Here is a 137,449-nt window from a genome sequence, read left to right as displayed (position 1 = left end):
GACGGAGAGGAGGTGGGTCACAGGGTCACCTAGCAACACAGGGCTGCATGGCAGGCTAGGCCCAGGGCAGGCTGCACCGAGCTGGACGGGCATGCTGGGCTGGGGCTGCTCACTTGTTCTTGAAGTCTTCCACCAGCCCCTGCATGTTGCCAAGCTCCGCCTCCAACTTCAGCTTCTCCTGGCCCAGCGCCTCCAGCTGCCGCCGCAGGTTGTTGATGTAGCTCTCGAACATGTTGTCCATGTTGCTGCGAGCCGTCTTCTGCTGCTGCAGGAGGCTCCACTTGGTCTCCAGCATCTTGTTCTGCTGCTCCAGGAAGCGCACCTGCACAGGGGGAGGACCGAGCAAAGAGCTGCTGAGCCGGCCAGGGATCGGAGGGGGCTGGCACCCAGGCACTGTCTCTCCCCAAAGCTGTGAGGTCCCCCAGGGCCCCCGTCAGCTGTCCTGGAGAATCAGCCAGGACCGGGGCGGGGGGCAGGGGCACGGCGTCGGGAGCTGGCCGGCTAGTCCCTCCAGCCTTGGCAGACGGGGCGGAGGGGCGTTTCCATAGCTACTGGCGTGATTTTGAAGCGGCATTTGCAGAACAAGCTTTTGTTTACTTAGATCGTACGTTACAGACCAACAGAAACAGATAAGCAGTGTAAAGATGCTTTGATTTCCGTTCTGTAGAAGATTGAAAAAGAAAATGTTGGGGCCGGCATTGGGGCACAGCGGGTGAAGCTGCAGCCTGCGACAGCAGCATCCCATGCAGGACCAAGTTCAAGATCGGCTGCTCCTCTTCTAATCCAGCTCCCAGCTAATGCACCTGGGAAAGCAGCAGAGGATGGCCCAAGTGCTCAGGTGCCCACGTGGGAGACCCGGATGGAGTGCTGGGTTCTTGGCTTCTGCCTGGCCCAGCCCCGGCCATTGTGGCCATTTCAGACTCAATGGTTGGAAGATATCTCTCTGTCTGTCTCTGACCGTGTGTGTGTGTGTGTGTGTAACTCCGCCTTTCAACTAAGTAAACCTTTTTTAAAAGAAAATGGAGATGATTTATATTAAATACTATTGCCACCCTTAGTATTTGGAGTGACTTTGAAGGATGTGTGCAGATGGACAGAATCGGCAGCCCCACCCCGGGGGCAGCCGTGGCCAGGAGCCGCTTCCCTTCTCACAGCCTGGTCCCCTCCGTGGCAGCGGCCTGGGCCCTCTCAGGAGCCCCACCTCTGCGGGGAGCTCCGGCAGGAGACCAGGGTGCTGGGCCTGCAGACTTGACCTCCGAGCACTCCCCTCTGCCCCAACCACAGAGGCCTTGGGTCCCTTGGGCTCCAAGAACCCAGACTGCAGAATGACAATAAGACAAACTTATAGGGGAATTTTTTTTTAAAGAGAAACAATAATAGATTTGTTCCAAGAAGGGGAAATGTATTCTCTTTTTTTGCTGTTAAATACATAGATATATTTTATTTGTCAAGAGATGTCAGTTTCATTTAGAATATTCAAGTACAAAAAAAATGAAAATTTATATACGCATGTGGCTGTTCAAAAAAGTTAGAAACCATTAAAACGTTCTGAGAATTCTACTACGGCAATGAATGCAAATATCCCTGAGACAGGGTATCTAAATAATGGATTGTTTTTTAATCCACGCAAATTCGGAACTCTGTAAACTAGGGAGACTTGGGAGAGAAGGCTATCCCAAGGCTGCAGTCTCGTTCCCACAATTCTTCTGCAAATCCATTTTCTTTCCCAGGCTCATTCCAGCCCCCCAAATCATTAAAAATGCCAGTCAGGACTAAGGGGCCGCTTAGCACGGGCCAATCACTGCCAAGGTCTCTACGCAGATCCTACGTCTGAACAGGCCAGACACTTTGGTTCCCGGATCATCAAGCCCGTTTTACAGATGAGAAAAACGACTCCGCAAGGCAGGCCCCGCCAGGTTGCACCGTGAACCAGCGCTGGGCCTGCACCGCTCAGCTGTTCTCTGCAAGGCCCCCAGGACCCGCCAGCGCCGACCGAGGCTGCCCTGAGGGCGCTGCGGGAGCCCGGCCCGCGGTGGGGGCCTCCCCGCAGAGCGCGCGTCGCGGGGGTAGGGGGCACTCCAGCTCCTACAGCGGAGATCTGCCTCGGGACTTGGCTCCTCCCGTTCCCACAATGCCTGCCTGGGGCCCGCCAGCGCCCAGGCGCCCAACCCTGGGGCCCCGGGGCTGCAAAACCCGGCCTGGCTCCTTTGTGCAGGCGGAGCCGGGGTGGGAAGAGCGACAAGGGGCGAAAGGCCGCGAGGGCAAAGGGGCGTGGACGGGCGCGTTATCTGAAGCCATAAACTCTGGGGTTTAACAGGACCCGAAACACGGGCGGGGTGTGCTACGCCCGCAGACTTTGAATCCCGGACGGGCTTTCCTGGCCTCTCCCCTCTGCCCGGGCCCGGCCCTGAGCAGCCGCGCGAATGCAGCCAGGTGCAGGCGCGCGCGTCCGGTCCCCGCGCCCAGCGGAGCTCAGCCCCGCACCCCTCGGCGGGACGGGGGCGGGGCCCGTCCCCGCCCACTGCCGCCTCCCGGGCAGGGGCCAAGTCCTGACTCATGTGGGCGCCCCCAGCACTCGCGCCCTGGGGCCTCGGGCCTCCCTCAATATTTGCCCGTGGGAATCCACACACCCCTACTTTTTTCTGGAAACCCATCGACCCCCGCCCCGCGCCCCGCGTTGGAAAGTGTGAAAAGGGAAAGAAAGTGGCAGGTGGCCGCGTTGGGGAGCTCCTGGGGACTGCCCTGCCCCTTCCCCGCCTACTCCCCCAACAGCTGTTCCAGCCGGGGGCGAGGCCGGCGCTGGGGGAGAGACCACTTGGAATTACAGGCGCCCCTGTGCCCCACCCCAAGCCAAAGGGCCTGGAGACCTGGGTGGCCTGGATGGGTGGGGCCAGCAGGACACCACAGAGAGTCTGGGAGAAAGGGCGGGGACCCTCACCTTGTCGATGAAGGAGGCGAACTTGTTGTTGAGCGACTTGATCTGCTCCTTCTCCTGCGTGCGCACCGCCTGGATGTTGGGGTCCACCTCCAGCTTCAGCGGGCTCAGCAGGCTCTGGTTCACTGTGACGGCTGTGATGCCCCCAGCCCCAACCGGTGCACCATAGCCCCCGGCCAGACCCATGCCGGCACCCCGGAAGCTGCTGCCCACGCGGGAGAAGCTCGAGGAACTGATGCGGGCACCGGGCGCGCTCGTGTATGAGCGGCTGCTGAACGCCCGTGGGCCGGAGGTGGACACCTTGTAGGACTTCTGGGTCACTCGGATGGACATGGTGGAGGCTGGAGCGGAGGCAGGAGGGCCGAGCAAGGCAGAGGCTGCAGACGGAGTCGGAAGAGCTGCTTCCAGGTGGAGGAGCAGCTCCCAGGGGTGGCCCTTTATAGCGGAGAGCCCAGCCCACAGGGAGGGAGAAAGGCCTCGCACCTGAGTGGCTAGGTCTAAAGGGGCCGGGCCTAACCCGACACCTGCCACCTCCAGAGAGGACTCAGGTGGGGGCAGCAGAGAGCTGCTCCCACCCAGGAGCCGGCCCCAGCCCTGAGCCCACTCCCGAGCTACCCCAGAAACCCAGGAAAGGAATTCCAAGAAGGAAGGAACCCGCCTAGCCTGCCGTGGATGGTGGACCGAGCACCCCAGCTATGGGGAGACTTGCGCGGTCGCCCGGACGCTGGTGTCCTGGCTGCTTCCCGCCTGTGGGGAATACACCCAGGCCTGGGAAACCCGGCAGGAAGGGGGCCCCTGGCGGTCAGGGCAGCAGAACCCCAAAGTCCCACCCTCCTGCTTTGAGTAGCCACAGGGGTCTTAGGAGACCCTTGGGTTCTGAAGCCTCGGCTGTGAGGTCAACCTTTTGCCGTGTTTCTCCAAGTTCCTGCTGTAGCCTTCCCCCCCCCCCCCCGCCCCTATGCCTGGTACGCTGCCAAGGGGGGCTGGGTAAATATTTGTGGAATGAATGAAACACACACACACACACAAGCTGGCTGTCATCCCTCTGGGTTTGTACTGGGGGGAGATACAGATCTAATAACAGCACTTTTCCTGGGCCCAACCCAGTGCCCCACACTCCTCCCAAGATCCCAGGAGTCCCTGGGCCACGCTGGGCACTGGGAGCCTGGGGCTGGGAGGCGGGGAGGGCAGGGTGGGGGGGCACCGGTACAGGGGAGCTGCACTGGGAGTCTTGGACATCCTCCCCACAGCTCCCCGTGGGGCACTCGTGGGAAGTGAGACAGTGTGGTGGGCGTGGGTGGAGTGGGCGGCGCTGGTGTGCCAGGCACCAGATTCTCTTCTCTGCCCAGGCCCCCAGCTGGCCAGAGGAGCTGGAGCCAGAGCCAGAGTCCCTGCACCTGTCTCCATGAACCCATTACCTGAGTGAGTCAGGAGAGCAGGCTAGGGCGCGGCCTGCCCCTGTGGGAGGTTAGAGACTGGGGAGCTACAGGCCTGGGTGGGGCCGGGCGGGGCAGGCTGTGGGTGGAAGGTAGAGGTTTGGGTCCCCAAGGCAGAGATTCTGCCTGCAATTACCTGTTGGCTGGGGCTGGGTTCTCTGGAAGACACCGCAGGGCATTGTGGAGGGACTGGATGGGTTGGAGCTTAGCTAAGGGGGCCAACAGGTGCCAGACACGCAGGGGCCCTGGGGAGAGGGAAGGTGGCACACAGCCCCCACCCAGGGAGGCAGCAGGTACACGGATTGCATCCGGTCCTCTAGGACACACACCAGGCTCCCAAAAGGACAGGCACATGGAACCCTTACCCAGAGGGACAGAGACACCCAGAAGCTCCCTCGGGGGGGGGGGGGGAGGGGCAAAAGACACAGACACACTGAAGACCCTTCCAGAAAGAAAAACCCAGGGACCCCCAGCGAGGGCACTGTAGCCTCACCCCTCCCCCACCCCCTCCCCCTCCAGCCCTGGCCCTGGTCCGCAGAGGGAAATTCACTTAGAACCTGCTAACTCCAGGCCCTCCTCCCCCAACCCCCTTCAACAAATCCTAATGTTCCAAAGCCATGGTGGGAACGCTTGCCCCCCTCCCCTCGCCAACACCCACCCCCAGCAGGGCAAAGTGGCTTCTTCCAAAAGATCAGAACGCACAGGGTTGGGCCGGTGCCAAACCTGGGACAGGGGAGGCGGAAGGAGAGAGAGAGAGAGAGAGAGAGAGAGAGAGAGAGGGAGGCGCTGGTCAGACAGGTATGGCAGCCCTGGCAGGCAAGCGAGAGCCAGCGCTCCCTTTCTCCCCTCCCCCACACCGCCGGGCAGGGGGCTCAGAGGGAAGGGGCCGCCCCCACCCCCACCCTGGGTCGCCATTTGTGCAGTCAGAGGAGTGTCCCACAGCAACCCAGAGCCCTTCCCGAAATCTCCCCACCCCCAGCTACGTGGGTCCCTGGTTCTAAAAGTGTCCCTAGCTTCCAGTGAGGACAAGAGGGGCTACAAAGCACCGTGGGGGTACACGCGGGGTGGGGGGTGGCTGGCTCTGACCTCACCCAGGGCAAGGCCCTCTTTCCTGGGCAGCCCAGCCTGGCCTGAGCTGAAAGCATTTGCGTCTCACTTGTCAGCTCCTTGCTGTCCAGGGACCCCCGCCAGCCCCTCCCTGCCGAGTTGCCCCCTCTCCAATGGCTCCTGCCTGGAAGCCCAGGGGTGGAGGCAGAAGGGAAAGGCCCACGGGACCGGGGCCAAATGGGGAGGGGAGAGCGAAGAGCAGGCGGACGGGGCGGGACGGCAGGTACAACTCCTTACAAGGTTGTGTTGGCGGTGCTGCAGTCTGTGCGCCAGCCACTCTGACAAAAGGCCGACGCCGACCAGCTCAGCCCTGAACCGCCTTTTCCTGGAGAGCGCTCCAAGGAGTCAGGGCCGGGGCTGAGGGAGGAGGAGGCAGAGTGCTGTTGGTGCTCACGGGCATGGGAAGAGATGGTCTCAACAGATGCTGCCCGGCAGCCAGGGCTGGGGATACCACATTCACGGCAGCACCGTGCCAAAGAATGGGCGCCAGCCAACATCCCGCAGCCATGAGTGGATAAATAAGAGGTGGCCCAGCCACCCCGGGGATGACATTCCCCAAGAAAGAGCGCTGAGGGAGGTCAGCCCTGTGCCATAGTGGGTTAAGCCACCGCCTAAGACACCAGCATCCCCTATGGGCACCGGTTCGAGTCCCAGCTGCTCCACTTCCAATCCAGCTCTCTGCTATAGCCTGGGAAAGCAGTGGAGGATGGCCCAAGTCCTTGGGCCCTTGTATCTACGTGGGAGACCCAGAAGAGGCTCCTGGCCCAGCCCTGGCTGTTGAGGCCATTTGGGAAATGAACCAGCATATGGAAGGTTTCTCTCTCTCTCTCTCTCTCTCTCTCTCTCTCTCTGTCTCTCTCTCATATCCGCCTTTCAAATAAACAAATAAATCTTTTTTAAAAAAATAAAAAACTGAGGATCCATGCATGCTAGTCTGGGTGAACCTTTTGTTTAGTTGGATTTTTTGTTTGTTTAATTATTTATTTGTTTTGTTTTTTAGGATTTATTTTCATCTATTTGAAAGGCAGAATGACCCAGAGAGAGAGGCAAAGAAAAAGATCTTCCACCTGCTGATTCACTCCCTAAATGGCCTCAAAGGCCTGGGCTGGGCTGGGCCTAAACCAAGGGCAGGGAACTCCATCTGGGTCTCCCACAGGGGTACAGGGGCCCAAGCACCTGGGCCATCTTCCACTGCCTTCCCAGGCGTATCAGTGAGGAGCTGGATTAGAACCAGTGCTCCACCATTGAATGCTGGTTTCTAAGGAAGCGGCTTAACGTGCTGCCCCACAGTGCCAGCCCCTTGGGTGAACCTGGAAAACAATCTGATGAAGGGGCGGGAGGGGAGCAGGTCCCAGAAAGCCACCTGCTGCAGGTGCCCATGCAGAAGAAATGCCCGGAGCAGGCAAAGCCACAGAAAGGCGCCTGGTGGTTGTCCAGGGCCGAGAGGCTGGAGGTGGAGCGATGGGGATGAACGTGATGGTGAAATGGCACAAGTCTGAGCACACAGTGCACACTGTGGAATCGTATGGCATCTGAGAGTGAGCTCAGGAAAGCTGTACGGAAGGAGAAAGCGGGAACTTTATCTGATGAGCTGGGGCTTTGCGCAGCGCGCAGGGGCCAGGGGAGAGGAGGGAAGGTACACAGACTCCCCGCCTCTGAGTGAGAGCGATGCCCCCCAAGGTACCGCCATCACCTTAAAAGCTAGGGCAATTTGCAATGTGGTTGGCATAGAAATAGCTGAGTCTAGCACAGAGGCGACCAAGCAATTAAGCGGGAAGCCACAGATGGTGGGGTGGCCTCTCCCTCCCTCCGGAAGCCTCACCATGAATAATAAAGTTGATCTGATTATTGATTTTATGCCGTGTGCTCCAGGCCAAAATTGTGCACAGTTAATGCTTAGCAAATGTGACTTTTCTCTTCACGGTGAGCGGTGCCTCTGATGACCCAAGCCAGCCAGGATGCGAGCGGACCGCCTGGAGGGCCAGCAAACTACGCCTGCTCGGGGTGGGGGGACTCCAGCTCGCTCACCAGCTGTCCCCTGGGATCTGGACAAGCGCTTCCAAACCCTGCCAACTCAGAAAGCCCGTGGTCCACGGCCCACCACCATGGGCCTTTGTACACAGAAAACGGGGCACCTGGGAGGGTCTCTGTGTTCCCAGCCCCCACGCTCCAGCTGCTATGATCCAAGGTCTATTGTTCTGAGTTCCAACTGGGTGAGAACCTGAGGCCCAAGGTGGGAGTGGGGCAGGGACCAGAGGTCTTTTGTTCCTCATTCTTTGAATTCACCTGGTCCAACTGTTTTCTCCACTGGGTGCTCACCAGGTGCTGGCGGGGAAATGAGGGGGCGGCAGCAGGGGGCTGGGCATGGGTGGTTCCCCTTAAATTGTTCAGGTGCAGGTGGGAAGCTCCCAGCTCCTCTGCCCAAGGCAAGGTATCTCCAGAAGGTCCCAGGTTAGGAAGTGAGCGTTAGCCGTCATTAATTCAACCAGCCGTCATTCGTTCAGCCTGCCGGGGAATGGGTTAATTAGCGTAGGCTCCCAGCCTTAGGACGAGACGAGCAAACACATGCCGTAGTGGTCATACTTAGGACAAATAGTGCTTTGCAAACATTAATTCACTTCATCTTCATATGAACTCCATAAAGCAGTTGCTGTAATCACGTACACACTCCCAAGGTCACACACAGCAGTGCGCCCCCTTCTCCCTGCTCCTGGCCGCTGCCCCGCACCCACCCGCCCCCAGCCCAGGCTGACGAGAAGGGTCATGTTTCTTGGTTGCCCGACACACAGGACCAGAGACGCGTCCACAGCTGGTGCAGAGGGGAGAGCTGCACAGCGCTGGCCCAAACATGTGGGTGGGCAGTGCTCAGAGAGAGGGGTTCCGGGGTCTCCGTGCCCTGCCCCCCACCTGCAGCTGAGGCCACTCCTGCCTTCCTGCCAGCGCTGCTCTCCTTTGGGCAAGGCGGGTGGGGTCAGGCCGGGGGCTATGGACACTCAGAGGACTGACAGACCCGGGGGCGGCTCAGCTCCGGGTAGGCAGTCCCCCACCATAAAGGCCATCACTGCCCACGGCTGGCGTCCAAGGCCAGCCGTGCCACCCACCCACCCCCGCCCACCAGAAACCCACTGTCCCTGGGCGTCATGCCCTCCCTGTGTGCTCCTCAGATAGGGTCGCTATTGGCCACCACCACCCACGCGAGTCTCAGGGGGCCTGTGTGGCTCCCAAGCAGGTATTATTTTTAGCAAGTGTTTTTATTTTGTAAGACTTATTTATTTTTTGAAAGGCAGAGCAACAGAGATTGACAGAGAAAGGGGTAGAGGAAGAAAGAGAGAGGGGAGGGGGAGGCTCTTCTATTCACTGGTTCATTCCCCAGATGCCCATAACAGGGCTGGACCAGGTCGAAGCAGGAGCCAGGAACTCCATATCTGGGTCTCCCAGGAGGGTGGCAGGGGCCCAGGTATGTGGGCCATCCTCTGCTGCTCCTCCAGGCACCTTAGCAGGGAGCTGGATCCGAGGGGGAGCAGGCAAGACTCGAAGGAGCACTCCGCTGTGGGGTGCTGGTGTCACAAGCCGCGGCTTAACCTGCTGCACAACACCAGCCCCTTCATTTTATCTTTGAATCCAACTCTAACTTCTTTTTAGAAACTTATTAGAAGGACGGATTCAGAGATGATTTCCATCTTGTGAGTTTATACCTCAAAGGCCCACAGCAGCTGGAGCTAGGTGTTGGGCTGGGGCCAGAGCCAGGAGCCAGGAACTCAATCCAGGGCTCCCACGTGTTTATCAGAGCCAGGAGTCGAACCCAGATACTCCAGTGGGGATGTGGGCATGCTCCCCACCAGGCTAACTAAAGGCGTGCTCCTGCCCAGGACTCCCCATGTCCAGCTCAAACAGCCTGCAGCACGACATCATTGATTTGCTCCTGCAGTTGGGAGGTTCAGGGGCACATCCAGCTCTCAGCCTAGCCAGGTGAGGGGCTCAGTGACGTCACCAGGACCACTTTCTCCACTTGTCTCAGCTCTGTCTCCCTCTGCTGTGGCTTCATCCTGGGACAGGTCACTTTCACGCTGTGACAAGGACGGCCACCGCGGGAGTGCATCTCTCCCGATGCTTCCAGCTGATGGTCCCAGGCTGAGTCTTCAGGCTGCCTTGGGTCCCATGCTCATCTCTGAGCCAATGCCTGGGAGGAGGGAACAGAATACTGCCATTTGCATTAGAACCAAGGCAGGCGCCAGGCCCCAAGGGAGGAGCAGTCAGCCCCACCCAGTACAGAAGTCAGGGCAAGGGGCGGGGGCTGTGGCTTAGCTGGTAAAGCTGCCGCCTGCAGCACCAGCAGCCCATGTGGGCACCAGTTCGAGTCCTGGCTGCTCCACTTCCAATCCAGCTCCCTACTGATGCACCTGGGAAAGCAGTGGAGGATGGCCCAAGTGTTTGGGCCCCTGCACCCACGTAGGAGACCTGGAAGAAGCTCCTGGGTCCGGGCTTCCACCTGGCCCAGCCCTGGCTGTTGTGGCCGTTTGGGGAATGACCCAGCCGATGGAAAATCTCTCTGTCTCTCTGTCTCTGTCTCTCTTTCTGCCTCTGCCTCTCCTTCTCTGAAACTCTGCCTTTCAAATAAATAAATAAATCTTTAAAGACGGGGGGTGGGACGACGGCAAAAAGATGGGCTTCTCTTTGTCCATACAGGTAGAAATGACAGCTGCTCGTTACATCCATTCATGCAAAAAAGTACACAGATAAAGACCCGGAAATGCAGAGGTGTAAAGATAGCAGCGTCCACACAGAGCCTGCCTGCCCCAAGTCTGCCTTCCATGCCTTGTCAACACAATCTGGATCTCAGATAAAAAAGAGATTCACGCGCAGGCTGTAGGACCTCAGAGGGGGGCGGGGGAGGCCCTGGGCAGGCGGAGCTTGGAAAGTAAGGCGCTGGGTGCAAGGGACAAAACCAGAGGCGACCTGGGCGGGGGCAGGGAGGCCTGGGGCACAGCCAACAGGATGCGGCTATGAGTCCAGAGTGATTCACAGATGCACTTCCGGTTAGCTACCTGCTGCACCTGGGCACCCTCTGCTCCAGCCAGACTGGTGCACGCACCTGGCCGTGAGCCACAGGGCTTACCCTCACCGCCGCGTTCAGCCCAGCGGTTTCAGCACCAGCTTCTTGGGGACAGGACGACAACCTCCGTGCAGACAGAGCAGTGTTCCGGGCACTTCCTGTTCTCTGTGGTGCCTGCCTGGCCCACCGGTGGGGGCTCAGAGGTGTTGAGGCGTGGAGGGTGCAAAGAAGTTTGAGGTGACAGCCAGGACTAGGAGGAGGGGGTCTCTAGGAGAGCCTTAAGGAGATAACAGGCAAAACTCTGCCTGCATGCAAACCAGAACTTTGCAAATCCAGGTGCCAGGGAGCCAGCCATGCAAATGGAGCCCTCCTCCCATGCTCACCCCACTTCTCGAACTCAGCCCGAGACCCTGCCCTGCTGCTGCTGACCGGTGGCGCTGGTGATGACCGGAAGGATGACGATAGAGGTGGCTCTCACCGACTGAGTTCCTTTGAAGCGTCAGAGCTCTCCCGCAGGTTACTCCTCCTAGTCCTAACATAACCCAGGGGAAGATAGCATTACCCCATTTTACAGATAAGAAAACTGACACTCCAGGGTCTCCAGTTGGTGTGACGGAATCAGACCCTAAACCCAAGTCTAATCCTGTTGTGGAGAGTTGATGTCCGATTGTTATTATGTTTTTATTTATGTGAAAGACAGAGTTACAGAGAGAGAAGGAGAGACAGAGAGAGATCTTCCATCTGCTGGTTCACTCCCCGAATGGCCACAACGGCCATTGCTGGGCCAGGCTGAAGCCAGGAGCCAGGAGCTTCTTCTGGGTCTCCCACGTGGGTGCAGGGGCCCAAGGACTTGGACCATCTTCTACTGCTTCCCCAGGTGCATCAATAGGGAGCTGGATTGGAAGTGGAACAGCCTGGACTCGAACTGGCACCCACATGGGATGTCGGCATCGGAGACAGCAACTTAACCCACGAGGCCACAGCGCTGGCCCTGCTGTCCAATCGTCAAGAGCAGTCTCTGAATGTTCTTCATTAAGAGGAGCGATCAAGTCGATAACCCAGAGTAGAAACAGGACACTCATTCATCTGGTTACAGGCCAAGGATATAGATTACTTGTCCCATGTTGGGGCTACCTGAGGGACTTGGAGAGCTCCCCGAGGCTAGCACCTGGGCTGTCTCGTTGGTTGCCCTGGCCACACTATTAGAAGCCCCCAGCAGCTGGCGTTGCTTGCGACTTCAGCATCCCACATCCAAGCTCCTGTTCTGTCAGCAGAGAGGAGCGGAATAGGTGCTTGTGTTCATGCAAGGAAGAATCCAGACGTGAGGCAGAGGGGAGGGGTCCGCAAGGGAGCAGGGCAACCGTGAGAACGGACGTGCACCTCTCCAGAGTCGGGGGGGAGAGAGCGTGCCCAATCACTCAGACAGGGAAAGCCGGGGGTCCCCGGTCTGCTGGAGGCCGGGTGGGAGGCTCAGGCGAGAGCCAAGCGCTGAGCGTACAGTCTGCGCTTCACTAGGGCCTAGAGGGCAATGGGGCCAGTGCGACCCGCTGTCTCTCCTTCCCTCTCTCTCTTCTCCTGGACAAAGGGTTTGCGTGGAAGACCATTCCCTTAGGGTCCCTCCCTGGGGGAAGGCTGGGGCCTCCTGAAATCTATCAGGGCAGGACTCTGTGGTGTACAACACCGGGCTGCTTCCAAGGCGTGCTTTGCTGTCCTTACGTCCCTCTCATACACATAGGCTAATTTCTAACTTCCTCCCTAACAGTGCCACTCCTGGCTGCTCAGCTTCCGATCCAGCCCCCTGCCAATGCGCCTGGGAAAGAAACAGATGATGACCCAAGTACCTGGGCTCCTGGCACCTATGTGCAAAACCGAGATACAATTCTTGGCTCCTGGCTTCAGCCTGGCCCAGCCCTGGTCGTTGTGAGCATCTGGGGAGTGAACCAGCAGATCAAGGCCTCTCCCCCTCTCTCTTTCTCTCTGTTTTTCCCTTTCGCGCTGTAGCTATGACTTTCAAATAAATAATTACATCCTAGAGAGAGAGAGAGAGAGGGAGGCAGAAAGAGCCTCCCAGCTGTGGAGAGCTGATGTCCGATTGTGAGGGCTAAGGCAAGTCCAAACATGGACACAACGGACACAGTGACCCATGCATAGGTCCTGGAGAAACAATCTGCTGACCTGGACAGTGAGAAGGGGCTGGGCCTGGGCCAGCTCAAGCCAGCTTTGCCTCCAGGATGTGTTGGGCTCGCTGCCATGGCAACACCACGGCACTCTGCGTTGTTACATTCCTCACCAAACTCCAGGCTGAGACACCCACTCCCCAGGGCCACACCCCAGCCTCTCTCCTGCCCAGGTGACCGGCCAGGGAGCCCTGGGAGAAGCCTGGACAACAGAAGTAGCTTCTAGAACATGGGAGGCAGAGAAAGGAAAGCCACCTCTTTCCCAGACCAGAGCCTCTCGCTCAGAGTGTTCCGTGGCACCGGAAGGCAGTGACAGGCCGGCGGCTCCCACATCTCCCACAGGAACCCTCCACCCCCAGCTCCCCCAGGGCTGCATCCTCTTCCACTCGGCTGTCAGCTCCTACGCAAACTCTCTTTCCGCCATGCTTCCCTCTCTGCCCCTGCAGCCTCTGGTACCTCCTCCAGGAAGCCCTCCAGGCAGCCTCGCCCTCCCAGGCTTCTCCCTCTAGTCCTCTAGCCTGCAGCCTTGCACTGTGCACTCTGAGCTCTGACCCGGGTTTCCCAGAGCTGGACGTAAGCCTAGGCAGAACCTGGGCCAAGGAGTTCTCCTAAGGTGCTGATTATAGTTTTGCATTCCTGCCGGAGCTATGAAGAGGTGTCCTATGCAATTTTGGGCTGAGGACCTAGCCTAAAGGTTACAACATAGCCTGAGCTGCAGGTGCTCAGGCGCTGACCCTGCTGCCTCTCAGCTCCTCCCTTCCCTCTGTCCCTAGAGGATGGCTATGCCAGGCACTCCCTGGGACTTTTACAACCCCACTAAACCCTCACAATGAAACCCACGAGGAAAGTACACACAGCTTCATTTTACAGCCCAGGATACGGAAGCTCCAGGACTTTCCACACATTTCCTAAGGTCAGCCTAAGTGTCAGAGTCAGAGTGGCGGCCAGCTCTCCTGGCGGCCAACCAGAGTCACCTTTCCCCCTGTGCTGGGGCTCGCCAGAGACAGGCGATGGGAGTCAGGAGACGGGAATGCAGATTTCCCGGCCTGGCAAGCTATGCCTGCGGCCAGCCGGCACCCCTGGTGAAAGGAGGTGCCTCCCGAAAGGCCTGCAGGAGCTCCCCGCTGATCCCGGCGGCGGCTGAGGGCAGCTTGGGGTGCCCCTCCCTGATCCTTGGCTCCTCCCTCTGCAGACCTGTGACCTCCTCCAAAGCCCTCCAGAATTTGTGGCTAGAATTAAACATTCAGGCAGGATTCTGTTTCGAGAATTCTCTTTACACAATTCCTGGGACAATGTGGAGCAGCAGGAAAGCAAATTTGAGGACCCTATCCCAGCTTGATTCTCCTCTCCACCGGGTCTCTAACTCTGTGCCGGGGAAAGGGTCACTCCTCCTCTCTGTCCCGAACAGGAGGGACGCTTGACCTCCGCATCCAGTTGTAGTGGTGATTAGATCCTTGATTGTTGAAATTGCTAAATTATTTTTCTCTCTTTGAAAGACACGCTCCAAATGCCCACGACAGTCAGGACCGGGCCAGGTCAAAACTGGGAGCGTGGAATTACATCGGGGCTCCCACGTGGGAGGCAGGGACCTGGCTCCTTGAGCTGCCACCTGCTGCCTCTGAGAGTGTTAGAAACTGGAACCGGAAGCAGAATCGGGATTCGAACCCAGGCTCTCCAACGCAAGCTGTGGGTGTCCCAAGAGGCTTCGTAACAACTACACCAAATGCACGCCCTGATTTTTTTTTTAAATTTATTTATTTACTTGAAAGTCAGAGTTACACAGAGGGAGAAGGAGAGGCAGAGAGAGAGAGAGAGAGAGAGGTCTTCCATCAGCTGGTTCACTCCCCAAGTGGCCACAAAAGCCAGGGCGGAGCCAGGGGCTTCTTCTGGTTCTGCCACATGGGTGCAGGGGCCCAAGGACTTGGGCCATCCTCCACTGCCTTCCCATGCACATTAGCCGGGAGCTAGATCGGAAGTAGAGCAGTTGGGACTTGAACCGGCGCCCATATGGGATGCCGGCACTGCAGGCTCATGGCTTAAACTGCTGTACCACAGTGCCAGCCCCAGAAATGATTCTCTTGACCCTTCCTTCTGCCTGGGGGCGGGGAGGGGGGGGCCTCTGAAACAGGAGGGTCCCACACAGGGCCAGGCCTGCCGAGCACTGCAGAGGGCGATCAGGATGGGGGTTGGGGGGAAGGCCTGGGTAGGGCAGGAGGTGCTGAGCAGGTTTCTGGAATGGGGCTCCCAGGCCCATTCTGTGAATTCCTGTGAAAGGCTGAGTCAGACAGAGCCAGGCCGGGGCCATCAGCCTTATCACCACCGCCCCGCCTCCAGCAGCGCTTAGGAGAGCCATCTCCGGCCTCTGGAAGCTGAGGCTGACTCAGGGCTGGGGGCGGGCAGCGGGCCTCTGCTGCGTGCCCAGATCACCCTGGAACGTGCGATCCGTCAGAAGTGAACTGGGAGCCTGTTTGATGGAGGTGGGGGCAGGAGGATGGGGCCTCACAGTCAGAATCCTGTCTCCACCTGTGGGCTCTGGGGCTGGGCAAGGCTGTCACCTCCATTCTCACTCTGGGACGGGGCTCTTGGGTGGGCGGCCTGCTGCCCTCTCTCGCCCACCCAGCATTCAAGGCCTTGCCTGCAGTGGGAGCAGGCAGCCAGCCCAGCACCCATGTAGCCGCCTCCTCCCTCCCACACCGATGTCCTGAGCTGGGCACTGAGTGGGGGCAAAGGAGGAGAAAGGAGGCAGTGTTTCCCTTCGCTCCCTGCACCCCGAGAAATTCCTCATTCGAGAAATTCCTCACTTCATGCAGGTGCGAAACAGCCCCTGGGTGAGGGGGCTGCCTGAGCCTCCTGGACACGTCCACACTCTCCCTCTGCCCGGGGTGGGCCTGTCCCTGTCCCCCCTCCCTCACCTACCCACTCCCAGATGACCCACTGGTGCCCAGCCGCACTGATCTTCTACAAACACCGCTTTGATCCTCTCCCTTCCCCACTGCCTCCAGAATAAAGGAATAAAGGTCAAATTCCTCGCTGGCCGGCTGAGGCTGAGCCTTCCCTACCTGGTACCAGCTGCCCTCCCCGCCCCACCCCTGCCCTTCCTCCTGCGGCGCCCTCCCACCCCCACCTGCACCTGCTGAAACCTTACCCTTCCTGCAGGTCCTGGCTCCAGGACACCTCATTCATTCTGCAAACATTTACTGAATGAAAACCGCACACCTGGCCCCTCCCCCACCAAGCCTGCCCCAGTCATGCCTGCCGTAAGTGGCTGGTCCCAGGAGACCCTGGGAGCCAGCCTTTGATCCACCCCTGGGCTGGGTGCTGCTTGCCCTTGGGCACAGCAGAGTTCCCTCCCTGATTGTAAACTCTGGGGGCAGCCACCAACCCTGCCCTGAACATGGCCAGCTGAGGCGACGCTCTTCCTATTTGCTCCCTTGGGTCCTCACAGTGACCTTGGCAGATCAGCATTTCCTGTCCTTGGTCACAGACCGGGAACCCAAGGCTCCAAGAAGCAGCTTGGCCAGCAAGAAGTGGCCCTGGCACCAGGCACCAAAACACCTCCCTGAAAAGCAGGCCTCTTGGGTCTGCCTCAGCGGCCAGCCCAGGAGCTGCTTCGATTCACTGAATGAATGAATGAATTTAGTCCTACCCTGGGGAGTCTGAGCCCCTCTCCCTTCCCCTCCCTTCTCTTTTTCCTCTGTCCCCACCCCCCACCCGAAGGATCCAGAAGACAAGAAAGAAAGAAGCTATGACTGTTTTCAGGGATACCAAAGGTTGAAACCAGGCCACCCCAGGCCAGAAACAGCTCCCCCGCGGCGGGTAATCCAGACCCGGATGCGGCCAATGGATCCAGGTGAGTCCCAGCCCTCCATCCGCCCCACCTCAAACCAGCAGCACATAGACAGGGCACGAGGGGGTGGAAAGGGGCCTAAATTCGGTGACTCACCGTCCTTGGGCCTCCCCTGGGGACTGAGGGGGTGGCTGGACACTTGAAATTCCAGCCCGTCCCACGGGAGACAGTTGGGTGTCAGTGAGCTGGACTGGAGGAGGAAGAGCTCTGTTTATTCCCCAAACGAAGGAGTAGCCATGGCAACGGAGGCCAGAGCCATCAGGGCTGGGGCAAAGGTCCTGATCAGGGGGCGGAGTCTTGAGGGCCAGACCCAGCGGGCCCTGCTGGCAGCTCCCAGGAACGGGGCCAGCTGCCGGGCCATGCCAGCAGGGCCTCCTCTGATCGAGCACCCCCTGGTGGGCAGAGCCTGACCTGGGAGCCTGGAGGCGGATGCCCATTTCACAGGTGCACACGTCCTCGTGCCCCTCCCCGCCCCACCTGTGGGCCTTCTCTACTGAGAGGAGACAGACTCCAGAGCAAGGCGGGGCCTGGGGGCTCTTGGAACGGAGGTAACTGCCTGGCCGGGGGCGAGTGGGGGTGTCAGCTAAGAAGAATGGAGATGGCTTCTGAAGGGAAGAGGGAGCCCCCTCGGCGGCCAGGAGAGACCGGGGCAGCAGGTGACCCTGTCACCTTTTCCCTTCTGCCAGTCACCAGACTCGCTCGGTGCCCAGAGGGTCTCCATTGCTGCCACCACCAGACAGAGAGGCCTTCTTTTTTTTTTTTTTAAATGACAGGCAGAGTTAGTGAGAGAGAGAGACAGAGAAAGGTCTTCCTTCCATTGGTTTACCCCCCTAATGGCCACTATGGCCAGCGCGCTGCACCAGTCCGAAGCCAGGAGCCAGGTACTTCTCCTGGTCTCCCATGCAGGTGCAGGGCCCAAGGACCTGGGCCATCCTCCACTGCCAGAGAGCTGGACTGGAAGAGGAGCAACTGGGACAGAATCCGGTGCCCCAACTGGGACTAGAACCCGGGGTACTGGCGCCGCAGGCAGAGGATTAGCCTAGAGAGCCGCGGCACTGACGGATAGAGACCTTCTATCCACTAGTACATACCCCAGACGGCTGTGACACTCAGGGCCAGGCCAAAGCCAGAAGCCAGGAGCTTCTTCCGGGTCTCATGTGAGTGCAGGGACCCAAGCACTTGGGCCATCTTCCACTGCTTTCCCAGGTGCATTAGCAGGGAGCTGAATCGGAAGTGGAGCAGCCGGGACACGAACCAGCAGCAGCCATATGGGATGCCGGTGCCGCAGGTGGAGGCTTAATTCACTGTGCCAATTCGGCTCCCTGTTAATGCCCTTGGGAAAATAGTAGAATTTGGCCCAAGTGCTTGGGCACCTGCCCCAGTGTGGGAAACCAGGAAGAAGCTCCTGGCTCCTGGCTTCTGACTGGCCCAGCCCTGACTGTTGTGACCATTTGGGAAGTGAAACACCTGATGGATCTCTCTCTCTCTCTCTCTCTCTCTCTCTCTCTCCACCCCCTCCTTTCTCTGCATCTCTGCCTTTCAAATAAATCTTTTGGGGAAAAAAAAAAGAAACTTGGCCTTGAAAGTCAGGATCCCCAAGGTTCTGCCCCACCTGGCTCCTTCTGGCCGATCGTATTCATAGCCAGGGGGGCAATGGCTCCAGACCCACATCTGTAGATACTCATGGGAGCTGCAGTCATCCCCTGGCTGTCCCTCCACAGGTCTCAGAGTGACATCATTGTCTGGCAGACAACAGGAGAGGGAGGGCTGGAGCCCCCCCATACACACACACATCCTGGGGGTGGTCCCGGAGCCTGCGTCGCTGGGGGGTTGTGAGGGTGAAAACGCGGGATGTGTACAGTTGGTGGAGTCAGGCCTGGGACATTCCCGATGCGCAGAGCCGTGGGCCATCATCGCTGCTGTGTGCTGCTTCTTTGTATACCCTATTAGACACCAAGGCCAGCCCATCCACCCTCTACATTTCCCGAGTCTGTTTTCTTCGCTGCCTTCCGCGGGTTCTCTCAGTCGGAGCACTCGTCACCACTCGCCCACGGGGCTCAGTAACCTCCACTCTTGTCCTTTCAAATCTTTTCATGATAGCCAGCTAGAACGATTTCACCAAATGAATTTTCAAAGATTTATTTATTTATTTGAAAGGCAGAGTTGCAGAGAGAAAGGGGAGCAGAGAGAGAGAGAGAGAGGTCTTCCATCCACTGGTTCACTCCCCAAATGGCTGCACTCCCCAAATGAAGCCAGAAGCCAGGCATTCCATCCAGGTCTCCCACATGGGTACAGGGACCCAAGGACTTGGGCCGTCTTCTGCTGCTTTTCCCAGGCCATAGCAGAGAGCTGGATCGGAAGTGGAGCAGCGTCCATACGGGATGCCACAACACCAGCCCCATACTATAAATCATGTTAACAAGAGAAACGTGATCTTTGTGAGAGGCCAAAGGCGCCTGGCCCAGACCTGGAGGAGGCAGGGAACTTCCCTGAGGGAGTAAGAATACTTGGACTCAGATACGAAGCAAGAGTAAGTTAGCAGAAGACGCTGTAAGGAGGGAAAAGGACGATCCGGAGTGGGGAGGTGAGGAGTTGCCTGTGCAAAGACCCTGGGCCAGGAGACTGGGATCAAGAGGGAGACAGGTGCAGGAGCAGACGGGGAAGGGGAGGGCCTCGTCCGCTGTCTCCAGGTTCTGGGTCTTTACCATTAAAAAAGAATAATTCGATTCTATTATTCTTTTTTTTTTTTTTTTTTTTTTTTTGATAGGCAGAGTGGATAGTGAGAGAGACAGAGAAAGGTCTTCCGCCGGCGCTGTGGCTCAACAGGCTAATCCTCCGCCTTGCAGCGCCGGCACACCGGGTTCTAGTCCCAGTCGGGGCTCCAGATTCTGTCCTGGTTGCCCCTCTTCCAGGCCAGCTCTCTGCTGTGGCCAGGGAGTGCAGTGGAGGATGGCCCAGGTGCTTGGGCCCTGCACCCCATGGGAGACCAGGAGAAGCACCTGGCTCCTGGCTTCGGATCAGCGCGGTGCGCCGGTCACAGCGCGCTACTGCGGCAGCCATTGGAGGGTGAACCAACGGCAAAAAGGAAGACCTTTCTCTCTGTCTCTCTCTCTCACTGTCCACTCTGCCTGTCAAAAAAAAAAAAAAAAAAAAAAAAGAAAGGTCTTCCTTTCCCGTTGGTTCACCCCTCAATGGCCGCTGAGGCCAGCGCACCGCCCTGATCCGAAGCCAGGAGCCAGGTGCTTCCTCCTGATCTCCCATGTGGGTTCAGGGCCCAAGGACTTGGGCCATCCTCCACTGCCTTCCCGGGCCACAGCAGAGAGCTGGACTGGAAGAGGAGCAACCGGGACTAGAACCCGGGGTGCCGGCGCCACAGGTGGAGGATTAGCCTATTGAGCCGCGGCGCCGGCCCTCGATTCTATTATTCTTTTTTTTTTTTTTTTTTAAGATTTATTTGAGAGTCAGAGTTATTGACAGAGAGAAAGAAATCCTCTATCTGCTGGTTCACTCCCCAAATGGCTGCAACAGTCGGAGATGGGCCGATCCAAAGCCAGGGGCCAGGAACTTCCTCCAGGTCTCCCATGTCGGGGCAGGGGCCCAGGGACTTGAGCCATCCTCCACTGCTTTCCCAGGAGCATTAGCAGGGAGCTGGATCGGAAGTGGAGCAGCTGGGACTTGAACCAGTGCCCATATGGGATGCCAGTACCACAGGAAGAGGCTTAACCTATTATACTACAGCACCAGCCCCAGGACCTAATTATTTTATATTAAGAATAATTGGGGGGCCGGCACTGTGGCGTAGCAGGTAAAGCCACCGCCTGCAGTGCTGGTATCCTATACAGGCACTGGTTCAAGTCCCAGCTGCTCTGCTTCTGATCAAGCTCTCTGCTGTGGCCTGGGAAAGCAGTAGAAGGTGGCTCAAGTCCTTGGACCCTTGCACCTGTGTGGGAGACCTGAAGGAAGCTCCTGGCTCCTGGCTTTGGATCAGCCCAGCTCCGGCCATTGCAACCATCTGGGGAGTGAACCAGTGGATGAAAGACCTCTCTCTCTCTCTCTCTGTCTCTGCCTCTGCCTCTCTGTAACTCTGCCTTTTAAACAAATAAATGAGTCTTTAAAAAGAGAGAGAGAGAGATGATGTGATGACAGCTTAGGGCGACAGCGGTGGGGTAGGGGGGCTCCAAAACAAGGAAAGACCACGGGAACACACCTGGAGCACACGCTTGAAGCAGCCATGGCATCAGGGTGAACAGACCCAGTGTGCACGCCTCCAACAACAGAGCTCCTTAGCCTCTTCTTTAAAGAGTTCTTCATTTATTGGAAAGGCAGAGTTACAGATAGAGGGAAAGAGAGAGCAAGAGAGAGATCTTTCATCTGCTAGCTCACTCTCCAAATGGCCACATCCGCCAGGCCTGGACCAGGCCAAAGCCAGGAGCCAGGAGCCAGGAGCTCTATCCTGGTTTCCCACATGGGTGGCAGGGGCCCAACTCCTTGCACCACGACTTGCTGCTTTTCCAGGTGCATTGGCAGGGAGCTGAACTGGAAGCCAAGCAGTAGAGCCCAGGACCTACGCTCTGATAGGGGATGCCAGCATCGCAGGCGTCAACAGCCCTCAGCACCGGCCTCCAAGGTTTTTTGTTTTATTTTTATTTACCTGAAAGTCAGAGTGAGAGAGAGCGAGAGAGAGAGCGAGCTCTTCCATCCACTCTGGTTCACTCCCCAGATGGCCGCAGCAGCCAGGTCTCCCATCCAGGTCTCCACATGGGAGGCAGGGGCCCACGTGCTGGGACCAAAGTGTGGCTACCTCCCAGGGTGCACACCAGCAGGAAGTTGAATGGGAAGTGGAGGCAGAACCAGAACCCAGGCCTCCAATACGGGATGCAGGCATCACAAGCAGCAGCTCAACCCAGGACACACAACACTCACCCCTACAGAGCTTTTAGAAACATAAAACAGAAATTGACACAACTGAAAAGAAAAATAGACACTCCTAAAATTACACTTGGAGGGGCCGGCGAAGTGGTGCGGTGGGTTAAGCCGCCACTTGCAACTCTGGCATCCCACATCTAAAAGCCAGTTCTAGTCCCGGCGGCGCTGCTTCCAATCCAGCTCCCTGCCCATGCACCTGGGAAAGCAGCAGAAGATGGCCAGGGGCTTGGGCCCCTGCCGCTCAGGTGGGAGACCTGGATGGAGCTCCAGGCTCCTGGCTTCAGCCTGACCCAGCCCGGGCTCTTGCAGCCATTTGGGGAATGAACCAGCAAATGGAAGATCTCTCTCTCTCTGTTTTTTTTTTTTCCTCTCTCTCCTTCTCTTTCTTGCTTTATTTCTTTTTTTAAAGATTTACTTATTTAGTTGAAAGGCAGAGTTAGAGAGAGAGAGAGAGAGAGAGGTCTTCTATCTACTGGTGGAGCAGTGGGGACTCCGACCGGAGCCTATGTGGGATGCCGGCACTGCAGGCTGGGGCTTTACCACAATGCCGGCCCCTTTCCCTCTCTTTCACTCTGCCTTTCAACTAAATAAATCTTAAATTAAAAAAAAATTGTATTTTAAAAAATGTTAAAAGAAATAATGCTTAGATAATTCAATACTCCTCTCTTGGTAATTGATAAGACAAACAGATGGAAAATTGGCAAGTATACGTAAGACCTGAATAGCACTAGCAACCACTGTGACCTAAGTGACATAAACAAAGGCTCACCCAGTGATAGCAGAATTCACCTTCACCCAGCGCTGGATCCACATTCTTCCCAAGGGTACGAGAACATTCGTCAAGATAGATCACATTCTGGGTTGAAAAAGCAAGCCACCAAACTGAAAAGAAGTGAAATCATACGAATATGATGTCCTCAAAGGCAGAATAATATCTGGAAAAATGTGAAGATATTTGGCAATTAAACACATCCTTCTAAATAACCATTAGGTAAAAAGAAGTCACAGTGGGGCCACACTGTGGCGTAGCGGGTAAAGCCGCCGACTGCAGTGCCAGCATCCCATATGGGCACTGGTTCGAGACCCGGCTGCTCCACTTCCAATCCAGCTCTCTGCTGTGGCCTGGGAAAGCAGTAGAAGATGGCCCAAGTGCTTGGGCCCCTGCACCTGCATGGGAGACCTGGAGAAGCTCCTGGCCCCTGGCTTTGGATCAGCTCAGCTCCAGCTGTTGTGACCATTCGGGTAGTGAACCAACAAATAGAATCAATATCTTTCTCTCTCTCTCTCTCTCTCTCTCTCTAACTATGCCTTGCAAATAAATAAACAAATCTTTTTAAAAAGAAGTGGCAACGGTATTTTAAAAAATACTTTGAAATAAATCAGAAATGATGGGACACAGCAGGGGGCTCTGGACAGAGCAGTTATGATGATGTGCCAGGGATCCGCACGTCCCATTCCACAGAGCCTGGCTCAGGTCCGGGCTCTGCTCCCAATTCCAGCTTCCTGCTAACGCACACCCTGGGAGGCAGCAGCCCGAGGCTTGATGACCCGAGTCACCGCCACCCACACCGGAGACCAGGGTAGAGTTCCGGCTCCCAGTTTCCATCCAGGGCAGCCCTGGCTGTTGTGGGCATTCAGGGGAACAAACCAGCAGATGGCAGATCTCTCTCTCTCTCTTCTCTCTCTCTCTCTCCCTCCCACACTCTCTCTCTCCCTCCCACTCTTTCTCTTTGCCTTGCAAATAATTTAAATAGCAATTAGGATGATACTGATAAAGCAGTACTTACAAATGTATAGTACTAAACGCTTATATGAAAGAACAAGAAAAGCCTTGATATAAAAAACCTAAGCTCCCCAGATTTAAAAAAAAAAAAAAAAAAAACAGGCGAATGAAAACTAAAGCAATCAGAGGGGAGGGAATAATAAACAAAAGAGCAAAAACCACAGGGAAACAGTAGAGAGCCAATGAAAGCAAAAGCTGGTTTTTTGAAAAGATCAATATTGTTAAACTTCAAGCCAGATTGATGGTGGGGGCAGGGGGGAAGGGAGGGATGAGGATGCAATTGCCCAATCAGCAGTGAGCAATGAGTGAGGTGACCGGGACATTACCGCAGAGCCTATGGACATTGGAAGGAGAGTAAGAGGGGCGGGCTAGTGGGTGTCCACGTCCCACAGGAGTGCCTGGTTCCATTCCTGGTCCCAACCCCTGCCTGAAGCTTCCTGCTAATACAGACCTTGGAAGGAGGCAGTGGTGGCGGCTCAACTAGCTGGGGTTTGCAAAAAAAAAAAAAACGGATTTATTCACTTGAAAGGCAGAGTTACAGAGAGAGAGGGTCTTCCATCCGCTGGTTGGCTCCCCAGATGGCCACAGTGGCCAGGGCTGGGCCAGGCAGAAGCCAGGAGCCAGGAGCTTCAAGGGGTCCCCCACAGGGTGGCAGGGGCTCAAACATTTGGGCCATCTTCTGCGGCTTTCCCAGGCCAACCAGCAGGGAGCTGGATCCAAAGTGGAGCAGCTGGGACGCGAACTGGCACCAGCGTCACAGGCCGGGCTTAACCCACGGCACCACAATGCTGACCCTAAGTAGCTAGACTCTTGGGCGACCATGAGGGAGCTCCCAACTCCAGCTTCAGCCTCAGCCAGCGTCTGAAGTCTTCAGCATTTGAGGAGCGAACTAGTGGATGGAAGCTCGCTCACTCGCTCTCTCTCTCCCTCCTCCTCCTCCTTCTCCAATTAAATTTTTTAAACTAAACAAGATGGAGGAAATGGTAAGAATAGAAAAGGATAATAAAGGAATACTGTGAACAGCTTGTTGCTTATAAATTTGGCAACTTAGGTGATGAAACGGGCAAATTCCTTAAAAAACACCAGCTACCAAAATGCATGCCAAAAGAGTAAGGTAACCCAAGCCATTCTGTATGTATTAAATAAATTGAGTCACTGGGGCCAGTGCTGTGGCGTAGTAGGTAAAGCCATCGCCTGCAGTGCTGGCATCCCATGTGGGTGCCAGTTCGAGTCCCAGCTGCTCCTCCTCTGATCCAGCTCTCTACTATGGCCTGAAAAAGCAGAAGATGGCCCAAGTCCTTGGGCTCCTGCACCCACGTGGGAGACCCAGAAGAAGCTCCTGGCTCCAGGCTTCAGATCGGTGCAACTCCAGTCGTTGCGGCCAATTGGTGAGTGAACCAGCGGATGGAAGACCTCTCTCTCTCTCTGCCTGTCCTTCTCTCTTGTGTAACTCTGACTTTCAAGTAAATAAATAAATAAATAAATATTGTTTAAAAAAAAGTAAATGTCAATGCATGATTAAGAACTCGTGTTAAACTACAAATAGGAGGGTGGCAACTTCCTCAACCCGATGAGGGGTATCTACACCAAAAGCTAACATCAGAATCCCACCCAAAAAATCAGGAGCAAAGCAAAGATACTCGGTTACACCACTGCTAGTCAACATTGTGCGAGAGAGGCTAAACAAAGTGGTAAGTCAAGAAAAAGAAATAAAAGTCATGCATTTTTCATTAGACAAAAAGAAGAAATAAAAACCTCAAAGAACCTACCTACACAAAATGCCGCTAGAACAAGAGCTTAGCAGGATTGCAGGTCAAAATCAATCCATAAAATCAATTACATTTCTATATTCTAGCAATGAACACTGGAAAGTGAAATTGGAAATGCAATCTCATTGACAATCAGCTTGAAAACACAAAATACCTTCCAATCAAACTAGAAAAAAAAAAAAAGGGCAAGATTTGTATGTTGAAAACCACAAAACAGTAATGAGAGAAATCATAGCAAAACTATCCGAATAGAAGAGGCACTGAGTCCATAGACTGGAAGACCCAGTGTTGTTAAGATGCTAACTTTTTGGGCTGGCGTTGTGGCACAGTAGGTTAAGCGGCTGCTTGCAATGCCTGGCATCCCATGGCAGGGTGGAAGTCCCAGCTGCACTGCTTCTGATTCAGTTCCCTGCTAATGTGCCCAGGAAAGCAGTGGCCACTGCAAGCAGTGGAAGGTGGCCCAAGTGCTAGGGCCCCCTGCCACCCATGTGGGAGACCTGAATGGAGTTCTGGGCTCCCTAGCCCAATGCAGCCATCTGGGAAGTGAACTCGTGGATAGGAGATCCCTATGTCTCTCCCTCTCTGTCACTCTTCCTTTCAAACAGAATCTGTTTATGATTATGATTATGATTATTTAAAAGACAGAACCACAGAGAGAGAGAGAGAGAGAGAGAGAGAGAGAGATCTTCCATCTGCTGGTTCACTCCCCAAATGACCGCAACAGCCAGAGCTGAGCTGATCTGAAGCCAGAAGCCTCGAACCTCCTCTGGGTCTCCCATGTTGGTACAGGGGCCCAAGGACTTGGGCCATCTTCCAGTGTTTTCCTAGGCCATAGCAGAGAGCTGGATCAGAAGTGGAGCAGCCAGGACTTGAACTGGCGCCCATATGGGATGCTGGCACTGCAGGCTTGGGCTTTAACCCACTGTGCCACAGCACCGACCCCATCAAATGGAATCTTTTTGAAAAATGATGCTGACTCTCTCTGAATCAATCTGTTTATTTTTAAAATTACTTACTTACTTACTTATGAGGCAGAGAGACAGAGCAAACTCCCCACCTTCTGGCTCACTTCCCCAGTGCCAAAGCCAAAAGCCAGGAATGCAATCCAGGTCTCCCGGACAGGCAGCAGGAACCCAATCACTTGAGCCGTCACCACTGCAGTCCAGGGTCTGTGCTAACACGAAGCTGGAGTCAGGAGTCAGCGCCAGGTACAGACTCTCTGACACGGATACAGCCATCCTAACCGGCTTCCTAACTACCAGGCTAAACACCTGCCCTGTCTATAAACTTCACACAACTCCAATCAAAAATCCCTGTAGGTGTTTACAGAGAAATCAGTAAATGGATTCTAAAAGTGCATATAAAAAAAAAAAGCAAAAGGCCTGAAGTAGGCCCTTTGGAAAAAGCAGAATAAATTTGAAGAACTCACCTAATCTGCTTTTAAGATTGCCATAAAGATATGGTGTTACCGCCAGGAGACATGGACATCAATGAATCACACTAGAATCCAGGAATAGAACCGAATCGTGGTACCAAGGTAAACACCTGGAGCAACAGGATTCGCAACAAGTGGTATGGGACAATCAGACAAACATATGCCCCCCGAAACACCAACCTCATACCTTATCCACTCCAGGGACCGGCGCTGTGGTGTAGCAGGTAAAGCTGCTGCCTGCAACACTGGCATCCCTTATGGTCACCGATTTCAGTCCCAGCTGCTCCACTTCCAATCCAGCTTCCTTCTAATGCACCTGAGAAAGCAGCAGAAGATGGCCCAAGTGCTTGGGCCCTGCACCCACGTGGGAGACCTGAATGGGGTTCCACACTCCTGACTTCGCCTCCCAGTGCAGAAATCTGGGGAATGGACCAGCAGCTGGTAACTCTCCTGGCTTCTGCCTGGCCCAGCTCTGCCTTTTTTGGCTGTTTGGGGGAGCAAACCAGTGGATGAAGGCTTTCTCTCTCCCTGTCCATCACTCTGCCTTTCTCTCTTTTTTCTTCATTTTTTAAAAGATTTATTTATTTATTTGAAGTTACACAGAGAGAGGATAGGCAGAGAGAGAGAGAGAGAGAGAGAGAGAGCAAGAGAGAAAGGTCTTCCATCCGCTGGTTCATTCCCCAAATGCCCACACTGGCTGGAGCTGAGCCAATCCAAAGCCAGGAGCTTCTTTCGGGTCTCCCACATGTGTGCAGGGGCCCAAGCACTTGAGCCATTCTCCACTGCTTTCCCAGATGCATTAACAGGGAGCTGGATCAGAAGTGGAGCAGCCGGGATTCGAACTGGCTCCCATAAGGGATGCCAGCACTGTAGGTCAGAGCCTTAATCCACTGCACCACAGAACTGGCCCCTTATTCTGCCCTTTCAAATGAAAAATGTAAATCAAAGGATAAATGTTACTGTGTGCAAACTGTGCCTCAATATAATTTTTTCAACACGAAAGAAGAACAGACGAGGGTAGGTCACGGGTTCAGAGTTTTACGTGATTAAGTCAGAGTTTCTTTGAAACAGTAGGTCACAGTGCCTCCTGTTCCAGCTGGAACTCCCTGTCTCCCAGCCGGGTCTCATCTGCTAAAACTCCGCCCGGCATTCCTCCACCATGAGGTCTTCAGCCTGGACTGTGAGCTCCAGGACGGCAGCATCTGACTTTCTGTATTTGTTTTCAAAGATTGACTGATAGGAAGCTGGAGAGGGAGTGGGAGAGTGGGGGGAGGTGGAGGGGGAGCAGCTACTGGCTCATTCCCCAAGTGGCCGCAACAGCCAGGGCTCTACTGGGCGCAAGACAGAAACTCCATCCCCGTCTCCCAGATGGGTGCAGGGGCCCAAGCACCTGGGCCATCATCTGCTGCCTCCCAGGTGCGTTAGCAGGGAACTGGATCGCAAACCAAGTAGCTAGGACTCGAACCAGCACCTGAATGACATTCGTCTCCTGCTCTGACCCCGAGCTGTGAGGTCCCAGGCCTCACGCCGCCCTTGCTCTCCATACACCTGCTGCCCGGCCCTCCTTTTCCCACGGAGTACTCTGCTTGCCTTGGCTTCCCTGCCGAGAGGGCACAGTTTTAAGCCCGGGCTCCTTCGCACCCGCCCTGGCAGTGAGGTCGACGGCTCTCCTCCCTCCCAGCCCCGGGACGCAAAAGTGTTTCTCGAGTGGTCAGTCTCATCATAACGCCACGCTGTGTAACCCACGCTGGGACCTCCAAACTCATCCTCTCATTCTTCTGTGCCTTGTGGGTGACCTCGTCACGTACCACGTTGCCCCGTCTCCTCCCACATGCATGCCGCTCTTTCGATTGGCGGAGAGGCACCCGCATGTGGAGGTCACAGGTGCCAAACCCCAGCACAGCCACCACCGAGGACTATCACTTTCAGGCGACAGCTTAAGTGTCACTTCCCGTTGTGGGCTGCATGAGGGTCTCCTGGGGCCAGCTTCCACTGTTCCTCCAGGCTCACCCCAGGGTAACACCAGCCACAGTGCATTGTCACTGCTGTTTAATTGTCCATCAGCCTGATCTCCCCACTTTTTTCTCCTTCCCCTATTACAAACTTCCTGATAGCAAATTCTCTGCCTCCACTTAGTCACCAGCCCCAGCCCACCCTGGCTCTCAGCCTTGGCCCACAGCACCCTGCTTGCTGGAAGGACTCTGCTCATCCACGCCTCTGGGGCCCCTTTGCAAAGTGACCCTGTGGGTTCATCCTCTCTGCTTTCCTCGCATCTGCTTCTGCCCATCTCTTCCTGGGAGCCGCTAGGGGTCTGGGCCTCCTCTCTCCTGTCTCTCCCTCCTCCCTCCGTGCCAACTGCCCCTTTCTTGTTCTGGTCTTTGTCCTTCTCCCCATACCTGGCTTCCACCCACGTCTTCTGGGGGTTCTGGGGATGGATAGCTCCAGACAGAACCCCTGCAAACGGCTGTGCGGAGTGTTCAGTTGTACCAGGGCGCCCAGCCAAGGAGATGAGCAGGCTGCCTCCTTCCAGTATGTGCACAGGCCTCTGGGCTGCCTGTGCCTCCTGCCCCATGCCTCTCCCAGGCTCCAGCCTTGCTTTTCTAGCTGATCACAGATCTGCCAAGTCAGAGCCAGGGAGACAAGACTGACAGAGACATGACAGATTGGCTAGATGACTGCTTTCTTTTTTTTTTTTTTTTTTAAGATTTACTTTTTTGGGGCTAAGCCTCTGCCTGTGGTGCCAGCATCCCACATGGGCATCGGTTTGCATCCTGGCTGCTCCTCTTCTGCTCCAGCTCCCTGCTAATGGACTTGGGGAAGCAGTAGAAGATGGCCCAAGTGCTTGGGCCCCTGCACCTGTGTGGGAGACCTGGAAGAAGCTCCTGGCTCCTGGCTTTGGATCAGCCCAGCTCTGGCCATTGCCATTATTTGGAGAGTGAACCAGTATATGGAAGACCTCTCTCTCTGTAATTCTTTCAAATAAATAAAATGAATCTTTAAAAAAAATTTACTTTTTTATTTGAATGGCAGAATGATAGAGAACAAGAACAAGATCCTCCATCTGCTGGTTCACTCCCCAAATGCCCACAATGGCCAAGATTTGGCCGGGCTGAAGCCAGGAGCCAGAAACTCCATCCAGGTCTCCCAAGTGGGTGGCAGGGACTCAGATACTTCGGCCACCCTCGGCAGCCTCCCAGGCACATTATTAAGGAGCTGGACCAGAAGTGGGTCAGCCAGGACTTGAATCCGTCACCACAACTGGATGACTCTGCGACAGGTCACCATGTGTGCAGGGAGCAGAAAGTTAAGAGGGTGGTGACGGCCAAAGGCATAAGGAGACTGGGAAGGAAGAAGTGGGCGGGACAGACAGACAGACAAGGGAGGGAATCACAAGGGCTGGAGCAGAGGACTGTCACCTGTGCCCCGCCCCCCCCCCCCCCAGCACTCTCCCAGCACCTGTCAGGGCCCCTCGGGAAGTTCATTTCCTTGCAAAAACTCTTGCCATCCAAGCATTACGAGGCATCTTCCAAAGTTCATGGTAGCAGTGGGAGTTTAGCCGAGTGGTTGAGAGGCCACACCCCACACTGTACGTAGTACTTGGGTTCAGTTCCTCACCCCAGCTCCCTGCCAGTATAGACTTTGAGAGGCAAGAGTAATGGCTCAAGGACTTGGGTTCCTGCCACCCACCAGGGAGACCTGGATGGAGTTCCCAGCTCCCGACTCTGACCCCCAGGCAGGCAGTCACTGGCATTTGGGAGTGAACCAATGGAGGGAAGCCCTTTCTCTCAAATAAATACATGCATAATTTTTTTTGAGGTTCATGGGCAGGTGTTTTGCACAGAGATTAATGTTAGGTAGGAAGTCAGTTATGAGCTTATGTGTGTGTGACATAAAGGCCTAAAGAGAAGACATCTATGTCCAGCATATGCATCTGCATCTCAAAGTCATCCCGATAATGTTTCAGGGGCAGCCCGGTATTAGCAACCTGCCCTGCCCCCTTCTACCTGATAACCTGCCAGGTAGAGGTCCCCGCCCCTTCTGCCTGACTAATCTTCCACAATCTCCCAGATGCAGCCCAGTATCTGCATTTCAAACACCCTGCTCTGGATCCCCATTCTCCAGGGGGTCTTGCTCATCCTTCCTCTAAACTCAGGATGGTCCCAGCTAGCCTTCCTCTTGTCTGATACCTTCAGGGGAAAACTCAGATAGAAGGTTTTCTATTTACATCCAAAAAGCCCTTTGTTCCAAGAGGAGTAGAGGTGCGGAAGCAAGACCCATCTCCTTAAACCCCACCACCCCCCACCCCACCCCCCACCCCCGCCTCAACCGGACTGCGCGCTCAGCCCTCTGCCTCTCTACTCAACCATGTAACCTCGTTCCTCCCCCCCCCCCTAGTCCGAGTGACTGGGCACTCTCTCAGTCTCAGGCTCTGTCTGGAGAGGTGCCCATCCATCCTTACGGATGTCCCTTCCCTAATAAACCTTGCTATTTTACCTCCCACTACTCTCTGCCTCATGCCTGAATTCTTTCTTGCACAAAGACAAGAACCCTGCAATTTCTCCCGTAACAATTAAGCCATCACTTGGAACAACCACATCCTATTTTGGAATGCCTGCTTCAAGTCCCAGCTCTGCTTCCCGGTACAGCTTCCAGATAATACACACCCAAGGCCCCAGGTCCAGTGATTGGGAGACCTGGATGGAGTTCCTGGCTCAGGCTGGCCCAGCCCTCACTGCAGCAGGCATTTGGCAAGTAAACCAGCAGATGGAAGAGCTCTCTTTCTCTTCCTGGCCTTTCAAATAACATGAACATCATTTTTTTAAGGTTTATGGCCAATGCATGCTATGAAAAAAAATGTGTGAATTTCAAAATACTTTTGCACCAAAATAAATGTATGCTTCATTTCCATTTTCCACCAGCTCTGAAGTCCCCTTGTGTGGCTGCTCCCCTGTAGCTCAGGGGCAAAGTGCCGCAGCACGCGGTGGGAGCTGAGTGAGGCGGGCGACACCAAGGCACCAGGATCAGAAAGGAAGGAAGAGTTTAGAACAGGCAGGGCCCTGCCTGGCGGGGCTTTGCTGGAGGCGGCTAGGGCAGGGGGGCAGGGGCTTTAACAGCTCCTCCTGGGCGCCAGCACCCGGGCAGCTCAGCGCCTCTCTGCTTCATTCCTGGGGATTAAACCCCCAGGGGACCAGCCCAGCCCAGGCAGCGAGAGTAGACGCCTCGGCCTCCTGGGACCCTCTCACCCCAGGTGCCAGGGCCTCAGAAGTCCCCACGCCCCGCCCCCTCCACCACCACCCCCCCCCCCCCCCCCGCCTCCCGCCCTGGTCAGGCAGCACCAGGGCCTCCAAATGGGGCGGGGTCACCGACCGAGACTCAAAGTCTGCAGAGTCAGATCGGGCCCTGCACCCCAATCGTGCACCCCCTCCAGCCCTCCTCTTCTCGGCCTCCCCGGCTGCAGGTCTTGCGCCCCCCGCCCTGGCTCCTGGCACCTGTCTGTCCCTAATTACCTAAACGTAAACCTAAATGATTTCCGGAGCCCGCCCTGCGCGCCAGGCCGGACACAGGGCTGGGCTTGAGGGATTCCCCGTTCCTTTGAGCGCCGCCGGGCCCTCCCCGGCTCATCGGCTCCGCCCCTGACACCCGAGCCCTTGGAGCCCAGTAGGTGGGGACTTCTCGGGAAGACCCCCCCCTCCAAGGCTCTCCTCCGGGCCGACCTCTCGCTTACTCCAACACATCTAGGCCAGTCCCCGGCCACGTGGGCTCCAGACCCTCACGCCCACACCCCAGCTGCTGATCCAAACACCTCCCTCCTCCAGGCCGGGTGAGATCTTTGCCTCCTGCACGCAGCGCGAAAGGGCTCCTGCCTCATGCTCTATCTCGCCACCATCGCCCTGGCCCGGGAACGGCGGCTCCGGGCCCAGGGAGGCAAGCCAAGCGCTGACCCAGCCCTCTCCCAGTTTGCTCCGAGTGAAACCTGTCCCGCAGGTTCCCGCCCCCCCGCCGCGGGCCACACGCTGGAATGCAGCGCCCGGGGGGAGGGGAGCCAGTCCCTGCCCGCCGGGGCCCCTCCGCCGGAGCCCCCCGCGCGTCTTTGTTCTCCGCGCTTCTCGCCCCACCCCCTCTGGGACTCGCCAGTCCGTCACCCGTTCCCCTTTCCACCCTGCCCCCGCCCAGCCCTCGCCCCTCGCCCAGACCCGCGGAGGAATCTGGCCGCGCTGGGCAGGGGCGGGCTGGCGCTGGGGGCCTGAGGTCGGTATTTGCCGTGATGCCGTAAGAGGTCCGGAATGCGGCCCTGGACATCAGCCGCACAGATAAGGTGCAGCTGGCCGCGGGCCGAGCTCGCCGCTCCCGGAGGGTCCCGAGCGGCTGCGGCGGGGCAGGGGGCAGGGCTGGATGTGGGGACGCTGGGGCCTGAGTCTTACTGCTGGGAGAATTCATTCCAGCCCCCACCCCACCCCCACCCCGCCGCAGGGGTCTGCGGCGACTGGCTTGGAGCGATCCACTGACCCCCGGAGGTTTCGGAGCCTCACTGGGCAGTCTGTGTAGTAGTGTGTGTTCCGTGAAGAACTGAGCTAGAATGGGAGACCCTAGCTAAGTCACTTTCCCGGGCTGGCCGCCTTTCAGCGTAGCAAAACCAGCAAAAGGCAGGGCCACACACTTTTTAAATCCACAGGCGGCCTCTCACCTCCCCAAGCCTTCCGTGCAAACGGGGCTGCATTCTTTAGATGCTGTTTTGCATCTTCTTTGCCTCCTGGTCTCGGGCAGGCCCTGCCCCACCCCTGGCTGCTCCCACTGTGTGCCCTGGGGGCCTCCCTTGCCCCCCACCATAGCAGGCCTGGAACAACCTAGGGGTGATGCCTCCATCCACACGGTGCGGCCCGTGGGGCTGGCTCCCAGGGCCCCTTCCCAGCCCAGGCCTGCCCTCCTGGGATCAGCTCAGCTGGCGACTGGATAAGAATCAATAGGGCCACTCAGAGCAAAGAGCGTGACCCAGGCTCTGCTGGAAAAACCAGCTGACAGACTGGAAGGCCCAATGTCCCTGGGAAGTCCCCCTGTTTATCCGGCCTGGGGTCATCATTCAGGCTGGGGGGGGGGGCAGAGAGCATGGGTGCTTCCCTGCCTCCTCCTTCACCCCCTGGAGACAGGTGCTTTTTTATTGGGGGGGCTTACAAAGAGGGGCAGGGAGAGAAGGAGTAGGGGGCTGCGCAGGAGGGCTGGGGCTTGACCGGAAGTTTCCAGGTGTGCTTTCCCTCGTGGGGCTCTTTTCCCACCTTCTAGAACCAGGCCTGGTGCACAGTAGGTGCCTGGGGAAATATCCTTTGAACCACAAAGGCTCAGGAAGTGTCTGTTTACCAGAGGATTTATAGGTGAGGTAGTTAGACAGGTGTGTGGAGGTGAGATTGTGCCCCCCATCCAAATCACAGCGTTCAAGCCCCCCCATCTCGGTGTGGGACGGTGGGGGGACTGTCTCAGAGCCTGGGTTTGTTTTCAGGCAGCGGAACCTATTTGGTGTGGGGTGCATGTGTGTGCATTGAGCCTCTGCGCCCGCGAGCGTTGCGTGTGAGCCAGCGAGCACGTGTGGGTGGGCGTGTTTCGGAGGGAGTCCAGGATGCAGCCTGCCTTTCCTCTCCAGTTCCCACGAATTTTTCTTCCCCAGGACTCCTGGGACTTCAGGCACCCTTCCCCCTCCCCCCTAAAAAATAAATAAGGTCCTCTGAACAGAGGGGAGACTTGGGCTCAAGATTGGCAGCTGGAGCGACCCACACCTCCATCCACTGCACACCACCAGTACCCCCAAATTGCCAACCTGCCAGCACCTCCTCTACCTAAGGGAGGGGGGATACAATGATGTCATGTCCTGCCCTGAAACCACAGTGTGGAGGGCCAGCTGCACCTGCTGCTCTTTGTCCCCCTTCATCGTCCCTCTCTGGGGGGGTGAGAGTGGCCTTGGCCAGGTCCGGGGAGGGGGAGGCGGGGGGAGGGCGGCAACCCAGGGCGCGGCTTCCCCGCTCTCGGCCCACCTGTGGCCCCGGCTTCTGCAGCGGTCCCGGTGGCGGGGGCGTGGCCTACCGGGAGGTCCCCGCCCCTCCCCCAGCGGTATAAGTTGAGTCGCCGTCCGGCGGTCGGCACCTGAGTTCTGGCCTCTCGCCTTCCACCTGGGACATCATGAGTTTCACCACCCGCTCCACCACCTTCTCCACCAACTACCGGTCCCTGGGCTCGGCGCGCTCGTCCAGCCTGCGCGGCCGGCCGGCTAGCAGCGCGGTCAGCGTCTATGCGGGCGCCGGGGGCTCAGGGTCCAGAATCTCCGTGTCGCACTCCAGCAGCTTCCGGGGCGGCTGGGGGGCCGGGGGCCTGGCCACAGGGGTGACGGGGGGCCTAGCAGCCATGGGGGGCATCCAGAGCGAGAAGGAGGCCATGCAAGACCTGAACGACCGCCTGGCCTCCTACCTGGACAAGGTGAGGAGCCTGGAAACCGACAACCGGCGGCTGGAGAGCAAGATCCGGGAGCACCTGGAGAAACAGGGCCCCAAAGTCCGAGACTGGGGACACTACTTCAAGGCCATCGAGGAGCTGAGGGCTCAGGTACGCCGGGGCCCCTCCAGTTACCCTCTCCCCGGCCTCCCATGCCCCAGCACCGGGACTTGAACTGGGCAGGGTGGGCTGGCCCTCCCCATTGTGCTTCATCCCACCGGTCTCCTGGGAGAGGGTTAGGACAGTCCAACCACACACCCAGGCTCTTAGCAGGGCATGGGGGCTCTTCCCTGGGAGATAGCAGGAAGGGAATGGCGACCAAGCCTGGAGGGAGGTGAGAAAAAGCCACAGAAAAAGCGGATCGGACACTCTCTGGCCTGGGGCCCAGCAGGGACAGCTGGAGGGTTAAGCGGATGTGGCTAAGGCTGAGTCATTCAGAAGTAAACAGAAGGGCCTACCTGTGGGCGGGGCCAGCCCAGGGGGTGGGGGGCCCGGAGCAGGGGGTGCGCAGGTGCCAGGAGAGGCCCAGGGAGAGAGGAGCTCCCGGAGCAGCTGCTCAGTCCTGAGAGCAGAGCGCTGGCACTTGGGAGTCCAGGAAAGGAGGGAACAGGAGGAGGCGGGACGCAGGTGCGCAGGAAGCACCTCAGGCCGCTGTTCTGGGGCCTGGACACTCAGCCCCCCTCCCCCCCTGGCTCCCATTCACCGAGCAACCCCTCTCTCTCTCTCTCCTCTCTGTTTGTGTGTGCACGAACTCTCCAGATTTTTGCCAACTCCGTGGACAACGCCCGCATCGTTTTGCAGATTGACAATGCCCGTCTTGCTGCTGACGACTTCAGGGTCAAGTATGTCTGGGGCTGGAGGACCAGGGGCGGGGCTACCGCGCGCCCGCAGCAGGGTGCGCCTCAGGAATGGATAGAGCTGGTACATGAGAGGCCCTGTCTCTATTTGTCAGACTGCTCACTTGTGCAACCCAGTTTAAGGATCCTTCCTCCCGGGGCCAAGAGTGGGTGCAGGGAACTGCCTCCGGGCTTCTGACTCTGATCCTGGTTTGCAGGGGGCACAGGGCTGCTGTCAGGAGGCGGCGTGGCTTGAGAAAGTGCTGGGTCGGGGAGTAGGGGGCTCTGACCACCTCCACGCCCACAGGTATGAGACAGAGCTGGCCATGCGCCAGTCGGTGGAAAGCGACATCCATGGGCTGCGCAAGGTCATCGATGACACCAACGTCAGCCGGCTGCAGCTGGAGACAGAGATCGAGGCTCTCAAAGAGGAGCTGCTGTTCATGAAGAAGAACCACGAGGAGGCACGCGGGGACCCCGGCCACCTGGGTGGGGGTGTCGGGCAGGGGAGGCCACCCGCCAGTAGCTTTGCGAGGAGGTTTGCAGCCATCAGCCAGAGGCCCGGCTTTACACTCTGATTCAGAGCAGACTCTGTGAGCGGGTGGGCAGCATTTCCAGCGACTGGAGTAGCAAGCCCAGAACCGCCCTGCCCAGGGTATATAGAGTTCGCACTTAGGTGGCAGTCCCAGGCGTAGCTGGAGCTCTGAGCCCTTTGTCCCTCCATCTCCTCTAGGAAGTAAAAGGCCTGCAGGCCCAGATCGCCAGCTCTGGGCTGACCGTGGAGGTCGACGCCCCCAAATCTCAGGACCTGAGCAAGATCATGGCAGACATCCGGGCCCAGTACGACGAGCTGGCTCAGAAGAATCGCGAGGAGCTGGACAAGTACTGGTCCCAGCAGGTGCGCAAGAGGGGTAAGGGGGAGACAGGGAAGAAGATGGGGGAGGCGGGGCCTAACAGAGCTGCCCCGCCCCACAGATAGAGGAGAGCACCACCATCGTCACCTCACAGTCGGCTGAGGTCAGCGCAGCCGAGTCGACGCTCACGGAGCTGCGGCGCACCTTCCAGTCCTTGGAGATCGACCTGGAGTCCATGAAGAACCTGGTGAGCGCCCCCCACCTCCCCTGCCTCTGTTCCTCGACCCCCATCTCAGTCTAAAGCCTAGTCCCTCTTCCTTGCATGTTGCCTACGCCCCCAGCCCCACCCCCAGCCCAGCACCAGGCACACTGGCAGGCTGCTTACCCCCTGCCCCCACCCTGTGTGCCCCACCTGTGCCCCTGCAGAAGATCAGCTTGGAGAACAGCCTGCGGGACGTGGAGACGCGCTACGCCATGCAGATGGAGCAGCTCAACGGTGTGCTGCTGCACCTGGAGTCCGAGCTGGCGCAGACCCGGGCAGAGGGGCAGCGCCAGGCCCAGGAGTACGAGGCCCTGCTGAACATCAAGGTCAAGCTGGAGGCTGAAATCGCCACCTACCGCCGCCTGCTGGAAGACGGGGAGGAGTTTAGGTGAGTGGGCGCTGGAGCTCCCCCGAATCCAGGCCAGCGAGCACTGGGTCGGTCTCCCAAGAAAAGGGCACCGCCCCCTGCACCTTTCATCTCGGGGCTGTTTCTGAGCGGGCAGGGGCCGTCTCTTCCAGCCTCAGCGATGCCCTGGACGCCAGCAACTCGATGCAGACCATCCAAAAGACCACCACCCGCAGGATCGTGGACGGCAAGCTGGTGTCTGAGACCAACGACACCAAAGTCCTGAGGCATTGAGGCGGCAGAGACAGGGTGCCCTTGGGGATGCGGGGGGCCAATAAAAGTTTGGAGGTCACTTGACATCTTTCTTGGCTGTTTTCATGCCTGGGGCAAATGCCCTGACCCTACCTCTGCCCCAGAGTCCCATCTCAGAAATCCCCAGGGACCCCAGAGGTTGCGTGGGGTTGGGCAGTGGGCAGAGGAGGGCCCTGGGTTCTCATAGACGGTGATGGGTCCAAGCTGGGGTCGGGGACCCCCTACAATAGAACTGTGGACTCTTCCTGTTTACAAAGCTCCCGCCTGACCACTGCTCATTAGCAGAAATCCGAGCCAGGGCAGGGCCTGGTGAGGGGACAGAGGCAGAGGAGAGAGGACGGGGCAGGGCCAGAGCACACAGCTGGCCCACCCTGCCCCGCCCCTCTGCACTCCTGCTGGACTGCCCAGGGCGTCCCCCAAACCATGGTTCCCTCGGTTCTGCTCTGCTCGTTCAGAGTGCTGGGGTCTGGTCAGGATTAGGGGAGTGTGAAGACAGGGGAGAGTGTGCCCCCTCCCCACCCCCTGCCAGGCTGCCATCCAGACCAGTGGGACCCCTGAGCTGGCATCCTATGTACGCAAGCAAAGCCTCATCACGTCATCAGCCAAGTGGAATGTCCCCATTCCATGCTTTGAATGGAACTGAGTCATCTTGCAATGAACACAGTCTAAAACCAGTCATGCTTTATCTTTAAAAAAAAAAAAAAAGATTTATTTATATGAAAGGCTGAGTTGCAAAGACAGAGAGAGAGGTAGGCCGGCGCTGCGGCTCACTAAGCTAATCCTCCACCTGTGGCGCCAGCACCCCAGGTTCTAGTCCCGGTTGGGGCGCCGGATTCTGTCCCGGTTGCCCCTCTTCCAGGCCAGCTCTCTGCTATGGCCCGGGAGTGCAGTGGAGGATGGCCCAAGTGCTTGGGCCCTGCACCCGCATGGGAGACTGGGAGAAGCGCCTGGCTCCTGGCTTCGGATCGGCACAGCGCGCCAGCCGTGGTGGCCATTTTGGGGGTGAACCAACGGAGAGAAGACCTTTCTCTCTGTCTCTCTCTCTCTCTCTCACTGTCATACTCTGCCTGTCAAAAAAAAAAACAAAACAAAACAAAAAAAAACAGAAGACAGAGAGATCTTCCACTCACTGGTTCACTCCCCAAATGGCCACAACAGCTGGGTCTGGGCCAGACCAAAGCCAGGTGCTAGGAGCTTCTTCTGGGTCTCCCACATGGGTGCAGGGGCCCAAGCACTTGGACCAGCTTCCACTGCTTTTCCCAGGCTGTTAGCAGGGAGTTGGACCAGAAGTGGAGCAGCTGAGACAGGAACCAGCACCCATGTGGGGTGCTGGCACTGCAGGTGGTAGCTCAATCCATTAGTTAATTTACTTGAAAGGCAGAGTGACAGAAGGAGAGACAGAGAGATCTTTCATCCTCTGGGTCACTTCCCAACAGCTAGGTCTAGGCCAGGCTGAAGCCAGGAGACAGGAACTCCATCTGGGTCTCCCACATGGGTGGCAGGGGTCCAAACGTGGGGCATCTTCTGCTGCCCTCCCAGGTGCATTAGCAGGAAGTTGGATGGGAAGTGGAGCAGCCTGGACCTGAGGTGGCACAGCTTTCCTTAGCGCTAGTGCTGGGTTTTGCAGAAGTCCTGCAATGCCCCCCTCGCCCCTGCGCACATCTGTGCTCTCTGGAGGGTGATCCCTGGGCAGTGCTGTCCCCGAGCTGCCTGTCCCAGTCACAAAGGCCCTGCCTTGTGGCCAGCCCTGTGCTAGGCACTGAGTGTGTATGTGGTGAATCACGAAGGGTGCTGCTCCCACCCCACAGGGCTCACATGGCCTGTGACGTGCAATTCTCTCTTCCGACAAAGGTGCGCTGAAAACCTACTGCATGCCAGCCACTCTGCTGGCCACTCGAGATGGGAGGCAGATAATGACCATTAAACACAATGGCCACTAAACAGAATACATGAGCAAACGGCGGGCGGGGAGTGTTAGACAGACGCCAGCAAGGGGGCCTCGCAGCGGGGAGAGCCAGGGACTCAGGAGATGACGTGGGGTAGTCCCGGGAAAACGCTCTTCCATGGACACAGGGATCAGGTCTCAGCTGAGCGGTGCAGCCGGTTCTCCCTGCAAGACGGCTGACCATACAGAGGCGCCTGGCAGAGGAACACGGGAGGCAGCCCCCCAGAAAACCACTCCAGGCCAGCAGGCCCTTGCTAAGAGAGACAGGGTGCAAGCCAGCACTGGGAGGGGACAGGGTGCAAGTCCTCATCAGCATGGGGTCCGAAGAGGGTGTGAGCATGAGCCACACAAAAGGCCAGCTGGGGCGGGGGCGGGCATCAGCGTGGGGGCACAGCGGGTTAGGCCGCCCCTTGCAGTGCCAGCATCCCATATCCGAGTGCTTATTCAAGCCCAGCCACTCTGCTTCTGATCCAGCTCCCTGCTAATGCACCTGGGAAGGCAGTAGACAATGGCCCAAGTCCTTGGGCCCCTGCCACCTATGTGGGAGACCCAGAAGAAGCTTCTGGCTCCTGGCTCCTGGCTTCAGCCTGGCCTAGTGTCTGCCCTGGTGGCTATTTGGGGAGTGAGCCAGTAGATAGACGATATCTCTTCTCTCTCTCTCTTTCTCTCTCTCTAATAAATAAAATAAAACAAACAAAAGGGAAGTGGGCTCTGGGCTCTGGGTCCCTGGATCCTCTGCCTGCAGGAAGACATCAGTCCCAAGAGAGAGGGGCCCAGGTGGGGCGTCCCTCGCCCTGTTGAAAGCCGCCATCTCTGAATAAGATATGCCTGGCTCGCTCTTTTCCAGCCTCTCCCAAGCCCTGCTTAGTCTGCATCTCCGCAGGGGTTTGCAGGGGACAGGTCTTTGGGGTGAGACAGGGGTTGAGCTTTACCTTGGGACATTTCTTGTAGCAAAGCAATAGGGATAGTTTTCTTATTTATTTATTAAGATTTGTTAATTTGAAATGCAGAGTGAGAGAGACAGAGAGACAGAGGGAGAGACAGAGGGAGAGGTCTTTCATCCACTGGTTCACTTCCCAAATGGCTGCAATGGCTGGGGCTGGGCAAGCCAGGAGGCAGGAGCCAGGAGCTTCTTCCTGGTCTCCCATGTGGGGGTAGGGGCCCAAGCACTCGGGCTATCCTCCACTGCTTTCCAGGTGCATTTGCAGGGAGCTGGATCGGAAGTGGCGCGGCCGGATTTCCAACCAGCACCCACATGGGATGCCGGTGTTGCAGACTGCAGCGTTACCCTCTACGCCACAGTGCCAGCAGCTCCTTTTAATTCCATTTTCCGTGGATGCTCTGAAGTACCCTGGAAGGCAGTGTAATGCTGAAGGTGTTTTCTCAAGTCGCACCGGCGCCCCAGAGGTTGTGATGAGCCTCCCGGGGCTGGGCCACCCTGAATCCAGCTCACGGGTCCCTGTGAAGGGACATTCAGCTGCCCAGGCTGGAATGGGAGGTGGACAGGCGGGAGAAGACAGCAACCCCACAAATGGCCTGGGATGAGGCCCCATCTGCAGGTAAGACAGGAAGTCCCTGGCAGAGCCAGAGCGTCCTAGCTGCAGAGTCCGGCTTGGGAAGAAACCCGAGACGCTGCACCTGCTGTCATTACCCCTGCTGTCAGCCGGCTCCCAGTTCCCAGGGCACTTAGGCGACTGACCTGGCTACAATCCCGGGCGGTATGCAAGGCAGTGGGTATTACTGGCTCCAACACTGAGATCCACAGCGAACATGTGATTTGTCTGAGGTCACGGAGCTGGAAGTTACAGCAGGAAACCTCAGCTCAGGTTCCCAGTCCCCAGCATTTCCCTTTGTGTGTTGAATGGTGTAGAACAACCTGGGGAGTTCTGAGGCCAAGGCTCTGTGCTGGGGTGGGGTGGGGTAGGGTGGGGTGGGGGACCGGGACACAGGGCAAACGTTCCAAAAGTCCCCTAGGCGATCCCCATAGGCAGCCGAGACTGAGAGCCAAACCCACGTGGTACTTGGGGTCAGCACCATGGCCTTCCTTCCTGGTGCAGGTCATGGCTGGGCCTGTTTTAGCAACGCTAGGCAGTGCCTGAGGCCTCTGGGGAAATTCTCCTTGTTCCCCAGTGCAGTGAGGCCACCGCTTAAGGGGGGCATTTTGTCCCCCAAGTGCCAAAGGAAGAAATTAGCTATCCCTGTATTGACCCAGTCACTTGGCCCATATCATACCTGCCCCCTTTCATCCAGCCCCTGTCTGTATGCAGGCCAGCATGGATAAGTTAGTAAGTAGGGCCGGCGCCATGGCTTAACAGGCTAATCCTCCGCCTTGCGGCGCCGGCACTCCGGTTCTAGTCCTGGTTGGGGCGCCGGATTCTGTCCCGGTTGCCCCTCTTCCAGGCCAGCTCTCTGCTGTGGCCCGGGAGTGCAGTAGAGGATGGCCCAAGTCCTTGGGCCCTGCACCCGCATGGGAGGCCAGGAGAAGCACCTGGCTCCTGGCTTCGGATCAGCATGGTGCGCTGGCCGCAGCGGCCATTGGAGTGTGAACCAACGGCAAAAAGGAAGACCTTTCTCTCTGTCTCTCTCTCACTATCCACTCTGCCTGTCAAAAAAAAAAAAGTTAGTAAGCAGTACTGGACCCATATATGGGCGCCAGTTCCTATCCCAGCTGCTCCGCTTCCCATCCAGCCCCCTGCTATTGGCCTGGGAAAATCAACGGAAAATGGCACACGTGCTTGGGCCCCTGCACCCATGTAGGAGACCCGGAAGAAGTTCCTGGCTCCTGGCTCCGGATCTATGCAGCTCCTGCTGTTACGGCCATTTGGGGAGTGAACCAGTGGAGGGAAGACCTCTCTCTCTCTCTGCCTCTGCCTCTCCCTCTCTGTAAGTCCACCTTTCAAATAAATAAATAAATCTTAAAAAAAAAAAAAAAAAAAAAAAACAAGAGAGGGGCCCACATTGTGGGGCAATAGGTTAATCCTCCACCTGCAGTGCCGGCATCCCATATGGGCTCTGGTTCGAGTCCCGGCTACTCCTCTTCCAATCCAGCTCTCTGATATGGCCTGAGAAAGCAGTAGAAGATGGTCCAAGTGCTTGGGCCTCTGCATCCGCATGGGAGACCTGGAAGAAGCTTCTGGTTCCTGGCTTCAGATTGGGGAGTGAACCAGCAATGGAAGACCTCTCTCTCTCACTGTCTGTAACTCTACCTCTCAAATAAATAAATAAATTAAAATCTTATAAAAAAAATAAAACAGGAGAAAAAGAAAGCGTAGATATTATGGGAAAAAATAGAGCAAGATTTGGGGAAACAGGAATTGGGGATGTTTGAGTTTCTTGTTACCACTATAATAAATCATCACAAATTTAGCAGCTTAAAGCAACACATATTTGCCATGTTGGAGTTTGGGATGCCGGAAGTTCCACCAAGGTATGGGCAGGGCTGAGGTTTGGGGGGCATTGGTTTCCTTATCTTTTTCAGCTTCTAGGGGCATCCAACTTCTGTTGGCTGTGGTCCCACCTTCAAAGCCAACACCACAAGTTCCGAGCTCTCCCTCTCCCTTTCTCCTCCTCCTCCACCCCCTCCTCCACCTCCTTTTTCTGCTCGCTCCCTGTCCCCCTCTCTGTCTCTGATTTCTGCTTGTGTGGTCAGCCCACCTCCCCTGACCTCTGACCCTCCTACCTCCTTCTCACTAAGGATCCCCTGGATTGCGTTGGATCCACCCAATCTCCCGGTCTGAGATCCCTAAGGCACATAGCAGGGCCTCTTTTGCAGATCAGGTAACATGTTCTCAGGCTCTGGGATAAGGAAATGGACCTCTAGGGTGGCAGGGAGCATTGTTCCGTCTGCAGAGGAAGGGAGGGGCCGGGGGCAGTTGTAAGTAGGGCTCTCTGGGACCAAGGTGACATTTGAGATGAGACTGAAGGAGGCGAGGGCGTCAGCCTGGCACACCCCCGGGGAGCTACGTTTAGGAAGGAACCTGCCCAGGGTGCGGAAGCTGTACCCCTCTGCCTCTGCCCCTACCTCCTTTCTTTCTTTTTTTTTTTTTTAAGATTTATTTATTTATTTGAGAGGTGGAGTTACAGATAGTGAGAGGGAGAGATGAGAGGGAGAGACAGAGAGAGAGGTCTTCCTTCCGTTGGTTCACTTCCCAAATGGCTGCAACAGCCAGAGCTCAGCGGATCTGAAGCCAGGAGCCAGGAGCCTCCTCTGGATCTCCCACATGGGTCCAGCGAACCAAGCACTTAGGCCATCTTCTACTGCTTTCTCAGGCCACAGTAGAGAGCTGGATCAGAAGAGGAGTAGCCGGGACTCGAACCGGCACCCACATGGGATGCCAGCACTGCAGGTGGACGATTAACCCACTGCACCATGGCGCCGGCCTCACCCCTACCTTTCAATCTCTCCTTGTGTGTGCTTCATGTCCCTTTGGACCCCCAGGGCATTGGGAAAGGGTGCCTCACCCACAGCACTGCGCCCCTGGGCCCTCCCACCTCTGCCTGCTCTGCTTCCTCCCCAGCACTTCAAGCCTGGACTGTCCTCAGCATTTCCTCTCCAGGGGCCACCTCATTGTCATCCCCTAACTCTCGCGTCACCTCTGGGCTGTTGTCTCCATGTTCACGTGCAGCCCTGTCTGGTCTCTCTTACTCTTTAGAACCTTAGTTTGCAATTTCCGTTGTCTCCTTGTGCCACGTGGCACACTCAGCTGTCTATGCCAGTGCCTGGAAGAAAGGCACCTGTTTCACTCATCTTTGGGTCTCCCAAAATTGATGATAATAACGGCAAAATCCTAACCATGATTATAACCCTAATAACCACACTTAGAGCACTTACCGTGTACCAGGCACTCAACCTGCCCAGTAAGGCCTCCACACCTGCAGATTCCTGTCTGTGGATCCAATCACCTGTAGATCAAAATAAACTGCATTGGGGCCAGCGCCGTGGCACAGTGGGTTAATCCTCCACCTGCAGCACCAGCATCCCATGTGGTCACCGGTTCTAGTCCCGGCTGGTCCTCTTCCTATCCAGCTCTCTGCTATGGCCTGGGAAAGCAGTAGAAGATGGCCCAAGTCCTTGGGCCTCTGCACCCGCATGGGAGACCGGGAAAAGGCACCTGGCTCCTGGCTTCGGATCGGCACAGCTCTGGCCATTGCGGCCATCTGGGGAGTGAACCAACGGAAGGAAGACCTTTCTCTCTGTCTCTTCCTCTCACTGTCTGTAACTCTACCTCTCAAATAAATAATAAAATCTTAAAAATAAATAGATAAATAAGCTGTGTCTACACTGGACGTGTATAGACGCCTTTATCTTGTCCTTACTTCCTCCCCAGTACAGCCTCACGGCTACTTACACCGCATGGGCACTGGCTTTGATATTATTAGTCACCGAGAGATGTCATTTGGTTATTGGCCACACTAAGCGCTTTGCAAAATGCACTTGAGCATTTGAAGGTTTGGGTGTCAGGGAACAACTGTATTAATTCATTTCATTGGAACAGGCAGTATTAAAGTGCTCACTCTACAGTCCAAGAAAGAAACAGGTTCGGAGAGGTAAGCTTCAGGTCTCACGGCTAAATAAGTAGCAAAGTTGGGATTCAGCCCCAGGCAGCTGGCTGCACGGCCCCAAGGGATGGCTTAGCACTCAGCTTCCATCCCAAATCTGTGCCTTCCAGCTTCCGAAACTAGGAAGCTCAACTGTATGCTATTTTGTGTTATTTATTTATTTATTTATTTGAAAGTCAGAGTCACACACACAGAGAGAGAAGGAGAGGCAGAGAGAGAGAGAGGTCTCCCATCTGCTGGTTCACTCCCCAGTTGGCTGCAATGGCCGGAGCTACACCGATCTGAAGCCAGGAGCCAGGAGCTTCTTCCAGGTCTCCCACATGGGTGCAGGGGGCCCAAGGACTTGGGCCATCTTCTACTGCTTTCCCAGGCCACAACAGAGAGCTGGATCAGAAGTGGAGCAACCGGGACTCGAACCAGCACTCATATGGGATGCTGGCACTGCAGGCGGTGGCTTTACCCGCTATGCCACAGCCGTACATTCGCCAGACACCTCTGCAGCTAAAAAGTGAACCTGTTCCAGTAATTAGACGCAGAGCAATGAGATCAGCAGGTGAAAGTGAGGCTGAAACCCTCCAGGTGCTTTGGTTCTCTCGCTGGCAAGCCTGGCTGTGGAGCTTTGGGGCACGTCTCAGGCAGCTGGACAGCCAGACCCCACTAAATCCACTGCAAGCAGAGAGAACCCCTTCTTCTCTGTGTCCCCAGGCTGGCTTCCGTCTCGCTCAGACCACACCTGAGGGAGTTCAGCAGCACCAGTTGCTTCTAATGTCTAACTCAGGCGACAGGTGCGGAAAGGAATCCTAGAGGAGAAGCCGTGCCAGCCATGGAACATCAAAGAGCTGATCAATGACACGGACAGCCGCGTGGGGAGTACGTGTGGGGTTGGACCCAAGGGTGCTAAACCGGAGAGAAGAGAAGCATTTTGGAATGAACTGAACTTACTCGCCTGGGTTCAGAGAGTCTGAGCACAGCGTGCTACCTCCAGCAGCTGGAGTGATTTTATCTCTTCCCTGAGCTAATTCGCTAAAAACCCGGACTGAGTACGACTTACCAGCGACAAAGCTCGGGTACGGAGTTGTGTGCCCTAACTCGGGGGAGGGGATGCAAAGACTTAGGGGCAGAGGAGTGTTGCAGCGGAGGATCGAGGACAACCGGGTCACCCTCCCCGAAATCAATAAAGGACAAAAGGCCACGCCCCTCGCCGAAGAGAGGAGGAACAGGCTGCTGGTTTCTTGGCAAGGCTCGGCTGAGTCCCAGGCTTGCTCTTTCCGTTCCATGCAGAGCCCGACCGCCGCTGTGGACGCGGGCGGGAGAGACTAGAGCTCGCGGCCCTGAGCTGGCCGGTCCAGCCCACCCCTACCCCCGCTCCTGCCCGAGCGCTGAATTGGTGCTCCCCCTCTGCACTGTCGCCTCCTCCATGTTGTGGTATGGTGCAGTCCTGGCCCACACAGTCTTCCCGAGGCCGGCCTTTCTCACGTGGCAGGACTGGAATGACAGTAGTCCCTCGGTTTTCCGTTGCTGACTCAACGCCGGCGCGGATGGGCGCTGCCCCACGTGTTCAGCTGCCTTCCAGGGAAGAACACTGCCATGCGCCCCGCTAGGAGTGTTTATAACAGAGCTGCCGCAAACACACGCGTATGGATTATTGTGTTTTCACTTTTCTTTTTTTAAGATTTATTTATTCATCTGAAAGGCAGAGAGACAAAGAGGTAGAGAAAGAGAAAAGTCTTCCATCCACTGGTTCGCTCCCCAAATGGCTGCAACAGCTGGAGCTGGGCCAATCGGAAGTCAGGAGCTTCTTCCAGGTCTCCCACACAGGTGCAGAGGCTCAAGGACTTGGGCCATCTTCTACTGCTTTCCCAGGCCATCGCACCGCGCGTGTGTACACACACACACAGACACACATACACCTCAGCCTTTATTGGAGCCTGGGGAGGGGGTTGTTTGTGGGTGGCCCAAGACCACCCTGGGGTCTCCCAGGAGTACAGAGCAGACTGGAAACCCGGATATTCCTCCAGCTGGGCTCGGCTCGCGGCTGCTGAGCTGGGGACACCCAGGGTCCTAGGGGCCCTGGTCGGGCAGGGTGGGGGGCCGCAGCTTCGCGAGGGCTGCGCACGCGCAGGGACGCAGCTTGGTCCTGCCACTTGTTGCGTGGGAGCCAGCCTGGGCGGGTGCCGCCGCCTCGCTGCCTGTCCTCGCCCGGACCCGGTCATAGCGTCCCAAGCTCCCCCCTCCGCTTCGGGGCCTGCTCAGGTTCCTGCTCCCAGTCTTATCCTGTTCCTCCCTTGGCAGAGGCTGTAAGGGGAATCCCAGCCTGACACAAAGCCGCTTTCTCTGGGCCCTCAGCTGCAGCGAGAACCGAGGCCATTCGAGAGGCCCAGGATCTGCCCGGACTGGCAGAGCCGCCGCAGGTGCCAGTGCAGCAGGTGCCGGAGAGATCCAGAAGGAAGCAGGCTCCAGACCCAGATGTGACCTTGGTGGGCACACCTGAGAGGCAGACACGGATTAGACTGCCCCCCACTGGAATCCCTGGGGAGCCACTCCCTGGCTGGGTGACCTGGGGCAAATTGCTTAACCTCTCTGTTCCTTAGTTTCTGTGGTCCTAAAATATGGTTTAAAAGAATGCACATTTTTTTAAAAAAGATTTTTTTTTTATTTATTTCAAAGTCAGAGTTACAGAGAGAGAGAGAGCAGAGGGAGAAACATCTTCCAACCACTGGTTCACTCCCCCAAATGCCCACAAGGGCTAGTGCTGGGTCAGGCCGAAGCCAGGAGCCAGGAAATTCTTCTGGGTCTCCCACACAGGTACAGGGGCCCAAGCACTTGAGCCATCTTCTGCTGCTTTCCCAGGCCATAACAGAGACCTGATTGGAAGTGGAGCAGCCGGGACTCGAACCGGCACCCATATGGGATGCTGGCACCACAGGTGGCAGCTTACCCACTGTACCACAATGCCAGCCCCTTACGGTGGTTGAAAACCCTAATTGAATTCATGTATGTGATGCTTTTAGGGCCACGTCTGTCCCACAGTAAATGCTACAGCCCAAGTGACTTCAGAAACTCGTGGAAATGGAATTAAAAGATAAGTTTATTTTGGCGCAAAAATCTTGAGGGACGGTGTTTGACGCGGGGGTTAAGGCATCCCATATCCGAGTTTGAGTCATGGCTCCTCTGCTTTCTGCTAATGTGCACCCTAAGAAGTGAATACTTGGGTCCCTGCCACCCATGTGGGAGACCCAGAGGGAGTTCCCGCCTCCTGGCTTCAGCTTGGCCCAGCCCTGGTCATTGCAGCCATGTGGGGAGTGAACCAGCAGATGGAAGACCTCTCCCCTCTCTCTCTTTCTCTCTCTTTCATGCTGTAACTCTGACTTTCAAATAAATAATTAAATAAATCTTTAAAAAAAAAAAAGTCATGAAAAATGCACATTGTGGAATGACTAGGCATAGGTTTCAAAAACTTTTTGCGGCAAAATGAATGTATATTTCTATGCACATGTTGGAGTCCCCTCCTCTAAGCTCTGATATTGACACTGGAATCCCTGAGCCCTCCTCCAAGGTTGCACGATTACCTCACCCCCCACCACTCCCTGGAAGGCCTGTCCCCAGCCAGCCATGCACACTGGTCTTCAGGAACGAGGAGGGTGATGCACCGCCCCGCCCCCCTCCCCCGCCTCTCCCCCGCCCTGCCGAGAGCCCTTCCCCACTCCCAACCCCAGGGGAAGCCTTATCTGTCCTTAGCAAAGGGACATCTGGATCACCACCTGGCTTATGTCACCCGTCAGAGTAAGCAGAACTGGCTCATTTTACAATCCGGGTCTCCGCAAGCCTGAGTCAGCCACCCTCAGGCTGCCGTGACTCCCTGGCATGGAACAGAGAAATGCCGACGTACGTGTTACGTGTGCCGGGAGAGACGCTGGCCTCCCTCCCCACAGGCAGGCTCGTTGTCAGGATCACGCACAGTGATGCAGGAGGAAGTGAGTCACGAGGTCTGCACAGTTCTACACATTCTGCAGGGCCAGATCTCCAGGAAGCCCTCCGGGTTGCCTCTGCCCTCCCACTGCTCCCACCCACCGCCCACGTCAGTCCAGGAGGGTAGGGAATTTTGTCTATCCTCTGCACGTGGCACATAACAGATGGTCAACAAATGTTTTAAAAGTTTGACTTTATTTGTTTGCAAGGCAGAGTTACAGAGAAGGAGGGAGAGAGAGAGAGATTTTCCACCCTCTGGTTCACTCCCTACATGACCGAAACAGCCAGGGTTGGGCCAGTCCAAAGCCAGGAGCCAAGAACTTCTTTCAGGTTTCCCACATGGGTGCAGGGGCCCATGCGTCTTCTGCTGCCTTCCCAGGTGCATTAGCAGGGAGCTGGATGGGAAGTGGAACAGTCAGGACTCGAACCAGCGCTCACTTGGGACACCTGCATCGCAGGTCTCCACATTGGCGTCCCCATCAATATGTTTTGAATGAATGAATGAATGAATGAAAAGCTCCAGGTTGGCCTCTCTGGGTGGGAGTCCTCCCTGTGTGGTCCATAGGTCCATAGACATCATCATCCAGCAGCCCCCGTGGAACTTTCTTGTACCTTCCACTGAGCTGAACTCTGTCTCTGCCAGCCTGCCGGACCCCGCCCACAGAACTCCCTTCTCCCGTGAGAGTGCCCGGGGGCAGTGGAGCCATACCCTGAGTAAGGATGATCCCACCCGGTCCGGGACGTAGCCCTCCCCCTGGCACGAGCCTCGCATGCGCTCCAGGGAAGTAGCAGGACTGTGCCCCGCTGCAGTGGGAGGGGATCAGGGAGACTTCACCCCTCCCCCAGAGCAGCAGGGTCGTTGCCCTGCCTCCACCCCCACCCCAGGTCGGCTGTCCTTGCCCCTTACCCAGCCCCTCTGAAGATCAAAGACATTAGCTTAGTCGTGCTTTCTCCAGGCCCTTGTCACCCATGCCTGTGTGTGTTCCTGCTTTGTGTCCACTGCCAGAGCCGATGATTGACATTCGGCCAGGCCGAAGGGCTGGGAGCCGGAGTGAGGGAGGGGTAAGGCAGAGGCTTGGCAGCTGCCCAAATGTGAGACTTACATTTTTGACTCCTCGAGGCCCAAGCCCTCCACCCAGAGTCGGCTCCCTCTGCCAGCCTTACCCCCTCAGCTGTCTCCTGCACCTCCCAGCCCCCAGGCGACTGTTGAGGGGGATGCCTTCTCCAGACACTGAGCCCCACCCCAGGTCTAAAGAAGAATTTCCTGAGCTAGAGAGTCTGGCAGAGGGCTGGCAGTGTGGCACAATGGGTAAAGCCACCACCTGCAACACCTACATTCCATACGGGTCCCAGCAGATCCACTTTCAATCTAGCTCCCTGCTAATGCACCTGGAAAAGCAGCAGAGGGTGGCCCAAGTGCTTGGGCCCCTGCACCCATGTAGGAGACCTGGATTTAGCTCCTGGCTCAGCCCTAGCCATCTCGGCCTCGTAGAGAGAGATTCAGTAGATGGAAGATCTCTCTCCCTTGGCTTTCCCTCTCTCTGTAACTCTGATTTTTTTTTTTTTTTAGATTTATTAATTTATTTAGAGGGCAGAGTTACAGAGAGGCAGAGAGTAAGGTCTTGCATCCGCTGGTTCACTCCCCAAATGACCACAAGGGCCAAGGCTGGGCCAGGCCGAAGCCAGGAGCCAGGAAATTCTTCCTGGTCTCCCATGCAGGTGCAGTGGCCCAAGGACTTGGGCCATCTTCTACTGCTTTCCCAGGCCACAGCAGAGAGCTCGATTGGAAGTGGAGCAGCCGGATCTCGAACTGGCACCCACATGGGATGCTGGCACTGCAGGCTGGGGCTTTAACCACTAGGCCACAGCACCAGCCCCAACTCTGACTTTCAAAATAAATAAATAAGACAGAGAGAGATATCTTCCATCCACTGGGCCAGGCCAAAGCCAGGAGCTTCATCTAGATCTCCCACATGGGTGCAGGGACCCAAACACTTGGGACATATCCTGCTGCTTTTCCCAGGTGCATTAGCAGGGAGCTAGATGGGAAGTGAAGCAGCTGGGACTTGAACTGGCAACTCAAGAGGTTGCTCTGCATCACAATGCAGGACCCTAAACTTAAAAAAAAAAAAAAAGTTAAGCAGGGCCAGTAAGCAGGTTAAAGCCCCTACCTGCAGTGCCGGCATCCCATATAGGTGCCGGTTGTAGTCCCAACTGCGCCTCTTCCGATCCAGCTCTCTGCTATGGCCTGGGAAAGCAGTAGAAGATGGCCCAAGTACTTGGGCCCCTGCACCCGTCTGGGAGCTCCAGAAGAAGCTTCTGGATCCTGGCTTCAGATGGGAGCAGCTCTGGCTGTTGCAGTCATTTGGGGAGTAAACCAGCAAATGGAAGACCTCTCCCTCTCTCTGGCTCTACATCTCTCTGTAACTCTGTCTTTCTAAGTAAAAAAAAAAAAAAGGTGAGCAATGTGGCACAATATTTAAACTGCTGCTTGGGGTATCTGCATCCTACATCAAAGGACCTGAGTTCAAGTCCCATCTCTGCTTCTGAGCCAGCCTCCTACTAGCACACACACACTGGGAGGCAGCAATTGATGGCTCAAGTACTTGGGTCCCTGCTACCCATGTGGGAGCCCTGAATAGAGCTCTAGGCTTCTGGCTTCAGCCTGGTCTAGCCTCAGGTGTTGTGAGCATTTGGGGAGTGAACCAGCAGATGTAACCTCTCTCTCTCTCTCTCACTCTCTCTCTCTCTCCATTTCCCTCTCTGTTGCTTACTCTTTCAAATACATGTTTTTAAAGATTTATTTTACTTATTTTAAGGACAAAGTTACAGAGAGAGGCGAGAGAGAGAGGTCTTCCATCCACTGGTTCACTCCCCAGATGGCTGCAATAACTGGAGCTGCGCCGATCCAAAGCCAGGAGCTTCTTCCAGGTCTCCCACATGGGTGCAGGGGGCCCAAGGACTTGGGCCATCTTCCACTGCTTTCTCAGGCCATAGCAGAGAGCTGGATCAGAAGTGGAGCAGCCAGGACTAGAACTGGTGCCCATATGGGATGCTGGTGCTTCAAGCCATGGCTTTAACCCACTGCGCCACAGCGCCAGCCCCTCAAATACATTTTTTAAACAATTTACTTTGGAAACAAGATAATACACATTTCCCATGATCTTTTTGAAGACCTCTGCATATATCATGTATACATATATTACTGTGGATTTTCATTTTTAATTAACCCATTTCTTTCTTTATTTACAAGGCAGAGAGATAGAGAGAGAGATGCCATGGCCACTATCTTGGACAGCTCCAAGCTGTAGGATTCCTGTGGGCTGAGCCTGGGCTATCTTATTTACTGTTGTATCCCCGGGCACGTAGCACAATTCCAACACATGTTAAGTCATCAACAAACTCGGGATGGCTGCTTTCTTTTTTAAAGAAAAAAAAAAAAAAAGGCCCTGTCCTAGAGCATTTTCCAGTCTCTTAAGTAACCGTCTTCTCTCACTAGCTTTGAGTGCATGCCTGCCTGCACGATGGGGCTCCGCGGGCGGAATACGCCCAGAGCAGGACCCGGGAGAATGCAGGTGTCTGAAGACGTGCACAAGCCTCCTTCGACCTCTGCAGCTCCTCTCTACCCAGGACACAGAACTGAGCTGACCAACGGTTCAACTTCTTCAAGCTATGCCCTCTTCAAACACCCCCCCCCCCCCCCCGCCACCACCACCGCCGCCGCCGCCGCCTCCAGAAACACCCAGGGCTTTCTGGCAAGCCTCAATCTAAGCCATCTCAGCCAGAGGACAGTTCCCTGTGTTACAAGAGCAATTGCATGGGCATTACAGCCTGCGGAATGAATACCAAGCTCAGGGCAGGTCGTGACTGTCATTGTTTAAATTCTCCAGGTCTGGAAATTGCCTCCCTCCCTCCCTCCCTCCGGGGTCTAGCAGCCCCTGTAATGGAGAGGTGCGGAAGCTGTAAATCCTGCTGTCTTTTCGGGAATGTTCAGTGCAAACGTTGCGAAGCCACCAGGCACGGCTTCCCACCTCGCCTTTGAGGAAGGGCTTTCCCACCCTCCGCAGGCGTCTCTCCTGCATTCCGCACGCGGCCAGGCGCCTACGCATGGGCGGCTTGGACCCAGATCCAGACCGCCGGCTGTTTCAGCCCTAATCTGATCTGAAATCCAGAGCCTTTGGTTAAAAATGCGAGCAACGCGACCTAAGACAAGGACGCAAGAGAGGTCACATGGGGAATCCAGGGCCAAGGCACCCTGGCACAGCAGACGCCACGGGTGTTCAGGGGAAGGACCGTGATGAGGGCGGCTCACGGCAGATGTGGCCCCTGGGGGTGTGACAGGCATAAGGAGCACAGAGTCCCCAGGCTCAGCGGTGCGCCCCGCACACAGTAGGTGCTCAGTAGATATAGCGGATTGGCTTTCTTTGCCTCCAATGACCAGGGCATCAGAGACTCTGAATCTTGGCTCTTGGCTGCTGCAATGGCAGGGGAGCGTGGGTGGCGAACGCCAAGCCTTGGGCACTGCATCACCAGGGCGATAACCCTGAGCTGGCGAGACCTGCCAGGCACACAGTGGGCTGAGCCGAGCTATGAACACCAACCAAAGGGTCTTGTCTCTGCTGCTGTTATCACAAATGCCAGCCCTCCTGCACCCCACCCCAGGCCTCCAACGTGGATACGGAGGTGACACCCTGCCAGACGAACTTGGCTCTGCCCAGCCAGGGTTGCAGAGGCCCACTGCCCACTTTGGCTCTGCTTTGAGCCCTGTGTAGCACTGGACCTGGGCTTTTGTGGGACAGTCACACTCCTAGCCAAATCAGAGCCTTCCTGGGGTTCCCTGCTGCTGCCTCTCCTCTGTCTTCACCTGCCGGCCTCTGTCACTTCAGCCCAGCCCTTCCAGAAAATCCTCTGGCTCCTCCGGACTTCCTGCAAGTACCCCCAAATCATCTTTGAGAAGCAGAATGGGAGCCCGGTATTTTGGTGCAGAGCGTTAAGCTGCTGCCTGAGATACTGGCATCCCTTGTGAGCACCTGTTCAAGCCATCGCTGTTCCGCCTCGGATGCTGCTCCCTGCTAATGCACCTGGGAAGGCAGCAGATGATGGCCCAAGTGCAGGAGCCCAAGCACTTGGGCCGTCCTCCGTGAGACCGGCCAGTGGGACTGGGAGTCTGTGGCCCCTTCAGACGTGGGTACAATGTCCCTTCAGAAGCAGGCTCTCAGCAGTGGCTGGAAAGCCTGTCTCCAGGCCAGCTGGCCTCTCCCCCACTAGTAGCTCCCTGTGCTGCATGTGTGACCTTGTGCCTTAAATCACACATTCAAGGTGGTGCAATCTTCCACCCAGAGCTAGCAGAGGAGGGGCTGAGCCCCTAGGGAGACAGACAGTCTCCAGGAGACACCCCCACTATCTCCTTGAACCCCAAGCCAATCAACATACCTATGTGAAACCCACATCCATGGGCGCTCCCATAGAATAATGACCCAATGAAAAACACAGTAACGCCTTAAAAACCCGGGACACTTCCTCAAAGCCAGGGTCCCGCTCGGGCACTCTGCCTGCTCTCCTCTCTGACCAGACGCTTTCTCTGTTGCTTGCCAACCAAATAAAGTTTCTGCCTCTTTGCAAATTGTATCATGGCTTGTTATTTTTTTTTTTTTTAATTTTGACGGGCAGAGTGGATAATGAGAGAGAGAGACAGAGAGAAAGGTCTTCCTTTGCCGTTGGTTCACCCTCCAATGGCTGCCGCGGCTGGCGCGCTGATCCAAAGCCAGGAGCCAGGTGCTTCTCCTGGTCTCCCATACGGGTGCAGGGCCCAAGCACTTGGGCCATCCTCCACTGCCCTCCCGGGCCATAGCAGAGAGCTGGCCTGGAAGAGGGGCAACCGGGATAGAATCCGGCGCCCCAACCGGGACTAGAACCCGGTGTGCCAGCGCCGCAAGGCGGAGGATTAGCCTATTGAGCCATGGCGCCGGCCCCTTGCTTGTTATTTCTATGCTAAGCTGAGGAAAAGAACCCAAGAGACTCGCTCTGGCCACCACCCTCCCCTCTGTGACCGGTAACATCTTTGGTGCCCAAGGTACCAAAAGAAGACTTCATCAAGGTCTGGATTCCTTCCCTCAAGTGGGACCAGATCTGTGGGAATGACCGTGGGTCATCCGGCATCTCACAGCTCTCCAAGAACAAGGAGTTTCCCCCTGGCCATGGCTTAGCCTCGGCCAAAACTCCAGAGGGATTGTAATAGGGAGGAAGGCGGCTAGGAGGGGCAGTTGGCTGAGAGCCTGGAGACCCCCCGAGTTTGCTTTGGCTTCCTAGTGGCCGGACTGCTACCCGAGGACCTTGTCTCTCTCTTGGTGGGATGCCGGGTCATATCCCCTACAAGTATAAAAACATGTTCTTGGTAAGGAAGTTTAAAACGAAGGTGATTTTTTTGAATAGAGGAAGGACATAGTTTGTAAGAATTGTTTTATTGTAATGGCTCATTTAGACTGGAATGGAAAAGAAAGAAAGGTTTGAGTAAGTTGCAGGAGGTGTGAGGAGGTCACAGAGGGTTATGAAAGAAAGAAATTGTTGGATACACAGCTATGAGTCTAGTTTTCTTTGACATAGAATTAAAATCTGATCCTCTGTTAAAGTAACGAGATTTTTGCAATAATAAGGCCACAACCAGAGATAAAGGAAGGAAAACAAACCCGTGACACTGAAAAAGTAGCTGCTCCCAGTTATCTGGTAACGCACCGGTAGGCAGTTATCTTGTCAGGGGAGGGACAATGTCCTAAGCTCTGCTCTTCGTAACTCGGTCATAAATCTGTCCTCTAAATCTGACCCAGGTATCTCCTTTGTACACATGCCAGACCCACTGGCCTCTGGAAGTGTGGTCCTCAGTCACATAGGCAGCAATTTAGACACAATGCTGTGAGGGTTAAGGTGTGGTGCTAATGAACCTATAAATATTGTAAGACACCTAGGCTCAGGGTTCTGTCAAAAAGGAAAAAAGAAAAATTTCCCCTGAGCCTGCTGGGCCCTATGTATAAAATGCTCGGATAAGTCCCCCAAGATCCTTCCCCTCTCTGTCAGATCACGGTGCACACCCCCTGGGCCCCCACAGATGCTTGTAAAGAGCCTGGGAGAAAAACATGAGGCTGCTCTTGGGACACGGCAACCTTTCTTCGCTTGCCTAAGTCCTGACAGAACAGGAAGTCCAGCAGGCACGGGCTTCGAAGGTCTTCAAGTCCTCACCAGTCGGGACTGGCGCGATCTTCTGATAGGTTGGTACAAGAGTTAGGCTGCCTGGGGAGCTGGAGGCAGCAGCATTACTGTTGGGTGGGGGGGATAGGCCATTTCATCAAGGCCCTCATCCTGAGAGGCAAAGGAGTGCAGACCCGGGGCGGGATAAATGAGACAGGGGTAGGAGTGGCAATCGCACACTCTTAAGGCCCTTCTCAGGGGACAGCAAGGCCACCCTTGTGATGACCACTCACGGAGGGCTGTGCCCCAGGGGTCGGACTGGGCTCGCCAGAGCGACGTGGATGCCCAAGTCCCTGTAGTGGAAGGGTGAGGAATAACCAAGGGGGGATTTGAGGCCAGCCAGTGGGGCTTTTCACAAGCAGGCTCTCAGCAGTGGCTGGAAAGCCTGTCTCCAGGCCAGCTGGCCTCTCCCCCACTAGTAGCTCCCTGTGCTGCATGTGTGACCTTGTGCCTTAAATCACACATTCAAGGTGGTGCAATCTTCCACCCAGAGCTAGCAGAGGAGGGGCTGAGCCCCTGGGGAGACAGACAGTCTCCAGGAGACCCCCCCACTATCTCCTTGAACCCCAAGCCAATCAACATACCTATGTGAAACCCACATCCATGGGCGCTCCCATAGAATAATGACCCAGTGAAAAACACAGTAATGACTTAAAAACCGGGGAAACTTCCTCAAAGCCAGGGTCCCGCTCGGGCACTCTGCCTGCTCTCCTCTCTGACCAGACGCTTTCTCTGTCGCTTGCCAACCAAATAAAGTTTCTGCCTCTTTGCAAATTGTTTCCTGGCTTGTTATTTCTATGCTAAGCTGAGGAAAAGGACCCAGGAGACTCGGTCTGGCCAGCGCCCTCCTCTCCGTGTCTGGTAACACTCCACTGCTCTCCCAGGTGCACTAGTCGGGAGCTGGATCAGAAGAGCAGCCGGGACACGATCCAGCGGCCATATGGGATGCCGGCGGCGACCCCACAATTCCATCTTCCTATGAACTTTCTGCACCTACCTCTCTCAGCAGCCCGGCTCACCTCCCGCCCCCCATTTAAAGGGGCCGGCCTGGGGGCACCAGGTCGGGGAAGGGGGGTGAGAGGCACTGAAGCCTGGAGGCGCTGCCCTGTACCCTGCCGGGCCCCTGCGAGCAAGCGGATGGCATAAATGCAACCTGCTCTCAGGGCAGGCGGACCTGCTCCAGGACGGCCGCGCAATTGGCTGGGGCAGGCGGAAGTAAGACGCGAGTCTCCGCTGGGAGAAGATGAGGCTGAGGAGGCCAGAGGCGCCCCCGCCATGTTGGGAGCCTGGGACTGCCCAGGCTGGCCGACCGCGCCCCTGCGGCACCGGGGACAACTTCCTTCTTCTCTGGGTCCTGTTTTCTTCGTCAACAGGATGGAGATGCACTAGATTTTTTTTAAAAATATGTATTTATTTGAAAGAGTTACAGAGAGAGGGAGAGACAGAGAGATTTGCCGAAGCCAAGAGCTTCTTCCAGGTCTCCCACGTGGGTGGCAGGGACCCGAGCACTTGGGCTATTTTCTACTGCTTTCCTAGTTGCGTTAGCAGGGTGCTGGATGGGAAGCGGAGCAACAGGGACACGAACTGGCGCCTGTATGGGATGCCGGTGTCGCAGGCAGCGGCTGTACCTGCTACGCCACAGCACCAGTCCCCCAAAAATGGAGATTTAGCCTTGGATCTCCTCTGAGGCCCAGTCCACTTTCTCTGATGGCCTAGAGCTGAAGGACGGTCACTTGGAAGAAGGGAAATCAGACTTCTATCCCTGTGATCCCAAAGCAGGTGGGTGTCTGGCCGAGCAGAGGCGGGGTGGGGGTGCTGCCGGCCTGGAACTCACCCCCCACAGACAACGCTGGGGACAGAGTCCAAGCTGGGGGCTCCACCTTTCTGTCTCTCTGGGACTCCAACAACTCAACCTCAAAAGAGGCTTTGGGTTTGTGGAGCTCTTGCTGATCCCTCCAGCAGGCCTGTCCAATTCATCCCCACAACAAGTCTCTAGGAACTCAAGTCCCAGTTCCGGAGCAGGCGTGAGGGGCAGGGACCCTGGGGTGGAGGACAGGGGAGCAAAAATGCCCTTCAGGCAGTTGAGGGTGGCACTCAGGCCGCCTGGGACGCCCCAAATGCCACTTACACAGCCAAGAGTGGAACAACATCGTGACGGGGTCAGTGGCCACAGGGCTGGCAGGGACTGGGGAGGAGGCCTGGTCCTCACTTCCCTCCACCCTCCAGCTGGGTGTTTCTGCCCGGGTCTCTGTCTCTCCTCGTTTCGCCGTCTCTGTAACTCCCTGTCTCTGTCTCACACATACCTCTCTGACCTCCTTCGGATCTCTCCCAGCATCCCTCAACCTCACCCCCACCCCTCACCACCAACCGTGGCTACAGCTGGGAGGAGACGGAGGCCCCAGCCTGGAGCCAGGGAGGCTGTGCTGTGCCTGGGCAAACAGCAGCAGATCCGCCCCGCAGGGAGCCCCAGGGCTCCAGCAGTGTTTGCTCAGCTTTGTCACCAGAGACAAAGGATGCTGTCAAGCTGGGGGCAGGAGAGCTTCCTGGAGGTGGTGTCACTCTGCTGATAGATAAGGGTGTGTGGGATGGGGGGGGGGGCAGGGACTGCTGATGGAGCTCCCACAATAAGGCAGGGTCACCTGCTGGGGCACACGGGGGGGGGGGGGGGGGGGGGAACTCCCACAAGGAAAGCAGAGGTTTTCTGAGGAGACCCAGCATTCCTGAAGCTGGGGGCCTGGATTTCCAAATTTAAAAACATCTCCTCCCCCACATTTGGAACCCCATCAGATACATATTTAAAAATAAGTCTATATAAGTTTATTTATTTCTTTATGTAAAAGCAGGCCTCTGCGGCTGCTGAGTCTCAGAGCATCCAGCTGCCCACCTGGAAGACCCAAAGATATGCAGATGGCAGCAAGCCCAGAGTCAAGGCCAGCGTGCTCCCCCCCTCAACCCTCGTTTCCAGCTCTATCCAGTAGGAGAAAGGAGGCGGTGGGAGACCCAGGGTGCGGAAAAAGGCATGTGGCCGCCCTGGGACAACGAGTGCATTTTTTTTAAAAGAAAGATTTTTATCTTGTTTATTGGAAAAGGGGAGTTACAGAGAGAAACAGAGAGATCTTCCATTTGCTCGTTCACTCCCCAAATAGACACAACAGCCGGGGCTGGACCAGGCTAAGGCCAGGGACATAGAACTCCATCTGGGTGGCAGGGGCCCACACCCTTGGGCCAGCTTCTGCTGCTTTGCCAGGCACATTAGCAGGGAGCTGGGTCAGAAGTACAGCAGCTGGGACTCAATCGGTGTTCATAGAGGATACCCGTGTCGTAGGCAGCAGCTTTTTTAAGATTTATTTTTATTTATTAGAGAGGCAGAGAGAGAGAGAGAGAGAGAGAGAGAGAGAGAGAGAAAGAGGTCTTCCATCCACTGGTTCACTCCCCAGATGGCCACAACGGCCAGAACGGGCCGATCTGAAGCCAGGAGCCAGGAGCCAGGAGCTTCTTCCAGGTCTCCCATGTGGGTGCAGGGGCCCAAGGACTTGGGCCATCTTCCACTGCTTTCCCAGGCCATAGCAGAGAGCTGGGTCAGAACTGGAGCAGCCAGGACTCAAACCGGTGCCCATATAGGATGCAGGCACGGCAGGCCAGGGCTTTAACCTGCTGTGCCACAGCGCCAGCACCCCCAGCACAAGCCCCACGAGGGATGCATTGTAATTCCCGTCTCCCTTCCTGGGAAAGCAGCTCCAAGTGGCCCAGGCCCAGCTCCCCCGACAGAAGCCAACCAGCCCCAGGAATAGTACTGGAGTCGCCGCGCCCCTCTCGTTCTCCCCAGGAACCAAAGCCACACACTCCTGTGCTCTCTGCTTCCCAGGAGGTGAGAGGCGGTGATCCAGGCCCCCTGTGTCTTGGGGGTCACCGGGAGAGAAGAGCATCACTCTGGGAGCCTCTGGGAAGTCCCCTCAGGCCCAGTGCGTACTTGGCAAACTGTCCCCTCTGTTCTGCCCTTCCCCGAGCCCCACAGGCCAGGGGAAGCGTGGGCCTTGGAGGGGAGGAGGACGGGTATTGGGAGGGGGGTGGACACAGCCAGTGGACTTCTCCCCCCACCCCGCTGTGCCAGGCCCTCTGGGCCGAGCAGCTCATCCTGAGCTATGCTGCAAGGGAGGCAGGGAAGGCTTGGAGGCCCCAGCCCCAGGGTGGACAGAACCGGGCCAAGCATGGACCTGGACCAGCCAGGAGAATCCCAGGGGTGGGAGATGTGGGGGCAGAGGGGAGGCATCCTGGATCATCCCGCAAGGTACTTGGGACCATGGGGGGCGGGGCTTCCCTCTGTGCCCTGCACACCAGGATATCTTTGCTTCTAGGATTACCTCTAAGTCCACATTGTTCTCCTAGAGCCACCTCCCCCCATGGTAAACACCTTTGGGGGCCACGGCCTGGGAAAGGAGACCCCCCACCCCGCATTCCAGTTCTCCCCCCCAGATGTGTTTGCTTCCCTGCTCAACTCACCCGACTTCCCCCTCCCAAACCCTGCGCCCATCCCGGACAATGTTTCCTCAACCGCCTCTCACCAGGAGCTCCCTGACTCCCCTAGGGTCCCACAGGTCCTTCCAGGCTCAGAGCACCTGCATCACACCTCCCCGTGGACTGCTCAAACTTTCTCCTCCCCCGACGTCCACCCCCTGATCGCACCACCGGGCCAGGCTGTGCCTGTAGTCCTTGGGTACTTGGGGTTGCTTATCTGAATGAACTCTGTGTTGGTGCAATGATGGTGCCTGCTCTACCCTTCTAGAAGATGCAGGAGAAAAGCCCATAGCAGGGGTCAAGCTCCTCTAGCCTGGGGGCGAGCGTGTTGTTCCCCTCCCATCCCTGGAAGCAGCACATGGGAAAACCTGGATTGAGTGTCCCACTCCTGGCTCAGGCCCTGGCCCAGCCCCAGGTTTTACAGGTGTTTGGGGAATAAACCAGCAGATGAGAGATACCTCGCTCCTGCCCACCCGCCATCTCTCTTGAATAAATATATTTTTAAAAGATTATTTATTTGGGGGTCGTCGCTGTGGTGCAGTGGGTTAATGCCCTGGCCTGAGGTGCTGGAATCCCATATGGGCGCCGGTTCTAGTCCCGGCTGCTCCTCTTCCGATCCAGCTCTCTCCTATGGCCTGGGAAAGCAGTAGAAGATGGCCCAAGTCCTTGGGCCCCTGCACCCATGTGGGAGACCCAGAAGAAGCTCCTGGCTCCTGGCTTCAGATCGGCACAGCTCCAGCCATTGCAGCCATCTGGGGAGTGAAGCATCGGATGGAAGACCTCTCTCTGCCTCTCCTCTCTCTATGTTACTCTGACTTTCAAATAAATAAATAAATCTTTTTAAAAAGATTATTTATTTGAAAGTCAGAGTTATAGAGAGAGGAGGAGAGAGACACAGAGAGATCTTCCATTCCCAGATGGCCACAATGACTGGGGCTGGGCCAGGCCAAAACCAGGAGCCAGGAGCTTCATCCAAGTCTCCCACGGAGTGGCCCAAGCAGTTGGGCCATCCTCAGCTGCTTTCCCAGGTGCATCAACAGAGCACTGGATAGGAAGCCGAGTAGCCAGGACTCAAACTTGCGTCCATAGCACAGCGGCCTCACCTGTGATACCACTGAGCCGGCCCCGCTGAGTAAGTGTTTTCTAGAAGAGCACTGCCAGTCTAAACCCAAGAGATGTCCACGCACGGGTGACCACGGAGTCGGGGAGGGGCCTCTCCAAGTTTGGGAGCCCAAGTCCTGTCCCTCGCAGAGGAGGACGAAGCCATAGTGGGGCACAGAGACACCCAAAGATGGAGGCAGGGGCCAAGGAAGAGGGGTGGAAGGGAAGCCGGCAGGGTGGCGTGGGGTTGAGGGCTGAAGGGGGCCTGGTGGAGCTAATTGCTGGGAAAGAATGCGGTGTCAGCCTGGCCGAGCAGGCGGAGGGGGCCTGGGCTTATCTGATGTGGACATTCCAGCCCGCCCTGGACGTGCTGGGAGCAAGGCAGGCGCCTCCCCGCCTCCACCCAGGCCTGCCCCCCTGCCCTCTGACCTCCAAGCTCTCTGACTCAGCCCAGGGCAGGGAGCGGGCGGGGAGGGTCTCTGCTCCCGCTTTCTGGTTCTGTGTACACTGAAACCTTGCGGCTGGATTCCCGGAGAGATAACACAGGGGATCTGGCAGTTGTCAGGAATCCCCCGCCCCAGGAGAAAGCCAGAAGCCCCCAGTGACAGCCCCAAGTGGGCCCCTGTGGGAACTGCTGACCCCGCCCTGGCCCCCAGCCCCACCTCTGCGGGGGCCCTCACCCATCCAGCCATCCTACAGACCACCACAGCTGAGCCACACACACACACACACACACACACGGGGCTGGGGGTGGGGGGGCAGATGCGGGCGCAGGCGCAGGCGTCCAGCACAATGAGTCTCAGAGGCCAAGCCGAGGTCTCGGGGAAGCAGCGAGGTTTACACGAGGGCATCTAAAAGGTAAACCGAGCCAGGCAGGGTTGATGCATGAGGCAGGAAAAGCTGGGAGGAGTCTGCACCCCCATCTCCGCCACACTCCAGCACTGACCTCAGCTCTCTCCCACAGGGGTCTCACCCCCACCCTGCTGGAGCCTTCCATGAACACTCAAACGTGCTCCAGCCTCAAAGCAAGCTCTCTGGGGCCACTTGGGAAGCCCGCATCCCATATAGGGTGCCTGGATCCAGCCCCAACTCCACCGGTTCCAGCTTCTTGCTAACGGCACCCTGAGAGGCGGCAGTGATGGCTGTAGTTGGTTCTGCCAATCGAGAGCCGGATGTTGTTCCTGGCTCCAGTTTGGCATAGCCCCAGCCATTGAGGGTCTCTGGAGAGTGAACCAGCAAATGGAAGACCCATCTCTCTTCCCCCTCTCTCTCCTTCCCTCTCTCTATGCCTTCCAAAAAAAATGCAGATGAAAACAACAAGCTGCCTGCCCACCGCCCCCGCCCCCTTGCCCGGCTCCTTCCCACATTCAGCGGCTTCTTGCAAGAATTCTCTCCTTGCATCCACTCCCTCCCCAGCCCACGCCAGGCTGGCCTCAGCTCCCAGCATTGCACGGAAGATGCACAAGCCAGGGTTCCCAGAGACGCCACGCTGACACAGCCAGAGGTCCCCTGATGTCCCTTCTGCTCCCTGCGTCTGGCAGCTGAGCCCCCCCTCCTCCCGAATACGCCCTCCTCCACTGGTGCCCAGGTGTGGCCCCTTGGTCTCTTGTCCCAGTTCACCCCCCTTCAACTGAGCAGGAAAGGCTGATGTCCCTGGGGGGTGGGGGTCCCTACCACCTGCCATGTCACTGAGTCATCTCATCCCCTGCCACGGCTCCAACTGCTTCTTCTGTATTCCAAAGTCTTCCAGAACTTTCTTCAGAATGTCCCTTTAGCTCCGTCTCCAAGTTAACCTGCTCCGACCGGGAATTAGCAATTGCGGGCTCTCACAGCTCATCCTAGTTAAGTGACAAACCACCCATCCAGATGCCCACGCCCGAAACCTAGGAAGCAGATTTGACCCTTCCTTCTGTCTTGTCTCATCTTCAGGCAGCTAATGAGTTAAGTCTACTTCCAAACTATGAAAAGGTCCAGCCTGCGCCGTAGCTCACTAGGCTAATCCTCTGCCTTGCGGCGCCGGCACACCGCGTTCTAGTCCCGGTCGGGGCACCGATCCTGTCCCGGTTGCCCCTCTTCCAGGCCAGCTCTCTGCTGTGGCCCGGGAGTGCAGTGGAGGATGGCCCAGGTGCTTGGGCCCTGCACCCCATGGGAGGCCAGGATAAGTACCTGGCTCCTGCCATCGGATCAGCGCGGTGCGCCAGCCGCAGCGCGCCTACCGCGGTGGCCATTGGAGGGTGAACCAACGGCAAAAGGAAGACCTTTCTCTCTGTCTCTGTCTCTCTCTTTCACTGTCCACTCTGCCTGTCAAAAAAAAAAAAAAAAAGAAAAGAAAAGGTCCATGGAAGGGCCAGCATTGTGGGGTAAGCTGCTGCCTGCAGTGCTGGCATCCCATATGAGCAACTGTTCAAGTCCCAGCTGCTCCACTTCCAATCCAGCTCCCTGCTAATGCACCTGGGAAAGCAGCAGAAGATGGCCCAAGTCCTTGGGCTCCTGCACCCACGTGGGAGACCCGGAAGAAGCTTCTGACTTCAGCCTGGCCCAGCTCTGGATGCTCTGGCCATTTGGAGAATGAACCAGCAATGGAAAACCTGTGTCAGTCCCTCTCTCCCTCTATAGCTCTGCCTTTAAAATAAATAAATAAATCAGTTAATAAAAACTGGAAAGATGGATTAAAATATTAGTTTATTTTGTTGGAAAAAATTGTGAGGTCCATGCATACAAGGGGCCCTCAAACAGCAGATTACATTAAACTATGCATTTTTACACAAAGGAAGCTTACATTTGAATCCTTTTCTTCCACCAATGCATTGAAAAAATTACTTCTTTTATATGAAAGGCAGTGCGACAGAGAGAGAGGGGGACAGATCTTCTATTTGTTGGTGCACTCCCCAGATGGCCACAACAGCCAGGGCTGGACCAGACTGGAGCCAGGAGCCAGGAGTTCTATGTGGGTCTCCCACGTAGGGGCAGGGGCTCAAGTACTTGAGCCATTGCCAGGCCTTGAGGGCCCACACTGGCCGGAAGCTGGGTGGACTCTAACCCTGGAACTCTGTTAGACCCAAGCAGCGCTTGAACCCGCTGGGGGCCAACTCCCCCCCTTCACCGACTTTTTGAAGTCCCTTTGTATGTCTTAAACTAGTCCCTCGTCCCCACCCACATGCCCTGTGCAGGCCGCGAGCACCTGCCCTCCCTCCGTGCGGCTACGGCGCCATCTGGATAGAAGGTCTTAGGGCCACCAGCAAGCCCTCAGCCTTCCTCCACACACCAATCTCATCACGCCATCAATCTTCCCCAGTGCCAGGGAGCCATCCGGACCATGGGGCTGGTGGCCTGGCTCTCAGCCCCGCCTCTGCCCGTCCCCTCCTGCCCACCACCCGCGAGCCACGCCAACTTCACTTAGCTCCCACCCACCCAGTTCTTCCTCGGGGGGTCTCCTTTAGCTCTGGCCAAATGCTCTGGTACCCAGAGGTGCTCCGTGAGTGAGGGCAAGGACGTGGGAACGGAACGAGGGAAGGAGAGGGCGAGGTTTGGGAGAGCAGGGACAGGCTGGAGGGTGAGGGCTGGAGACTGCGTGGACACTCCCCGTGAGCTTCCGCTTCCAAGATCCCCACCCGCTGGGATTGCTCTGTTTTGATCCTGGCGCTACGCTATTACAACCAACTGCTTCTTTGAATGACAGGTGATGGATGGATGGCCCTATGGAAGCAGTCCCGACCGCCCTCTGCCCCCTGGCGGCCTTCGCGGTGCACATACCGCTGTTCCAAGCTAAACCTGGGCCGCCAGTGCTAGGCTGCAATTGTCTGGCTTATTTCCTGGCTTATAGCACCGCCCTGTGGCCACATCTGCTAATAAGCAGTTGCTCCATTCATGACCGCTTCAACTTTCCCAGAGTTAGTAGAATCAGGGCTTCTTGGAGCGCAAGCAACCTCCTAACCCACCCAGCCACCCCCAAACCCCCATCGTGCCAGAAGTTCATGCCGGGGATCACATTGGAGGCATGGAATGACCGCGAGCCATTGGCCGCATGAGCGAATCTCGGGCGCTGAGCCCCCCTACCCCAGGTTTCCTAGATGCCCCTCCGGCACACCTTTAGGCTGCAGGGAGCATGGTCCCCCCTCATACTGGATGCTTCTTCGGGCCAGCTCAGTCTATTACCAGGCTTTGGTCTCTGGCTTTTGTTTTTGTTTTTGTTTTTGTTTTTTTTGTTTTGTTTGATAGGCAGAGTGGATAGTGAGAGAGAGAGACAAAGAGAAAGGTCTTCCTTTTTGCCGTTGGTTCACCCTCCAATGGCCGCTGCGGCCAGCGCACTGCGGCAGGTGCATCACGCTGATCCGAAGCCAGGAGCCAGGTGCTTTTCCTGGTCTCCCATGCGGGTGCAGGGCCCAAGCACTTGGGCCATCCTCCACTGCCTTCCCAGGCCATAGCAGAGAGCTGGCCTGGAAGAGGGGCAACCGGGATAGAATCCGGCGCCCCAACCAGGACTAGAACCCGGTGTGCCAGCACCGCAAGGCGGAGGATTAGCCTGTTAAGCCACGGCGCCGGCCTGGTCTCTGTTTTTCCTTATTACAGAGCAGGACATGTTGCAGAAAATTAGCAAGCACAGATGAGCAGAAGCGAGAAAACGTTGAGACTCCCAAAAATAGTACCAGCCAGAGAAGAATACTGGCCGTGCTTCGGTGGGCATCCTGCAAAGCCCGCTAACACACATGCTGTGTGTAGTTTCCCAAAAGACAGACTGGACTGTACCCACTGTCTTGTAATCTCCTTTGCACACACGACGTGCAGAGTGGGAACATCTGTTCTTGTAAACATTCATCTGCACAGATTCCAAGATCTTTACATTTATTTGAGAAGCACAGACAAAGAGGGAGAAAGAGCGAGTGCTCATTCATGTTCCTCTCCCCCAATGCTGGCCACAGCTCCACGGTCTCCACCCAGTCTCCCACACATGTGGCAGGGACACAGCTTCTGGAGTGCCGCCTCCCAGGTGTGCATGAGCCGGAAGCTGCAATCAGGAGCTGGAGGTGGGCAGCAAACCCAGACCCTCCCCTAAGAGCCACAGGTGTCTTAATCAGCATTTTAACACCACGCCTTGGGGCCAGCTGGGTGGCATAGCGGGTAAAGCCACCGCCTGCAGTGCTGGCACCCATGTGGGTGCTGGTTCCAGTCCCAGCTGATCCACTTCCGATCCAGCTCTCTGCTATGTATGGCCTGGGAAAGCAGTAGATAATGGCCCAAGTCCTTGGGCCCCTGGGAGACCTGGAAGAAGCTCCTGGCTCCTGGTTTTGGATTGGCACAGCTCCAGCAATTAAGGCTAACTGGGGAGTGAACCAGCAGATAGAAAATCTCTCTTTCCCTCTCTCTCTGCCTCTCCTCTCTCTGTGTAACTCCAACTTTCAAGTAAATCATAAAAAAAAAAAAAACTACACCCAACACCCACCCCCTAATAACAGCATTTCTAAGCACTGACTACGATTGCTTCCATGAACGCACACAGCACAGCTCATTGAATGCATCCCCGAGTTGTTAGACATGCACGTTGCTTGTGGTTTTCTGCTGTCTTACACTGAACCACAACAAGCACTTTGGCTTTTTGCACTGTACCTGGGCCCGTGGGTCACAGGTAAGCTGGGAGGACCTCGTGGGAACCTCCCACCACGCCTCTGTGCTCAGGCAGAGCTGCACCTGCCTCCTGGGGCCCGGAAGTCCATCTTTTCCCTTCCTCCACTGGCACATTCACTTCTCACCTACGGCTCACCCACCTAGGCCCTCACCACACACCCCCAGCTCGTAAGTGCATCTCATGCTTCCTACCTAGCACGTATCGGGATTCGTGGATTCGTTTCAGTGAGGTGCTCGGAGCACAGGTGTAGCCTAGCAGTTAAGACACAGGTTCAACTCCTGGCTCCGGCTTCTGACTCCAGCTTCCCACTAATGCAGGCCCCAGGGGAAGCTGCAATGGCTCGAGTCATTGGGTCCCTGCCACGCACGTGGGAGACCTGCATGGGGTTCTTGGACCCCAGCTTTGACTCCAGCCCAGTCCCAGCTGTTGTGGCATTTGGCGAGTGGCCCAGAAGCTAGGGGCTTGCTCTCTCTCTCTCCCTCCCTCTCAACTTTTTAAAAACAATTTTAAGCAAAGTAGTACTTTTATCCTGGAGTTTACCTCCTTTACAGTAATAGCTAGCATTTGTATACTGCTTTGCAGTTTATCAGCTAATTTTTTTTCCTTGTAATCAGATTGATGGACCATAGCAAAATTAACAAAATTCTATGTACAAAGTGGACCTGGACCTGCTGCTTAAAAGCTTGGTCCTGCCTTCCTAAGATTTTGACAGTTCTATCCACCAAGGGATGCAGAGCAATGGATACTAAATAGAAAAGTGCCCCTCACACATTACATGGATGGCCTGACTGCTGGAACCTTCCTAGATTTGTAAGACCATTCACTTGGAAAGGTGACAGTCCCCACGGCGAGCAGCTGAGAAGGGACATTTTGTGCACTGGATCACAATGTTCCCATCAGCTTGTTCTGGACACCCACAGAGATATTGCTGAGGTCAGAGGTTAGCTTAGCTGCTTGCTGGGCTGGAATAGGTATCGCCCCAGCACGCTCACCTGACAGGGCCTTCCAGGTCAGCCCAGACTAAGCCCTTGTGCATCTGTGCGCAGGAGCCCTGAAAGCAACAGATTCCTCGCTATGTCCTGCGAGGGCTGCCCCCAGGTCACCTGCACCCTGCCCACTGCCTATCCCAGCCCAATATTCACCCAGGTATTTGCTTCTCTTCTGTCTTTATTTTTAGTGTATTTATTTGTGTGTGAGAGAGAGAAATAGAGAGTGCCCATCTGCTGATTCATTTCCTAAATGTCCCCAGTAACCAGGGCTGAGCCAAGGCCAAAAGCCAGTAGCCAGGAGCCCAATCCAGGTCGCCTATGTAGGTGGCAGGAACTCACTTACCTGAGCCATCACCAGGCCTCCCAGGGTCTGCAACAGCAGGCAGCCAGAGGCAGGAATCGAACCTGTGCACTCTGTTGTGAGATGCAAGCATCTTAATCATTAGCCCAAATGCCCACGCCAATACCAACGGTCTCACGCAGAGCTGCTACCCTGTGCCAAGTGCTGTAATAGGACTGTGAAGTGAATTTTCCCAAGCTTGCTGAAAGAGCTGGGTACCAAGTTCTGAAAGAGGGAACCAGCATTTAGGACAAGGCCAGATGGCAAGGTGGAAAGTGATCTGAGGGGCCGGCACTGTGGCGTAGCGGGTAAAGCTGCCGCCTGCAGTGCCAGCATCCCCTATGGGCAGCATTTAGAGTCCCGGTTGCTCCACTTCTGATCCTGCTCTCTGCTATGGCCTGGGAAAGCAGTAGAAGATGGCCCAAGTCCTTGGGCCCCTGCACCCGTGTGGGAGACCTGGAGAAGCTCCTGGCTCCTGGCTTCCGATCGGCACAGCTCCGACCACTGTGGCCAACTGGGGAGTAAACTAGCGGATGGAAGACCTCTCTCTCTGTCTATAACTCTGCCTCTCAAGTAAATAAATAAATATTTAAATAAAATAAACTGACAGATTCTTGATGGCGAGGATCTGGAGAAGACAAGAGGAGGAGGGGACAGGCAAGGTGAGAAGCTACAGGCCCAATGTTCACACTCTCTTCAAAGTTACTGAAGGCTCATGGCCAAGGCGAGGGTACCCAGAAGGGCGGCCTTTGGGAAGGAATCAGGTGCCACTCTCTCAAATAGCTAATTTTAAAAAGATTTATGTGACATATGTGAAAGTCAGAGTTACAGAGAGAGAGAGACAGAGAGAGACAGAGAGAGAGAGAATCTTCTATCCACTTGTTCATTCTTCAAATGGTCACAACAGCCAGGCTGAACTGGCCAAATTTAGGAGCCAGGAGCTTCTTCTGGGTCTTCCATGTGGTGGCAGGGGCCAAAGCACTAAGGCCCATCTTTTGCAGCTTTCCCAAGAGCAGGTGCGGGGTGCAGGATCAGACGCGGAGCAGCTGGGACTTGTTGATCTGGCACTGCAGTATGGGACGCCCATGTCGCACGTGGTGGCTTCCCCCACCACGCTGCCCTCAGCCAAGCGTCTCCCACTGGGCAAACCAGGGCCAAGCCTCACTTTCAAGTTCTGCACGGCAAATCTGTAGCCAAAGCCCTTGGCAGTTCCTCCAGCCCCGGGAGTGGGAGCTGCTGAGCCTTCGCTGGGGAGGTTTACACAAGAAAAGGCCTCATTCATCCTCACCAAGCAGAAATCCTCATCAGAGAGAACGCTTAGTGGTCAAAGGCCCTGGACAAGAAGAAGAAGAAAAAAAAAAAGCTTAAAACATATCCTAGGGCTGGCGTTATGGTGCAGCGGGTTAAGGCCCCGCCTGTAACACCAGCATCCCAAATAGGCACTAGTTTGAGTCCTGGCTGCTCCACTTCTGATCCAGCTCTCTGCTCTGGCCTGGGAAAGCAGTAGAAGATGGCCCAAGTGCTTGGGCCTCTGCACCTGCGTGGGAGACCTAGAAGAAGCTCCTGGCTCCTGGCTTTAGATTGGCCCAGCTCTGGCTGTTGTGGCCAACTGGGGAGTGAACCAGCAGATGGAAGCTCTCTCTCTCTCTCTCTCTCTAACTCTTTCAAATAAATAAAATAAATCTTAAAAAAAAAAAAACACATCCTAAGGTTTGTCTTCTAATTAGGAGGACAAAATAAACGAGCAACACACTGAAAAGGAGACTGAGCCAACAAGGTGCCTTGGCAAAATGTCTTCCAGAAAGTTCACCTTCTCTTGCAACGGCTAGATCCAAAGCCAGGAGCCAGGAGCTTCTTCTGGGTCCCATGAGGGTGCAGGGGCCCAAGAACTTGGACCATCCTCTATTGCTTTCCCAGGCCATAGCAGAGAACTGGATCTCTAACCAGCACCCATATTGGATGCCAGCACTGGAGGTGGTGCCTTTACCCACTACACCACAGCACCAGCCCTGTGGTTCACTCTCCCAAATACCCATAACAGCTGGGACTGGGCCAGGCCATAGCCAGGGACTTAGAACTTAATTCAGGTCTCCCAAATTGGTGGCAGGAACCCAAACTCTTAAGTCATCACCTGCTGTCTCCCAAGGACTACACTGTAGCAGGAAGCTGGAGTCACAAGCCAGAGGCACATCAGGCATTCTGATGTGGTGTGTGGGCATCCTAGCCCCTACGCTGCACTTCCAGTTCTAGAATGCTAGAATTCTGGTCTGTTTCTTTTTACAGATTCCAGTGCCCACTGCAACATCCTACCTTTTCACCTGCTATTCACCTGTGTTCTTGATCTCAATGAGCACAGTTAAAATAATGGCACTAAAGCCCTTGCCAAATCATTTCAACACCGGAGCCTCTGTTGTCCTGTCCACGTTCCTGATGCACGGAACATTATCGTATCCTGGATGTTGTGAATGTCATGGAAATGCTAGATTCTGCCACAGCCCCTCCATGTTCAATAGAGGAATGGTCCCCCAGAGATGTCCCAGTCAGGATCGCTGGAGCCTGTCAACATGGTTTGTCACCTGGCTGCAGGGAATTGAGGTTGCTAACCGGATGACTTCATGATAGAGAGAGCATAACTGGTTACCCCAAGTGTATCTCAGAGGTTCTTCAAAGTGGAAGAGGGGGGCAGCACTGTGGCATAGCGGGCAAAGCTGCCGCCTGCAGTGCCGGCATCCCACATGGGTGCCAGTTCAAGTCCTGGCTGCTCCACTTCCGATCCGGCTCTCTGCTATGGCCTGAGAAAGCAGTGGAAGATAGCCCAGGTACTTGGGCCTCTGTACCCACATGGGAAACCTGGAAGAAGCTCCTGATTTCTGGCTTCTGATTGGCACAGCTCCAGCCATTGCGGCCATATGGGGAGTGAACCAGCAGATGGAAGACTTTCTCTCTCTCTCTCTCTCTCTCTCTCTCTCTCTCTCTCCCTCTGCCTCTCTGTAGCTCTGCCTTTCAAATAAATAGATAAATCTTTTTTAAAAAACAACTTTTTAAGAAGTAGACAAGGACAGACAAAAAGCTGGTGTCCACAGGTTTATTCTCCAAACCCTCTGCAGCCAGCAACTCAAACCAGGTTGTCCCTGGGTGGCAGGGCCCCAACCACTGGGGTCATCATCTTCTGCCTCCCAAGGGTGAGCGTTAGCAGGAAGCTGGAATCAAGAGCAGAGCCAGGACTCAAACCCAGGTTCTCCTGGCATTTCAACCACTGCCAAGCACCCTGGCGTCTGCTTTAACTTAGTTTCCAAACATCTCTTGGCTGCAAATACAACAAAGAAGGGAATCTTTTGTGTCTTATTATGAAAGAAGCCACCAGTGGTTTGTTTTGTTCTTCTAACTTTTTGAGATCTAATTAACAAGCAATTGTATATATTTATAGTATATCATCAGATGCTTTGATAATATATTTATACATTATAAAATTAAGACCACAATCAAGCTAATATGTCCATTAGCGACATAATTACCACATGTGTGTTTATACCTATGTAGTGAGGATACTTAAGATCTACTCTCTTAGTACTCTCAAGTTTACAACATGGTTTTTTAAATTGTTATTTATGGGGCCTGTGCTGTGGCACAGCGGGTTAAAGCCCTGATCTGAAGCGCTTCCATCATCCCATATGGGCGCCAGTTTGAGTCCCGGCTGTTCCACTTCCGATCCAGCTCTCTGCTATGGCCTGGGAAAGCAGCAGCAGATGGCCCAAGTCCTTGGGCCCTGCACCCACGTGGGAGACCTGGAAGAAGCTCCTGGCTCCTGACTTCAGGTCAGCTCAGCTCTGGCCACTGCGGCCGTTTGGGGAGTGAACCAGCGCATGGAAGACCTCTCTCTCTGTCTCTACCTCTCTCTGTAACTCTTTCAAATAAATCTTTAAAAATTGCTGTTTATTTATGTATTTTTTGGGAGGGGGATAGATGAACAGGGACAGAGCCCCCATCTGTTGGTTCACTCCCCAAACGCCCACAATGACCAGGGTTGAGCTGGGCCAAAACTGGGAGCAAGAAACTCAATCCAGGTCTCCCACGTGGGTGGCAGGGCCCCCAACACTGCAGCCACTCCCACTGCCTCCCAGGATGTGCACCGGCAGGAAGCTGGGATCAGGGCTGCAGCCAGCTACTGACACGGGTCGCAGGTGTCTTAACAAACGTCCTAACCACTCGGCTAAACACCCACCCCCAACACAGTGTTAGTAACTGCAGGGCTGCAGGGACCAGGCTGTACATTAGGAGGCCAGAGCTCAAAGCTGTGCCCTTCCACCAGCATCTTCCCTATTCCCCCCACATTCCAGGCCCTGGCAACCACGCTTCTACTCTGAGTTCAACGTGAAGATTCCAGTTGTGAGATCCTGCAGTTAAATGTCTTTCTACATCTGGTGCCACGTCCTCCACCTGCACCTGTGTTGTCTCGAATGGCAGGATCTCCTTTTTTAAGGCTGAATAATATTCCACTGTACATATGTGCTACATTTTTTAAAAAATATATTTATTTGAAAGACACAGTAACAGAGACAGAAATCTTCCATCCACTGGTTCACTCCCCCAAATGGCCGCAATGTTGGGGTTGCACCAGGCTGAAGCCAGGAGTCTGGAATTCCATCTGGATCTCCCACATGGGTGCAGAGGCCCAAGGACTTGGGCTATCTATCTGCTGCTTTCCCAGGCCATAGCAGAGAGCTGTATTGGAAGAAGAGCAGCCAGGACTCAAACCAGCGCCCAAATGGGATGCCTGCACTGCAGGCAGAGGCTTAGCCAACTACGCCACAGTGCTGGCCCCAGTTTTGTTTTGTTTTGTTTAGGATTTTATTTATTTGAGAGGTAAAGTTACAGAGAGAAGGAGAGAAAGAGGTGGAAAAGAGTTCTATTTTTTTTTTAAGATTTATTTATTAGGCCGGCGCCATGGCTTAACAGACTAATCCTCCACCTTGCGGCGCTGGCACACCGGGTTCTAGTCCCGGTCAGGGCACCGGATTCTATCCCGGTTGCCCCTCTTCCAGGCCAGCTCTCTGCTATGGTCCGGGAAGGCAGTGGAGGATGGCCCAAGTTCTTGGGCCCTGCACCCTGGCTCCTGGCTTCAGATCAGCGAGATGTGCTGGCCGCAGCGGCCATTGGAGGGTGAACCAACGGCAAAAAGGAAGGCCTTTCTCTCTGTCTCTCTCTCTCACTATCCACTCTGCCTGTCCAAAAAAAAAAAAAAAAGATTTATTTATTTATTTAAAGGTCAGAGGAGAGGCAGAGAGAAAGAGAGGTCTTCCATCGGCTGGTTCACTCCCCAGTTGGCCACAGCTGAGCTGATCCGAGGCCAGGAGCTTCTTCTGGGTCTCCCACCTAGGTGCAAGTGCCCAAGGACTTCGGCCATCCTCCACTGCTTTCCCAGGCCATAGCAGAGAGCTGGATCAGAAGTGGAGCAGTGGGGACTAGAACCGGTGCATATTGGATACCAGCACTGCAGGCGGTGGCTTTACCAGGTACACCACAGCGCCCGGCCCCAAGAGTTTTATTTTCAAGAAGCCCCTTGGAAACTGGTTGGAACATGGACCTGATCCACAGACCTCACTGACAGACGCTCAGTGCCTCCGCCTGGGCCACTCCCCCTTGCTGGCTGTATGCCCTTGGGTCAGGTACCAGCTGTTTCTGAGTTGCAAGGCCATTATGTAAAAAGGAGATTAGTGAATCCAACCTCGTAGGGCCTCTATGGGAACTAAATAGCTTGTTCAGTGTTTGGCATAGCATGGGACATTTTTGGTGCTCTGCACCTTTAAGTCTCTCCCAATCCCATACATCCTTATTTTATTTGGCTTTTCTCTGAAATTTCCGAAATCTGCTGCCTCCACCGGCCAACTTAATTTTGAATTCAACAGTCTTCATGAAAATTCTCGGCTTTCACGCCACGTCAGTGATCCAAATCACTACACAGAACCTCGAGCCTCCCCCCTAGCCTTTATGAACCGGAATCCGACGTTTAACAAACTCTCCAGGTGATTCGTGAGCACGGTGGAGACACCTCAAACGTCAACGGGGCCAAGACAAGCCCACACACCCTCTCCAAACCAGCTGCACCCCGGGCTTTGCTATCCAGGTCAACCCTATTTATGGCAAACACTTGGGGAGTTCTCTTTGTAAGAGTGCCTGGAGCCCATGCAAAGGCGTGCGGTCCCTGCAGCCCTCACCTTCCAACTGGCCTTTCTCATCCATGATCGCAGCCGGGTAATTCGCAGCTGTGAGTCTGACTCAGAGCACAGATACCTGCTATAGGCTCATATAACCAACACTTACCCCAAGATCCTAAGTAATCCTTCCGCCCTGCTGAAAACTGCCCATGCTTTCCCAGCCCAACCCAACCCGGTTCACAAAGTCCCCCCGCCCCCAAACCCCATCCCAAACTTCACTCCCCGCCTCCCCCATCACACTCCAGCTGCCAGTCCGTAAATCGCTCCACCTGCACAAGACGTGCCCTGCGCTGGAGCCCTGGACCCCGCCGGCTTTCCTCGGTCTCCGCAGAGTGGGCTGCTTGTCATTTACAAAATCCAGCCCGCCTGCCCCGTGCAACCCGAATAGCACCAGACCACCTCTTCTTGCGTCAGCTATTTTAATTTCCTGCAGAGTGCGCATGGTTTCCAGTGTGCACAGCCTGGGCTCACGGTTGGTGCCCAGTGCAAACTTTTACGGGATGAAATTCCAGTACGTGATAAAACGCAGCATCACTTAGATTTCGCACGGCTGCGAAAGCTCAACGGCCTGGGTCTGAACGCAGCCACTAAGGACAAGGTGGAGACAATTGCTTGTCGCCTGCTTATAGCTTCCGAACAAGCCTAAATTAAAATCATCCGCACAAGGGACGTCCGGTTCGCTTTGCCTCTACAAAAAGAGAGTTTTGTTGTTGTTCTTGTTTTGTTTTTAAAGATACTCAGAACCTTCCCTCCCAGTAAACCCACCCCGGCACACCCATTCCGCGTTCCAGCGCGCCACGATTCCGGCCGGAACGGGCGGCACCCGGAAGCCCCGCCCCGAGCGCCCGCCTTCCGCGCAGGCCGGAAGTTAGCGCCTCGCGAGACCCAGCCCCGGGCTCCGAGCCTGCCCCGCTTGCGCACGTAGCCCTACGTAAAGCGAGGAGGGTTTCGCGACAACCCAGGCTCCACCCCTTTGGCCACATGTCGCGCAGGTCTTCCCGTCGGACGGCGCGCCACCTCCTCGCGCTGCTTTACGAACCTACAGCAGCGCTGCCCCGCCTCCTGCCTCCGTCCTCACCTCCCCGCCCCCCCTTCCAGTTTCGCGTCTCCTAGCCCGACGCGCCCGCTCTAATCACGTGATTGCCTCATCCGGGTCCTTTGCGTTCTCTCTCCCTCTCCCAACATGGCGGCCTCAGGTGAGTGAGCGGCCGAGCGCGGCTAAGGACCGGGCTCCGGAACCACCCCCCGAGCCTGATCCACTGATTCCGTGATGTCGGGGAGCGGGCGGCACCCGTCCCCTTCGGATCTGGGGGCTGCGGCAGGCTGGCGGCGTAGCCACGTTAGGTTATGGCCTCGGGATGTCTGGGGGGGAGGGGAAGGACACCGTCCCCTCCCCCCACACACCCTTCTCACCCGGTTTGCGCGAGGTTGGAGTGGGCAGTCATGGTGGACCCTGGCTTGAATTGGAGTGAGGAGGCGGCGCAGAGAGGCCCGCGGGAGGCGCGAGGCCTTTCCTTGGACGAGGAGCACCGTGCTCGCGTGGAGGCGGTTGGCGCGCGGACGGGTGCACGCCAGACCAGATCTCTGACGGGCACGAGGCCGTTGCGGACGGGAGTGGGGGGCAGGGGCGTGGGGGGGCAGTTAGAACCCCAGCGCGAGTCGGCGGAGGGGCGGGGGCTGGCGCCGGTGCGCGTGCGCGGTAGGGGCGACGGCGCGCCTGGAGAGCACGCGCTGCAGCCCAGATGGGGAGCCTGGACGCGGCTGTGTTGGCGCTCGTGGGAAGTGCTTCCACTTGAACGCTCGCATCCTTTTCGAGGGCGGCCCCGGCCCCTTTGTGCCCCCTGCGAGGGGTCCATGTGTCGGGATTGGCGGTTGGAGCTGCTGGGGTTGGTTGGGGGTGGGGAGTGCCGTGTGGTGCGCCCACGTGTTCGAGGAGAGGAAGCCGGGACGGGCACGTAGCTTTTCCTCCAGCCTTGTGTTATTTTACGCCCTCACGGACTGTATGTCAGGGAGATCGGGTCTTCCATTCCGTGGCTCCAGTGCTAGGGTTTAGCCCTGTTTTTTTGTTTGTTTGTTTGTTTGTTTGTTTAAAGGATACTACACAACTCCTAGAAAGTGTTATTAAAAGTAACGGTTGCTAATGGCTGCAATCGGTGTATGGCTGGACTTAACGGCCGTGCAAGTCTGCGTGGATTTCCAAGGGACTCAGAAAAGCAGCCCTGGGCTTCCTAACATTGTGGAGCCTTCATTTTTGTTTTGGGGTTGTAGTTTCTTCCCCTTGGTGTAACCCGGCATTCTGCAAAAAACTGTGTGAACTGCTGCCCCTGAACACTGGTTTCTCGCCCAGCAGTTCGGCTGTGTTACTACAAGAGAGCTGAGGGTTGTGGTTCTTTGGAAAATGTGGAGGGGATTGAGTCGTGCCTTTGAACGGAACACCTGTCCTTGGCGTGGTGCGCGACAGATGACCCACGCATTCGTATTTGATCCTCTTTAAGGCTATGCGGAGAGATGGCAGTGTGTCCCAGCTGAGGAACGTGAGACATTTGTTCAAGGTCACAGTGTTGGCAGGTAGCAGGGCAAGGTCAAGATCTTGGGAGACTCCTGAGTCTTCTCTGCCGACTTGAGAGCCCAGGTGTGGTCCCGAGGCCCGCGGGAACGTTAGCGCCGCGTCCACGCTGCTGTGTAGGGTGCTCTTGGAAGTAGATTTGCCACCCTGCGGGGTCAGGGATTCATCAGGTTCCTTTCCCCTTGAGCCTTTTCACAGCGTGTTGACTTTCTTGAGTGGTTGATGTCCCAGTTGTTGGAAATGGACCTTGCCCTTCCCTGCAAGTTCCTGGCCCAGCTCTGGGGGCCTCTCCTGTTGAGGGCCATCAGGTCCTTTGCAGCAGTGCCGGGGCTCGGCCTCAGGGGACTGCTGAGTGAGGATAGTTTGAATTCCTAGGAAACTTGACACGGTGAACCTGAGCACTTCATTCTGTGGTTGTCCTCTTTAAAGGAATACTCCTTAGAGATCCGAGGTGCTCGCTTCCCTGTGACTGTTTAATTAGACTTAGAGCCCAGGATCTCGTCCAGTTTCTTCATCTGTAAAATGCCGTTTGTCTGCTCTTCCTTTACCCGTAGGGAACCAGGAGTGTCTGATACGGGTTAATATTTAAGATGTCTTACAACTGGAAATAGGCGTGCAAGCCTGTGCCCGGGCCTTCCATCTTCAGGATACTGGGAAATGCCATCTGTATGGCATCCTGTTTCCTTCATGGGGTGCAGTGCTGGCTCTCATGAATTGCCATTATTCGTTCCTTACAAATTAACCTATCTTCAAATCCTGCCCTCCGCCATCTGTTTGTCTGAGAGTAGGATGCTCAGATTCAGAGGGCTGAGACTAAACTCTTGAAAATTCAAATCCAGAGTAGTGTCCCAGTGACTAGGTGTGTGTGTGTATGTGGTGGTGTATCCAAAAGTTCTTGGGAACTTGAATTAATTTTGTGGCTTTTCAGCATGTATGTCTTCCATAACTTTCTTTTTAATTTGTTCCTCAGGTGTGACTAGACCACAGAGAGGAACTTCCTGCCCCTTGGCCTGTGTTTTCCTGGCTAGAATATCAAGCTTGTTTACTTATTTGCCTTCCTTTTACTTGTTTATTTGAAACAAGACACGAGCAGGTGTCCGGCTGCTCTATTTCTCATCCAGCTCCATGCTAATGCACCTGGGAGCGCCGTGAAAGATGGCCCAAGTGCCCCACCACGGGCAGGGCTGGGCCAAGTTGAAGCCAGGAGCCGAGAACTCAGTCTGGGTCTCCCACATGGGTGGCAGTGAGCCAACTGCTTGAGCCCTTCATCCGAGCTGCCTCCCGGGATGCGTGGTGGCTGGAAGCGGGGTTGGAGAGCAAAGCTGGGGTTCAGCTGTAGAACGTGGGAGTCCAAAGAGACACATGGGCCAAATGCCCATCCTTCCTGTTTTCCATTACATTAGCCTGGAAGTAGCCTAGAATTCACTGTTTTCATGACGGGCAGGAAGTGATGAGGGATGTGTGTGTACATTTAAGAGGTCGCACACTAAAATCATCTTAGATTTGTGATAGATTTTATTGCAGTCCTACTGGAAGGAAACTCCCAAAGTACAGTTAGTTATGTGTTTATAACTCTTCTCTTTGAAGCTCCAAGTATTTTGTAGGTGAGCAGAATGTGCATTGGGCGCTTATTTTGTAGTAGTGTGTAAATATCAAACTGCGTATGCCTGGAGAGTGGGGAAAGGCGTCGTGGTATTATCCTAAATGTGTTGAAATAATTGGGCGCAGAGAAGGAGGGTCCTATACCAGAGTATGGGTTTTGAGACAGTAGAGTTTTTAGTCTGACTTAGTCTGTTCTCTACTAGACTATGTAAGGGTGCTTAGAAAGTGCTTAGAAAGGCCAGCGTTTGACCTAGGAGTTGAGTCACCATTGTCCCACGTAGGCGTGCCCTCCATCCCTACCTAGTTCCTGACTGCAGCTTCCTGCTGTTTACTTGACACTCAAGTAAAAGATGAGTTTTGGCGCAAGATAATTTGAAATGCATACATATGGAAGGGTCCTCAGAAGGTTCACAGGAAAATGCATAACATGAAAAACTTCATGGATTCCGAAATGTCATTAATTCCGTTTTTGCATGTCTTCAAGGTACATCCATGTTGTAAGATGTATCAACCCTCATTTATTTTTATTGCCAAGTAATATTCTGTTGAGTGGATACATTACATTCTGTATTATCATTCATCATCGCCTGGAGGGGGCATTTGAATTATTTCCCTTTTGGCTGGTACGAATCACACTGCTCCGGACATTCTTGTTCAAGTGTTTGTGACTCTTCGCTTGCTTAGTTACTAAAATATTCAGAGGAGTTAACAACCTCATAAGACAAATGGAAATTGGGCTGGCAAGACCTAAAATTCAAGAACTTAATTTTTGACAAAGGTTCATGTTAACTTAAGAGCTGCAGGCTTTCCCCTTTTAGGTGAGAGATACTTACTGACCAGTTGCAGAGGCGGGACTGCATTTTGCAACAAAGTTTTGTTTTGTTGCTTTGGTACTTGAATATATCCTTTCTCTGGAAATAAAGACCTAGCAGTCAGCCTGCAGATTCTTATCATTCCCAGTGACTGGTTTGGTGCTTTCATTACCAGTGCAGTGGGCTGGTAGCAAGAGAAACATTCTGAAGAGAAAAGTAAGCGGAAGCATTGTTTTCAAAGGCACAGTGACAGCGAGAGCTCATCCACTCACTGGTTCACTCCTCCAGTGACTAACAGCCAGGACTGGGCCATACTCAAACCAGGAGCTCCATCCAGGTCTCCCACGAGGGTACTGGGGTCCAAGCACTTGGGCCATCCTCCGCTGCTCTTGCCAGGCCATTAGCAGGGAGCTGGATGGGGAGAGTAGCAGCCAGGACATGAACCAGCGCCCATAAAAAAGCAGTTACCCCAGAGGCTACAGTGCCAGCCCTGAGGAAGCTATATGCATGTTATAGCCTGGCAGTATAAACACTCAGTTTACTGTAGCTAGTTTTCTGCTAGTGTACTGTAGGGGTAGCATTTCCTCTGCATTTGTCCTTCTGTTTATTGAAGTGAAAACATCACTTAAAATGGTGGTTTTCAACCAAGGGGCAATTTTATAGACCTCCACCCCCAATTAGCAATGTGTACACACCTTTTCTGGCTATCAGGATGCAGTGGGGGAAAGGAGGGGTTCCACTGCCTAACAAGTAGAGGGCAGATACACTGCCAGATGTCCCCCAGAGCACAGGACACCCCTATAATGAAAATCATCCAGCCTGAAATGTCCACAAACATCAGAAACCCTGATTTGGGAATTCGGCGATTGGCTGTGTTCCTTTTTTATCCTTTATAACAAATCCCTCTCTAAGATCTTTTATTTAACCCACATGGGTATATAAAGAACTTGCAGTGGGTTTGGCCTTAAATAATTACAACACATTTTGGTTTTGAGGTGCTTGCTTTGTTTGTTAACATTTAACCAGCTCATGTTAGGTAAAGGAAATATAGAAATTGGACCAGTTCGATCATTGTGGCAAAGGATTGATACACCTGGAACACTGAGCTGTGCCAGAGAGAGAAGCTGTGGAAATACTGAATTTTTTTTTTTTTTTTAAGAGGGAGAGCTTCCATCCCCTGGTTCAGTCCCCAAATGGTGCATTAGCAAGGAGCTGGATTAGAAATGGAGCAGCTGGGTCCCGAACTGGCATCCATATGGGATGCCAGCATTGCAAGCAGTGGCTTACTGCTATGCCACTGTGCTGACCGCAGTTCTGAACATTGAGACAACATTGTTTCTCGGCTAATGGAATAAAATGCAGTGGGGAAACCCTGACCCTTCAGATCTACTGATAATCTGCTTCATAATTCCTCTAAAACTGTTGGTCACATTGCAACTTCTTCAGTGCTGCTGTTAGATTGAAGGCCGCATCTAGCATTGATTTCTCACCCAGGGAGCTTGGGGAGGGTGTGGGGTTGTTGACAATCAGGAGAGGAAAGATACCAAGGTCAGTGCTGTGGCACAGCAGGTAAAACCGCCTGCCTGCAATGCTAGCATCCCATATGGGTGCCAGTTCAAGTCCCAGCTGCTCCACTACCGATCCAGATCCCTGTTAATGCACCTGGGAAAACAGCAGAAGATGGCCCAAGTGCTTGGGCTCCTGGCTCCTGACTTCGGACTGGCCCAGTCCTGGCTCTTCGAGCCATTTGGGGAGTGAACCAGCAGGTGGAAGATCTCTTGATTTCTCGCTCTCTCTTTTCTCCCTCTCTCTCCTGCAACTCTGCCTTAAAAATAAATAAATACAATCTTAAAAAGATGCCACATGCCCCCACGCACCCACTCCCACTGCTGCACCAACAGAAATCCCATATGGACACTTGTTCAAGTACTTGGGCTCCTGCACCCACGTAGGAGACCTGGAAGAGGCTTCTGGCTCCTGGCTTCAACCTGGTCCTTGGTGTTCGATTGGGAAGAGTGAACCAGCAGATAGGAGATCCTTATCCTCTGTCTCTCTCCCCTCTCTGTAACTGCCTTTGAGACAAAATTTTTTTTAATTAACATTGCTGTTTTTGGCATGCTGTTTAGTGTATTTATAAATTTGAAATAACATTTAAAAACATTAAATAACAATCAAGAGATTAAACATTAAAGTGTATTTATAAATTTGAAACAACATTAAATGAGGAGTCTTAAAAGAGTCAAGGGGTTAAGAGTTAAGAAACTTTGCTGTACAAAGCTGAATTAATCCAAAAGAGACCAAAGGCTAGGTTCCTTCCAGATTCTGCTGTTTGGGTTGGTGTATGTTGATAGAACAAGGGAAGAGGTGCCTTTTACTCATTCTTATTGTTCTTGCTTTGAACTTGACCTCCCTGTTTGTCCTGGCCATGAAGTCCATTTTGTTCTCCCTGTAGCAAGGTAGGTTAATACTTGGATATTGACTAATGATGGATTAAGCCCTATGAGGGTAAGGCTCTCTAGCTAACATCATGATAATCCCAGATACTGTTTTGAATTAAAATATATGAAAAAGACTAAAATAACCTTATGTGCTGTTGAATATTTGACCTCAAGCCCAAATTTGCTTGTCTTCACATACGAGCTACAGCATTTGTACTGTGGGACCTGTAAGTGCTCTCTTGGACATCTATAGAACAGTTTACATGTGACTGGTGATTATATGTACTTTTGCAGCCAGATTATTGTATTAAAAAGGAGGTGAGAATTAGAATGTGGAGAAGGAATTCGTTATAAACTCCACACAGCTGATCCTGTTGCAGCAAGGCTATTTACTTTGCCTTAGTCATGTAGTGGTTGCTGTCAGGTCGGTTCTGGAACACCATGTAGCTCCCTTTTTCTTTTCTGAATACCTGGCTGCTGCCCTCTCAGAAGTCGTGATCTGCACGTGCACTGTGAAGGTAGGGAAAAGGGTGATTCTTTTCCTAAAATGCACGGAGGTCTAGGATATGTGAGTGTCATCACTCAGGTGCCTTCCAGAGAGCCAAGTCCAGGATTGTGGCGTGGCCGTGGAGCCGGGCTCCCTGCGATGGCACAGGAAGAGCTCTGGGCTTGGGATAAAAATTCTGTGTTTCAGTGCTAGCTCTGCCATGTGACCTCACTGTAACTTTGGGGTTGTGATCTTTAACCTCTCTTCTGAGAAAGACTTAGTTTTCTTCCTGTAAATTAGTGGGTAGCGGTTTTTATTGTAACTGATTATTTTGCAAGTGTCACACAGTTCTCAGATGTGCCATATATAATCTCTTATATGGGGTAAGAAGTTTTGTCTTTTCTAGATTGTAGTGACCTGTTCTGAAATTAAGAACCTCCAGTAATTAATAAATAATAGATATAGCGGAAGGGAGAAGGTTGCTCCACCCTGAACATCTTTCTAGTCCTTTCTCCACACATTCACGTGTGGTTACACACATGTGTCCTGTGACTTCTGAATGTTTGCATTTGCTGGTGAATTCTTCCTGTGCCGTCACGTAGTGCTTTCTGCTTGTTTATACCTGTGAGGTGTTCCTTCATGTAGCTGTGCCATAATCCAGTCCTTCGCTGGCCTCTGGCCTGGTGGTCAGGACGCTGCATTAGACACCAGCCTGACTCCAGCTTCCTGCCACTGCAGGCCCTGGGAGACAGCGGTGACAGCTCGAGTGGCTGGCTGAGCTGGGTTCCTGTTCCCTGCCCGTGTGGGAGGCCTGCAGCGAGTCCCCAGCCCCTGGCTTCGGCCGCAGCCGAACCTCGGCAGTTGCAGGCATTTGAGGGGCAAACCAGTAGAGAGGAGCTCTTTCTCAAATAAGTGAATGCGAACAAATTGGTGTGTTTCGTACTATTCTGTTGTGCTACCTGAGTAGTGACGAATAATCTTGTCTCTTGCCTTTTTAACACAGCAAAAAAGAAGAATAAGAAGGGGAAGACTATCTCCCTGACGGACTTTCTGGCTGAGGATGGGGGCACTGGTGGAGGAAGCACCTATGTCCCCAAGCCAGTCAGCTGGGCTGATGAAACGGACGACCTAGAAGGAGATGGTAATTTTCCTTCTGTTTGTCATCGAGACTGAATTTCTATTACCTTCTAGACAACGTACTGGTTCTGATTTGAAAGGAACTTACTGGTTTTATAAAACCTGGGATCGTACGTCTCTCGTGCAGTCTTCTGTGTGAGAGGCCAAGGTAGCCATTCAGGAGAGCTCCGTGCTGTTCCTGGCTTTTGCACTAAAAGGCTTATCTTTCTGAATTCCATAAAAGTGACTGCAATGCCATTTATAAACTGTACTCGGCTGAGGAATAGCCCTAGAAGCTACTAGTGTGGTGGCTGGGTGTCCCTGGGCCAGTGCGGAAGGCCTGAGGGAAAGGAATGGCAATGATGGTGACAGTGGGGAAATGCGGAATTGTCACTGGAGTGTCATTGGACAAGCTCTACATTCAGGGAGCGACCAGGGACAGACAGCTGTTTTAATTAGCAGGTATGACATAGATCCAGTCACCCACCCCCACCCCCAAAAAAAAGAAACATTGCAGACTGGAAGAATGTTTTTGTTACCTCTTAATAAGGAAAACGGGAAATTTCATGAAGGTCACATTTTCCATTTAAAGAGGAAGATAAACCGTGAAGAAGACACTGCAGCCTAACCAGCAGGACGGTGAGAGCTGTCCCTGGTGATCGGATGCATTCGGAGTAAAAGGGGCCCAAGTTTGAATCATGGCTCCACTGCTCTGCAGCGTGGGGAACAACCTCACAGCATTGTTAAAAAGATGAGGTGGGGCGTATTGTATGAAGTGCCTGCTCGGGGTGACTGTTCCTAATAGCCACTGTTTACTTGCTGTACTGGGAGTGAGCTGTGTCAGGATCCTGTTAAAGGTCAGGCTGTTAAAGACCTTGACATGCAGGCAGAGATACTGAGTACTCTTCTTTTGTTGCTATTCCAGTTGTAACATCTCAGAAGCATTTTCTCTTTGTAAAGCCACCCTTACTGCTGAACCTCCCACAGGGGTGTCTGTCCCGAGGTAGCGTGTTTGAGGGTTCTTCTTACTCTGGTGATACTAAGGGAGGCTTCCTCTAACTTGTATCTGCTCTTCTAGTTTCCACCACTTGGCACAGCAACGATGACGACGTCTACAGGGCGCCCCCAATTGACCGTTCCATCCTTCCCACTGCTCCACGGGCTGCTCGGGAACCCAATATCGACCGGAGCCGTCTTCCCAAATCACCACCCTACACTGCTTTTCTAGGGAACCTGCCCTATGATGTAACAGAAGACTCCATTAAGGAATTCTTTAGGGGATTAAATGTAAGTGTAGGACTTTGAGGCAACCAGCTAGACATGAAGAATAGTGACTAACTATGGACTTGGCAGCTGCTCTTCATTGGGAAATGAAAAATCAGAAATGTACTGTAGAATGAACCAAGTCAGTAACACGAGGAATGCGCTGCATGCACATTGGCCTTTTTTTAAGGGTTAAATTCTCCTGGTTGAAGGTGCAGAAGGTGTGGTTAGGTGTGTAGTAAAGGCTCGGTCTAAGCCGGAGATCCTCCTGGACACATCCGGCCTTGTATTCTGCAGAGAAACTCAGACAGTGATGGCTTAGGTGGTTTTTTAAAAGGAATGATGAAAACATGGGGAAACTTGTTGATTTCTTCACTCCTTCAGATTAGTGCCGTGCGCTTACCACGTGAACCCAGCAATCCAGAGAGGCTGAAAGGTTTTGGGTATGCTGAGTTTGAAGACCTGGATTCCCTGCTCAGTGCCCTGAGTCTCAATGAAGAGGTAAAAAGACTACGGGTGGGAGAGTACGTTGATCGTCCACCTTGACTGAGTAGCTATTCCAGAGATTGCATAATATCCACAGAGCAAAGCCTGTGTCGTTCAGCAGTGTATCACTAACACTCAACATGTAGCAAGTTCACTAGGCTCCAGTAACGCAGGGAGGTGCTTAGCTGGAACACTGGAAGAACCCCCCCACACACACACACACCAGGTTGTAAGTACAGTCACGTCACGTCAGTTCACTCCAGCTTTGCCTGGGCTTTACGGCTCCTTTTTCAGAATCATCTGACCTGATGAAGGGAAACAGAAACCAACTTGATTAAAACAACTTGATTTGTATTAAAGAGTATCACCTCATTTTCGGGGAGGTGTTGTGATGGTGCCCTTTGATAATTTATGAGGGTTTGGAAACATTTCTCCATTGAGGCTCATTTACTGTGGTGGTCCTGGGTGTGGCTTAGAGGAGATTGACAGTGCGGTTTCTGAAGTTTGTCTCCCTGAATCACATGTAGGTGGTACAGACACTAACTTAATAATGTAAATTAGGGGCTGGCGCCGCGGCTTAATAGGCTAATCCTCCGCCTAGCGGCGCCAGCATACCTGGTTCTAGTCCCAGTCGGGGCGCCGGATTCTATCCCGGTTGCCCCTCTTCCAGGCCAGCTCTCTGCTGTGGCCCAGGAAGGCAGTGGAGGATGGCCCAAGTGCTTGGGTCCTGCACCCGCATGGGAGACCAGGAGAAGCATCTGGCTCCTGGCTTCGGATCAGCGCGGTCCGCCGGCCGCAGCAGCCATTGGAGGGTGAACCAACGGCAAAGGAAGACCTTTCTCTGCCCACTCTGCCTGTCAAAAAATAATAATAATAATAATAATGTAACTTGGCCTGCATGATAAAGGAATACCTCACAGCTGTTGCGTGGTGTTTGCTGGGTTAACTGATTAGACTCTGGGGTGTTCTTCAGCTATAGGATGCATTGTGCAGTGAGGAGAATCACCAGCAGACTTACTGAGGTTTGCAGTAGGTCAATAATGCTGTGTGGAAATGGAAATGGGGGTGTCCCTGGAGGAACTGATTTATCCAGAGGTTATATTGAGTGAAGAAACCTGAGGTTACAGACCGAGAGCATGCTTCATGCAACTTTGCTGGCTCTGTAAATGATTGCTGTAGCACCAAACAGCTGATTGTCTGGGGGTTACTGTTAATTTATTACACTTGACCAGAACAATGAGTAAGGTAATTGACCTGCTATCCATTTAAGGACAACTTAAGTTTGTTCATCCTGAGGGCTTATATCCATTTGCAAGCCTTTGTAAAGGATTCTTTAGCTGACAAGTTGGAATGTTAGCTAGATTACAGTGTTCTTCCTTATCTTCCTTCCCTAGTGCTTCTGCTATGCCCAGGTTTGAAGGTCATTCATGGGATTTGTGCACACTAGGGCAAAAGGTTGGTTAATATGGTCCTGTGCTCTCAGTCTTTAGGTAACAGGAGAATTCGAGTGGATGTTGCTGACCAAGCACAGGATAAAGGTAAGGAAACAGAAATTTCTTGTTTGGAAATAAATAGTCCTGGAATAACGAGGTGGGGGTATCCTTCCCTGGAAATTTTTATTTAAAGATTGGTTTATTTGAAAAGCAGAGTGGTGGGGGGTAATCTTCCATCTGCTGGTTCACTCCCCAAATGGTGCAACAGCTGCAGCTGGCCAGATCAAAGCCCAGGAGCAAGGAACTCCATCCGGGTCTCCCACATGGGTGACAGGGGTCCAATACTTGGGCTGTCCTATACTGCTTTCCCAGGTGCATGAGCAGGGAGCTGGTTCGGAAGTGGAGCAGCCGGGACTCGCACACTCTGGTATAGGGTGCCAGCATCACAGGCCTGGCATATGGTGCTGTGCTGCATTGCCAACCTCTTCCAGAACATGTTAGTAGACAGTACAGCTCTTGCTGAATCTACAGAAGCAGTTCTACAGCCAGTTTTGCCTCACACAACTTGTGATAGTGTAAAAGGTAGAAGGATGCAGATGTTAATCCTGTAATGGGGGCCGGCATCCCATATGGGCACTGGTTCAAATCCCGGCTGCTCCACTTCTGATCTAGCTCTCTGCTATGACCTGGGAAAGCAGTAGAAGACGGCCCAAGTCCTTGGGCCCCTGCACCTGCGTGGGAGACCCCGAGGAAGCTCCTGGCTTCAGATCAGATCGGTGTAGCTCTAGCCGTTGCAGCCAAGTGGGGAGTGAACCAACGGAAGGAAAACCTTTCTCTCTCTCTCTCCTCTCTGTGTAACTCTGACTTTCAAATAAAAATCATTTTTTAAAAAATAACTTTTGAAAAAAAAAATCCTGTGATGAATAGAACAGCCCCCTACAGTGAAGAGTTTCCAGCTCAAGATGGCAGTAATGTCAGGACTGATAGGCGCTGATTGACGTAATAAAAAGGAAGTAGATGATAAACAGATTAGCTGCCTCGCAGTGTCATTGGGCACAAGAGGGACTTGTGGCCTGCACAGTGTGAGACTAATGTAACGGTAAGCATGGGAGAGTCTCCCAGTTGAACTGGAGCGTGGACTCAGGGGCCTGGGACGACTTCCTAATGACAGTGTGATGTAAAAGAGAAATTGCAGCCGGCGCCGTGGCTCACTAGGCTAATCCTCCGCCTTGTGGCGCCGGTACACCGGGTTCTAGTCCCGGTCGGGGCACCGATCCTGTCCCGGTTGCCCCTCTTCCAGGCCAGCTCTCTGCTGTGGCCAGGGAAGGCAGTGGAGGATGGCCCAAGGGCTTGGGCCCTGCACCCCATGGGAGACCAGGAGAAGCACCTGGCTCCTGCCATCGGATCAGCGCGGTGCGCGGGCCGCAGCGCGCTACCGCGGCGGCCATTGGAGGGTGAACCAACGGCAAATGGGAAGACCTTTCTCTCTGTCTCTCTCTCACTGTCCACTCCGCCTGTCAAAAAAAAAAAAAAGAAAGAAATTGCGCAGGGCAGGGGTTCAGCTTGACGGTTAAAACGCGGCTGAAGATGCCCACGTCCTATATTGGAGATCTGGGTTCGATGCCTGGCTCTAGAAGACCGGAACTGAGCTCCCAGCTCCTGCCTGCAGCCTGCCCCAGCCCTGGCTGTTGGGGGCTCTTGGGGAATGAGGAGGGAAATGCCGTGTGGTGTAGGGGCTCTGGGTGTGTGGGCCACATTTGGTGGCTGTCACGCGCAACTTGCTCTTTGTTTGAATCCATCTCTAGACAGGGACGATCGTTCCTTTGGCCGAGACAGAAATCGGGACTCTGACAAAACAGACACAGACTGGAGGGCCCGTCCTGCCACGGACAGCTTTGATGACTACCCTCCTCGGAGAGGGGACGATAGCTTCGGAGACAGTAAGTTTGCTTCTGTGGAGTGAGTTTCCTGTGTTTTCCGGGGCTGGCCTGTGCAGTCACGGCGTAAATGTGGTAGTTGGATGGTCACATTAGCAGGTCACACAGCATCCATAGGAGTTCATGGGCGCAGAGCAGGAGTTTGATAAACTCGGTGGTTCTTCCCTGTTTTTTAACTTAGCAAAGATTTAAGGGGACAGGCAGTTGTCCAGTGTTGTAGACAGTTGTTTATAATGAAACCCACAAGGTTGTACCAAGTAAACTGCTTAAACTAAGCTTAGCAGGATTGCTGCATGCAGAGCATTATACAGACATCAGTTACATTGTCATATCTGAATGATCAAAATATAATTTCTTTTAAATAACAAAGTTACCCAACCTCGGGCCAGACACTGTTTGGGCTGAGGACAGCAGTAAACAAGAAATGGAACAAAACAAACTCCAGTGTTTATTGGACGTGCACTGGGCGGGGCCAGGGCTGGGAGGAGAAGAGAAGAAGCAGGATACAGTGTAGGCGAGAAAAGAAGGAAAAGGAGAGGCCAGTGAGGGCGGGATGGGGATGCCTTACAGAGGGTACATCACACCTAAGTCCAGCAAAGGTTCCTAAGGCCTTCATGGGGAAAATTATGCAACTTGCTTAAAAATACATGAAAAGCTTAACACTAATCATTTGAAAAATGGAAAGAACCTGATAGTTTTCAGCAAAGAAATGTTTAAGTAGTCGTTTGCCAATATAATGGAATACTTAGCATAACATACACGCAACAGCAAAGATAAAATTCAGAACCTGTTACATTGAGGCAGGTACCACAAATAAATAAATGTGGATATTTGAAAATTGTGCCAAAATGTTGCGTGATACGCGGGTCATAATGTCCATCAGGATACATGTGGCAGCCAGCGCCGCAGCTCAATAAGCTAATCCTCCGCCTTGTGGCGCCAGCACACCAGGTTCTAGTCCCGGTCAGGGCGCCGGATTCTGCCCCGGTTGCCCCTCTTCCAGGCCAGCTCTCTGCTGTGGCCCGGGAAGGCAGTGGAGGATGGCCCAAGTGCTTGGGCCCTGCACCCGCATGGGAGACCAGGAGAAGCACCTGACTCCTGCCTTCAGATCAGTGCGGTGCGGCGGCCATTGGAGGGTGAACCAACGGCAAATAGGAAGACCTTTCTCTCTGTCTCTGTCTCTCTGCCTGTAGATACATGTAGTAGTGCAACCCTCCAGACTGTAGCTGGGGATTCTGTTCTAAATATCCGTAACGGTCATACTTCTCAATACTGACATAAACTAAACGTAAGCGATGGATTTGCTATAATTGCTTCTTTACATGTCAGTATATTTGAAAAGCTGTAAGGAAAAAAAGGACAGCTTAAAGTCACAGGCACTCTGGTTTTGGGGGACCCCTTGAGCGCTATACAGATGCAGTTGGGGAACAGTAAAAATGAAGCCCCTCTGAGGCGGGCGTCCTCCTTCACCGAAGAAAATGAAGCTTGAGGAGCTGGGGAGAGGGCAGGAGGAAGAGCGGCCTCACAGGGTTCTGTCTGACCTTGCGACCGAGTCTTTGACCCGCCAGAGCCCTGGGGAGAAGCGCCCGAGCCACTGCCCTTCAGCGATGAGGCCGAGATTCTATTGTTAACAGGAAGAAAAGGCAGCCCAAGGGTCCTGTTGAGTCGAGGGACATAACTATTTTCTCACCCGCCACCTTGAATTAGAACAAGCAGCATGGCTGACAAGAGTGAGTGTGTGTTGTTATCCACAGCGGCCCCAGAGTCAGCTCGTGGTTGAGATGAGCTGGAGATGCCAGGCTGCGTGCGGCAGGCGGAGACTCTGGTCCTAAGTTCAGGCCCAGAGAGGACAGCATGGGGGCTGGGGTGGGCCGTCCTCCAGATGTTGCTGTGAAGTCTGGCGAGCGCATGCCCGTGCGTGGCTCCTCACTGCGGATCTGCTTTCTCAGGGAGGGTGCGCTGCTTCGTTTCCGTGTTCCCTGGATGAAAGCGAGTACAGGGCCAGAAACACTGCGCAGGAAATACGTGACTGAGTCTCGCTGGTTGGTCGTGTTCCGTTATAGACTCTGCTGTGCACAGTGCCGGGGTCTGTCTTGTCGCTGAGAGAAAAAGGCTGTGCAATTAAAAGTTGGGGTGCTTCTCTGGGAACCAGACAGTGTGGCAGCAGTGAGCTGGAGCTGAGTAGCAGCTGCCTGTGTCCTAGGTGGCAGTCTCCAGCTTGCCCCTGAGTAGGGACCTGTGATGGGGGCGGTGAGGGAGAGAAATACAGTTTACAGCATGCTTTTTGCACATATGTCTTGCACACGCTGAGAACATGTGTTTCTAAGTCAGTGTTGTTAGCGTGCGTGCTCCGCAGTGTTACTGTTAACAGACGACATCACCGTGAGTGTCCTCTGTCGTCATTTCCTCGGAATAAGTGCCGATCCAAGGGTTTGCGTGATGCTAAACCTTGTAGTGCATAGTCCTGAAATGGCTTTGAGAGCGTTTGTATTATTTTAAATTATGATCAGCGATACCAGAGTTGACTTAAGCCCTTAAACTTTGGCGGCACTAGATGCTTGTTCATCTCTGCCATTTGGGTAGTCAGAGCTGAAATGCTCCGTTCCGGAGCCTGGAGGCACGTGCTGGCTGGCTGTTTTTTCTGTCCCTGTCACAGTGTGGTGACTGGTCCTCTGGCTTCCGGCGGGTGAGGCGCCGGCTGTAACCTGATTGGTTCTGTGCTGGCTGCTTCTGACCTGCAGCCTCTTGTCCCCCTGAAGTCCATTATGGGATGTAGACATTCTTTCCACTCGTATCCCTCATCCCCAGTCATTGGCCAGCAAAGTTGGTTTCACTCGAGACATTTTTTGAAGAAGTCCAATACTGAGAAAAATTCCATACTGCACAAATTCTTCCACTTGGGGAAATACTGTGATTTGTCTTTGTGGAAACTAAGACACCAGAGTGTTTGTTTCTCTTAATGTTAATGGGGTCAGAGAAAAGGGGACAATGTTACCTGTCTCTCTCCTCTAGAGTATCGGGATCGTTACGATTCAGACCGGTATCGGGATGGGTACCGGGACGGGTATCGGGATGGCCCACGCCGGGACATGGATCGATACGGGGGTCGGGATCGCTATGACGACCGGGGCAGCCGAGACTACGATCGGGGTGAGTAAAAAGCACATTGCTGTCTTTGAAACACTACTGTGTTGTCCTCTTACCCTCCAGTGTGACAGTTGCAACTTGGGGTGTGTTTGCAGGCTATGACTCCAGGCTAGGCAGTGGCAGAAGAGCGTTTGGTAGTGGGTACCGCAGGGATGACGACTACAGGGGAGGCGGGGACCGCTACGAAGACCGCTATGACAGACGGGACGACCGGCCGTGGGGCTCCAGAGACGATTACTCCCGGGACGACTACAGGCGGGAGGACAGAGGTAATCGTGTTCTCTTGCTTTCCTGATGGAGCAGACGCTGGGGACGCTGGGATCTTTGCAGCCTGCTTCTGGCTCCTGGAGTGGGCACGGGTCGAGGGTCCACGCTGTGGAGCGGGCAGCAGGGATGTGGACAGCCTCATGGAGATGAACCACGTCGAGTTCTGTCCCGCTCACCTGCCGCAGCGAGGAGGCCTCCACTCAAAGGGTCGTTATGATCCCACTTAGAATGACACTTCGCATTGGTGGCTTAGCGCCCCATTTTTCAAGCAAAAGAATTCACATTCAGATTACCATAATCTCGTGACCAGCGATGGGCACTGAGAGGTTAGAAAGCAAGCACTACTGATTTCCACTGCCATTACACCACAGTACGGGGGAGATTTTGGTGCGTCTTCTAAAATACAGCCTGCAAGATGTGTTGTGTTGCCAGTCTGACTTGTCGCAGGTTGTGTCGTTCTAACTGAGGTGATGGCGTCAGAAAGGTTAGGGTATTTGGCCCCACATTTTTCTGCCTTCCTTATTCACCATCCCATCTCAGCCTTCGTGCCGAGGGCTCTCTGTCCATCCTCTCCTGGGATTTTCCCGGAAGAGGGAAGGTAGACCTGGACGGCCAGGCAGGAAGTACAGGCAAGAACAGAGTTTGTTAGAGCCAGGTGGAAATCCCACTGCATGGAGTTGTCTAATCCCCCATCTGACAAAACACAAACCACAAGAGCTCCCATTTGTTTTTTTTTGTTTTAAATTCATTCTTGAAACATTTTTTTTTTTTTTTTTTTAGATTTGTTAATTTATTTCAGAGGCAGAGTTACAAACAGAGAGGGAGAGACAGAGGTCTTCCATCTGTCAGTCCGCTCCCCGAATGGCCAAAACGGCTGAAGCTGGGCCAATCTGGAGCCAGGAGCTTCTTCCAGGTCTTCACAAGGGTGCAGGAGCCCAGGCACTTGGGCCATCCTGTGTTGCTTCCCCAGGCCATCATCAGGAGGTGGATCGGAAGTGGAGCAGCTGGAATTCCCAACTGGTGCCCAGATGGGATGTTGGGGCCACAGGCGGAGGCTTAACCTATTACACCATTATGCCAGCCCCTAAATTAATTCTTAAAAACACAGCTGTTAATGTATTTCTTCAAGCTGGAGGCCTAAAAATACAAATACTAGCTGACGCTTAGTGAACATGCACTTGGTACCGACACTACGCTGCACGCCCTTGACGGATTGTCCATTGTGTGAATCTGTGTGAGCTGCTTTAGCAGGAGGAGAGATGGGACTCCTGGCCTTCTCTTCCTCAGCTCCTTACCTCCCCAGTAGCCTCACACCCAGCTTTGCCCTGCTGTTGGTCCTGCTCCAAGATCTGTCCCCTCATCTCAAGTCCCTGCCGCTGTCTGGTGTTGATGCCGTCTGGATTGTTCTTCCGTCCACTGGTTAACTCATCAGATTCCCACAACATCGGGGCTGGGGCGGGATCTAACTACTAGAACCGTCTCTGCTGCCTCCAGGATTCCCAGTAGCAGGAAGCAGAGCTGGGACGGAAACCCAGGCCCTCCGATATGGGATGCAGGCAGCCCAAGCAGTGTCTGTCTTAGCCCCAGCCGTGCTGCCCCTCTAATTAGGCCCCATTGCTGCACCCACGTGACTCGAAGTTTTCTCCACGGGCTTTCCCTGCCCTGCGCCAGTCTTCACAGCGGTCAGATGTCTTTCTGGACAAGACGGAATTGCGTTACCCCTCCTGTCAGCCTTGCTCGTGTCCAGCCCAGCCTTCACTGTTGGCCTGCAGTTGGCTTCTTCGGTGTTGTCGCCTGCTCTTTCCTCGGATACGGTGTTAGCACTCGGGGCCTTCGTGGGCTCCCCCGCAGTCCCGGCGTGTGCATTTCACACAGATAATGCACCCCATGTTCTTGTCACTTGGGCCCTCTGACTAATTGAACTCCCTGTCAGCGGGGGGAAGCCTGCCGTCGTGTATCTGGCCTTGGCACAGTATCTGACATGTGGGTGCTTAGATTATTTGTTGGGTGAATGGGTATTGACTGAAGAAGGGTTGTGGTGTACTGTCAGGAAGGAGGCAGTGGAGCTGCAGTAATACAGACTTTATTCTTTGGTCTAGCAAAGATCAGCTATGAACCTCAAGGGAACGACTCCTGGTGAGCCCCAGCTTTATTTTTAAAAGTAGAAATAGGTGCAGGCAGGTGTTGGGCAGTGGGCTAAGCTGCCACTTGCTGCCTGCATCCAGTTGCAGAGTTCTGGGATCAAGTCTTGCCTTGGCATCCGATGCAGCTTCCTAGTACCGTGTATCCTGGAGGGCAGCGGATGGTGACTTGAGTGCTTGGCCTCTGACACCCACGTGGGAGACCTGGGTGAGTTCCTCGCCCCTGGCTGTTGCAGGCATTTTGAGGCATGAACCAGCAGGTAGAAACTTGATCTCTCTCATTCTGCCTTTCAAGTAAATTCAAACTTTTTTTTTAAGTGAAGATAATGTCACTACAAAGTTAAACATATTAGCCGTGTGTCTCAGAAGCTGTATAAGTTGGCAGTTTAGTCTGTACATGAAGCACGTGTCTCGCTAAGCAGTGCACTGCAGGTCACCTTCCAACCAGATATTTTTTCTTCTCTCTTTTTTTTTTTTTTTTATTTTTTTTTATTTTTGACAGGCAGAGTGGATAGTGAGAGAAAGACAGAGAGAAAGGTCTTCCTTTGCCGTTGGTTCACCCTCCAATGGCCGCCGCGGCCAGCGCACCACGCTGATCCGATGGCAGGAGCCAGGTGCTTCTCCTGGTCTCCCATGGGGTGCAGGGCCCAAGCACTTGGGCCATCCTCCACTGCACTCCCTGGCCACAGCAGAGAGCTGGCCTGGAAGAGGGGCAACCGGGACAGAATCCGGAGCCCCAACCAGGACTAGAACCCGGTGTGCCGGCGCCGCAAGGCGGAGGATTAGCCTGTTGAGCCACAGCGCCGGCCCCAACCAGGTATTTTTAAGATTAATTTATTTACGTTTTTATTTGAGAGGGAAAGAGAACAAAAGTGCTTCTGTCCGCAAATGCCTGCAGTAGTCAGGCTGGGCCAGGCCAAAGCCAAGAGCCAGGAGCTCCATCCAGGTCTCCCTCATAGGTGCAGGGACCAAGTCCTTGGGCCATCACGTGTGCCTCCCAGAGCGCACGTTTGCAGGAAGTTGGATGGCTGGGGGATGCGGGTGCCCCCAGTGGCAGTCTGGGCCAGCTGCCTGTCCTACGCTACCCGGTGCCTCCGCTGCTTGCTGATTGGCCGGGCCTCTCACCTGGGTCCCGTGTCGCATGTCATGGAGCTGCATCTGGGACCCTGCTGATCAGGAGGACCGTTACTTAGAGTTTCATCTAACACAGGTCCCCCCCAGAGACCCAAACTGAACCTGAAGCCTCGGAGCACACCTAAGGAAGACGACTCCTCTGCTGGCGCTGCGCAGTCCAGTCGGGCGGCTTCTATCTTTGGAGGGGCAAAGCCCGTCGACACAGCTGCTAGAGAGAGAGAAGTCGAGGAGCGGCTGCAGAAGGAGCAGGAGAAGCTGCAGCGCCAGCTGGACGAGCCCAAGCTGGAGCGGCGGCCCCGGGAGAGGCGAGTCTTCGGTCCGGGGCTTCCCCCCGGCACTGGGGGATGTGGCGGGGGGCTGGGCTGGGGCTGGGAGGCGGTCTGAAGGGGGGGCAGTTGAGCAGTGAGGTGGTTCCCTCAGCCCTCACAGTTCTCATAAGGCCTCCTGCTGGGCTAAGTAACTACCGCAGACGGAAGCTGGCGGCACTCTCCAACAGGAGTGTGCAAGTCACGGCTGTGCTGCTTTTCACGACTTGTACTTCCACAGCATTACTGGTGTGTGTGCTGCGGGAGTCCCTACGGAGAGTGTCAGCGGGCACTGTGTGGCTGGCCGTTGCCATTGACAGCGCCCGCATCCCAGATCATCAGTGCCCATTCAAACCCGGCCGCTCCGCTTCCAGTCCAGCTCCCTGTTGATGGGTCTCGGGAAGCAGTGGAGGGGGACCCAAGGGCTTGGGCCACCGGTGGAGTTCCTGCCCCTGCATTCAGCCTGGCCCATACCTGGCTGCTGCTGCTATTTGGGGAGTGAACCAGCAAATGAAAGATCTTTTTCTCTCTCCCTCTCTTCTCATTCTGCCTTTCAAATAAATCATCATTTTTTTATTTACTTAGTATTAAAAAGTCATGTATTTACTAGCATAAAGACTCTTTAAAAAATCCTAATGTTCTGGGGCTGGACATTTGGCATAGTGGTGAAGGTGCCATTTGGGATGCCACGTCACGTGAAAGTGCCTGAGTTAAGTGGCTCAAGGATTAGGCTCCTGCCGCCCACGTGGGAGACCCAGACTGGATTCCTGGCTCGTGGTTTGGCCCCTGTTGAGCCCCAGTCGTCACAGCATCCAGGGAGCGGACCAGCAGATGGAATATCATTGCTCCTCTGTCTCTGTCCTCTGCCTTTCGAAGTAAATAAATAAATAAGTTTTTTGTTTGTTTTGTTTTGACAGGCAGAGTGGACAGTGAGAGAGAGAGACGGAGAGAAAGGTCTTCCTTTGCCATTGGTTCACCCTCCAATGGCCGCTGCGGCCGGTGCGGCGCACTGATCCAAAGCCAGGAGTCAGGTGCTTCTCCTGGTCTCCCATGCGGGTGCAGGGCCCAAGCACTTGGGCCATCCTCCACTGCCTTCCTGGGCCACAGCAGAGAGCTGGCCTGGAAGAGGGGCAACCGGGATAGAATCCGGCGCCCCGACCGGGACTAGAACCTGGTGTGCCGGCGCCGCTAGGCAGAGCATTAGCCTGTTGAGCCACGGCGCCGGCTTAGTAAATAAGTTTTAAGAAGTAAGTTAATGGTTCTGAAGAACCAGGCTTGTTACAAATGGCTTACAGGATTAACAGTAGAGAAGTCCAGCACAGATTGTGTGAGAGAATATTTTCTTAAATGTATTTGAAAGGCAGAGAGATCTCCCATTGGTTGATCAAAGCTGGGAGCGGGGACATTGATCAAGCCTCCTGCATTAATGCAGGGACCCAGCCACTTGAGCCACCACGTCTTCCCCCCCCGGGGTACACGTAGGAGGAAGCTGGAATCGAGCGGAGCCAGGACTCCAGCCCAGGCATCCAGGACAGAACGCAGGTCTCCCAGGCCGTGTCGGAAGCACTGCGCCAAGTGCCAGCCCTGGAGGAGAATGCACTTTAATAACTGATTCTTGGCCGGCGCTGCAGCTCACTAGGCTAATCCTCCGCCTGCGGCGCCGGCACACCGGATTCTAGTCCCGGTCAGGGCGCCGGATTCTGTCCCGGTTGCTCCTCTTCCAGTCCAGCTCTCTGCTGTGGCCCGGGAAGGCAGTGGAGGATGGCCCAAGTGCTTGGGCCCTGCACCCTGTGAGAGACCAGGAGAAGCACCTGGCTCCTGGCTTTGGATCAGTGCTGCGCGCCAGCCATAACAGCCATTTGGGGGGTGAACCAACGAAAGGAAGTCCTTTCTCTCTCTCTCACTGTCTAACTCTGCCTGTCAAAAAATAAATAAATAACTGATTCTTGCAGGATTTAGAGCCCAAGCTGTGTCTGAGTATCTGTGACTCTCAAGTCATGTGAGGAAACGGTACCTGCACATGCCTGCACACATAGGCACCCAGGGATAGAGAGCAAGTATCGTCTGATGATGATGGGTGTTGGTTCTCAAGGCTCAGCACAGGTCCAGGGAGACCTTGATTGACAGGACATAATGATGTGTTTTGTGACGTCACTTCTGTGCAGGCACCCAAGCTGGCGAAGTGAAGAAACTCAGGAACGCGAGCGGTCAAGGACAGGAAGTGAGTCATCGCAGACTGGGACTGCAGCCGCTTCTGGCAGAAGTAAGTCAGACCAGGGTGGATATGGTCACTGCCACTGCCCGTCACCAAGTCACGCAGCGGCTTGGCAGTGCTAGATCGGTGGGCTCTGTTTGGGTTAGCATGGACTGATGGGAGTTTCGCATCTCCTGCTGGGAAATCTGAGGAATGGGCAGCAGGATAGAGGTAAACGATGGGTTTGATTCTGGAGCCTCTTTGACCGTTCACTTTGTCCCGGCATCGTCGGTGTTTATGTCAGCAGTTTTGTGACCCTGAGCAGTCCCTGGGCCTGGAGTGCTGGGTGAGCTGTTCCCAGGGCCAGCCTTTGGTCATGGTGTGTGTGACTTCCTTCCTCACTGGTGTCTGGTGGGTCACATGGACCTGTAGCGTTGGAGACCTGGCTGGTTCAGTGCTGCTCCCCCTTCCCTTACCAAGATCCAGTCTTTAACCCTCCTTTCCTGTCTCTGAACTGTTTGGTACCTAAGCGTTTCAAAACACAGCTCAAGGCTAAAGCAATTTGGAGATTCCTGCAGGTCTTGTAGGAGTTTGCTGGAGTTTGCAGGTACTGGAGTTGTCTCTTCATAACTGCATGTGGCACGTAGGGACTTTGTAGCAAAGGGAAAGTATGAGAGTGTTGAGCTGATTCTGTAACTACGTCTGTAGAGCTGGCGCTGGCAAACGTGGGAAGATCATGACAGCTTCTGAGCTTTAAGGAGACTTTTGGTGCCCTTTTAAAAAATCAGTGCACATCGGTTTTCATGAGAGTGCGCACGTGGCCACGTCCTAGTGTGTGTGTGAGTGTGCTGAGCCCGAGTGGGCCGAGCAGTGAGTACTGGAGTTGGGAGCCGCCAATGCGCTGGCACACGGCTGCACGCTGCCCCTGGGTGAGGGAGGGTCCGGCCATTTTCCCATGTCCTCTCCACACCAGTAGGCGCTTTCGTGAACACGCTGTTTGACACTGCTGCAGGGATCCGTCCACTGGGCGCCCGGTTGGTGTCTTTTGTGACAACGGGAGCTGCTAAACTTGGCTGTGGAGCGTTTTCCATGCCACTGACATGGCGGCGGGGGCTCGTGCAGGTTGTGCCGCCCCCACGGCCTCCACGCTGACCTCCCCTCTGCCCCCACAGATGCACGGAGGAGAGAGAGTGAGAAGTCTCTAGACAACGAGACCCTCAGTAAGGAGGAGGACTGTCACTCTCCAACTTCTAAGCCTCCCAAACCCGATCAGCCTCTAAAGGTAATGCCAGCCCCTCCACCAAAGGAGAATGCTTGGGTGAAGCGAAGTTCTAACCCTCCTGCTCGGTCCCAGAGCTCAGACACAGAGCAGCAGTCCCCGACCAGGTGAGTCAGCTCGCAAGCCGCAGTCTGAATATGGGATCTCGTGCTGGAAATGCCCGAGGGGTGTGGCCGGTGTCGCGCTGGCCTCACTCTCCGTTACAGTCAGTTGTGTGCTGGAGCTGGCTCACGACAGCCAGTGCTCGGTTTTCTGCTTTTGGGTAGCTGGTTGGCATCCCTTGGATGACGTGACGTTAGCTACGGTGGGCATGGCGGGCACTGTAAACCAGGCTCTGCCTAGCTCTGCCGCACAGCAGCGTGCGCCTGGAGCCACCTCGCTTCTCAGGCTCGAACCTCCAAGCCTTCTCGCCTGCCCTGGCACGGCTGCCATGATTCTAAAGCACACAGCACTTGTGTTCAAATTTGTCTTTCCTGAATTTTAACACCTCGTATGTTAATGTAGCCTGTTTCTGATATCGCTTACTACATTTTAGAAATGGTTCTGAATGTCTGAGGCGTTCCCTCCCGCTCTGAAATAACTTACGCGACTGCGTGTTTCCCTTCCAGTGGTGGCGGGAAAGCAGCCCCCGCTCAGCCAGCCGAGGAGGGACCAGGAAGGAAAGGTGAGCCCGTCCTTGTCCTCGTCCTTGTCCTCAGGGGAGGTGGGTCAGGAAAGCTGGGCCTCAGACTCCCGCGGCCAGGGTGAAAGCTCCTTTGATGGCCTACTCTCGCTCGCCTGTAGAGGGCAGGAGCGGCCCCTCTATAGAGCTCACACAGCCCTGCCATTTCCCGGTAGAGCACTGGAAAGGAGGGGGAGTAATCGGAAGGAAATGAGCGTGTTCAGTCCAGATTAGGAACGTCACCGCCACCGCTAGCGGAGCCAAGGTCACCATGGGCCCTAAGTGCAGCTTGCTGTTCACGGTGGTGGAGCCGTCCAGCGGCTCTTGGCTGGGGGGTAAGCGATGTGCAGGGCGTGGGACGACGCCCCTCGGGGTGTAGAGCACAGCTTTCTGGGGAGGAGTGGCTCTTGTGCTGGCTCTTGACTTGTTTTGTGTTCCTGCCTAAGCAGATGAGAACAAAATGGATGGGATGAGTGGACCCAGAGGCCCGGCCGGGACCTCCGGCCGTGGTCCAGGAGAGGGTGGGAGCAGAGAGCACTGGAAGGAGTCAGACAGGTAAGCCTGCTCTCTACCCGGCTAGAGCGCGCGCCCTGTGAGTGAGGCTCTGGTTGTCGGGGCGGACACTGGACGCTGGTTCAGATGTCACTTCAGACCGTGTCAGAGGGCCTGGGTTCAAGTCCAGGCTCTGCTTCTGGTCCAGCGTCCTGCTCATGTGCACGCTGGGAGGCGGCAGTGATGGCTCAAATGCTTGGATGTGTGCCACCCACGTGGGGGGCCCGGGTTGAGTGCTGGCCTCGGGGCTTCGGCCTGGCCTCAGCTGTTGCAGGCATTTAGGAAACAAACCAGCAGATGGAAGAGAAATCTGATTATCAGTCTCTGTCTCTCTCTTCATTTCCAATAAAATGTAGATAGATACTTGCTAGAGGAAAAAAAGATAAAAGTTTTTTTTTTTTTTAATTTTAAGATTTATTTATTTGAAAGGCAGAGTTATAGAGAGATTTTCCATCTACTGGTTCTCTCCCCAGTTGGCTGCAATGGCTGGAGCTGAGCCAGGAGCTTTTTCCGGGTCTCCCACACACGGGTTTCCCAGGTGCATTAGCAGGGAGCTGGATCGGAAGTGGTGCAGCCCAAACTCAAACCACACATATGGGAATTCTGGCGCTGCAGGTGGCGGCTTAACCCATTATGTCACAGTGCCAGCCCCAAACGTGGTGAAAGTTAGAGGAGTTCTGATGTCCTGAAAACTGCCAGAGCTGTCACTGGCTCGCTGAAGTCACCAGCGGACGTGTCAGACGAGTCGCAGGGACTGCTGACTGGCAGCGCCTGTGGGTGCCCCACCCTGCGTGTGAGCACCGGGGGTGGGGGAGGTGCAGGGTAGGGGTCAGCTCCTGGACACGTGCTCTTACCCCTCCATCTCCACAGGAAAGATGGCAAAAAGGAACAAGACGCCAGATCTGCACCTGAGCCAAAGAAACCTGAAGAAAGTCCAGCCTCCGTAAGTGTCAGACGTGGCCTTCAGCCGCCCTTAGCTGCTTTTGCCCTTGAACTCACGTACGTGTGGGCTGCGGGTGCCAGTGGAGATGAGCTCCTGCCCTGTTGCCATCTCTCCTCTGGCGAGCGCGCGGGTGCGGTCCAAACGGCCGCCCCTGCCCGGGAACGTGGCAGTGTCCCGTGCCGTGGGTTTTTCGTTCTGCACATGCAGCGCCTTCATTGCCTTGTCACTCGTCCGTTACAGAAGTTCAGTTCTGCAAGCAAGTACGCTGCTCTCTCCGTGGACGGTGAAGACGAGAACGAGGGGGAGGACGACGCTGAGTAGCCCTCGTGCCCCGCGCGCTCCTCACCTCCACCCCGGGACACTCAAGAGCAAATCAAACCTCTATCCAGCAAGACACAATAAAACTCACCATCTCCTGGAGACCTTTCTTAACTTTTTTTTTTAACGAGATGAAATTCTTTCGCATGCTGCTGCAGCCTTGAACGTGTTGACGTGGCCGGAGCGTGAGCACGCTTGAACAGAAGTTGGGCTGGGTTTTTATGAGGCCGTGCGGTTGCCTGCGTGTCTGGTGCCCGGGGGCCTTCACTTAGCAGAAGTGGCCATGGCAGCGACTGGGCGCTGGGGGGGGTCGGGCAAGCGCGTGAGATTTCTGCCTTGCCTTTCCTGTCGTGGCATATATGAATTCACAGACATTACCGAGTAGATTGTTCACCCTGGCAAAGGTAGATTTAGTCTCCAGGAGGCTGCCCGCCCCTCCTCCTCTTGAATTCTGAGTTCCTGGGGCCAGCCTAGGAGGATTATCTTTATTTTTACCCCCCAGGGGGGTAGCTGAGAGTCTACAGGCCACTAGTGAGCAGGACTGCTTGGGGACCAAAGTAGGAGAATCGTGGTTTGCAGCAGAGCTTTGGGAGGTGCTGGGGGGCCTGGCGCGGCCTCCAGTGAGAGTGGCCACTTCCTGGCGCAGGAAGCGCTGGGGGTGGCGGGAAGTCCCGGGCTGCTCTTTCCAAACACTGTGCTCTCTGAACGCTGAAATACAGCCACGTTCTGTTAACCCAAAAGCTTTAAATTCAGAGTCTGGTCTTAGGTTCTTTGCGCTACTCTTAGACCTCCCGAAAAAGCAGTCTGTCGCAGTCAGGCACCTGCGCTCCCGGCCCCCGGGGCTGGGGAACAAGAATCACTGCTTTGCTCCCCCAGCCCCCTGGGGACTCTCACTCCTCCCTCAGCCACGCCTGCTCCTGCAGACCAGTGCTCCCAGACTGGTGGTGTTGGCTGTGGAGCAGGAAGGACGGGCAGGTAGGGACTGGAAAATGAACCTTTCTTGCAGCCTTCATTGGGGTTTTTGGTTTCTGTAACCAGTTTCCTTCTCCCTGCTGAGTCCCACACACGCTTGGATTTATGATGTGGCCGAGATTAACGTGTGGGGGGTTTTGCTTTGGGTTTTTTTGTTTATTTCTTTTTAAGCTTCCCTTAAAAGAATGAATAATGGAGAGAACTCTTTAGCAAGGTCTTGGTTTCTATGGCAACACAGTAGCTTGTCTGCTTGTATGTGCGCCTTTGTGTAGGGTCCGCTCAGTAGATGGTACCCACAGAGAAATGGTGTCTTGGTGTGTCGTTGGCAAGCCCTCCCCCCATCAGTCCTGGTGCGAGCCTGCTGGGCAGGGCTGCTGGTTGAAGCGCGCTGCAGCAGGGGGCGCGATGGGTCATTTGCTCAGTGGACTAAAGATGACCAAGCGAAGTGAATTACCTTCAAATAATTGGCGTGGGCGGGCTAGTAGCTGGGAAGTGGGCTTTTCGCAAGACGCCCAAAGCTGAAAGGGTCTTGGACCCACTGCTCGTAGGTAATGGAAAGACAGTCGCCCCCTTCGTGTCTGCTCCTTCCAGATAGTCGGATCCAAAAAAGCTGTTCTTTCCCACGCCCCTGCCTTGCCCTCCTGTTAAGATCGGAACAGGGATTGATTTATGTCCCGCCCCTGAATACATGTAAAATTTGTACAAAAATATCTTCTATGAAAATGATTTGTAATCTGTAGACTTAATACCTGGGAGATGTCTTGAGATGTAAAATCCCATCCTTTGGGTTGTGGGGTTTTTGTTTTCTCCAAATAAATCTGATCTTTAAAGTTCATTTTAATGGTGAGATTGATTTGACACACAGTGCTTCGTGCCCGCCTCCCCCACCGGTGGGCGGGGTGGCCACTCCTCCCCGCCGGGGCTCCCAAGTGCAAGCTCGGAGGCTGGGGTTCCACTGCCTACAAGGTCTGGGAATTTGCATCCCAGCTCCCCCTGGTGTTAACTTGCATCACTCACAGCGCTCAGAAGCCCAGCACTAGGAGGAGAGGGCCCTGAGGCCTTGCCTACTGCCCCCAGCTCCCTGAGAGTGCTAGTGGAGCCATGGGGATTTTCCAAACGGCCAAAGACAAGCTGGGCATTGTTGGAAGGCAGGCAGGGGGTTAGGACAGCGGGGATGAGCCCTAAGGTCATGTGGAGGTGGAGCACAAGGAAGCCCAGGGGACTTCAGTCCGCACTGTTGGGGACTGGGAGCTGTTAGCAAGGTCACATTTTGGGTCAGCTGCAGCAGCTGCTTTCCCAGCTGAACTCTGGGTAGCTAGAGTTTCATCTGCCAAGATGACGGGAAAGCCTTCATGTGGAGAGAGGTGCCCAGGCTGCCCGCGGAGGCCATAGGCTCCCCCTCTGTCCCCTCCAGGCCTTTGCCCAAAGCCACTCCTGCAGACGGGAAGTGGAGAAAGCTATGCTGAGAGAGGAACTCCCTGTGTAAGTGTACTCAAGGAAAAGCTCTGGCACGGCCTCAGAGATGCGGGGCCCCTCCCAGGAGCCCAGCCCTCTCTGCCAGGCCCCTGTAAGTCCACTCCGGTCAGCCTTCCGCTGCTTGGCCTGGGTGTCCTGGTCCACACTGTCTGTATTCTCGGAACAGGGCCATGCTCGGGTCCCAGGCCCCTGAGGTTCCAGCTGGAGCTGAGGGCGGCACCCCCCAGAGCTCCACATCTGGTTTCTCAGGAAGTGGGGGGGGGGCTGCACATCTGCTCCTGGGAAGCATTATTTGTCAGATCGTCTCTCAGCAACCACTGTAGCCCCCAGGGCCACCAGAGTCGGGACTTGCCCTCCCTCCACCTCCCCCCAAAAAAGTTTGGAAGAGACCACTGCTCCCCGCCCAGCTATAGCGACCTCTGGGTTGGACAAAGCACCCTCGGTCCTCAGCCAGGAGAGCCGCCTCGAGTTCCCTTTCTCCCTGCTCTGCCTGGTTCCCAGCACCGGAGCCCTCCCGGTGGTCTTCCACCCCCAAGACCTGAGTGCACTGTTACGGCCATGGGGTCGCCCCAGACCACGGAGGAGAAGGAGGAGGTGCCCCCATCAGCGGCGAGATGGGCCGCGCTCTGCCTGCTCAAGGTAAGCCAGCTTTCGTGGAGGGAGGTCTGCTCCGCCTCTGCCAGGCTTTCCCTTCCTCCTCCCCTCCCCTCGCTCGGCTGGGCTCCCCGCGGCTCTGGCTGCTTCTCAGGATGCCTGGCTGGCTCGGGCAGACCCCCGTGTGAGCAGGGAGCTCAGCTGCCCATCCCCTGAGCCTCTCCCAAATCCTGGGACCCTCACAAGTTCCTTTTAGCACTGCCACCACCACCGCCCCACCCGGCAGCAGCTGAATGTGAGGCTGTAGCCCCACCCACCCCTCGGGGAGCCAGGCCACTTCCTACCTTTAGGGAAGAGACCCGGCCCCACTGCACGCAGCCCAGCACCTGGCCGGAGACCGCAAGGTGTTATGAAAGAGCTAGCTGCAGGTTCCAAAGAAATGACCAAATTCTCATAGTTCACGTGCCTTGTGACCGCGGGCCTTGTCCTTGACTCAGCAGCCTCTGTGCTCCCGGAGCCTTCCCTAAGGCCGGCCTCTCTCAGGTCCTCCCCCCACCCCCAGCCTCCACTCTGCCCTTCCCGACCCCCGTGGCACCCAGCACTGTCCTAACCTCAGCCAGGAGCAAGATGGAGGCTCCCCAGCCCCCAGCCGGCTCTGCCTGTCTCCTGGGGCCTCTTCCCGCTGCCGGAGTAGAAAGCGGTGCCCCGCCCCTCCTAATCAGAACCAGGCTCCCCGGCCTTGGCCAAAGACAGGATGAGCCCAGAGGGGCCCCAAGAGTCAGTAGTGGGCAGGCACTGGGCCTTCTGCCCCGGGCACCGGCTTCTCAGAATCCTCTCCCCGCCCCCCTGTTTTCATCATGGAAAATCTGGGGCGCGGGGGGGGGGGGTGAGGTGAGGGAGGGCCACCGTGTGTCAGGGAGTGCTCATTGCTAAGGAACTGGGGCCTTGGAGTGACAGCCGGCTCAGGGCTCTAGGACGAAGCCACCTTCCCCTCCGGCCCTCGGGGGTCCCTTAGCTCCCTTCCAGGAAGCTCCTAGCCCGTACCAGGTCGCATCCAGACACTGAAGGCAGTGACGGACACGTGAAGCCCTTCGCAGCCATACCTGGGGGGTGGGATTGCCCCCAGAGAGTGGAGCAAGGGATGGGAGGGGCTTGAACCCCTTGCGGACATCCTGGGCTGGGAGTCTCTTAGGGAGACTAGGTCACTCGGGGCAAGGTGTCCAGAGACTCGGGACACCAGCCGCCACAGGGGTCTTCACCGATGCAGGTGCCGACCCTCGGGGCCAGGCCCAATCCCACGCACTGCTGTGGCGTGGCGGGGCCGACAGGCTGCGGGCCCTCGCTTCCAGTGCCTGCTGGACCCACGTGCACCCTTCCTTCGGCATCTGCCTGCCTGTCCGGGTCGCGCCGCTGGGCTCCCCGTCCCCGGGCTTCTCCCAACCCCTCTCCCCACCGCTCGGCTCCTCCTGTCCCCGACTCGCTCCCTGACCCGGCCTCTCCGCCGGGCCCTGCGTCCTCGCCTCTCAGCTCTTTGTGAGTGTGGGTTCGCGGGAGAAGATGGAGAGGAGAAGAGGGAGAGAGGAGGAGGACGAGGGGCGGGGAGCGGGCGGGACGTGGGGATTGGAGCCGGGGCGGGCGGGAGCGGGGGAGGAGAGAGCGGCCGCGGGCGCGGGGCGCGGCGGGAGCCGGAGGGAGCCCAGCCGAGCGCGGCGCGCCCGCCGCCGCCGCCTCCGCATCCCGCTCGGCGCGGACCCGGCAGCGATGGGCTGGCCCGGGGGCTCCCCCTGCTGCTGCCCCGCCCCGCCGCGCCCCCGCGCCGCCGGGCGCCCCCCGCAGGTGAGTGGCCGCGGCGCGCGGGGCGGGCGGCGGCGGCGTCTGCGTCACAGCCGTGCGGGCAGTGCCGGGGGCGGGCGCCAGGGGGCGAGGGGGTGCGGGGCGCTCGGCGGGCTGGGCCCCGCGCCCCGGGCCGCGGAGGGGACGCTCGGAGGCCTGAAGGTGACCAGGGGGCGGGGCAGGCCGCCGCGGGCCCTCGCCGCCACGCCTTCCCGCGTCCTGGCTCACACGCGGCCCGCACTCCGTGGCGCGCCCGCCGCACGAGGCGCCGCGGTCCCGGCACACACAGGCCCGCGAGCTGGGCAGGGGCGAGCAGCAGCCGCGCTCGGGCCGGCCTGGCTGCGCGTGTGTGCGCGCGCGTCCTCCCTTGCCTGCTCTGGGACGCAGGCCGAGAGCGGGCTCAGGAGTGGCCCGCTCGTCGGCCAACGCGCGCCTCTGCCCTCACTCCACCAGATGCTCCGGGCACACCCGGCCACGCCGCCTGCTCCGGCGCTCCTTGCCTGGGCCTCACGCCTGCTCCCGGGGCGGGCGGGCTCCCAGCCTCGCATCCAACCACAGCTATTTCCAGGAAGGGGGGTGTGGGTGGAGGGGTTTCTCCAAACAAACCCTGGGCTTGGGAGGGAGCTGGGGGCCCGGCCGGGGAGAGGCAGACAAGCTCCGGACTGTTCCAGGCAGGAGGTGGGCAAGGGTCCCCCCCTTCCCCCCCGCAACAAGCTGCGGCTCCTAGGTACCTTGGCCCGGCTCCCCTGGGGGCGCTGCCCAGGGCGGATGCTGGCAGTGCCCCTGGTGGAGTGTCTTGCAGGGCCTGGGTGCAGAGTCTGAGACCACTGGTATCAGAGGCCCTGTTCCAAGTGAGGGACTTGGGGGCCTGTGGAGGGGGCTGGGCCAGGGCCACGGGCCGCAGGAGCAAAGGACAGGCAGAAATCCCACCCACTGCACCCCACCCTGCCCTGCTCAGGGCGCCTTCTGCCCCTAACGGTTGGATGCCAGACCAGGCCCAAGTGCCCACACTGTCCAGGACCCTGGAATGGCCTGTGGCACAGCTAGGGGGAGGGGCCCAGGCCTGGCGACACAGGTGCCACCTCATGGCCAGGTACCCCCAGGGGGCCGCGGTGGGCATGGGGGAATGGATAGTCTGTCCTGGAAGATTAGAGCTCCCAGGCAGAGGCCTCGGGCCGGACCCAGGCCCGGGCAGGTCCGCAGAAGTGCCCCACAAAGCATCCAGAGCCTTCCATCTGGACCGGCATGAGGGAGGAGGAGGCCAGGGCCAGAGCCCCCGTGGGAGACGCCAGGGTGTGCCAGTGCCGAGGAGGGGGCACAGTCGCCCCTTCTTTGGGTGACAGCTAAGCACAAGTCCAAGGGGCTTCGAGGACCGCCCCCCACTCCAGGGGTGGCATTAACCCCTTGTGTGCTAGGAAGATGACTCCCTCCACTCAGAGGCCCCATCGCCTCCTCCTCCTCTAGACTTCTGGGGCAGGAAGTTGGCCATGTTCCCAGGAGGGAGGCAGGAGGCCCTGGAGCGGGCTGGACTGTATTGGGAGGGGGCGCCCTGCCCAGACCTCAGGATGTCCCGTGGGGATGGGGCAGGGTCCCTGGGCTGAAGGCCTGGCTTGCAGGGGCTAGGGAGTTGCGGTTGGGCTGGAGCCAGGAGACGGTGTGGATAGGGGGCTGGCGGAGCAACTGGATCAGGTGGGCCTGGTTCTGCTGGGGGGGCAGGGGTATGGAGAGTGAGGGCAGCGGACCCTTGCTTCTCTTTCTCACATCCTAACCAGCGCAGCTGAGTCCGGGAGGGAACCGGGCAGCATGCACTCAGGATCCTCAGCCAGCAGGGTGCTGGCTCCCAGCTGCCCTCCCTCCCCACCGGAAGTCCCAGGAGAGTGCAGGCTGGGAGGCTGGCCGGGACACACTGTTCCCCACTGGCCCTTGAGCCCTGCCCAGAGACCTAAATTCCCACCCCGCCCTGCCCCAGCGGGGGGCCGATCCCGAGGGCGGGCTCCCTCCCCAGGTCTGGATGCTTGGGCCAGGGGGATCCCGGGGCCAGCTCCCCAGCCCTGAGCCCAAGCAGGGGAGCACCAGGTCCTGGGCTGACGCTCCCAGCGGGACAGATCCTGGGAATCTGATCTCCTGGCCTCCCCCACATCCTCCTCCCCCCCACTTCCTGGAGCTGCGACCTGCCCCCTTCCCGCCGGCACTTCCCTCCACTTCCAGGGCTGGGCTTCTCCTCACACCGCCACACAGCCTGCCCGCCGCCCAGGGGAAGCTGCGGAAGCCCCAGGCCAGGCCCTAGCATTGTTCAGGGCCCCCCAGGCCGGCCGGCCAGCACCCCAGCTAGTGGGACAGCATGAAGTCCAGCGGCCCTGTGGAGAGGCTGCTCAGAGCCCTCGGGAGGAGGGACAGCAGCCGGGCCACGAGCAGGGTAGGAGGGCCTGCGGGCTGGGTGGGTGGAGGTGCGGGCGAAGGGGGGAAGGGGCCGGGGTTCGGGCCCCTCGCAGCTCTCTCCCTGATTCTTCAGCCCTCTGCCCCTGCCCCGCGAGCCCCTCCTCACACTGCCCTTTGCGGTGGCAGCTACAGTAGACTGGATCCCGCTGTCTGCTTTGGCTCCTCTCTGCCCCTCTCTGCTCTAGACCTGGCCGGCCCTGGGCCCCCAGACCTGAGCCCCAGGTATACTTCAGCGTAGGATCTCACGGGGTGCTGGCCCGGAGCTCTGGGGGCAGAGCTAAGTGGTCAGCCCAGGACTGGGCGGCAGGGAGGTGGCCGGGGATGGGGGAGCTACGGTAGTGGCAAAGGAAGGGAGGGAAGAGGCCAGGGCTCAGGAGGGCTTTGGAAACTGGAGGCACGTTTCTCAGCATCACTGTATTTGCTACTGATGCCAGAGAGCACCCACGGCTCCCGGGGGGCCAGGCCAGGAGCGTTCAGGGACAGGCAAGAGTCCAGATCGCCGCCTGGGGCCCCGTCACCTCCTTCCCCCAAAAGTGGCCGCTCAGGACAGGAGATAATACTCTGACCCGGCATGGGGAGTGGGGGAGGAGGCGGGAGACAAACTGTCCGCAGACACAGGATGGGAGGACACGGGACTGGGCCAGGCCTGGGCCCTAAGGGGCGTCCCAGGGTCCCTGCTCCTGTGCCGCTGGCAGGGTGGGGCCGGCCAGGGCATCTGGGCCACCCCCTCCTCTTACACTTGAACCTCCGAGTGACGCAGGGCTCACTGCAGAGGGAGGAGGCAGCCAGCCGTTTCCCCAGGGTCACGCCTCCCTCCAGCGCTACCCCCCCCCTCCACAATTGCTGTCTGCCGCCTCAGTGCACAATGAGTAAACATGTTGTTCTGCCTTCCTTGGGGAGGGAGGCTTGTCAGCTGCCCAAAGCGTGGGGACAGCAGGAGCCAGGGCAGGAGGCCTGGCCGGGGTCGCGTGATTGGCCTGCTGTATGCGTGCCTGGATGCCTGCTCACCGCACACAGGCCTCCAGCTGCAGGGGGGCAAGGTGGCAAGTCAGGGAATGCGCCTGCCACACCCAGAGGGGAGCCCCGGGGTTCTGAGTGGCAGCGGCCACCAGGGCGTCACACACAAGGGCCACGTGAGGGACCTGAGTGGGGAGGAGCTGACCCAGCAAAGGTGACGCAAGGGGTCGGATTCCAAGCCCTGTGGGACGCAGGCCCCACCAGCGGGCAAGGGCATCAGAGCCTGAAAGGGAGGAAGGCGGAAGCCAGTGCAGCTCTCATCGCAGCCACTCGGCCAGTCCCAGGCATGGGCCCGCCGGGTACTCATGCCTCAGTCTGCCTGCCCCTCCACCCGCAGCCTAGGAAAGCCGAGCCACACAGCTTCCGGGAGAAGGTGTTCCGGAAGAAACCTCCAGTGTGTGCCGTGTGTAAGGTGACCATTGATGGGACGGGCGTCTCGTGCAGAGGTGAGGCACTGAACCCTGAACGTGTGGCCCAGCTGCAGGGTACGGGTCTCCCAATCTCCCAGCGCCCCGCACACACCACCCCCCTTTGGACAGCCGACTCCTCCCGACACACACCCCTCCAACCCCAGCCCTGGAGACCCAGTACTCTCTACCATCTTCCCATCCTGGCCGGGACTGGGCGGGGGGCTGGGGTGGGGGCTCTGGTCCTCCCCATCCCACAACACTGCCCCTGGGCCCCTGGCGGCCCCACCCCTGGCCTGCGCAGTGGAGCCCCAGCGTGAGGCTCTTCCCTGGAACTCTGAGCCTGCTCCCCAACTCCAGCCGGATTCTGGGGAGCCGCAGGGTCGGGGACAGGGAGGAGGGCCACCCTCCCTCTGCCCTAATAGGCCGCTGCTAACCCAACTTCTCCCACTCCTCTATAGTCTGCAAAGTGGCAACACACAGGAAATGTGAACCAAAGGTAGGTGCCTGGCTCCACCTGACAGGCACTGGGGGACTGGGATCCTTTCCTCCTCCCAAACAGGCTTTGCCAGCTGCACCCCATCCCTGGGGACTCCCTCTTGGGTGGGAGGGGTGCTGCCCTGGGCCCTTTAAGAACCACCGTACTCCACCCCCCCCCAGGGGCCTGGCCCAGGCGGGTGGACAGCAAGACTGCGTTTGTCTTGGTGCTGTGCCCAGGCTGCAGCTGGCGAGAGGATGGGGGTGGGGAAGAGGAGAATGAGGAGGAAGGTGGTGTGGGGGTACTGGGGAGGGGCAGAGTTTCAGAGACTGGGCAGCCAGATGAGGACTGGGCAGCGGACACTGGGCAGGGGCCTCAGGGTGGCTGGGTGGGTCTTGTCCCGTGTCCCTGGAGACACTGGGCCTTCTAGGTACAAGCTTTGGAAAGCACCCACTGTCCACTAGGGCCCTGAGACAGCTCTGAGCCGCTTTCCTGGTCCTCCTGCTGAGGTGCAGGGGTGGGGGTGAGGGTCCTGCCTGCCAGCCTTGGAGCTGGTTGCTGGTCGGGGAAGCCGTGTGCCCAGGGGCGGGGTCTCCCGGTGAAAGAGGCCAGTGTCCACCCCCTGGCCGTGGTCTGCCTGCGTGGCTCTATATAGAACTCCCGCCCTGCCGCTGGATGAATGGGGGTCTGTGTGGGCGAGGGGCTGGGAGCCAAGAGTAACAAGTGGGGGGCCCGGGGTGAGGGACTGAGAGAGCAGAGGGGAGGCGTGCTTAAATAGAGGCACCTCAGTTGGAGCTCCCGGCCCTCCAACCTTCCTGCGGGATCCCCGGGCCCGGCTGTAGTCAGCCCAGGAGCCCATCTCTCCAGAATCTCACGATCCGCTCCCACATCCCAGGTGACTTCGTCCTGCCAGGCCTTGCCTCCCGCGGAGCTGGTGAGTGCTCTGGGGCCAGGTTCCGGGGAGGGGGGCGGTGTGGCAAGAGACCTGGCTGTGTTTCCAGAGATCCACCAGCCCCCAGGGCTTTGCCTCCAACCCAGTGCTGTGGTCATGGTGGGGGCGAGGGGGAAAATGTCCGAGCCCTCTTCTGTTCGCGTGCTCTTGCTGGGATTCCCCTAGCCCAGTACAGCCCAGCCCGCCCACTGTCCCCAGGCCGGGACTGGTCCTTGCTTCGGTGCTAACCGCTCCCTGTCTCCCTCTAGCGGCGAAACACGGCCCCCGTCCGGCGCATTGAACACCTGGTAAGGGACGCGGGTGGAGGGGGCTGGAAACCAGCAGCCCTGGGGGTCAGGCAGGAACTCCGGAGTGGGGGTCGCCCAGCGAGGTGTCCAGTCACAGCTTCTCGTCCTGCAGGGATCCACCAAATCTCTGAACCACTCGAAGCAGCGCAACACTCTGCCCAGGTGGGTGAGGACCCCCGAGGTGGCCCGGGGCAGTGACCCCCACGGAGCTGCCCACCCTCTGCACCCAGTCCCCCCTAGGCACCCTCTCGGCACGTCAGTCACCTCCTCCTGCCCCGCCCCTCCCCCCCAGGAGCTTCAGCCTGGACCCTCTCATGGAGCGGCGCTGGGACCTGGACCTCACCTACGTGACGGAGCGCATACTGGCCGCCGCCTTTCCTGCGCGGCCGGACGAGCAGCGACACCGGGGCCACCTGCGCGAGCTGGCCCACGTGCTGCAATCCAAGCACCGCGACAAGTACCTGGTGAGGGGCGGGGCCTGCCAGGGTCAGCCAATGAGAGGGCTAGGAGGCTGCTCACTGACGTCCAACCAGCGGAGGCGAGGCCTCCGGAGGGCGGAGCCAAAGTGGTAGGGGCGGGGCCTGGAGGGCCGACACCCACCCACCCAGGCCAGGACTTCAAAACCTTATTTTATTATTATTATTTTTTTTGACAGGCAGAGTGGACAGTGAGAGAGACAGAGAGAAAGGTCTTCCTTTTGCCGTTGGTTCACCCTCCAATGGCCGCGGCCGGCGCGCTGCGGCCAGCGCACCACGCTGATCCGATGGCAGGAGCCAGGTGCTTCTCCTGGTCTCCCATGGGGTGCAGGGCCCAAGCACTTGGGCCATCCTCCACTGCACTCCCTGGCCACAGCAGAGAGCTGGCCTGGAAGAGGGGCAACCGGGACAGAATCCGGCGCCCTGACCGGGACTAGAACTCCGTGTGCCGGCGCCACAAGGCAAAGGATTAGCCTATTGAGCCGCAGCGCCGGCCAAAACCTTATTTTATTTACTAATTTATTTTGAGAATTTCAGTTATTTATTTGAAAAGCAGAACAACAGAGAGAGAGAGAGATCTCTCATCCACCTGCTCACTCCCCTAAAGCCAGGAGCCAGTAGCTTCCCCTCCCCTCCCGCGTGGGTGGCTGGGACCCCAGGGACTTGGGCCGCCTCTGCTGCCTCCCAGGACGGGCTCCCAGACCCCCGTGCTCTAAAGTGCCCCCTTTTGTTTCAGCTCTTCAACCTCTCGGAGAAAAGGCATGATCTGACCCGCCTGAACCCCAAGGTAGGCGGAAACGGCCTGCACCACCCCCGTGGGCCCGCCAGCCCCAGGGCAGCGCCGGGCTTGTTACTGGACACACCCCCACAACGTGGCGCGACAGCCATCAGACCAGTGTAGGGGTGGCTGTGCTGCACAAGAGCCTCCGACCTGGTTGCTTCCCGCACACCCACCCGTCTCCGTGTGCACACACTGCACCCCCACACCCCACCCCATCTCCGTGTGCACACACACTGCACCCCCACCCCACCCCCAGGTCCAGGACTTCGGCTGGCCCGAGCTGCACGCCCCACCCCTGGACAAGCTCTGTTCCATCTGCAAAGCCATGGAGACCTGGCTCAGCGCTGACGCACAGCACGTGGTCGTGCTGTACTGCAAGGTGGGCGGCCACCTGGGGCTCCCGGGATGGGCGCCCCCCCCCCCACCTGGAGCCCCAGCAGGCCCTCCAGCCCCGTCTCCCTGTCCCTCTCTCCCAGGGGAGCAAGGGCAAGCTCGGGGTCATCGTGTCTGCCTACATGCACTACAGCAAGATCTCGGCAGGGTGAGCTCCCCTCTCCTACCGGCCCTGTCTTCTAAACGCCTCTGCCCGGGAGCCCACCTCTATCCGGAGAGCCTACTCCTCGAAACCTGTCATTTCCACCTTCCTTTTCTCACCTGTGCGGGACCCCAGGCCCCAGCAGATGCCCTGTGCTGGCCACCAACCGGCCAGCTTAGGCCAATAGAGACGGATGGGCTCGCGGTGGCCAAGGCTGGGCGCCCAGCCCAAGGTGCCTGTAGGGGTACGCTCCCTCTGGGACTCTGGGTAGAAACCCTTCCTGCATCCGTCAAAGGCCACTCCCCCTCCCTGTGTGTCTGTCTCTCTGTTTCTTCTCTTCTTATAAGGACTCCAATGATCTCCTCTTAGCTAATTACGTCTGCAGTGATCCCTTTTCCAAATAAAGTCACATCCTGAGGTACCTATCTTCTGGTGAGGAGGGGGGATGCAATGCAACCCATGGCATGGTCTCATCGGCCCATTTTACAGACAAGGAGACTAAAGTGCTGGGTACAACTGCCTGAGGTGCAGCGGAGTGACTGTTGCATGGGGCTCCTGGCTCTCTTGCCCACCACACTGGGCTGCCTCTAGACTTTGGTGGGGGCATCCCCAGCTCTCCTCTGTCCCCTGGGGCTTGAGGCCAGGATGCTGAGCGCCCCTAAAAGCCCACACCAACCCCGCTGTCCCCAGGGCAGACCAGGCACTGGCTACTCTCACCATGCGGAAATTCTGTGAGGACAAGGTGACCACAGAGCTGCAGCCCTCCCAGCGCCGGTGAGCAGCCTGGGTGGGGATGGGCTGGTGGGGCAGCCCCTACCACATCCGCCAAGGCCATGAGAACTTGGCATGGACAAGCAGCTGCTTACACCCTAGTGGGGCAGGAGGCAGTGGGCCAGCAGGGGCGCCAGAGCGAGAGGCAGAGATCTGGTTAATAGTTTGACAGGCAGGTGCACCACTTTTAGGCCAGCAACAGGGATCCAGGCTGTCGATACAGAACTTCCTGGGCCCTGGAAGCTGGGAGGGATGCGCTGAGGAGAAAGGCAGGCCTGGGTGGGGGGAGGCAGCAGGGACCTCCGGAGGAAGGGCTTAGGTGGTCCTTGTCCCCCCACCCTCCCCCCCCAGGTATATCAGCTACTTCAGCGGGCTGCTGTCCGGCTCCATCCGGATGAACAGCAGCCCCCTCTTCCTGCACCACGTGCTGGTGCCCATGCTGCCAGCCTTCGAACCCGGCACAGGTGAGTCCGCCCGCGAGGGACCCCTGGAGAAGGGTCCCCACCCCCTCCACTCAGCACCTCTCACGCGCCTCCTCCTGTGCGCCCCCAGGCTTCCAGCCCTTCCTCAAGATCTACCAGTCCATGCAGCTGGTCTACACATCGGGGGTCTAGTGAGTGCTCTGCCCCCCGGCCCTCCGTTGCCCCCTGTCAGTGGGTTCCTGCTCCGAGAGCCTCTCCAGACGCCTGGGCTTCCAGCTCCAGCCACTGCACCTGGAAGGCAATACCCTCGTGGAATCCATTTCACGGATGGGGAAGGCTGAGGCCCGGGGTAGACTCTGAGCTCCCCGGCTCCCTGCTGCCTCTGACTCAGCTCTGCCTTCTCCCTCGCCCGCAGCCACATTGCAGGCCCTGGGCCTCCGCAGATCTGCATCAGCCTGGAGCCAGCCCTCCTTCTCAAAGGCGACGTCATGGTGAGGGTCCCAGCAGCAAGCAGAGACCCCCGGGATCCCCGGTCGAGGATGGGGGCGGGGTGGGGGTGGGGGCGAGTCCTGCCAGCTGCGCGGGTCCCCTGGAGGTGGCGGAAGGGCAGAAGCCGCGGCCTGGCCGCCAGAGGGCGCCTGACCCCCGGCCTCCCCTCCCCCAGGTCACTTGCTATCACAGGAGCGGCCGGGGCACCGACCGCAGCCTGGTCTTCCGAGTCCAGTTCCACACCTGCACCATCCACGGCCCGCGGCTCAGCTTCCCCAAGGACCAGCTGGACGAGGCCTGGGAGGGTGAGTGAAGGGGCGGCCGGAGCCGCGGCAGGTGCGAGAGGGCGGAGCGGGCCAGGGCCTGGCTCCTTACCCCCTGTTCCCCACAGATGAGAGGTTCCCCTTCCAAGCCTCCGTGGAGTTTGTCTTCTCCTCCAGCCCCGAGAAGATCAAAGGTAAAGGGAGAGGGGAGAGAGTGGGTGGCGTGCGGGAGGCGGGGGCCTGGCTCTCCCGGGCTCCCGGACATCCAGGCGGGCCTTTCCACAGGCAGCACCCCACGGAACGACCCCTCGGTCTCTGTGGACTACAACACGGCTGAGCCCGCCGTGCGCTGGGACTCCTACGAGAACTTCAACCAGCACCATGAGGACAGTGTAGATGGTGAGTGCGCAGGCCTTCGAGTGGTGCGAGGGCGGAGGGCCGGGCGCGCAGGCGCAAGCCTTCCTCCCCCCTCCTAGGAGACTCAGCTGGAGTCGCCTGCACTAACTCTCTCCTTTCCCTCCCTTCCCCCCCACCCCATCCTCTTCCCACTCAGGCTCCCTGGCCCACACTAGGGGCCCCCTGGACGGCAGTCCTTACGCCCAGGTGCAGCGGGCCCCCCGCCAGACGCCGCCTGCACCCTCCCCAGAGCCACCCGCACCCCCCCTGCTCTCGGTCAGCAGTGACTCAGGCCATTCCTCAACGCTGACCACCGAGCCCGCGGCCGAGTCCCCTGGCCGGCCACCCCCCACGGCTGCCGAGCGGCAGGAGCTGGATCGCCTCCTGGGAGGCTGTGGCATGGCCAGCGCGGGCCGGGGCGCGGGGCGGGAGACGGCCATCCTGGACGACGAAGAGCAGCCCCCCGGGGGCGGCGGCCCCCACCTGGGGATGTACCCGGGCCCCAGGCCTGGCCTCAGCCGCCATTGCTCCTGCCGCCAGGGCTACCGGGAGCCCTGCGGGGTCCCCAACGGGGGCTTCTACCGGCCAGAGAGCACCCTGGAGAGGCGGCGGCTGCCCTACGGGGGCTGCGAGGGGCCGGCCCAGGGCTACGCAGAAGCCGCAGTGGAAAAGCGGCGCCTGTGCCGCTCGCTGTCCGAGGGTCCGTACCCCTACGCCACCGCCGAGCTGGGGAAAGCCGCGCCCAGTGAATTCGGCTACCGTGCTCCAGGCTACCGGGAAGTGGTCATCCTGGAGGACCCCGGGCTGCCCACCCTCTGCACCTGCCCGGCCTGTGAGGAGAAGGTGGCGCTGCCCACGGCGGCCCTGTACGGACTGCGGCTGGAGAGGGAAGCTGGCGAGGGGTGGGCGAGCGAGGCAGGGAAGCCCCTCCTGCACCCACTGCGGCCCGGGCACCCGCTGCCCCTGCTAGTGCCCGCGTGCGGCCACCACCACCACGCCCTGATGCCCGACTACAGCTGCCTGAAGCCACCCAAGGCAAGCGAGGAAGGACATGAGGGCTGCTCCTACGCTGTGTGCCCTGAGGGTCGCTACGGCCATCCCGGGTACCCCGCCCTGGTGACTTACGGCTACGGAGGCGCAGTTCCCAGCTACTGCCCAGCCTACGGCCGGGTGCCTCACAGCTGTGAGCCTCCAGGGGAGGCCAGAGGGTATTCCAGCCCGGGTACCCACTCCCCAAGGGCTGGCTCCATTTCACCGGGCAGCCCACCCTACCCACAGTCCAGGAAGCTGAGCTATGAGATCCCCGTAGAGGAGGGAGGGGACAAGTACCCACTGCCTGGACACTTGGCTTCAACAGGACCCTTGGCATCTGCAGGTGAGGGGCGCTGGGGTGGGCAGTGCTGGGGTCTGGGAAGGCGGTGAGAAAAATACTATGCCAGACTAGAAGGCCCTTCCTGCTCACGGCCGCCCAACGCCCTTGGCAGAGTCGCCTGAGCCCACGTCCTGGAGGGAGGGCCCCAGCGGGCACAGCACACTGCCGCCGTCCCCCCAGGATCCCCAGTGCAGCGCGTCTTCAGAGCTGTCTGGTCCCTCCACGCCCCTGCACACCAGCAGCCCGGTGCAGGGCAAGGAGAGGTAGGCAGTGGGGGCCGGGGCCGCCCAGGCAGGCTTGGAGGGCGCTCAGCTCACCGGCTGCCTTTCTCCCCACAGCACCCGGCGACAGGACGCCAGGTCCCCCACCTCGGCACCTGCGCAGAGACTGAGTCCTGGCGAGCCCCCCGTTTCCCAGGGAGGTGCTGACAAGGCTGCAGAGATGCCAGCGAGAAGTGGGCCTGAGCCTCTGGCCCCGAGCCCCTTCACTGCGGCCTCCCCGCCCAGCTCACCCAGCGACTGGCCTCAGGAGAGGAGCCCAGGGAGCCGTGCGGCCGGTGCCAGTCCTCGGGGCCCTGTGCCCACTACGCTGCCCGGCCTCCGCCATGCCACCTGGCAGGGCCCTCGAGGCCCCCCAGACAGCCCAGATGGGTCCCCCCTCACCCCTGTGCCTACCCAGATGCCCTGGCTTGTGGCCAGCCCAGAGCCACCCCAGAGCTCCCCCACGCCTGCCTTCCCCTTGGCTGCATCCTATGACACCAGCGGCCCAACCCAGCCCCCGCTTCCCGAGAAGCGCCACGTGCCAGGGCCTGGGCAGCAGCCAGGACCCTGGGGCCTAGAGCAAGCGTCACCGCCAGGCAGGGGCACCAGTCACCATGTCACTTTCGCACCCCTGCTCCCGGACAGTGCCCCTCAACCCCCAGGTACCAAGGCCTCCAGAGGGTGGGGCCGCCTCCAGAACTTTCCCCCAGAGAAGGGAGCACTGGGGTCTAACTCCAGTGCCTCCCTGGTCTAGAGCCACCGATGCAGGAGAGCCAAAGCAATGTCAAGTTCGTCCAGGACACATCCAAGTTCTGGTACAAGCCACACCTGTCCCGTGACCAAGGTAAGCCGCCAGCCTGCCCCTCCCACCCCACTGCCAGGATTTCTGTCTTGGGTTCTCAGAACCATTCTAACTGCCTGTGCCTGGGCTCCTGCTCCTGGCTCCAGAGCGGTGATTCTGGGCTTTGGACCCAAGGAGGTTAGACTCAACATCGTCCAAAACCCTGCAAACACTCTCAAGTTCCATCCCCAGACTCCTGGCAGCCCACTGGGCTGCGGTCTGGGCAAGATAGGCCTGGGTGCCTGCTAGCAGAGGAGTTTGGCGGCCGGCGCAGGGCTGAGCCAGCCGCTGTGGAAACCCAGCCCTGCCTCTTCTCCTGCCTGCAGCCATCGCCCTGCTAAAGGACAAGGACCCTGGGGCCTTCCTGATCAGGGACAGCCATTCATTCCAAGGAGCTTACGGGCTGGCCCTCAAGGTGGCCACCCCCCCACCCAGCGCTCAGCCCTGGAAAGGTACACAAGCCCGAAGCTGGGGAGGGGCTTAGGGGCAGGGGCTGTGTCTGAGGCAAGGCAATGGCGGGTAGACAGGCAAGATGGGGCTGTGCTGCTCGGGAGAAGTGGGGGATGCTGAATGTGTGGCTACAGCCTTTCCTCTCATCTCTCCTCCCAGGGGACCCCTTGGAACAGCTGGTCCGCCATTTCCTCATCGAGACTGGGCCCAAAGGGGTGAAGATCAAGGGCTGTCCCACTGAGCCCTACTTCGGTGAGATGCAGGGGCCGGGGCTGGCTTAGGGAGGCCAAGGGCTGGCAGGAGGGTGCCGGGCCCTTGGGGACTCTTCTCGCCTCCTTGCCCACAGGCAGCCTCTCCGCCCTGGTCTCCCAGCACTCCATCTCCCCCATCTCCCTGCCCTGCTGCCTGCGCATCCCCAGCAAAGGTGGGTGTCTGCGAACTCCCCTCCCCGGTGCCCCCCACCCTGAAGCCTTCCCTGGGGAAGCTTCTAGAGCCCTCTGCTCCCAGGGAACGTGTCTGCCTGCTCACCTCCCCTGTTGGCCCTCATTTCCTCCCAGATCCTCTAGAAGAGACCCCAGAGGTCCCAGTGCCCACCAACATGAGCACGGCGGCAGACCTCCTGCGTCAGGGCGCAGGTAGAGACCCCCGTTCCCTCCCCCTGAGCACCGCTAGGCTGTTGCAGGTACAGGGCCTGGTAGGCTTTGAGGTGGATGAGCTGTGGCAGGTGCACTTCACCCGTGAAGGGGGCCTGGGTCAAGGCTCTCCAGTCTCAGGGGAGACCAGGGGGAGGGGCCTGGTTAGCATACAGAACCCCGGGCCGCTTTTCAGCATTTCTGACCCTGTGCATCTGAGGGTTTCGTGCAATTGTTCTGACAAGTCACCTAAGTGATCACAATGCGTCCTGACAGCACCAGCTGGGGAGAATGCCAGGGCTGGCTGAGGGCTGGCTGGGGGCTGGCAGCGCCAGCGCTCCCTCCCTGACACAGCCCGTGCCCCCGCAGCCTGCAGCGTGCTCTACCTGACCTCGGTGGGCACCGAGTCACTGACGGGCCCCCAAGCTGTGGCTCGGGCCAGCTCGGCAGCTCTGAGCTGCAGCCCGCGCCCGACGCCGGCCGTGGTCCACTTCAAGGTTTCAGCCCAGGGCATCACACTGACGGACAACCAGAGGAAGTGAGTCCGTGTGCCCAGCCCCTGGGGGCCCTGGGGGCCCTGGCGTCCCTATGTGACCAGCGCCCTTCCCCCTTGCAGGCTCTTCTTTCGCCGCCATTACCCGGTGAATAGCATCACGTTCTCCAGCACCGACCCTCAGGACCGGAGGTAACCCTCGCTCCACACCCAACCCCCCACTGCCCTGTGCTCCCACAGGCCGCCCGCCCAGACCCCCCTCCCGCTGCTCCTTCACAGTTCTCCTCCTTTGCAGATGGACCAACCCCGACGGGACCACCTCCAAGTAAGCCTTCCTTGGGCGCCCAGTTCCCTCCTCCCCAAGGCTGGCAGTGGAGCCAGCTGACCCCCCCCCTCAGCCCCCACTAGCTACATTCCCTCATGGAGGGCAAGCTGATGCCCCTCCCACCATGGCTTTGCCCCCTCCCCCACCAGGATCTTTGGTTTCGTGGCCAAGAAGCCGGGAAGCCCCTGGGAGAATGTGTGTCACGTCTTCGCAGAGCTGGACCCAGACCAGCCCGCGGGTGCCATTGTCACCTTCATCACCAAAGTTCTACTGGGCCAGAGGAAGTGAAGAAGGCCACGCGCGCCCCGCCCACGTCCACACTGCGCCCTCCCAGCATCCCGCAGCCCTCACTTCCCCCGGCCTGGACCAGGGGGCCCAGGAACCAGCACCCTCCCCTGGGAACCGGGAGTGGGCCTTCACCTGGGACCCTGCTCTCCCCCTCCCCCAAGCCTGCTAAGCTAAGTGGATGGGCCCACGAGATGACCTTGCACGTGAGCAGATGGCAGAGACGGGCGTGTGACGGGGAGAGGACAGCCCCGGCTGCGGGAGGACACCAGCCCCGGAGGGGACTCGGGCCCTGCCAGCTCCACCCAGCTGCAGGGCCCAGTGTGGAGGGAGAGGGTGGAGTTTGGGGGCAAGTCATTCCCCGCTCTGCCCCCTCTGAGCAGACACCACAGCGGGATCACAGGAACGGGGAAAAAGAGAGTCTATTTTTGTCTAAGAATACAGAATTTCTATATACTTTGGTTGGAGCCGGAGTCGTGCCTTATTCCCAGGGCCTCTCAGGGACATGCCTGTGCGTCCACGGCCAGGCCCAGCAACGTCCTCCTACAGGCTCCTTAGCCCCAGCTACCACAGGTTCCCGTCCAACCTGCAGACACACTGCCCCAGCTGCCCCTCCCTCCAGCCGTCCTAGGCCTGCGCACTGCAAAGGAGGACTACGGAAACTCCATCTTTACTGGCTGTGTAAACGTCTCTGGTCTGTACATACATTTCACACATCATAGTGCAGGGCCTGAAGCCAGGGCCAAGGGGGCGGCTCCCCCACCACCCCACAGCCCGACCCGCTCTGTGCAAACCGAGGCCCGGGGCTCCCAAGGCCCTCCTCCAGGGAGAAGTCATGTAACAGGGAGGGGCCCCGGGGGCAGGAGCTCTGAGGCTGGGGGACACATGTGAGTGCTAGAATCAAACACTGAAGCAGACAGCAACTGGCACAAGCAGCAAGCGGGCATGGGGACAGAGCCGGGTGGGGTGAGGCTGAGGGGCCCTAGGGTCTCCTCCTGACCCAGAGGAAGATGAGCCCAGAGCCTCAGCCAGCATCCAGGGAGCTGGGGCCGAGGGTGCCCCGGGTAAGGAGAGGATGTAGAGGGAGGGGCCGGGGGGGCCCTCAGAAATGTGGGATGGGCGCCCATCTGTGTGTATGCAGGTGGGGGCAGAGACTCGGGCTCTGTGTGGGCCCATGGTGCCTGAACGGGAAGAGGAAGGGAGAGAAAGCCAGCTCTCTGGAGGAAAGAATGGAGGATACCCAAGAGGAGTCTCAGGGCAGTGGCCAATGACAGGAGCAAGGTGGCCCGAGAGGCCCCCCCAGCCCAGCCAGGGGGGTGACAGCAGCAGCTGGTCCACATGATGAGGACAGAAAACAGAACAGAGAATTCTGCGAGAAACACCATGGTGAGTCGGGGGCGGGGCTTCTGCTCCACCCACTGCAAAGTGCCACGCCCACATAGCAGCTGAGACTGGGCACCCGCCCCGCTCATTCCCATGGGGCCAGTGAGGGACAGGGGACCCAAGCAGGTGGGACCCCTCCTACAGCAACACCATTCTTTGGGCCCATTCCTGGCCAACCAGGGACTCAGGATAGGGACTGACAATAAGGGAGGCACCAGGTCAGAAACGTGGGCACAGAGGAGCTGGACAGAGGCCTGCACTGGTAAGGGCAGAGAGACCCTGCAGCGGCCCGGGGCCTGCTGGGCAAGCAAACCCTCAGGTGCCCGGCCCCGCAGAGGGAGTGGAGGGAGTGGGCCTAGCCGCTCAAGGGGTGCAGGTCGACCTTGACCTTTTCCCCACAGCTCAGCATCCCAATTGTGGGGAAGAAGCCTCCCGACGGCACCACAGCATCCTTCTTGCCAATGATCTTGCCGTTCCGGGTGAAGAAGACCTGGGGGTGGAGGTGGGGGGAAGAATGGAGGAGGCGGGCTACGGCCTCTTCTGGTGCTGGAGCTACACGGTCCTGAGCTCCAACCACTTCCTACAACCCAGCACGGCCTTGCCGAGGCACAGAGGGTAGTAAGAGCAGAGGCCACAAGAGGGCGTCCGGGACTGGAAAACCTCGGCCCCCCCACCTCAGCAGATGGAGCATGCAGACCCTCCTTCTCCCACCCGGCCCAGCCCCGCGCTGCAGCCTCCCCCACTCACCACCACCTTCTTGCCCTCATGCTCTTGCTCTATCTCTTCCCCATCGTCTTCCTCTTCCTCTTCCTCCTCTTCCTCCTCCCCTTCCTGGTGCAGGTACATGACGTTCCGGACGTTCCGGACGGCCCGGGCAGTTGGAGACAGAATCACTGTGTCACAGCTGTCATCACTGTCCCCTGGGAGACCAGGAAACCTCAGCTCCCGCTCATGCTGGGCAGCCACTGGCCGCCCCGCCCCGCCGCGCCCCACTGACCTTCACTATCCAGGATGTAGTCCCGGGGGAACATGATGCCACAGCCCATGATGTCCCCCTTGTAACAGCGTGGCCCGAAGGGGTCCCCCATGCCACTTCCATGGAAGATCTTCCCGTCATCTGTCTCAGGGAGAGGACAGGACCCGTGCTTGAGGGAACCCAGAGCCACCCCGACTGGCAGCGGTCGCCTCCCTGCCCACGGTGTGGGCTCAGCAGAAGGGAGCACCCAACAGGAAACGAGGATGGAGACGGACGTGGGGAGGGGGCGCCCAGTGACAACAGCAGGGACACGAGGTCCCTCAGCACAAGGGGAAACCTGCTGGGGAGCTGCTGGCAGAGGGGGAGGGAGAGGCGGAAGCCCTGAAGGCACCCAGCAGGCCAAAAAGGAGAAAGAAAAGGAAACCAAGACCCTGCAGATCTGCAGGAGGGGCCCACGGGGGCCTGAATGTCCAGCTCAGCCCGATCTCCCACCACGATCTGCTACCCCGGCTCTCCGGGCTGGGAGAGGAAACACAGATGAGGAGAAAGCACTGGCAGCCGGGGCCAGGCCACCGGGAGCCCCCCCCCCCAGTCCACTCCCTCAGCTGCATGTCCTCCACTCACCTGCATGATAAGCCACGGAGCCTCGGCTCCAGCCAGGGTGCCTGTTCTTGGGGTAGTCCTGCAGTGAGCAGAGAGGAGGAAACCCATGGAACCACGCACAACAAAGGACAGGACAGGGCGGCTGCCGCATCGCCCATGTTTTTGGAATAGACTCCCACCCAGACAGCTGCTCCCCGGCCCCCCAGCCTCTCACATCCTGGGGAGGTGAGGAGAGGGCTTGGGGCACCCACCCTGAGCCAAGCCTCTGTGCACGTGGTGCAATGGTGACGCTCTCAGATCCTCGTTCACGTGGGCTCTAGTCTGACACAGTAGATGCACACGGCCATGTTCTATCTCAGCCTAAGGTCCCCCCGGACTCCCCCAGAGCTTCCTGGGCCCATGCCAACAGCCCCACGTGCCCAGTCGCCCAGCACTTGTGCCCACCTTCCGGGCCAGCCCCAAGGCGATGTAGCATTTCTCTCCGGGGTCCACGATCTCCACCTCAAAGTAGTGGCTGCGGGTGCTCAGGGGGTGCCGGGCCTGGGCCAGCCCCACATCCACGATGCTCTTGCCCTTCCCCAAGTACTCCAGCAGCTGTGGGGAAAGAGCCGGGTGGGGTCAGGCTAACACCCACCTGGAAACCTGGTCCCAAGGCAGTGTGGGTACTGGTTCCCAGGTCTAACAACAGAAAGGACCCCAGAGGCACAATGTGGCCTCCAAATTCCAGGCAGGTGTGGAAGAACAGGGACGGGGTGTGGGGGCGCAGGGGACGGCATGGCACGAGGAGCTCCTCACTGAATGCCCTCCTGCCCTCCTCCTGGGCCTGAGATCCACCCCGCTTGCTGGGAGTCAGCAGAGAGCTGAGTGGCAGCGGGAAGGCAGGGCTTCCTGGCTGGGAACCAGGCCAGTGGGACCCCATGTGAAATGCACTTCCTCGAATCACCCGGCTGGCCTTGTAGGGAAAGGAGTGGAGAAGGGGCTGAGAGGAAACGGGGTGACTTTCTCAGGGGGCCTACTGGGGAGAGGGAGGAGGCACAGGGTGGGGGCCGGCCCCGGATGTTTGGGGAAAGGAGCGAGCTGAGAAGCCAGTTCTGCTTGGGATGGGACTGAGTCAATTTCTCAAGGTCTTTGTTTGACTTGACTTTGAAGAGACTGCTTCGGTGCTGGGTCGGAGAGGTGCTGCGGGGAGCCCAGGAACCCAGATGGTCAACTCTACTCCTTCAAGTGTCAAATGGACGGAAGGCCAAAGTGAGGACAGAGGCAGGCTCCGTGTCCCCAGCCGCAGTAGCTGCGTGCAGCTGGGACAGGGCACATGTCCCACACCGGCCCTGCCTGGGCATGACGAGGTAGCAACCCCCAGTCTGGGAGGATTTATTTATCAGTTGTCATGGTAACAGTGGGGCTATGACTCAACCCTATCCCCTCTTTCTTCCACCCTCATCATCACCTGGGAGCCCTTAATCCCCTTTTAATTACCTAAAAACCACCCCTCATCTATCCTTTCACCCCGGCAGCCCTAAAAAAATTGCTCCCTGGGGGCCTCCTCCACCCCGACAAGCCCTGGCCCTGGCCTCTCACCCACAAGGATTCCTGCCTGTGCCAGCACAGAAGCCCGCGCGGGTCTTGGCAGAGGCTGGCCCCGTACCTCTCCCCCTCTTCTGAGCGGAGCACAGGGACCTGGTGCCCTCTCCCGCCCTGGATCCCTCAAGTCTATCCACCCTCTTCTCCCAAGAGTGTGGGCAGACCAGGGAACAGCCAGAGACACAGGGAGACCACCTAACTGCACACCCAGCCCCCTGTGAATCCTACTCCCAGCCCCTGTGCATTCTTAGCCCGGCTTCCTTCCCCAGCAAGCTGGGAGGGGTGTGGCTCGACACACAGGAACTGGTCTACACTCCACCCAGCTAAAGCAGCCCCCAGCGCACCCTCTCCACCCAGCATTGCAGAACTGGGTGGGGGACCCCATAGCTGCCCTTGACCCACTCTATCCAACTGGCCTCCACGTAGGAAACACAGCGTTCTCCAGCTCCAGAGCCAAAAGCCGGCCGGTCCAGATCCTAATCCTTGGGAAAAACCCGCCCAATGATTCCCTCGGCCTCGGCCCTGAAGAGGGCAGATGCTGCAGCTTGACTAAGCTTCGGGGGGGCATGGGGTGCGTCCTGAGGTCACAACCAGGACCATTGGCACTGGCATGGGCCTCAAGGCCCACTCCCACTCCCACCTGCAGTGGTCAGACGGCTGGCTGACATCCCGGATGGCCAGGTCCCTGCATGGTGTGCCTCCCTGAGACAGGAAGTGCCACCCCTCACGGTGGAAGCCAGCCGACGTCATCTGACGAGCCTTTTCAGGGCAGAGGGGCGGAGGTGGGAAAGTGGGGCTCCCTAACAGACCACAGCTAGTCCCCAGGAACCTAGGATTTGGACTACTGTGATCCTGGTGCTGGTCTGTGTCTGTGCTCAGATGCCTTAGTGAGGAAGAAAATTCAGCACACTGGGTTTCAATCCTAACTCCATTACTCAGTAGCCACGAATCTTCGGCAAGACACAGTCACGTCTTCAAGCTCCGGTTTTGTCATCAATAGAATGGGGCTAATACCACCTGCATTTCCACAACGGGTGAGAGAGACTCCATGAAGTCTCAGCAGAGAGCCAGACACCCAGTAGGCAGGCACACTGGAAACCCCAACCACTGAGAAGAAAGTGCCCTCTCACCTCTACTCTTCCCTCCAACCACAACAGCCACTCAGGCCACAAAGGACAGGTGACCGTGCCCCAGGCCACCTCCCCGCTGACCGCCACCCAATCATCAGGAATGTTCCTCTGCATCTTTGGTGAGAACCCTCTCCTTGGGGCCTCACATCCTCCTGCTGCCTCAAACACACGTACACACCACCAGTGCCCGGAAAGGCCGAGCGAGTGGGCACGATGAAAACAGGCTGGAGGCTGCACTCCACACCTGCCTCCTAGCAGCAGCCGCCTCACGGCCTCGTCTCCCCTTCCCAGCAGAGACCCAGGGGGGGCCAGAGCCCGCGGGGCCCGGAAGCAGCTGAAACAGGAATCGAGCACGCACTCGCCACCAGCCAGCTCAGGCCCCAACACGGCCTCCCTCTGGGCTGGGTCTGGGAGGACCCCCGGGAGGGTAGGGCCTCATTCACCCTCTCTGTGTATGGAGCTGTTGTCCTGTCACCAGGGAGTTGTCAGAGAGCTGGGAACAGGGAACAAAGAGAGAACAAGTCTAATCCCACTGTACCGGCTGCCCCCCACCCTCTACACGTTACCTCACAGCGTGAGGCCTGCAGGCAGGGGTGGGCGAGAGGCCGCACTCCCATCCCTGAGTACATGCCACAGCAATCCTCCATCTCCCGCAGGGGCCTGTGGGGACACGCTTTAGGGGGGAAATGGAGGCCACAAGAGACAGAAAGAATTTCACTCAAGAAAGAGCCGCATCTGAGGCCGGCGCTATGGCACAGGGGGTTAAAGCCCTGGCCAGAAGCACCGGCATCCCACATAGGCGCCAGTTCGAGACCCGGATGCTCCTCTTCCGATCCCGCTCTCTGCTATGGCCTGGGAGAGCAGTCGAAGATGGCCCAAGTCCTTGGGCCCCTGCACCCGCGTGGGAGACCTGGAAGAAGCTCCTGGCTCCTGGCTTCAGATCGGCGCAGCTCTGGCCGTTGCAGCCATCTGAGGAGTGAACCAGCGGATGGATCTCTCTCTCTCTCTCAAATAAATAAAATCAATCTTTTTTTTTTTTTTTAAAAGAGCCACATCTGTCTGTGTACAGATACTCAGATCAAACAACGCCACTAAGTATTAACAGTTGTTGAATCTGGGGAAGGGGCATACAAGTGTTTGCTGCACTATTTCTGCTTTATTTTATTTTCTGTATATTTGAAATTTTTCATAATGAAACAGTGGCAGCAAAAAAAAAGAGCCAGGAAGTGAATCCCTCTTGTTTGTGAGAACCAATGAAAAGGGAGAAGAGGACCCTTGGGACCCCAACACTGAGAGAAAGGACTCAGAGCGTGCAGCACGCCAAGGCGGCCAAGGGAGCCCTCGCAGAAGGGTCTTGGCTAGGGAGCCGAGAAAGCAGTCTCCCAGGGGGAGTGGGCTCTCACTCTGAGAACTCCAGTCCACCGCGAGGACGCGTGGGAAGGGAGCTGACTTCCCACAAAAGAGCAGGGAACAGACAGAACCAGTCTAACCCACTGTACTGGCTGCACCCACCCTCCACACACGGGGGTGGGAGGCCACAGCAGGCACAGCCGCTCCTGCACGTACGACAGGGTTACCCACCGAACAACTCCCAGGAAGTTGCAAACGCCCATTAGCTGAGCATGGACGGACTCCACCTAACCTCCCTAGCACCCTAGCCACGCTGCACAGAGCCCCGTGAGAGCGGCTCACTTGGCCCTGCGGTCACGGGGCTGGGCTGGCTGTGAGCCACCATGCTCGGCACTGCAGGGCAGGGATGTCCTGCACGGCGCCAGCCCAGGGAAAGATCAAAGCACAGCTTCTACCAACAGCACGTCGCTTCTGCGCCACCATAAAGCTAAAAAAAAAATTTCTAAGTCAAAATATTACAAGTTGGGAACCACCTCAATTACACTGGGAAAGGCAGGGTTCAGGGGTCATATAATGAGCAGCTGGGCCTGCTTGTGCTACTGACTCACCGTCTGACATCTGAACAAACCTCTCCTCTCGTCTCTGGGGCTGTTTTCTCACCCACAGCCAAACGAGAGGATATTTGGGAATGTGTGGGCATCTGTGGGGCTGTCACGCGCCCAGGACAGGGGCCAGGAGCACCTTGTGGCTAGGAGCTGCACATCAAAAAACCACCCCAACTGCCATGCCAAGTCTCCCACTGAGGGATTCTGGGCAAGGGGGCATCAAAGCCTCGCTCCAAAGGGCACAGGACGGAGAGCGCGGGAGAAACCAGCTCTCAGGGCGGCAGAGATGAGAGGCCCCCGGAGACACAGGCAGCAAAGGGTAAGGGGGAGGCCACACCAGACGCCTTCAGAAGAGGCAGCCACGAGCGTGGCCCAAACCTCTTCCAGGTTCCTCTGGGACAACACGGCTCTCAGTGGTTGAGTCAGAAACACAGTAACGGGAAGAAGAGCTGGGAGGGAGGCAGCCAGGAGCCAAGCAGGGATAATGGAGGAAACTGGTAAGTCACCCCTGTCCGGAAGGCGAGAAGGCACACGTGCTCAGGAGGCTCATGCCCACGTCTGCCTCTGCTCCCCGGAGCAGCGAGGACCCAGCGAGCAGTGTGCCCACCCTGCCAGCTATCCCGGGCTGGGCTGAGGAACTGAGAGAAGAGCCAAACGCAACAGTTTAGCGTAGGCCTCAAAAAAAATCCTGGAGTGAGTGGCCTAAGGCCGCTGGGGGAGGGTGGGGAGGAAGGAAGGCTATTTATAAATATCTGTGGGATTCCGCGTCACTCAGAAGACTGCCTGGGAGGAGCCGGGAGCGGGAGTGCGGACAGGTCCAGGACAGGAAAGATGCCAAGAAAACCCTGTGTGGAGAGGTCAGGCATGAGAACTGGACCATGGTCCTGGCTCAGTCCCAACTTCGACTCTGTGGATGCCACCAAAATGATGGTGGAGGGGGAAAGAGAGAGGAGAGGGGAGAGGGGAGGGCCGGGCGCCCCAGGCTTCCTGGCTGGGCCAGGACTACCCTGAACTCCACAAGGGGGAGACCTTGCTCAGAATCCACTCCCGCCCCCGCCCCTGACTGCTCCTGTCCTGCTGAGGTGACAAAGCAGCCTGGGCTAGGGTGATTAGGCCAGAGGGTGGAACAAAAGGCCAGGCCTGGGTGAAGGGGCAGCAGGGGGACAATTCAAGGTGGGAGGCCTGAGTGGCCCAGACCCCGGACTCAGTGCCCAGTCACTCCCCACACAGCAGGAGGTGCAGGAGGAAGCTAGGAGGAATTCCCCTCTCTCTGGGGCCAAGCGCTTCCCAAGGCCGCTTCAACTCCAGGGAGAGACCAGAGCAGGTGCGTGGAGAAGGCGCAGGAAGCGAGCTCAGAGGCTCCGGGATTCTCAGAGACCCTCCACCAGCCTCCATTCTCAACCTTTGGAAGATGCAGAGGGCAGACGGAGGGGCTGACATCGACGCTCAAGCAAGATTTTACAGAGCTCTCCAGACGTGTGTGGGACTTGAGACCACACCCACCCCACGCACTGTGTGAACGGGAAGCCTGGGCCAGCCACGCCTCAGCCCCTGGAAGGCAGGTGTGCAGGGCGACAGAGGGCGTAGGATGTCAAAGGTAGGGCTAGCGTCCGCCCCACCCCCAGCACCCACCTCGCCCCATCCCCAGTGCCCGCCCCGGCCACACTTACGGTTCCACAGACTCGCACGTCGTGTAGCCGGCCCCACTCATCCTCGTAGCTGTCCACCACCATGACGCCATCGTCCTCGCGGCCCAGCTCGACGTTGAGGTGCAGCCGCACCTCCTCTCCCAAGGAGTGCATGCCCACTGCTGGGAACAGCCCATCCGGGGACATGGGCATGATGGTGGACCCCACCTGCAGCAGAGGAAGGAGACAGCTGCCACCTGGCTCACTTCTCCACGGCTCATCTGACTCTCACCAGGGTGTTTGGGTTTTTGAAGATTTATTTATGTATTTGAAAGAGTGTCAGAGGGAGGGAGGGAGGGAGGGAGAAGGCAGGCTCTCCCACCTGCTGGTTCACCCCCCAAATGGCCGCAAGGGCTAAGACTGGGCCAAGCTATAAGCCAGGAGCCTGGAGCTCCATCTAGACCTCTCACACGGCCGGGAGGGGCCCAAGCACTGGGACCATCTTCCGCTGCTTTCCCAAGCACATTAGCAGGGAGCTGGATGGGAAGTGGAGCAGCCGGGACTCGAATCTGTGCTCTGGTACAGGATGCAGGTGTCGCAAGCAGTGGCTTCACCCACTGTGCCAAGAATCATATAGAGTGATAAGATGTTTAAAAATCAAAGGGGCTGGCGCCACGGCTCACTTGGCTAATCCTCCACCTGCGGCACCGGCACCCCGGGTTCTAGTCCTGGTTGGGGTGCCGGATTCTGTCCCGGTTGCTCCTCTTCCAGTCCAGCTCTCTGCTGTGGCCCGGAAGTGCAGTGGAGGATGGCCCAAGTCCTCGGGCCCTGTACCCACATGGGAGACCAGGAGGAAGCACCTGGCTCCTGGCTTCGGATCAGCGCAGCGCCGGCCATAGCAGCCATTTGGGGGGTGAACCAATGGAAAGGAAGACCTTTCTCTCTGTCTCTCTCTCTCTCACTGTCTAACTCTGCCTGTCAAAAAATAAATAATAAAAAATAAAATAAAAACCAAAGGTACAAAAAAGTCTAAAAACATGCCAGGTACTCCTGGCCAAGCAGAAGTGTCTGTCGACTTGCTGCCAAACCCTCTGGTGCCTCAGAGCATGGACTGAAGCAGAAGAGCGCTGCGGCAGACGCTCGGGGTAGGACGTCTCAGCCAAGGCCGCAGAGAGAAACTGTCCAAGACAGAGTTGGGCAAGAGGAAGAGGGCTGGGTCCCTCTCATCTACTTGCTCTTGACGTGTCCTTCACCCCTACCAGCCTCTCTCAACAGGGAAGAAGTACAACAAGCAAAGCAAAACACAGAAGGGGTGGATGTTTGGCACAGAGGGTGAGACCACTTGGGATACCACACCCTGCAGAGCACCAGGGTCTGAACCTGAGCTCCGCCTCTTGCCGACACACACCCTAGGAGGCCCCTGCACCCACATGGAGGTCAGGACGAGCTCCTGGCTCCTGGCTTCGGCCTGACCCAGCCCTGGCTTTTGTGGCATTTGGGAAGGGAGCCAGGGGATGGAAGATTTTTCTCTCTAGACTGTCTGTCTCTTTCTCTATGTCTCTGCCTTTCAAATAAACAAACAGAGAGAGACAGAGAGAAAGGAAGAAACGCCATAGTCCCAGAAGTATTCAAGTCAAAAACCCAAAGGGGACCCCAGCTTTTGCAGTCAGGCCATCTGGTCTACTTTTCTTCCTGCTCAGAATCTTTCCTCAAATCACCCAATTCCAGCGCCCACAATGCCTGCTCACCCTCCCTGCACCTCCACGCCAGCCACCTGGGTAATATCCCATCTTGCCCCGGGCAAGGGAAGTTTCTTCTGCACACAGAGCACTTCAGGAGGGTCTGAGGTGGGTGTGCAGGAGATGGGGATTAAGCACACGGTCCCGGGCAAGGCCCAGCCAGCAGACCCTTGGGCGGCTTCAAGGCCCCTCAAGCCCACTCACCCGCTTCCCGTTTTTGGTGAAGAAGATCTGGGCAGTCTGCACGTCAAAGGACACAGGCTCAATGCCGCAGCCAATCCGGTCCCCGGAGTTGCACTTTGACCCAAACTGGCGGCCCTTGGCCCGGCCATTGTACAGCCTGTGGACAGAGGTGCAGAGACACGGCCTGGCCTCCCTCTCCTCCTCCACACTGGCAGCTGCGGCCTTGTCTCCCTGCTCCTGGTCACCCTGTGACAGTAGCCACTCCGCTTAAGCCCTGGGTGAGTCCCCGTTCCCCTTTAAGCTTGAAAATCTGGAAGCGCAGCTGCCCAATGACCCCCATGACTTGGTCAGAAAAGCCCATGAGAACACCCCAGCGCAGGGGAAGGAGCAGCCAAAGCTTCCCCAACGTGATCCTTCGCGTCTTAGACACCCAAATCCGCAGGCTCGGCAGGAGGAGACTCACTTGCCGTCATCGGCATGGTAGGCCACAGAGTCCGGCAGCCAGCCAGGCTGGTGATCCAGGCTGTAGTACTGAGGGACCAGCCCCACAGCAATGGTGCCCCGGACGCCGCTGTCCACAATAGATACCTGCAGGAAACCCGTGGGGCACACTCAGCTTGCAGGAGTGGGGAGGGATGTCAGAGATCAGAAGGGACTGAGCTCAAACAGACAAACGACGTGGGAACCACTGACACAGAGGTGTGATGGCGGAGCGTGGGAGCCTGCGTCATCACGCTACTCAAGAACCCGTTTCCAAGGACAGCGAACAGGAGCTGGGTTCAGGTTAGGAGGTGGAGAAGGACTTGGGTCAAAAGCTGGGCTCCTGTGAAGTCCACTTGGTGACGGGAAGGAGGGCAGAGGGCCAGGACCCTTCTCCAAGCCAGGAAGGCGGCCCGGGAGAACCAGGGAAAGGTCAAGGTCATGAATCTCATGGAGAACCTCCTTGCCGCTTAGTGATCTCACCCTGATCGCATCCTTTACTCTGCCCACCCCCCGCCCTCATCACCTCAAAATAATTGCTGTCCTTGGTCAAGGGTCGGGAAGCCACATAGCAGCCAACTTCACCAGAGTTTCCATGGTAACTGAAGGAAGAATGAGGGGGATTTCCATTAGCAGCCCAATGCAGGAGTGAGGGAGGGGACCTCAGCACCCCCCAACCACCACTCCCCCAACCCCCCACGAGGACCAGCACAGAAGAGAATCCATTAGGCCTCGCTTCAGGACATCGGTGCCGACACTGTAACAAGACACTTAAGGTAACCCCTCTGCTTCCACTGCCTCCAGCCAGGGTCCAAGCCACGCAGGCCGACACAAGCCTGGTTCTCCATTTTCACAGGGAGAAGAATGTGCAGCTCCACTTGGTTGCCTTTTAGGGTTCTCATCACCCTGTCCAACCACAATCCCGCGGCAGCTATTTGATCTAGAACTTAAGCCACAGGTTGCGCACCTGCATCCCAGATCAGACTATCTGCATTTGAGTCCCGGCTCTGCTCCTATTCCAGTCTCCTGCTGATGTGCACGCTGGGAGGCGAAAGTGACGGCTCAGATAGTTAGCTTCCTGCCACCCACACGGAGACTGGACTGAATCCCTGGCTCCCAGCTTCAGCCTGGCTTAGTCCAAGACGTTGTGGGGAGCAGATGGGAGATCTCTGTCTCTCCCTGCCCCCCAGCTTATCAAATAAACAAACCATCTCAATCCCTCACCCTGCAGCCTCTTTTTTCTCTGGCTCTGTTCTCAGCGAAACAGAGAACAGCTGGTCCTCTGTGCCAAAGTCTTTGCAGGCTGGAAGACACTTTGTAGTCCCCAGAGTCCTCCTCAGCTCTCTTGCCACCAGGCTAAAGAACACTTCGTCCTTCCCGCTTGTGACAGAATCAAGCACAGAAGGAGTTGGGGAAGGGGCTCAAGCCGGAAAAGTGAAAGCGAACACAGAGACCAAAGACAAGGGAGTGGGGGCTGAGACCCTGGCAGCCCCCTAAAGCAGACACGACCAGTCCCAAAGCCCAGCCAGGACAGACCCTCGCGGTGCAGGACATAGCACTCCTGTGGCGGAGGCAGCCGGGATGCAGAGTGAAGCGGCCCGCATGGCTCCACTCAGCACGGCTTCTAGAACCAGGCACACCCTCCCGGTGCGGTGTAGACAGTAGACGACTCCCTCCCTCCCTCTGCCAAAGCCCCCGCTCATCTCTAACACCTGGAACAGTTCCCCTAGGCGCACCTCAGCGTGTCTCCATCCACAAGAATGTGTTTGAACCTCTCCTGGTACCGGAAAGCCCGAACCTCTCGAATCTCCCTGATCCGCCGGCGCCAATTCAGAAACCGGTAGTGCAGGTTCAGGTCATCCATCTTGTTCATGAGAACAAACCTGGCGGGCGAGGAAGAGAGTAAGGGAGAAACAGGGTCTGAGCAAAGCCTTTACTTGGCCTGCTTGACCCAGAATGTGGCTCATCTGGTGCGGGAATTGAAGCCATCTGCTCAGGTTCTCCTCAACAATCCCCATCCTCATCCTTCTGTTCCTAAAACACGCAGGGAGCTCCTACCAGGTGCTACGAGTAGAGCTGCCAACAGATGAATGGGATTCTCATGCCCATGGGGCTTCCATTCTAGTACGTGTGGGCGGGAGGCCCAACAGACAGACACCAGTTATGATGATTCTGAACAGCAGAGGAACAAAACCCAGTGTGTTGTGATCATGGAGGGAGTGGACAGAGTACAAAGCTGGACTCTCCGAAGAGGGGACATCCGAGTGGGAAAGGAGGTAGGCGCGTGACAAGCCTAAGCAAGAGCCTTCCAGGAAGACAGCCAGCCAGGGCACAGGTCAAAAGAACAGAGGGTCAGGGCAGCCCGCCGTCAGGAATGGGAGGGAGAAGTGTATGAGATGAGACAGGAGCCTGGAGCCGAGCCAAGGCCCTGCAGACCACGGTAAGCAGTCTGAGAACCCATCCCAGCAGGACCAAGGCCGGCAGTGGCCAATCAGTTGGCGTCCCCTAAGATGGCCTCGTGCACTAAGATGCCAGGCGGACAGGAGCGGGATGACCCATTCCCATGTCCACACAACCAGCGGCGCCAACACAGGAGTGAATGCGGACATTTATCCTGGCAGCCAAACGTGAGAAAAACGTGAAGCACTCTGCCCTCCTCACTCCCCCAGACGCTGGGACAAGGGGTCCACCCAGAGCCTGCACACAGTAGGTGCTTCGTAAGCTTCCGCTGGCCTGCATTGTTTCTATCCCAAGGCGCATGAGGACTCTAATGCAGTAGCTACAAGCCACCACGTAGCCCACGGGCAGGCACCCGTGGGGCAGCCCTGAGACTCCTCTGCCACCCTGGGCACTCAGCCGGGACTCCAGCCCAGGTGGGTGGGGGCGGCCCAGAACGCCATAGCTCTGGCACCGGCGACTGACAGCCGCGCTAGGCCGGCCCGGTCATTCAGACAAGCCCGGGGTGGGTGGGGGGACAAGGGGGGCCCCCAGGCGTCCCGGTGACTACGGCCAGTCTCCTCAGGCCCTGCACCGAGCCAAGGCTGCGCCGCCGCAGGTGGGAAGACACCCAGGGACCAGAGCTCAAGGCCCCGCCCCTGATCCCGGAACCCCCGCCCAGGACCCCCGCCCCCTGCCTCGGACTCGGGGCGGGGGGGAGACCCGAGGCCTCCGGGACCCCGCCCCCCGGTCCCCGCCTACCGGGGCCGCCGCGTCCTCCTCATCCATAGGCCTCTCAGCTCCGCACACAAGCTCTTCGGCCGCCGCCACCACACACATCCGGGTCCCCGCCCTTCCTACGCTCTCCCGAGGCCCGCCCCCCTCACTGACTTCAGCCAATCTGCAGTGGCCTCGCAAGACGAGCACCTGCAGCAGCCAATCGTAGGGCTCAGGCCGGGGGTGGGGCGCGGCCCGGTGAGCCGGGTACCTAGCGCTGGGTCTCGCCTGGTAAACCCGGGTGTGTGGAGGGTGGGAGGAGGCGACGTGGCGGCGCGAACGTCGCGCCGGGTGCTCTGGGCGTCCGGGAGGCGGTGGCGGGGCGGTGGCCACGCTCGCGCGGACGTTGCGAGTGCTTCTTGAGCGCTCGGTTCCGCGCTCGATGTGATACCAAAATCTTTATTCCCTTTGAGCCCACTTCGCCTTGTGGAATACACACGATGCTTTTCGCGCGGAGGAGCCGGAGGTGCGCCTGCCTCACCGTTCGTTCGTTCTGGGAAGGACATTCCGTTCCAGGAGGAGCGCACCGCGGCTTTGGTGGGAAAAGGGGACGAGGGAGCGGTACCATAAACGGTACGGAAATGGGAGTCAATGGGAAACAGCTGGACCTCTGAGAGCCCCCATTCTGTGACCCAGAGGGCAAAGGCTTGGTGTTGTGACTGACTGCAGCCTGCGGCCGCCTGCCAACCCCTGGATGGTTGCCAGCTCATCCCGCACCCCTCCTGAGCGTTCCACCCCCTCTTCCTGGGCTATAAAAATACCTCCGGCCTCAACTCTGCAGCTCGCCCCCAAATCAGCCGAGGAGGGACTGGCCTGGGGAGCTCCCAGTGCTACAACCCACGCCCGGTCTCCTTTCTAGAAACTTAGCGGCTAGCTCGGGCCTGGGATGGAGTGGGCAGAGGAAGGGGTCTCCCGCAGGGTTTTCTCGTCCAGTGCTAGGTACGGGGCTGGCCTTTGCTGAAAGCGCCTTTCCTGGCGTCCTCAGGGCCTGCGCGTTTGAAGTGCACCGGCTGATAAGTTATATATACACCCCTGAAAATATGACCTGACCACCACCTGTGATGTGGGGGCAGGTGGGTCTGGATTCCCGTTCCAGGTCCTTGCCTGTTACCTAGAGAAGCGTTCTAAGCACAGGCACATAGATGGTGTATGAAGTGATGTGTTTGTTTAAAAGGTGAGACCATGCACACGTGCGTGTGG

General features: G+C 56.9%; 5 protein-coding genes across 9 annotated transcripts in view; 3 read left to right on the top strand and 2 right to left on the bottom strand.

The window, feature by feature from the left end:
- Positions 1-3,373, bottom strand: part of KRT8 (keratin 8) — a 7,006-nt gene extending 3,633 nt beyond the window's left edge. Inside the window, exons 1-2 of the mRNA XM_062203629.1 lie at positions 2,939-3,373; positions 114-322 (exon numbers count right to left, since the gene is read on the bottom strand). Coding sequence (XP_062059613.1) covers positions 114-322; positions 2,939-3,268 — 539 coding nt within the window. The 5' untranslated portion in view covers positions 3,269-3,373. The remainder of the gene's footprint in view (positions 1-113; positions 323-2,938) is intronic.
- Positions 3,374-34,518: 31,145 nt separating this feature from the next.
- On the top strand, positions 34,519-37,598 carry KRT18 (keratin 18). Its single transcript, XM_062202169.1, has 7 exons — positions 34,519-35,054; positions 35,703-35,785; positions 36,087-36,243; positions 36,513-36,677; positions 36,755-36,880; positions 37,060-37,283; positions 37,415-37,598. Exons 1-7 carry the CDS (start codon positions 34,635-34,637, stop codon positions 37,533-37,535), a joined length of 1,296 nt encoding a protein of 431 aa, XP_062058153.1. The 5' UTR covers positions 34,519-34,634; the 3' UTR covers positions 37,536-37,598.
- Positions 37,599-76,090: 38,492 nt separating this feature from the next.
- On the top strand, positions 76,091-103,939 carry EIF4B (eukaryotic translation initiation factor 4B). The gene is made up of 15 exons (XM_062203628.1): positions 76,091-76,247; positions 83,960-84,097; positions 85,151-85,359; positions 85,720-85,836; positions 87,305-87,359; positions 89,060-89,194; positions 92,204-92,341; positions 92,434-92,607; positions 95,957-96,185; positions 98,351-98,448; positions 99,552-99,765; positions 100,267-100,322; positions 100,769-100,874; positions 101,742-101,814; positions 102,055-103,939. Exons 1-15 carry the CDS (start codon positions 76,235-76,237, stop codon positions 102,133-102,135), a joined length of 1,836 nt encoding a protein of 611 aa, XP_062059612.1. The 5' UTR covers positions 76,091-76,234; the 3' UTR covers positions 102,136-103,939.
- Positions 103,940-106,935: 2,996 nt separating this feature from the next.
- TNS2 (tensin 2) lies at positions 106,936-121,845 on the top strand. Of its 4 annotated transcripts, none has more exons than XM_062203624.1 (29): positions 106,936-107,010; positions 110,801-110,909; positions 111,332-111,369; positions 112,244-112,282; positions 112,549-112,587; positions 112,700-112,749; positions 112,880-113,051; positions 113,800-113,850; positions 114,101-114,223; positions 114,321-114,385; positions 115,070-115,153; positions 115,502-115,614; positions 115,703-115,763; positions 115,988-116,063; positions 116,237-116,366; positions 116,453-116,518; positions 116,610-116,723; positions 116,878-118,095; positions 118,205-118,355; positions 118,431-119,014; positions 119,107-119,196; positions 119,520-119,645; positions 119,803-119,895; positions 119,990-120,067; positions 120,201-120,278; positions 120,645-120,813; positions 120,892-120,960; positions 121,064-121,093; positions 121,243-121,845. In XM_062203624.1, exons 1-29 carry the CDS (start codon positions 106,936-106,938, stop codon positions 121,379-121,381), a joined length of 4,230 nt encoding a protein of 1,409 aa, XP_062059608.1. In that variant the 3' UTR covers positions 121,382-121,845. The 4 variants fall into 4 exon arrangements, with proteins under 4 accessions (XP_062059608.1, XP_062059607.1, XP_062059606.1 ...); XM_062203623.1 differs by lacking the exon at positions 106,936-107,010 and adding an exon at positions 109,029-109,423; XM_062203622.1 differs by lacking the exon at positions 106,936-107,010 and having other exon boundaries at positions 110,175-110,909.
- Positions 121,846-121,918: 73 nt separating this feature from the next.
- SPRYD3 (SPRY domain containing 3) lies at positions 121,919-136,326 on the bottom strand. 2 transcript variants are annotated; one of them, XM_062203626.1, is made up of 11 exons: positions 136,235-136,326; positions 134,773-134,919; positions 133,563-133,638; positions 133,020-133,144; positions 132,578-132,713; positions 130,677-130,862; positions 124,785-124,934; positions 124,362-124,419; positions 123,759-123,878; positions 123,509-123,681; positions 121,919-123,251 (listed from the first exon to the last, which is right to left on the bottom strand). In XM_062203626.1, the coding sequence occupies exons 1-11, from the start codon at positions 136,255-136,257 to the stop codon at positions 123,117-123,119; spliced, it is 1,329 nt and encodes a 442-aa protein (XP_062059610.1). In that variant the 5' UTR covers positions 136,258-136,326; the 3' UTR covers positions 121,919-123,116. The 2 variants fall into 2 exon arrangements, with proteins under 2 accessions (XP_062059610.1, XP_062059611.1); XM_062203627.1 differs by having other exon boundaries at positions 123,162-123,251; positions 123,509-123,592.
- Positions 136,327-137,449: the final 1,123 nt, after the last annotated feature.

The sequence above is a fragment of the Lepus europaeus genome, chromosome 10, assembly GCF_033115175.1.
Source record: "Lepus europaeus isolate LE1 chromosome 10, mLepTim1.pri, whole genome shotgun sequence".
In the NCBI taxonomy this organism is placed as follows: Eukaryota; Metazoa; Chordata; class Mammalia; order Lagomorpha; family Leporidae; genus Lepus; species Lepus europaeus.
The sequence above is the reverse complement of the archived record's forward strand: the minus strand, read 5'-3'. Positions and strand labels throughout refer to the sequence as shown.

Excerpts from the sequence above, each read along its gene's own strand:
- TNS2 (XM_062203622.1), top strand. The coding sequence starts at position 110,312 with ATGAGTAAACATGTTGTTCTGCCTTCCTTGGGGAGGGAGGCTTGTCAG. Across the intron at positions 112,750-112,879 it reads CAGCGCAACACTCTGCCCAG|GAGCTTCAGCCTGGACCCTC; the intron begins GTGGGTGAGGAC and ends CCTCCCCCCCAG. Across the intron at positions 119,896-119,989 it reads TCCCACTGAGCCCTACTTCG|GCAGCCTCTCCGCCCTGGTC; the intron begins GTGAGATGCAGG and ends CCTTGCCCACAG.
- KRT18 (XM_062202169.1), top strand. The coding sequence starts at position 34,635 with ATGAGTTTCACCACCCGCTCCACCACCTTCTCCACCAACTACCGGTCC. Across the intron at positions 36,244-36,512 it reads TGAAGAAGAACCACGAGGAG|GAAGTAAAAGGCCTGCAGGC; the intron begins GCACGCGGGGAC and ends CATCTCCTCTAG. Across the intron at positions 37,284-37,414 it reads GAAGACGGGGAGGAGTTTAG|CCTCAGCGATGCCCTGGACG; the intron begins GTGAGTGGGCGC and ends CGTCTCTTCCAG.
- EIF4B (XM_062203628.1), top strand. Across the intron at positions 85,837-87,304 it reads CCCTGAGTCTCAATGAAGAG|TCTTTAGGTAACAGGAGAAT; the intron begins GTAAAAAGACTA and ends CTGTGCTCTCAG. Across the intron at positions 98,449-99,551 it reads TGCAGCCGCTTCTGGCAGAA|ATGCACGGAGGAGAGAGAGT; the intron begins GTAAGTCAGACC and ends CTGCCCCCACAG.
- SPRYD3 (XM_062203626.1), bottom strand. The coding sequence starts at position 136,257 with ATGAGGAGGACGCGGCGGCCCCG. Across the intron at positions 130,863-132,577 it reads TCACCAAAAACGGGAAGCGG|GTGGGGTCCACCATCATGCC; the intron begins GTGAGTGGGCTT and ends CCTCTGCTGCAG. Across the intron at positions 124,420-124,784 it reads CCTTGGGGCTGGCCCGGAAG|GACTACCCCAAGAACAGGCA; the intron begins GTGGGCACAAGT and ends TGCTCACTGCAG.